At 34.5% G+C, this 120,671-nt stretch overlaps 6 protein-coding genes across 8 annotated transcripts; 1 reads left to right on the top strand and 5 right to left on the bottom strand.

Annotated features, from left to right (window-relative positions):
• Positions 1–9,326: 9,326 nt before the first annotated feature.
• Positions 9,327–32,758, top strand: LOC129004428 (RNA demethylase ALKBH5-like). The gene is made up of 7 exons (XM_054433014.1): positions 9,327–9,564; positions 10,114–10,326; positions 10,803–11,045; positions 23,380–23,511; positions 24,479–24,559; positions 26,721–26,807; positions 31,773–32,758. Exons 1-7 carry the CDS (start codon positions 9,479–9,481, stop codon positions 31,906–31,908), a joined length of 978 nt encoding a protein of 325 aa, XP_054288989.1. The 5' UTR covers positions 9,327–9,478; the 3' UTR covers positions 31,909–32,758.
• Positions 32,759–32,886: 128 nt separating this feature from the next.
• Positions 32,887–34,463, bottom strand: LOC129001985 (uncharacterized). 2 transcript variants are annotated; one of them, XM_054429453.1, is made up of 3 exons: positions 34,408–34,463; positions 33,570–33,778; positions 32,887–33,154 (listed from the first exon to the last, which is right to left on the bottom strand). In XM_054429453.1, exons 1-3 carry the CDS (start codon positions 34,454–34,456, stop codon positions 33,020–33,022), a joined length of 393 nt encoding a protein of 130 aa, XP_054285428.1. In that variant the 5' UTR covers positions 34,457–34,463; the 3' UTR covers positions 32,887–33,019. The 2 variants fall into 2 exon arrangements, with proteins under 2 accessions (XP_054285428.1, XP_054285429.1); XM_054429454.1 differs by lacking the exon at positions 34,408–34,463 and adding an exon at positions 34,113–34,182.
• A 3,750-nt stretch (positions 34,464–38,213) lies between these two features.
• LOC129003753 (uncharacterized protein K02A2.6-like) lies at positions 38,214–42,498 on the bottom strand. Its single transcript, XM_054432049.1, has 2 exons — positions 39,196–42,498; positions 38,214–38,909 (listed from the first exon to the last, which is right to left on the bottom strand). Exons 1-2 carry the CDS (start codon positions 42,496–42,498, stop codon positions 38,214–38,216), a joined length of 3,999 nt encoding a protein of 1,332 aa, XP_054288024.1.
• A 598-nt stretch (positions 42,499–43,096) lies between these two features.
• Positions 43,097–57,876, bottom strand: LOC129003752 (trichohyalin-like). The gene is made up of 10 exons (XM_054432048.1): positions 57,464–57,876; positions 54,993–55,811; positions 54,197–54,322; positions 53,195–53,267; positions 52,182–52,329; positions 51,598–51,721; positions 45,808–45,947; positions 45,002–45,204; positions 43,589–43,733; positions 43,097–43,438 (listed from the first exon to the last, which is right to left on the bottom strand). Exons 1-10 carry the CDS (start codon positions 57,846–57,848, stop codon positions 43,166–43,168), a joined length of 2,436 nt encoding a protein of 811 aa, XP_054288023.1. The 5' UTR covers positions 57,849–57,876; the 3' UTR covers positions 43,097–43,165.
• A 2,635-nt stretch (positions 57,877–60,511) lies between these two features.
• LOC129003751 (uncharacterized) lies at positions 60,512–64,763 on the bottom strand. Its single transcript, XM_054432047.1, has 2 exons — positions 64,726–64,763; positions 60,512–62,321 (listed from the first exon to the last, which is right to left on the bottom strand). The coding sequence occupies exons 1-2, from the start codon at positions 64,761–64,763 to the stop codon at positions 60,512–60,514; spliced, it is 1,848 nt and encodes a 615-aa protein (XP_054288022.1).
• Positions 64,161–117,483, bottom strand: LOC129002443 (brefeldin A-inhibited guanine nucleotide-exchange protein 1-like). 2 transcript variants are annotated; one of them, XM_054430244.1, is made up of 35 exons: positions 117,259–117,483; positions 114,158–114,339; positions 113,075–113,221; positions 112,599–112,778; positions 111,586–111,745; positions 111,109–111,200; positions 110,118–110,260; positions 106,778–107,012; positions 106,242–106,411; positions 104,895–105,073; positions 103,408–103,603; positions 100,775–100,934; positions 99,870–100,027; positions 98,787–99,025; positions 98,094–98,194; positions 96,962–97,141; positions 96,130–96,259; positions 94,915–95,088; positions 92,494–92,621; positions 90,433–90,576; positions 89,490–89,641; positions 88,959–89,131; positions 88,284–88,444; positions 87,653–87,862; positions 86,736–86,786; positions 86,035–86,091; positions 82,181–82,316; positions 80,388–80,554; positions 77,509–77,607; positions 72,509–72,640; positions 72,094–72,274; positions 70,966–71,117; positions 67,904–68,008; positions 66,958–67,092; positions 64,161–65,382 (listed from the first exon to the last, which is right to left on the bottom strand). In XM_054430244.1, exons 1-34 carry the CDS (start codon positions 117,389–117,391, stop codon positions 66,964–66,966), a joined length of 5,136 nt encoding a protein of 1,711 aa, XP_054286219.1. In that variant the 5' UTR covers positions 117,392–117,483; the 3' UTR covers positions 64,161–65,382; positions 66,958–66,963. The 2 variants fall into 2 exon arrangements, with proteins under 2 accessions (XP_054286219.1, XP_054286220.1); XM_054430245.1 differs by lacking the exon at positions 86,035–86,091.
• Positions 117,484–120,671: the final 3,188 nt, after the last annotated feature.

Genomic DNA, 120,671 nt, shown 5'->3' with positions numbered 1-120,671 from the left:
GACTATTATTACTGGTGGGGAGGGGGCGCCACAACCATGTTTGCTCCGGGCGCTGCCAACCCTAGGGATACCCCTGATATTTACCTTAGGCCCCATTTATGCTCAAGTTTGGGTTGCAACTAAGGCTTGGTGTGTCCCCCAAAACAAGCGACAAGCAAAATTTAAATTTCATTCTTTTGTACCGAATGTGATGCAATAGTGATGGTCTAAACCAGAAATTTTGAATCTCAAAACCGAAACCGAAACTTTAAAAAAATCAAATCCCGAATCTCGAATCTCAAAACCTAAACGCGAAACTTTTTTACTTAGCTGGTTACAAAGGTCAAGGTTACAAAAAATACACATAATCATAAAATGTTAAGTATGCAATCAAAACTGAAAGAGATCAATTCCTGACCATGACAAAACATAAATATGTGAATGTGACTGATAATCTTAAATCCCAAAAATAATTTTTTATAAACAATAACTAACAAACCAAATAATTAAACTTCTAACACCAACATAAACATGAATATTAAATTAATTAGAACATTTAGTGGTCAATATTTGTTTTTGCATTTAGTAAATATTGATGTGAAACTGAATTGTACCAGTTATAGTATTTAAGATACCTTTTGAAGTTCAGAATAAAATTTACTTAAAAATAAATTTAAGGCTAAAAAACAATAACAACGGCACAAAAAAATGTCAGTAGTTTCAAAAATAAAACTGCCAAAATCTTCAATTTCGAAACTTTTGAATCTTGAAACTTTGTGATCAAATCTCGAAACCGAAACTTTTCCGAAGTTTTCAGCTGATTAGACATAGGCGACTTACCCAACAGCCCTACGACGTGGTGGGGAAAGCTTCTAGCCAAGGGTCTGTCTCAGTGACCAGTGTGTCTCCAACCATCCTATGCGTGGGGTGAGTTGTTAAGTGGAGTCGTGCAAATCAATTTGTAGTTTGCTGTGTTAGTTGGCAAAAATTTAATTTTCAACAAACCCTAAAGCCTATATCCCGCAGGGATATAATTGCCACGCGTTTGGAATTAAATTAAGTTAGGAAAAACTCGTTTCATCCTCACCAACTTATACATACCGCTCCCAAAATTTCACGTCTTAGTTCAACCAAAATTCAATTTGTCCGCATTTTGGAAAAAAACTCATCCGTATTCTCTCTGATTCCAAGTGTTTTGTGTCTGACAACCTAGTAAGTAAGTAACTATACAGGGTGTTTTTTTAAAAACTTGCATCTTTATTTATGTAAAAACCGCAATAGATAGAAATATGCAGTTTGCGGGAATCATCTATTGACGTAGGGGGCCCAATTGTTTTGAATTCAACGTTACATTCACATTCCCCCCCTTTCCCCCCCTGCCCCCAACTTATTTTTTTTAAATAGCAAGGTACCGCTCGTGACATATCAAATGAAAGAGCATAAAAAAAGAAAATGTTTGATGAAAAAAAATTAAAAATCGGTTCATAAATTTGCGAGATATTTCCCCCCCCTTCCCCGGAACTTGATTTTTTTTTTATAGCAAAGTACCCCTTGTGACATATCAAATGAAAGAGCATGAAAAAAGAAAATTTTTGGTGAAATTTATTTGTCATTTGATATGTCACAAGGGCGGGTACCTTGCTATTAAAAAACAAGTTATGGGTAGGGGAAAAAGGGGGGGATTATCTCACAAATTCATGAGCCGATTTTAAATTTTTTTCCACCAAAAATTTTCTTTTTTCATGCTCTTTCATTTGATATGTCACAAGGGGTACTTTGCTATTAAAAAAAATCAAGTTCCGGGGAAGGGGGGGGGGGAAATATCTCGTAAATTTATGAACCGATTTTTAATTTTTTTTCATCAAACATTTTCTTTTTTCATGTTCTTTCATTTGATATGTCACAAGGGGTACCTTGCTATTTAAAAAAAATAAGTTGGGGGCAGGGGGGGAATGTGAATGTAATGTTGAATTCAAAACAATTTGGCCCCCTACTTCAATAGATGATTCCCGCAAACTGCATATTCCTATCTATTGCGGTTTTCACATAAATAAAGATGCAAGTTTTTAAAAAAACACCCTGTATATTATTTATTGTATTAGTGTTATAATTACCTACTCTTAGTGGGTCGTACAAGCCGTTACATTTTATTTTATGTTTTGTCATTTCCTGTTTTTGAGCACATGTTTTCAGATTCAGATACTAATAAGTACATTTTGTATCCATTTTGATATAATTAATTGGTATTGATACATAGTCAGTGATTTATTTATTAAAATACATCACATAACGCCTAAGGAGTGCTTCTGCACGCAGGCAGGTAAATTGTCAAAATATAATAATAGTATAGAATAAAAGCAACATAATAATAAATATAGTAATAAACATAATAGAATAAATTATTAACAGTATTGAAAAACAAGTATAAAATAAGTTAGGTTGTTATCAAAGTTTACAAATAAGTTATATCAATTTCTATAAGTTATGTTTACTACAATCAGACTAATAAAAAATCCTCAATTCTGTAACAACAATTGTCTAACAGGTAAGACAGTAAGTGTAACAGGAACTTTTTAAATGATTCTACCTCTCTCAGTGATAAAGGAAGCTTATTATACAGTTTGAGACCCATATAAAAAGTACTCTTCATAAGCAGCAGATTTATGTGTGGGGTACTGCAACACAGAGCTCATGGGCCTAAAGCTGTATTGGGAGTTACTTCTTTTTTCTTCATAAATAGAAAAATGTTTTTTGACAAAGATTAAAGTGTTGAATATACAAAGAGGGCACAGGTAAAATCTTCATTCTTTTAAATGAATTTCTACAAGATGTTCTTGGATTAACTTGTGCAATAACTCTTATAATTCTCTTTTGTATTTTAAATATTTTTTTACTGTCAGTGGCATTTCCCCAGAACTCAATACCATAGCCAATGTTAGAGTCCACATATGCAAAGTATACCATTATCTGAGTTTTTTTCATCTATTAATTTTGAAAGCACTAAAGTAACGTGAAATGCTGCATTAAGCTTAGATTCCAATTGATTTATATGATCAGACCATGTTAGAGTTGAGTCTAATTTTATTCCTAAAAGGTTGCAAGATTGAATTTTACTTAATGTGTCTTCTAACGGGTTATAGTCAATCTGTCTACTTTTTATGCTATTAGAATGGAAGTTCACACAATATGTTTTATTTCTGTTAAGTTTAAGATTATTGGCCAGAAACCATTCAGTCATAAGATCAAGATCATTTTTAATTTCAATTTCTAAAATATCAGGGTTTTTATTTTTTAATACTGCAGTAGTATCATCAGCATACATTACCAATTTTGACTTAAGATTTTGTTTCAAGAGGTCATCAACATAAATAAGAAACAACAACGGACCCATTATTGAACCCTGGGAAACACCTTCAGTGACATTTTTGAAGCCTTAATAGTTAAGAGTAATTCAGTTGAACTTTTTGTTTTCTACCCAACAAGTACGACTCCACCAAATCATAAGCTTTTTGTCTAATTCCATAAAACTGAAGTTTGTGCAATAAAATATTGTGATTGACACAGTCAAATGCCCTTGACAAATCACAGAAAATGCCAATCGCATACTGTGATCCATCAACGGCACTTGCTATGTAATTCAAGACCTCAAAGAGAGCATCTGAAGTGTTACAACCCCTTTTAAATCCAAACTGATTACTACAAGGAATATTGATGGTTTCAAGATATGATACTAGTCCAGAGCATATTTTAAGTGATTTCCACTGGGCGACAGTGACGCCGGACTTGCTGGGGGGTATGGAATACCCCCAATCAAAAATGGGGTTCCGAGGCCCCCCCGAAAATGTTTGCATAAATTTAAGTGAAAATCACACATTTCTACATATCTTGTAATGCACTTTTCGATTATATTTGCTTGTAAATAGTCCATATAATCTCACTTAATTACGTAGGTATTCTAGAACGTTGTAACAGGCCAAGGCTCCCTTCACAACCTCTTGGGCCAAAATCTAGCTCAATACTCTAAAATATTTACTTAATGTTATTTTTTAAATTCCGATACATTTAAAATGTGAATCATTTAAAAAAAATATGCCGGCACCACCCATAGCCACTGGGCGACAAAATCTCAGCACTGGGCGACACTTAACATGTTATTTTATGCCCTGTACTAGTCTATTACAGATTAATTTTTCATAAACCTTGGAGAAAACTGGCAATAAGGATATTGGTCTGAAATTCTCAAGCTGTGTTTTATCTCCTTTTTTGTAGATTGGACGAACAATACTATATTTCAGTAAATCTGGAAATATGCCTTTATTAATAGATATGTTGATGATGTATGACAAAGGTTCAACAATGCTGTTTTTACAAATTTTTAAAATTAAAGAGGGAATGCCATTCCATCCTGAGGATCTGGAATTTTTCAATTCACTAATTATGGACCTAATCTCACTTGATGTAGTTAATTTAAAACAATCTAAGAAGTCAGTACAATTTGTACCAGCATTAGTTAAATATTTATTCACTTTATCCATATTTCCCATTAGATTAAGCTGTTCACTGGTGTGCAAGAAAAAATCATTAAAAAGGTCTGCAATTACTTTTGGGTCTTTTATTATTTTATTTGATTTCTGGATTCCGTTTAAATTAAAATTAAAATCCTGCTTCCTGTTACCAGTTTCCTCCTTGACAATTGACCAAGCAACTGTAGTTTTGTTCTCTGCACAACTAATTCTTTTATTATTAAACTTCATTTTAGCACACTGTACAACCTTTTTTTAAATTAGTTTATAAGATCTAACATATTGCATAAAGTTGACATCATTTGATAATTTGCTCAACTTATGTAGTTCTCTCTTTTTCCTACTTGCTATTATAATGCCTTTTGTTAGCCAGCTTTTTGTTGTTATCTCCTTGCTCTTTGTCTTTACCAAGGGAAATGCCAATTCATAATGATACATGAATATACAGTACCAAGAAAATGTTTATAAGCAGTGTTAGGATCAGAGATTTTAGCGCAGTATAAAGAATCCCAATTTTCATTACTGATTGAATCTTGAAATTTTAACATGTTTTCTTTCTTAAAACATCGCTTTTTGGTTTCAGTTTTTTTTTTATTTACTTTATAATTAATATTAGTTGATAAAATCTGATAAGTGTGGTCAGAGATGTCAGTATCTACAACTAAAGTTTGACAACTGTCTAAAGCTACATTAGTAAACACGTTATCTATACAGGTTTTAGAAACATTAGTAATCCTAGTGGGTTGTAAAATAATAGCAAACATGCTGTAAGATTCCATCAGGGATTTGAAATGCACTGTGTGAGGTTCTTTTTTGAACAAATCAAAATTAAAATATCCACATAAAAATATACTGTAGCCTACTTAGAATATTTTTTAACAATATGAGAAAGCAAAGAATTTAGAATATTAAAAGAATTTCTTTAAAGTTGTTGTATCATTGTGTGGTGGTCTGTATATACACACTACCAAGACAGGTTTAGCTAGTGAGGCTTCAACTGCACAACACTCCAAAACAGATTGTATGGAAAATTTGCAAATGTCATGTTTTTCTATGGCTTCAATTGTGCTGTATGCTGTACATATGATAATAACCCCTACAAATAAGTGACTGGAGATCATTTTTTACATGCACAACTGAAACAAAAACATACAAACTACAAACAGTCATGATTTCCTCATTTACAAAGAGATGTCTGAAAGGGGCATCATACTCAGGTTTTCTAGGATTCTTACAGCTCTTTTTTTATTAGCAGTACATCATTAGTTTCAGCAGACCCACCCCAGAGTCTGAGCCCATACAAAAGAACTCCTTGAAAAAAAGCTACATAGGCTTTTTTTAGACAGTTTTTATTTAGACAACTTTTTAGACTTCTCAAGAGGAAGATAACTCTGGAAATTTTACTGCAAACCAAGGTTATATGAGGGCTCCAAGTCAGTTTTGTATCAATGCAAATACCCAAGAGCTTAACAGAGGTCACATGCTGAACATCTGCTAGATAACTCTAAATTTAAACACAGAATTCTGACTGTAAATTTTAAATCTCGGTTTTTGTGTCTACTTTAGTTCTTGTCCTGTGACACTGACCGCTACATGAGAAGATCGTTTTATTTGGCTAAATGAAGGCGTAAACAGTAAAATAATAATAAACAAATTGTAAACAAAACATGACCTCTATAATCTACATTGCACCGTACAGAAATAAAACTACAATAATTTGGGCTTAAGCTGTTCCATAAGTATGACAAATCTACTAAATATGTTTTGATCATAAATCAAACATTAAGCCCCTTGGAAGATTTGTCATCCTTGTTGAAAAGCTGAAGGCAATTTTATTGATATTCTATGCCGACTGTAGAGGTTGTGTTTTTTTTACAATATGTTTCTTGATTGTTATTTCAGTTATTTAAAACTAATTTGACCAAATAAAACTATCTAATCATAAAAAATAACTGGTCTCCTAGTTATCTAACCAAACCGTAAAGCACAAATCTTAAAATTAATTACCCTAATATAATAGAAACAATATTTCGTTTACACTAGCGATCAGTGTCGACATACATGAACTAGACACGAAAAACAAGCTTCAAAATCAACAATGGGATGAGAAGTCTACTTATGTTGCATAGTCTACGGTTTTATCTATGAAAAAGTATTTTTACACCGGTATTACACAATATTACAAAATAAATATTATACAATAGTTATCATGCATAGCATAAATAAGCAACACGAGCAACATCAAGCTTATGATAATATATTTCAGCTTACGTAATTAAAGTAAAACAGCAGATACAAAAAGTTATTCTATTATTCAACAAAAAACCATTTCATATATAGGCTACATCTATTACATATGTCGTCCAGGAGTAGAAAAAAATTGAAATACTTTTGGTTTTGCTACGTTGGCTGCACTTAACGCAACTTCTTATTGCCGAGTAGCGGCTGCTAGTCCATACGATAATTTGAGGACCATTGCACGATAATTTTTTTGTCTACTCAGGATCGATCAGCTGTCCCATCCGCTATGACGTAATTCCCGCGCGTTATAAGCTATAGAACAAATGAGATATTATAAGCTGCAGCACATTTGAGCTATACCATTATAAGTTATGCCACATTTTAAGAAAACCGTTATAAGCTATGCCACATTTCTACGATTATAAGCTATGGAACAATTTAAATTTTCCATTATAAGCTATGCCACATTTTCAAGATTATAAGCTATGCAACATATTCGCAATTATAAGCTATGACATTATAAGCTATGGCATCGTACCGAGGAGAGAACAGAGACAAGAGACAAGAATGAAAATGAAATGAAATACTACAGTTCGATAATAAAAATTGACTATTGAGGTTATTCCAACAAAGTATGACAACAACAAACTCCACAGTCCACAGGCCACAACACAAGAACACAGTTTAGTTTAGTTAGTTAGGTTCAATCGGTTCATTGGTTTTGTCTCAGAGCTTTGTGTTGTGCCCATATGATCGGTTGGTTGGACTTCCGGACTTGTCAAATTACAGGCAAGATCAAGATGGCGGCACAATTTGTTTTTCAGGATTAATTTTGCCAACAGTGTCATTTACACTGAGCTATAATAATATAACGTCATTTAGAGGCTTCTGATTGACTATAACGAAGGTTTAGTAATTGAAAAATTATTTTTGTTCATAGAATAAAATTATAATTGCCTCAAATTCAATTTTATATTTTTTTATTATGAAATTAAACCGTCATAACCTAACCTAACCAACCAAACGTGCTGACAATGAAAAAATCTAATAAAGGTTTATTAATGGAAAAAATAGTTCTGTTTATAAAATAAAACTATAAATGCCTCAAATCCTATTTTATAATTTTTTTATTCTAAAATTAAACTATCATAACCTAACCAAACTAACCAGACTTGCTTATAATGAAAAATCAAATGAAGGTTTAACCGAAAAAAATATTTCTGTTCATAAAATAAAACTATAAATGGGTCAAACTCAATTTCATAATGTTTTAATTATAAAATTAAACCGTCATAACCTAACCAAACCAACCAAACTTGTTGATAATGAAAAAAATCCAATACAAAAAAATAGTGCTACAGGTTTCGAACCCGGGTCCTTATTCGGATCATCAGCCCAGCACTCTATCCACTACACCACCGAGGCCGATGGCATCAACCGTATCGTCGCGGTAATGATGTCCCCTCAGCCAATCAGAAGCCTCAAAATAATACTGTAGGCAACACTTATCCTGAAATAAAAACTCAGCAAGATGGCGTCATCCTGTTGTTTTGTTGATAGTAAACAAAAATATGCAACATTATGATTGCAATATAAGTTTATTTATCTATTTTACGAGCAACCCATTTTAACAAGATCATAAACCGATGGTCGTTCTTTAATCAAATACCATGCCATAGGGCTAAACCTAAGACTAAACCAATGTCTCCAAACCAGGAAACTTGAGATATGATGTCGCCGATATTTCTGATGTCGCGGGCATGATGTCTGCGACATGTAATAAAATGCTACCATATGGGAGAAGAGGCACGTGCTGGCAACATGAGAAGGAATCAGTTCAGTTTTTCATCAGTTTTCAATAATGTCATCGTCAGAAGAAGATGGTGTGTTGTTGCTGTTGTTGTTAAGAGTCTTCTTCACCCCTGTGAAAACAATAAAAACATGCCTTGAACGTCCCTCGCTCCGGTTGGACGAGAATGTCTTTCCAAACATCGACCGGTTGGTTCGCTCGAGACACTGCGACTGTGTATAGCTCCATAAGTTAACATTGTGTAGGTTGGTTTTCAGGGGGCATGTCGTAGGCATGAAAAATATCTGCGACATTATGTCTGCGATAGGTACCGGTGTGTAACCCGCCTTAATAGCTTCAAAAAAGATGTAAATAAGTTAGTATTTATTTACCATAAAAAAAATTTATAATGTTTAAAAATAACTTTAAATACACAGGGTTTAACGTGCAATAACTTAAATAAGTGTTTGATACAAGTCCTTGAAATAACGGATAACCCCAATAGTATGAATGGTTAGGTTAGAATGAATTGGAAGTTGACGTTGACAGCATCCCAGTCATCCCACCAACCAATCATACAGTCAACCTAACAACACGAAACACCGAAAAAAACCAGCAAAAATAGAAAAACACTAAACAGTGACAGTGGCACGTTTTTCTCAGAGTAGTGACTCCAGCTATAATCTATTTATCCCAATGAATAAAACCGGGAAAACAGCTGCAATTTATTTTTACATCCCATCCCAATAAAAAAAGTCAATCGAAACCGAAACCCATGTATGTCTCCTCCTCACTCAGCTCAACCTAACCTAAATTGACATTTATATTTATTTGAGTAGACTTCAAACATAATAATATAGGACTAAGTAATAACTAAACTAGCCCTAGAAGACATTTAAAATAGTGTAGTGTGTCGTCAAAACCTAATATAATTTCAATTTCAGTCATGGCAGAGGGTTTTAGTGATTTGAGACAATTATTACGTATCAAACAGAAATGCTCAGAAGTTGACCACGAATTTCCAGACAAAAGGTAGGAATAGGATATTCACCCCATTTTTATACCCAACTTGTTTTATAAAAATCAAAATCAAGGGAAGACCGAGGGTACAGTTTGCTATGCTAATATCGGATTCGATTAGCAAACCTTACTTAGATTTTACTATCAGCAAGTTTGGTTAGTTAGGTTAGGTTATGACAGTTCATTTTTATAATTGATATAGTTAAAAATATTGATTGTTAAACTATATTTTCGGCAATTCATGAGATAAGTTTCTTAAAAGGAAAATCACTCGATTGAGCTTAGCACAGAGGGTGTCAATGTGGTCACTCCTCACAAGCTCAGAATCCAGGGCGAAACCCAGAAGCTTTACAGGATCATCACTGCTGGCAACATTTTTGTTAAGACTAAACATGATGTCCTGAGTCTTATCTTTGTTTAAGGCTAATCTGTCTAATGACAGAATTGATAGGCTACTTTTTGTGATTTGATTCAACTTAACTTTTGTTTTGGTTTGTCTGGTTTAGATTTCTCCTCAAATGTTATTCATTTTTATAACTTAATAGTATTTTTTATACCTAGGTATGCAGCAGTACCTGTTTATTATTCACATCATCGTACTATTGAAGAGGAAATATCTGTTTTAAATCTTTTAAAAGAGGGAATTCAACAGAAAAGATTATTTGATGACGTCCAATGCACAAAAATTGAAGCAAAGATAGATCGAGTTGTAGAAAGAGCCGATAAGGGAAAGTATAAACCTTGCACTGTTGATCGTGCTCCGCTGCGTAACAAGTAAGTGTAGGCCTAAAATATTTTGCTGTGAATCCGCTCAGGGTGGCATAGTTAGGCCTATTTAGCCTAATTAAGTATATTATTATATTACAGTGTAACTTATAAAAACAAGAGTTTTGAAAGCATCACACGATCCTTTCCTAGAGAGATTGTCTGGTAATTATTTACTATTTGGTGCCTACAAACAAATTTTTGATTTTCCAACCACAGTTCATTCCACTTGCAAATGTCATCCGTCCGACATTGTTTATTGTAATATGTTGATATTTTGAGTAGGTAATATTTATCAGCGGTGAAAAATAATGGTATATTTGGATTCAGGAGTTAAACAACTACCAAAACAAAGTAAGATATAAAATTAAAAATTCCTTTGGAGGCACCTACAGTAAATAAATACCATTGTCAACATTGCTTAGTTGTAGCCTAATGATTTTGTTTATGTAAGTTATTTAATAAAATCTGCTTCTGTTCTTAAGGTATTTCTTCGGCGAGGGTTACACATATGGATCCCAGCTGGCTCGAAAGGGACCTGGTATGGAGCGCTTGTACAGGCAAGGCGACGTAGACCCGATACCAACCTGGGTAACCCGTTTGGTAATTAACCCGCTCGTTCGCACGGGCCTGATCCCTGAGGGGTTTGTCAACTCTGCTGTCATCAATGACTATCGACCCGGTGGATGTATTGTCTCTCACATTGACCCAATTCACATTTTCGACAGGTAAGAGCTTTTGAATCTTTTAAATTGGACATTCATGTGGTAGTAAAACGTTTTATATAGTATTTTAATTACCAATGGCATAGAATAAACTAAGTAGTCAGCCCAGGTTGTACATCTTCAATTGTATAGCCTAATGATGTGAATACAAAACAGGTTCTGCTGCAACATTTTCATTCATGGAGTAAAACAGTTTGATGTCTATGAATATTAATATTATGACATTATAATTCTACAACATCCAGAATAATAAATTGAACTTTACAATATTAGTCGACAGTTATGTACAGTTTATGTTCAGTATTAAAATTCACCTTTACATTGTACAAATATATACGTAGTAGGTATATAATACCTACTTAGTATTAAGCAGCGTTTTACATTGTTAAATTTAATGTTAGTATATTTTTATACTAAAATGCTATGGAAGGAAGGGAAACAGGTCCATGACATAGGAAGAGGTGAAGGAAACTTTCAAGGCGAGCAGTGCAGAGTGTTGGAACCCTTTTTGGCAGTTAAATAAATGTATCTGTAATACTAAAATGCTATGAGAAGAGAGGGTAACAGGCCCACGACATAGGTAGTGGCGAAGGAAGTGGTAAAGGTAAGCAATTTGTAGTGTGGGAACCGCGTACGGCATTTTGATACATTATTTAAATATACTTATATTGGATTGTTAATCATTTTTAGGTGATATAATAGGTCTATTGTTTCTATGTGTTATATATCGTAATTTTATGCCATACAATCATTCTAAGAACTGGACTCCTTACACTTTGCTGCGTCAATTAGGCTATGTTAGATTAATAAGGTTTAAATTACCAGGCTTCTGCCTCCGATCCTCGGTAGTTTTATGAAACTACAGCTGTTTCATGCCTATTACTGGCACATCTTCAGGTTTGTTAAACGCCAGCTTCTTTATAAAACATCCCTCGGTGTTGAGTTCGTCATGGTTATACATAAAACATGTAGACATTTACACACACGAAAACACGCACGAAACATTTAAACATTAATTAAAGAACGACTGCGAAACGTGATGCGGCGCCGGTGATGGATAAGTCGCGACTGTCACGTGTCGGCAGCGTTGACCCCTACCCCTGTTCTATGTTAGATTAGTTCAGTCTGTCTTTGTTTTGTTTATGGGCCTAACAAGAAATAAGGAAATATATCTAAAACAAACATTAATTGGTTAAACTGTTGTGTATAATTTTAAAGAGATGAATTTACAAAAGACGTTTTGTACTGAAGCGTGTTACTATAGTTTTATAGCAACGGTACTGGACTCATAAGGATCGTTAAGGCTCAATATAATCAATCTAGTGTTTCTAGCGACATTCTGAGTTGAATAATAAAGATCTAAAATTAATTACTGAGCCAAACCACATCCATATCACAGCCATTTTGATGATCTAATAATTTCTAATACTTCTAATTAAATATAATAAGGAAAAGAACATTGAAAACTTCCACTCGTACCTTAAGGGTACGAGTGTGCTCAAGGTATAATTTACATATTAAGCTGAAATAAAATTATAGTTCCCTAACCCCTTAATCCCCCCCCTTTACTGAAAAGTTAAAACATATTCATAAACATATTATACTAAGGAAAACTTATCAATTCGGCGATTCCAGCCTTGACCATCGAAGTTCGTCCGCTCGCCCTGATATCCGCCGCACGACTCCGACGCCCTCCCCGCGCTTCATAACCCCCCCCCCTAGTTCTCCAGCGATCAGCTGATTTACCCTGACGCGTCTTCGCTGTGACGCAAGCGTCACAACCTCCCCGACTTAAAAGAAAAAAATATTTTGGTATGGTAGGAAGGTAAGGTTTTGGGTACAATCCCTGTGTTTGCGCGGGACTTGGGTACTTGTGACAGTGGTGGTGCCGCTTGATTTCGCGTTTCCCATCGCGGCGCGTCTCGGCGTGGCTCCCTGGTGCCATCGGCAATCCAGTGGCGGGCCAGCGCGACGGTCACCACTGTACTTCTGAGGCTTAGGTGCTTTTCGCATGTTTGGTGTGTTGTTTCTTCCATATTGATTAACTATTTGTGCTTTGATAATGCGTTTCTGGTTGGTGGGAGAGAGAGAAAAAAAAATATCCGTCTTTAACTAAACTATTGAACTATTAATTGATCTGTTTTTGAAGAATTTGCTTGAACTTGTTGATGGCCCTAACTTACACTAATTAAAACTAAGCTAAAGGTTCTGGCGGTAGTATATCGGTAATATTTTATTTTATTTTTTATTTAAAAAAAAATTTTTTTTTGCTGATTTAGCATATTGTTGACGTTCGGACTTGCTTGACGTTGTATTCTGACGATCTCGCCATGACATTTGGAATTATATATTTCTTGAAGACGTGTTGCCCTTACTACATTCAGGGCTGTAAATGAAGCTTTCAAATTAGAATTTCTTCTTGGAGATCTGTGCGAATTGAAGTTGCTGTTATTGAGATAGATGAATGGTCGATGCAGATGTTGCAGATTGTTGATGTATGACTATTGAAGAGGTGATGATCTTGGTGATGGTGATTCAATAATGCTGCGATGATTTTTATTATTCATAATGATGACGATGTTCTGATCGGATGTCGAGATTACTCAGTCGCATGACGAAGGTCTTCAGCTTTATTATTGTAGATGTTGATGATGAATGCAGTATTTGTTCAACTTGTTTAAAATGTGTTGTCTAATCTTGAATAATCATTTTATGTTGGTAGAGGTAAGGTTTGTAGAAAATTGTCATTTATCTTCCTCTATATGTAGGTTAGATTTCATTCTGTCGTATATATTTTATATATATTTCTTTTTTTTTTTATTACCGATATATGCCTTAATAATTCGCAAATAAAATTTCGCGGACTACCCTTAAACTACCTAGTTTTTAAACTGTGAATTGATGAATGAGAAAATTTATGGTATTAAAAAATGACATTAAAATGCACTTGCAATATGAAATTGAAATATGGATGGAAAAATACTAACTTATGAAATAAAACTAACTTAATGACTGCTTGGCTTATAATCTAAGGGGTTGTTTTGATTTGTTTGACAAACATTATCAAGCTTGTCTTTATTCAACACTTTTCTTTTTTTTTACTAAAATAAAATGATTTGGATGGAAGACATGTGTCGCGCCTATTGGTATCGCTGTTTGGTGTAGGTTGACCGTGCACCTTTTTAGCCATACGGAATACATTCATTCTTCTGTCCTAGCGCGATACCCAAGTCTATTTGCTCTAAAAAAAATTCAATGAGAAGGGTAGGAGGGTTAGGGTGGGATTATTGTTTACTGATTTATTTTACTATATCATTTTCCCATAACTATGAACTTCTAAATATGATTTTTTGTACTTTTTTCCCTTTTTAAATAAAATTTGAGCGTCATGCTACACTCTCAAAAGAATTCCACTATATCCTCGGACGATATAATACGCCCTAAATTTCTCGTTATCTCGGTCCGTTGCCTGCTGGTGAGATAAGAATCCCGTTTGACGTTTGGCCTTGACCGATACTTTGTTTACCTTTATTGTCTCTACTCTACATCCTACTTAATTGTACTTCCTTACTAATGATCTTTTATTACTACCCTTAATTTTAATTACCTGTTTCTCCGTAACACTATTTAACTATTTTACACTTTTTTAATTTTCCCTTAACTTATAACTAGCACAGTAAATAGACAGATATAAATAGATAGATAGAAAATAGAATAGTATAAAGAGATAGATCCGTGTATGTTTATGTGTTTGTGAGAGAGTGTGAATTAGTGTATTTAATGTTTCCTTGTCCATCTTGCCTACGTTTGTGGCCACAATCCGTAGGAAAGACTATCTCTGCTAATTCTTTGTGAGCGATATAACCAAGGGTTATTTATTACATAAAAAATAATATAATAAAATGATATTATAAATTCCCTGGGTTATATCTGTATAGTAGTAAAATAAAAAATATTGAATAAAATATATTCTCACTCCAAATAAAGCAGATGTTGGGAGGAACATTTAGTGTGATATGTTTTGGATCAAGTCACCCCCGGTCGCTTTCACTTTCGCTCATAGATGTGCCCTCAGAAAAGACACATCTTAGACTTGAGTTTGAGATCAGCTAACCGGAAGTGTATTGGTCCATGTGTTGAAGGCATGTAAGAAGGGGGAGAAAATGAAAATGAATATTATCTACTCTATGCTACGTTGCTTAAGTTAAGGATGTTGGCTTGGCTCAGTACTTAATTATTCTACGTAATTGCTTTATTTTATTGTTGGCATAAAAAATCTCTTAATTAACACAATATACCCATTTTATACAAATAGTAACAATCGCAATGCTCGTTAAAATTTAATGCCTTTCTTATCTACCCTATATATGTATATTTTTTTTTTCTAACTTATTTACATTTTTTTTTTTTTTTTTTTATTAATCTTCGTGCTAAATTCTTTAGACTTATGCCACTTCAGACTGAAACATGAACTAGGTCTACTCTAAAGGCATCGATTCACTTTATTTTAACATTTATTTCAACTAGCATTGCAATTATTCACCCAAACAAAACCTGTAAAACATTATTGAAATACACTCCAATTTATATTATTTCTGACGTACGTGCCCCCGATCACAAAACACCAAATTCATTTACCCTAATTTTTTTTAAATTTAGCAAACATTTGAAATTGAAAATTTTATTTTAATTCATTGCTGCAATTATTTACTAAGTTCCATTTTGGATTAATTGTAACTTGTAACTTGTAACTAAATCTGAATTTCAACTCCACCACGTGTTTGCTGATCACGATTTTACTGGTCGAATTCCGGCGTGTTGTCGCGTGTTGCCGGCTCACGTGTTCCTACGTTTTGAACTGGCTGTGATATAGATGCGGTTTTATGTTGCTCTGCTATCATTATTGAAGCGTGTTACTATAGTTTTATAGCAACGGTACTGGACTCATAAGGATCGTTAAGGCTCAATATAATCAATCTAGTGTTTCTAGCGACATTCTGAGTTGAATAATAAAGATCTAAAATTAATTACTGAGCCAAACCACATCCATATCACAACCATTTTGATGATCTAAGAATTAATCACGCAGCACGAATATAGAACAGAAACAGTATTGATCATAAACAAATAACGTCACTATCCCGAAATCAAACTTGTTTGTATTATTATTTGTAAATTTACCTATCAAAAAACGTCCAAACCATATGTTCATGTTAATATTGGTTCGAGCTTGTGACATAATTTGTTTATGTTTATGATCCATACAGTTTCTAATATCCGTGATAACAGTTACAGTTACAATCATTCCTTTAAGTCGACAGCTGATCTTAATTTTGAGAGCCTGTGTGGCAGATTCCTTAGATAGTTTTTTAACGCCATATAGATGTTAGCACTCACCGATACGGTCCTCATCACCATGCAAAATTTGAAAATGATTGTATCAGCCATCTAGAAGGAGTTTGCGTACAGTAGACTCCCTCTCATCCGGACACCTTTTAACCGGACATCGGTTTAACCGGACTACAGTCGACGGAAATGACATCTCTTTAACCGGACAATTATTATCGGCACATTGGTTTAACCGGACTAGATCGGCAGGAAGTGGGTGGTACTGTAACGACTGTTCTCGTGGGAAAGATTTGAGACCAGTGATCACATGTCTAAATACAATGCTCTCCTAAATTTAAGTCGAATATCACCGTAAACGGTCCATTTTAATGAGTTTTTTTTTTGGGATGTCGGTTTAACCGGAAAAACCGTTATCCGGACTGGCTTCGGTCCCAAGGAGTCCGGATAAGAGGGAGTCTACTGTATTACGAAATGTATAAGAGCTTCGCTTGCTCTGCTCAAAAATGTTGTAGTTTGCTTGTTTATGGATATATTTTGATCAAACTTGGCGAATTTATTTATTTTAAACTAAGTTAAGTTATAAATTAAAAAAAAAACCCACTTTGTTAGTTTCTTTGTAGCAGCAACCCTAGGTACTCGTTAAACCTAATGTTATAAATAGATTTAATTGAAAATCAATTCAGACAATTGGAAATTAGCTTAGGCTGCAGGTTTGCTGTGGCAGGTGTATTTTATTTATAATTTTGATAGTATTGAAAGTTTGCCAAAAAAAACTTAGTATCTGTAAACCAATTGGATAGAAATGTCCAACCATTGAGTCCACTGTTCTAGCCTCCCAGTGCAAAGGTGCGGTGCACCGTCTGCCTTGGACAAAAAGACGCCAAGACCAAATTTAAGTGTAAAGCCTTAAAAAAACCAATGTGCCAGGGACAAATCTATATAAATAAAATTAGAGTTTTGTCTGTACATTGCTTAGAATCATGCAGTTTTTGGTTATTTTTACGTTTCATAGCCTAAGAAAGCCGAAACGAGTCTTATCTCAATTTCTGTCTGTATGTCTGTCTGTCCATTCTGTGACTCGGTCTGTAACGCCAAAATGTCATTTTACGCGGCCTACTCCTAGAAAACTAGAGTACCGATCACGGTTCTAATAATTTTTCTGTATTTAATGGATTGGTGAGAGTGTCTTTGTCTATAAAAACATGGCCTCGCTTCTTTGAAAACAAAATAACAAACCACCAAAAACCCAATTTTGTTCGATTTTTGTCAAATTTTCTCCCAATGTTTACTATTACATTTTATGAAATATCAATCAGCTGTTTGGATTAGTTCTCACTTCTAGCTGTCACTGATATGCTTACATTCAAAGTTGTTTACAAATACCGCAACCATTTCCGATCAAGTTTTGTCAGCACATCCAAACCAAGTGAGATTAAAAACGTTGTGCCTTACTTAACCGCTTTAATTAATCGCAAGTGCAACGATTGTTCTTGAGTTTTGATAACCGGGAAAATACCGTGAATCAGTGTTGTATTATTGCAAGGAAACTTACATTTTTTTAATCATCGTCACCAATACCGTAGCTTACAAAGGTTTCCACACATTGACGGCGCTTCAAGGACAGTTGTGTTAAGTGCAAAGTAAAAAATCACAACTGCATTGGGTGATCGTGGATGTTGCTGCGATCTTGGAAGATCTTTCTAATTTCGCTGTGATCGTACCGTAACAGAGGTTTAACTTAACAGATGTAGCTAAACTCGCTTTTCCAATGTGTCACTTTTGGTTTCTACTTACTTACATTTCGACAACGATATCGGTACTTTTGCTACTTAGGAAATAAAACTACAAACGTACAAAACCCCAGATTAGTGCGTTTTTGTCACATTTCCTCAGAATGTTTGCTAGATATATGTAGCCTACCGATTATTGTTTAGATATTACGTAATCTTTAAATAAGAAACCTTTGTTTGGATAAAGGTGGTTTCTTCAAACTGTCATTGATGTGTTAACAATAAAAGCTGCTTACAAATAATGTTATTAATGGGAAACAACTTTGATTTTCGAAAACTTAAAAACAAATTTAAAACCAAAGGAGATTAATAACTTCGGTACTGCACCACATCAAGTGAAAGTTTTTTTAGCAAACCATAGTGAGTTTTTAAAGCTTTACGTTGGTAACGTTACATGTTACATGTTTTGTGGCCTGTGTATTTATTTATTTATATATTTGCCAACAGATTAACACCTATAATACCGTACAGTTTTATTAGAAGGACAGGTTGAATTAGTCGCAAGTACTACTTACAGTTCTTTTCTCAAATGTAAACGTTGGTTTTTGGTAATGCTACTTTTCCTTTCCTTTTTTGGAACCGGTGGTAGCAGTAAGAATCATTTTTACATAACTTACAAACACATCACTATTTATTTATAAACACTGCACCTTATTGCTTATTTAATTTAATGCTGCTGCTTTTATGCTTATTTATTTGATTTCTTACTGTATAATTTTTAGCGTTTTCTGTCTGGACTCCAAAATGTTGTGTGGACTCAATTCTGTATTTGTGTGTGTATGTCTATTGGTAACGCACTAATGTCCTTATTTTTCGTGGAAAAGACAAGAGCACCATTGTTAATAAAAATTTCAACCCGAATAAGTGTGCAGTAGTGAGGTTGAGGTAGTGTTTTAACTACTTTTAACCAGTGTGAAAAGTAACTTTCAATTACAGGCCTACCTTAGGGCTATGCCTCATAGATCTATACTGTAAAGCAATTCCTTTCATCGTTAGATATAAAATATGAACTAACACGATCGGGTGACATTTAATTGCGAAGCATTCGTTTTGGCTTTGAAACTGTCAGATATTGTATTTGAGAAGGTTTATATGTATTCCTAAACAATTATAGTTTTGCCATCATATCTGGAAAAATGCACACTAAATATGCAAACCAACTCCTGTTCTGAATATAAGGTTTTAACTTACTACTAGATTCCCGTACGTAGAACGGGCAAACCGCTAGTGTAAAATATTTGTGAAGTGTGCTTTAAAAGGAATTCTAAACCAACTGAATGAGGATGTTTAAAGAAAAACATGCATTATAAAAGAAAGTTTTTAATTTTTTATATTTTTGTACAGCATTTTCTACAAACCGGCAAATGTATTAATTAATGAAATATTTGCTGCTTCCATGGGTTTTTACAAATATTATACTTTTGTAAAATCCTTATATATAATACGTGAAGGCGATTTCTTGAAAACACTACTCCTCCGTTAATAATGGACGGATTTTTACAAACGACGTGTCAAAATAAAGTATTTTTTCTGTAGACGCCCCCTTTCACCAATTCATGTAATAAAAATCCTCGGGCTTTGCCCCACAGGCCATCAAAGTTGGATTTTCTCCCATAAGATTAACATGGGGGAATTTAAATATTTAATTGGAAACTTTGTCCCCACTAATTTGAGAGAACGGCTGGGCGTAGAAACTTGGTAGAGGTGTCCAAAGAAAGGTCTTGGTCTGTAGATGAGAAATCAAAAGAAAAACTAAGCAAAATCCCTTAGGGATCTGCCCCAGAAGCCTTTAAAGATCCCTCCAAAGAGTTGTTTACATTTTGGCCATGTGAATAATCTATATATATATATAAAAGGCAAAGCCCTCACTGACTGACTGACTCACTCACTCATCACTAATTCTCCCACTTCCCATTTACCTAGGAGGCTGATATTTGGTACACCGATTCTTTAGGCATTAAATAGGAAAACTAAGTTGTTTTTATTCTGATCGGACTCTCGGGCTCCACCCCAGTGGTTCTGGAGTTTCCCATGTTAACCTTATGAGTACTCATATTTAAATGGAATTAATGAATCTTAACAGCTGTTTCAATTAAACAAGTTGGTTCTGTTCTATGATGTGCAATAGCATTAAAGTTACAAGGATTACCAACAGGGTGCAGCACTATTATTATTTTTTAATCTATGCCAACAGCTATTTTGCAACAAAAAAGGTGAGTGAGCGTAGCGAACGAACTTCAACCTGGAGGCGAGTTAGCGTAGCGAACGAGCTAACCTGAAGGCAAGTGAGTGCAGCGAACGAGCTTCAACCTAAAAGTGAGTGAGCGTAGCGAACGAACTTCAACCAGGACGTGATTGAGCCATGCGAACGAGCTCATCTTGAAAATTAAGAAGTTAAACGGGGCAAAGCCCGCGGGTACAGCTAGTACTTTTTAATAAAACAGCTGTTCATTTTTAAATTGTATTTCAAACCACTCATATTTATTGGGTTACTGAATTGTACCAAATAAGTATTTGCAATTGTATTTTCTGATTTTAAAATTAATTTTCCTCTTTATCATGTCATGTTTTGCAATATAACGTTCTATTACGAAATCAGTGGAAAATCCTTTGATAACAGAAATTCTTAAATTATTTCTTATTGAACTATCTTATATCTATTGTACGGGTTGGTGTCTGCCTTTTTCACCACTTTTGCCTAAATTTTATCATATTATTCTACACATATCAAATATTCATGTAGAAATATCTGCTCTTATCGTGTCTAATAAAATCCAAACATAGAAACATTGCCTAAAATGGTACCCATCTTGACAAATTATTTGCACCTGCCTATATTACGGACTTTGGCGCACTGGGTTGGTAACATTATTGAAAATAACACGACATTTTGGCTGTAAAATATGGTACAAAGAGAAAATACTATTTTAGCAGCTACTGTCATGACAGAAAGGTTATATTCCTTTTAAACTAGACCTCATAATCCTTTATAAGATACGTTGATTTACAATATGTAAACGTCAATATATACGCAACAGCCAATTTACAGTATTTTTTCTTTTTGGAAATGTCCCATTGCTATGTCATTTGCATTATTTGTTGCCAATGAAGCCGCAAGACCATATAAACTAGGAGGTCCCTAACAGTTTAAGAATAAAAGCCAACTTCACTTCAAGTATTCCACTACACCTATCATTCCGTAGAGAGATTATATTGACAACTTTATGTTATTGATAAGGCTGAGACAACTAACTGACATCCCCCATGTCAAGGAATTCCAGCTTTAACAGTAACCCCACAATAAATTTCTCATAACTATGCTAGAGGGTTCATTCATTGGCACAGAAGTACGATATGAACTGACGCGACGTGACGAAGGAAAAATCAAACTTACACTGTAACGGACATACCTCCCTTTGAAGTTAGAACTTTCTTCCCAAAAAATATTTTCATTTCAAATAAAATCATATTACACTGATGAAATCACAGAAGTGTTTAACTACAAAAGACCCACCAATACGACTTTAATACTATTTAAAGGTTCTTCCAAAGGAAGAGATATCATATAACATACTAATAATAACTCCGATGAGTCAAATGACGTACGGTATGGGAAATATTTTAATCATTGAATGATCAACCAAATTTGGCAACTAACGCAATTAAAATCATTATTGTTTTCACACTTACTACCCTTTAAACAATGCTAAATGCTCAAAATATGTATATTTCACCCAATTTATCGCAGTTAGATGAATTAACGTAAGCCTTGAAAGTAACCGTCGATTTCGACGGGTTTCCCCTAGTTAAAAATAATAGTTGTTTGCAATAAAAATTTGTGTAAGTATGATTCGCTCCTCTTTAACACCAATATTTAATTTCATCATGAAAAAATTCAGAGTTAAAACATACTATTATTTTCAAATTAATTAAAAATATGGTAGGATCATAAAATTTACGTAACAATATGAGAAAATGAATCTAGATATTACGTCTGAAGTTTAACACGTTCGCTACTGAGCGTCGCATATATGCGACGCCGCGGTCATTGCCACAGACCGAGGTATACATTTGAATCTTACACATAGACCGGCTGTCACTTGGATAACAGTACACACAGACCACGGGCGAAAACCTTTAAAACAGTGATCATTTACATTGTAATACGCCACAATCGTGTTTGTAAATAATTTATTCTTGTTTTTTGTATTTTTTATTTAACCTTTTGTAATGTCGCATATTTGCGACACCCGGTCTACAGCAAAGACCATAGTGAAAATTATCATAGTTTTAATGAAATAGACCAAACGTCGCATATATGCGACAGTTAATTTTTTTGTGTTTTAAGGTGAAAGTAAGTAAAAAAAAAAACAGATTATTCAAGAACAGTTTATAACTGAACGAATATAAAAAACTACATAGGATAATGCAGCATACATACTGCATACATACATACAGTGATGCAGAAAAGTAAAGACCAGTTTTTCCAACTATCATATGACGTCACCAATCATCATATCCATAGACCAAGCGACGCAGTTGTGCGTCAGACATCTCTGTAGACCACTGCAGGGAATTCAGTGCCTTCAAATAGACTGTTACAAAGATATAAGCATTTTAATAACGTTAGAACCCCGACGCAAATATGCGACGGCAGTCTATTTTAATGTGACTAGTCGACGCATATATGCGACGGCAGTCTATGGGTGGAAACCGGGCGTCGCATATGTGCGTCGCTGGTCCATGTGAATGAAAAATTTTGTACTATTGCAGTAGCGAACGTGTTAAAGAGCTAAATATCAAAAACTTTTTCATACCCATTTTTTATTTGGGGGTCCACTAGACCCCCATGCATGCTCCACCGTAAAAAAAATGAGCGCACGCTTAAGGGTTAACTCGTTTCAATGTAACATTGATATTTTCCAAAAGAATAAGACTCCCGCAAAAGAATAAGAAATGTCCGCAATAAACCTTTGAACAACGAATAAGACTCATTCATAGATTGTATTGATGAAAAACTGAACTCGATAAAAATATTGTAATATCCATGCGTAGAGCATTACCTACTGTGAGAAAATTGAGGTGCACATAACCAATTCACTGTGTTTTGCCTTAACAATACCCATCCTATGTCTATTTTCCTAATATAAATTCATTATGTGTATATCACTTAGGCCTAAATGGAAATTTGTTGACAGGCCGATAGTTTCGGTGTCGTTCATGAGTGACTCGATGCTCAGTTTCGGCTGCAAGTTCACTTTCAAACCTATCCGAGTGTCTAAACCTATCTTCTGCTTACCTTTGGAAAGAGGATGTGTCACCTTATTGAGGTAAGTGTTTCAGTTGAGGTATAGATTAGTGATTGTTGTAATTGTGACTCACTCAGTTCAAATGTTATGTGCTCCAATTCCTTTAGTTATAAAATTATTAAAAAAGAGAAATCTTGACTCAGCGTTCTTTTTGCTCCTTAATGGAGAATAATATGCCTGATAATAGCCTGATAAAACAGCCACTTTTCTTTAGCAAATTCATTTGTGGTTTACCATGTGTTCACTTTCCATGAAAGCACAAAAAATATGTCAAATATATTTACACTTAAAATGTTTACTCACGAGACGGTAAATACATATAAAAGATGGTAAGTAAGTGGTGATCGATTTGGATTGGATACTCCAATCAGCATCAGACCCAATATAAACAAGGCGAATATAAACAAGTTGAAGATAACCATTCAGTGCTAAAGTCAATCTCCTGCTACAGTATATAGTCATCTGGTCTATGGGGCCATTAAATACCATGTTCAATTGCACCATTCCTACAAAATTCACTCTCTCTCCAATCTCTCTCACCAATTCTTTCAACAATTTCTCTCTTAAGTCATATTAAGCTTATCTTCCTTCATCTATTTCTTTTTTCTTACCAAAACTTGTTTTGCCATTTTGATTTTACTTAATTATTCTGTCACAGCTAAACTGTTGTGTAATATTTTTATTTCTAATCCTGTCCTATCTTGTTTTTGCACAGTTGTTCTAGAACATCAGGAATGTTATTTTGTAAGCTTTTATTGAACTACAGCTGTTTTTAGTGGCGTGCAAATAATTTTTGGGTATAAAAAGACAGAGTGAGTAAAAAGTGTTATGAAATAGTGTTAATTTGTTTTTTAACATTCACCATCCCATAAAAGGCAAACACCTGATGAAAAAAATGTGCTTTTGTTATAAAATATTAATGGTTAAAAATACCTACAATTTAATATGATGGTTGTGTATTAACTCATCACTTACTCCCCTGTTCTAGCGGTTTTGCGGCTGATGAGATAACGCATTGTGTTCGTCCTGAAGACACTGTAGCGCGTAGAGCTGTCATAATTCTACGCAGGTTTGTACTGAAACTATTACTTTACTACACACTACACAGTCTAAGTTTGAATTCTGAAACAGGCTAATTTTGTAAGTAATACTATAGGTCTTAGTCACTTTTCAACACAGTGATATTTTACATTTAAGAAGTGCAATTATTTTCAAGGGGAGACTCAATCCACATACATTTTTGTGCTTTTCTTGGGAATCGAATCTGTAACCTTTTCATCCAGGCTAAGTCCGAGACACTAACTACGATGCTCTACAACACCCCTATTGCTTTTTGACAATTTTCCTTTTTGCCTGATTGTCAAGACACCAAAATAAACAATGATTTTAAATCCGACCAATTCTTATATATAATTCTGTAATAGGCTACAAAATTTTTACCAGAAAATTGTGGACGTCTGGTAAGACGCAGAAAAGCGGAAGGGGTCTTAAATTAAAGGTCTTGACCCCAGAGACTCGGGAAAAATAGCAGAATTCCCATAAAGTTAGCAGAAAACGAGATATAACGTAAAATACCCACCGTAAGAAAAGCATGGGGACTGAAAAACCTCTGCATTCTAATCAGCTGTTACTTATTTATTAGCAATGTTTACATTTATTCCAAAAGTCAATGTTGCTAAAAAATAATGTTTCAAAATGAAATGTCTTTGTTTAATTCCCCCCCCCTCCGTTTTTATAATGGGGGAAGTAACTAGACAGGGTAGGGGAAGACCTGCAAGACGGGGAAGAGTATCCAGGAATTCAACTGACACAAGAAATGCTAAAAGAGAACGTCATGTAAGGCCTAACTATGAAAGAAATCCTAAAGCTGGTTTACAGCCTGCTTCAGAAGAACGCTGGAAAATGAGTTTAGTGTTGTTTTCATTATCTAGGTCCTCTTAACAGCACTTGCATGCATTGTGGTGCATTTCACTTCGCAGAGGAGGCCACAAATGGACATTTCTACGCATTTTGCTACAATGGACTTATTAACATGCCACAACCACAAGTAGGCCCAAATGACGAACTAAAAGAACTGTTTTTACATGATTCTAACTTCATAAAAAACATGAGGCAATACAACAGTGCAATGGCTTTTGCGTCGCTTTCCGCTACACAAAAAGAGATTCCGGGAAATGGACCTTACTGTTTTATAAATCAGGGACAAATTCATAGGTATATTTCCGACTTACTACCGCAAAATGGGGAGTTGCCTTCATAATAATTAATAATAATTTTAACCTTTACATTTGGTTCTCAAAATGGAAACTATAACAGAATTCTTAAGATTACAAAAAAAATCTTCAATTTTAAACTAGAAAAGATGTGCAATGTTTGGCTGTATAATTTCAGCTCTGATTCGTCGTTCTCCGGGCTCAGGCCAAACCGTGTGCACGTTTCCATTTGTTAATATGTTGTGTTATTGATTTAGGCCTAATCATCATTTTACAATTGTATTTCATTGACACATCAGAAGCAACTAATATACGACTCCAACGGAAGGAAAACCAAGATATAAAACAAGAAACACTGTTAATTTTAAGTAACATAAAATTGATAATTTTAAAAACATATTTCGAATATTTGCCTTTTTATATATGGTTTTTTTTATTGTAGTCTAAATTAGGGGCAATGGCCCCTACAGGCCACTAGTAGCAGAATAATTGTCATTATTGTTGGTTATCATAAAAGAAATTGTTGATAGTGGTCAAAAAATGCAATAAACAGTAGGTACCCACTCTCAATTGGAAAATAATTTTGTAGGAATGGTGCAGTTGAACATGGGATGTAATGACCCTATAGACCAGATAACTATATACTGTAGCAGGAGTTTGACTTAAGCACCTAATGGTTATCTTCAACTTGTTTACAACTCAGGCTAAGGCTGTTAAAATATCTAAAATGTTCTCAAGTTTGTCTCTAATAGCCTGTTTTTTACATCCATTAAAGGACACATATAATACACAGCCATTCTCCAATGAGAAAAAGCAGCAGCAAACTTATCAGGCCTATCAACCTCAAAGACTCCAAATCACAGTTTGAAATTCAACATAACCAAAGTTTCAGACATGCTAGAATAATATTCAACCGTTATTTTATGATTGAATGTTACTATAAACGATGACCGTTAATTAATATACCAAGAAAGTTATAGTAGTAAAGTTATTAACAAGAAATGTATTTTTTTGCAGAGTGCTGCCTTCTGCACCAAGAATTGGTTGTGACGAAGAAGTTCTCTCAATAGTATCAAACCATGAGGAAATCAACGGACTATCAAGGTATTTAAAAATTAGGGGCCTACATTCAATTGTACATTTCAGTAAGCTCTAGACTGTCGCCAGGAGTTGTCAAGAGTGGTTTTAAGTATATTGATTCTGTCATTTTTTATTAAGTCATTTTGTCTGTTGTGTTGGTCGATTTTAAGGCATTTTTCATCTATCTTCATTAAAAATCATAAAAAATCGTCCATGCAGCTAAATTCATGCACATCATAACTCAGCATAATTAATTGGATTTTAATACCCATTGTATGATTAAAAAATACTTGAATACTACAAAATAAAAATATGAAAAAATGTTTGTGCCACTATTTTTATGAATAAGTGTTAACTAAATGAAACTCCTGTAATAGCCATTTATTTATAAATATTATAGAAAAAAAGAAAATATGAACTTTAGTAGGCCAAAATAACCCACATATTTCCTCAATCTAAATGAAGCATTACAAACATCTTTTTCGAGTAAATAAACAAACACCAGTTAATTGCATTGACCAGCTGTTTCATTAAAGAAATTAAATTAAATCATTCTTTAGAAGCATGTCAGGCGCAGCCTTTTGGAAGTAGGCCTGTGGGGCAGAGCCCTTAATAAATTTGTCCAAACAAATACTTTTCGGCAAATATACACACTCCAAGCTTCATTTTCATGTGCCATTTGCCTTTATTTTTATTTGATAAAATGCCTTATACATTTACTCAAATTGGAATGTATCACTTTAATAATACAATAGATGTTATAGAAAAAGAAAATATGAACTTTAATAGGCGGGTTAATTTTTTTTAGGATAGCCATAAACATAAATCATAAATATGATAGGGGAACATCCACTAAGCCTTTTACAAGGACTTTACTGCCTTTACAGATAACCTTAAAAACATTATACTGCAAACACATCAAACCAACAAGTTAGTCATTATTGATTATCTTGTACATCTAAATAGGTAGGTTGTCTAAACAGATAAAAATCAAGTTTCAATAAAGAAAATGATATAGTTAGTAACCAACAACTTGAAAAATGTAAATAACAACAAAAACACGGCCACCAACACATTGACTTTCTCAAAACATCTGGAAACAGTAAAACAAAACTTATTATGTATTTGTTTTATCAGCCATTTTGTAATTAAATTTTAATAAATAAAAATATAACATTTTAAATTGAATAAAGATAACCTTTTTTTGTAACATGGATCTCTTCTACCCTAACATACATACCAATTTTCATTAGGTATGTAACAATCCAAAAAATTGTTATGTAATAAATACAAAATTGAGGATAGGCCTATCTGGTTAATGAAGTGATTTTGGAAAAGTTTTATTCCTGATTTTCTTTATATTTGGACACAAGTAGGGGTGTGCGATGCATCGAAAATGCATCGAAATTTCGATTAGATTAGATTCGATGCATCGAATCGCGATTCGATTCAGTGGTGGTCAAAAAACGATTCGATTCATGAGGGAGTCCGTATCCATATACGAAAAACGCCTGCAGAAAGTCAATGCAATACCCGCAATACAGGAGCGCGTTGCGGTTGCGTTTCCTTTACGAAGGCGTTCTTATTTAATACATTCTTTGCATTAAATATAGCTTTAATTGTTTTATATTTTTTTTTGACATTGCAAATGATGAGAGGTTTTGTTTTTTGTCTTGATGTAAGCAGTGTGAGACATGTTTTACTACTGTTTAAACCTTACCAAAACAAGATAGGCTACTCCAAAATCATTCTAAAAATAAGTCTGAAAAATTGTTACTTAATACTTAACTAGCAAGATTGATGTTTTAGTCTGATAAATTTGGTATTTTTGTTAGGGGTCTGTGGGTCCCCGAATTTTTCAGGTCAGGTCAAAGATTTGTTAAATGAAATGAAATGAAAAATGAAATGAAATGGTTTATTTGCCATTGATCATATACATGAGATAGGCATTGTCAGAGTTACATTAAATTAAAACAGGTTGTCATAAAAATCTACCTACAGCTAGAAACTAATTTCTACACATGTATTTAAAAATTCATAAATATTATAAAATGGATTGTCTAAGAGCCAAGCAGTTACCTTATTTTTGAAGATTTTTGGTGTGGTGGTCCTTGCCGATTCATGTAATTTGTTGAAAAATTTGATACAATTTGCCTTGTGTGATTTGCCGAATTTTGCCAATCTGTGCTGTGGAATATTGAGTTTTGTCCTGTTTCGGGTTTCATGTAGGTGTATATCTTGCCTGGTGAGGAAAAGGTGAAGATTAGTTTTAGTGTAAATTAGAATATGTAGAATGTATAAGTTAGTTACTGTTAAAATTTTCATTTGTCTGAATAAAGGTCGACAGTGGTCCAATCTATTAGCTCTGCACATGATTCTAAGAACTTTTTTCTGAATCAGAAGCACATCTGATACGGCCGTTAAAAAAAAAGAATAATTTATTTCCAAAGAAATTCTTATATTAGGCCTATTATATCTATTATTACAGAGGAATTAAAATGTTCAAATGAGAATTAAAGTTTAAGTTTGGCTCACGACCTTTCTTTAAGAATAAAGACACAACAGAGCAATTGCCGCACTGCCACTAGCCAGAGCCAGTCTAGTCGTCTACTGACTGACAAGAGTGACAAGACAAAAGCCGTGACGCAACACTAACAGTGCAAAGAAAACAAAGTAAAAAAAGACTATTTATACAGACATACTAGTTTAATCATTTATCCCATACCTAATTAAAAATATATTTTAGTATTTTACATAATATAAACAAAAGAAATATCTGATATAGTAAACAGATCTGTATCTTGGTTAGATGGGGTTTAAAAAATATATTTTTCTAAAATCCAATACAATATTTACAACTCACAAATTACAATGAATTAATTTCTTTGAAAATGATCTGTTATAGTTTTGTGTTTTTGAATAAAGAAATATATTTTTTTGTCTCTACTTCCTTGTTTCATCACTTGCATTTGTCAGCAATTGGAGCAACCGGGTAGCAACCGGGTGGTGTAAGAGGGGAGGAGGGTCTATGACCTTGAATGCACACATCGTTGCCCGGGCCTGGCTGGTGAGAGTGATTCATTGTTTTTGTTGACATACTACTACCCGTCCTTCAGAGAAAAAGACCCTGCTGTTCCAAAAACATTGAGGGTAGTTTAAAAACATTGACCTGTGTTGCTAAGGGCACTAGAAGTTAGCATTTAACTTTCTTATCTCTTGATTTAATATTATTTTAATCTTCTATATATATTATTTAAGAGTTACTTTTCGGGTACCTAATTAATTGTGATATTGTTTGGCTTTATTTTATGGATTTTTAATTCTTTTCATTCATTTATCAAAATCAGTTGTTTTAGGATTTTAATCTCTTGCAGTAGGTCTATACTACTGTATGACATGATATGCATTTTTTAGTCCTTACTAATTATACCATAAACAATGTTTGTATGTTATTTACTGTTTTTGAGTTTTATAGGAAATTAGTTTACACAATATCTTTTCTTCGATGAGTTCTCCACTTGTCATGTTACTTCTAGCCTATTACTATTTTAGGCCCTATAAAAAATAATGCCTATGTAAAGCTGTAGGCCTACTGATGCCAATAATAGATAATTCTTTATTTATTATGATGTAACAAATAATGTAAGTGTGAGGTTATTATACTAAGGAGGTTAGGAGGCAGGGAATGAATGATACATGTTGCATGGTGGAAACATGTTATTTTTATTTTCTTCTTGCTTGCAGTCCTGAAGCCGGTCCACAGGCCCTAAACTTGTGATATGTTAATTGATTTGTTAATGGTCTTTTTTATATTAAGTTCTATTCAAATTTGTTGTAATTTAGCTACCTATTTAGTTATTTAAACAGTTATTAAAATGAGAATGAATGTCTTGATAAAAAAAATGATTTTCTTCTTTCTTGCAGTTGAGCCAATTCCAAGTAAAAATTATGAAATAGGCAAGTAAAGCAGCTCACTGGTATTTCCAGCAATACAGGTTATTCTAATATATGATTTAAAATAAATATTTGTTCACCTAAAATTCATATGTTAAGTATGAATAGGCCTAATACCACATCAACAAAAATTTGTCTTACACAAATGTGGTAAATTTTAATTTATTGTTAATCCACTCAATTGACAATTATGAATAGAAAAATACCGTATTGCTTCGAATCGAATTGCATCGAATCAAATCGAAAATCTTTTGAATCGAATCGTTGCTTCGAATCGAAAATTTTTTGCTGCTTCGCACACCCCTAGACACAAGGAACCACTACGTAAATTTTGCCCCCACCTTTTCTGAACATCCTGTAGATCCAGTCCAGATCAGACTGAAATTGACTGGGTTTTTTAAAAGACAATATGTAACCGTCTGCACTGTCGATGCATCGACGCTTGACATCCCAGAGTGTGTCGATTACAGTCGTTGCATCAATGTTTGACACTGGGTGGGTTAATGGAGAAAAGCTTTCAAACATTGAATGTGCGTACTGGGTGGAGGTACTTTGGAGGACGTCGCGTACATTTGCAAAATATTTACCATCACTACTATGTTTTGCACAATAAAGCGATTATTCACCAATTCCATTTGAGTCATTGATTAAATTACCAGGATTTGGTATACAAAGTCATGACATGATCACCGATGTGGGCCTAATAGTGCAAATGTGTATAGCTTTCCGCTAACTCTATAAGCCACATAGGCATTTTTTACGTCTAGACCCTCTGCGTTTATCCATCAACTGTGCTCTAATTTCAAACAAAAAAAGTGCTTCAAACTTTTCTCAGGATCTAGTTAGCAACCTAATGATGACCAGGTAATTTATATAACCATTCACTTACCTCAGATATGTTTTTATTGTTTAAAAATAGTCTACTGTAAAAATTACTAAAATAACTGTACTCTAATAGGGCTGTAAGACAAGTATATGTAATATTTTGAAAAGTTTAAAAAAGTATAGTCTTTATCAAAAAAATTTTGTTTGAAGGCCTGCTGATGAAAAGAGAAGAGGTAGAAAACGAACTGTCAATTCTCAAGTGAGCGATTACAGACCCAAACGAGCTCGAGCTTCTTCAGGCGAAACTCGGGATAAGAAGGATGGATCTAAAAAATTATCTGCTTAAGGAAACATTGATCTCATTGATGAATCATAGAAAGAGCTTTAATATTGTCAATACAAACAAAATAATTTTGTAATATTGTTTAGGAATGAACAAAAGTGTTTCAAAATTTAAATGAGCTGAAAATAGTAAAATTAATAGTGACATGATTATTTTACAAAACTTTTCCCAGCTTAGACAATTTAGGTATTTCAATTGTAATGTTAGGTACCAGAACAAAATTACAATATTTCGTTTTGTATTGCTTGCTAAATGCCTTTTAAGTACTTTAAGGCATGTTTTGTAAAGTTTGTTAGGGTTTATTATACCTTGTTACCTAGATGTGATAAAGTTTACACTAAACACTAAACATTATCAATATGTACATAATTTTCGGCACTATATATATGTAATAATTGTTTTATAGATCAATCTTGTATTATTGTTGATATTTACGTTCAAAATGAAGTGCAATTTAGTGAAGCCTGTTACTAACGGCGCTTTTCAATAAGGACATAAAACTGAAAATAAATAATAAGTGCAATGTTATGCTTTAACATTTTACAGCATTTGTTCTATTTATTATTGTTGGAAAATAGTTTTAAGTTTTCTAATATCTGAATAATTAAATGCATAATAATGAGTTCAACCGCATAAATAATTTGTAGGTTTTAGACATTTTGTATACACCTTGTTTCTTACTTACATTCTTGCTATACAGTGCCTTACATGTTTACTCTTAGTTCAAATAAATAACAATTATGTTTGTTATGTGTTACCATATCCTCTCATCTGCTGTATTGTCAGTTGTACAAGTGTTGTTTTTACTGTTATAAAATATATTAAACATATTAAAAATGTTGTTTCAAAGTTCTCACTGTGTGATATTATTTTACCTACCTCAAATCTTGAAGTAAAATTAAGTTGTGACAATGGTGTTCTTTTAATATAATAAACTGTTAACGATGTTTATAAAGTCATTTGGTATGAAATCTTTCAGCATTTCAACTGTAAACAATTTATTTAATTTTGTGAACAAAATCCACACAAACACAGGATACTGCTTACATAAAACTACATTATTTCAATCTTTGTTATTGATTCAACTGTTGGAATCAAACTCTTTCAGAAAATGTTAGAAAAATCTTTCACCCAAAGTTTTTACACCTAAAGCAGAAAACAGGGAGTCCATAGTCGATGTTATATAGTTCAGAGCTTCGTCAAACATGCTTCTAGTAGAATGAACTGTGTTCAATAGATTTTGTGAGTGCTGAAAACAAAATATATTAAAATAAAATAAATTGTTGACTGTACATGGGAGCAAAATATGTTTTATGATCCAGTTTATAACTAGTAATATTGTTTGGTGAATTTCTAAAAGCCTTCGATAAGAAGTATCAATAGGAACATGTAGAAAGAATAACAAAAGATTATGTTTACTTTGCAAAAGTTTGATGGCAAATATTCAGAAAACTTTTTACCATGTGGTAATTATTTTGGTAAGAGAGAGAGAGAAATTCTTTATTTACAACAAATTATTTTGCAGCAAAAAATTATTTTGGTAAAATATTGAGTTGTCCAAAAACAAATCTTATAAGAAGTTTAGGAAAACGACCAATACATAGTGTTTCTACACCAAATACAGACATCAAAACCATGTTACATACCAGACTAAATCTCCTTACCTCATGGCAAACTTTACAAGAGCACGGACATCTCAGTGTTGAATTGTGCTTGGAGTTGGTAGGCAGCAGATGAAGAGGGGGAGCAGGGAGTCTGCGGGAGAAGGGGATTGGAGGAGGAAGAAACAGTTTCATGCTCACTGGATTTGGTGGAACGGGAGTTATGGACCAGGTCATCTTCTCATAACTGATAGGTGCATTCATGTTGGACCCTAGAGAAAAATATTAATTTATATATAGAATACGTCGTTAAGTATAATGACAGGGCATTTGCCTACTTTATAATAGTTAAAATTTATTCGATGCTTTCAAATTACAAAAACTTTGGAAATGGTGTAAATACCTTTCCACCTTAAGTATACAATAAACAGGTATTTACAAAATTGTTATTAATAATTTTGAAACTTTTCAACGCTCTCAAGTTTTACTCAAATATTCATTCAAAGATAAAAAAGTGATTTGTTGAATATTAATGGCTCAGTAAGGGACAACCAATCCTAGGCAGTGATGTCTTGGATGTGACACAATGCCGCCAATAATATTTACCAGTACACTTCACTCTTGTACTCTACGGGCTCATCCCTACTTTGCACGCACAGGCGCGAGGTCATTTAGGGCAGGTAATGGAATGTTGAAAGCACCAACCAACTTACAAGTGAGATGAGGAAAAAAGTCTGCAAGACAAAATTATTACTTCAAACCCATTCTTATGTTTGTGAATTGCAATTTTTTTATGATACAAAAATATAAATTATTTGTTATCCAATTCCTTTTAGTTAATGGAGTGACTCACTTCATTTATTTAATTACTATTAGTATTCTTTATTTAATTACTACTTACCAGTGTTAACCATGACTTTGAACTGAACTGGCCTAAGTAAGTTCCACATTTTATAAATTAAAATGTAGCTGATTTGCAAGTAAAGATGCTGATTAATTTGCTATCCAATGTAAACAACAAAACTTGCTGAACTAGGATAAATATCATTGATATCTTATCATTGCTTGGTGAACAGTTTAATTAATAATCATATAATTGGATCTTATCTCTTTGTAAGATTCATAAATGAATGTCGTGAAGTTTTTGGTTGTTTTTTTTCATGTTCCAATGAAAGAAGTTCTTTTGAAAGTTTCTGGACAGTTACAAAAACATGTTTATTCTTTTATGCTGGTATTGTAAATTTGAATTAAAAGTACAATTTTATTTCAAGCATTAAGTATTGTTTTTACAACACAATTGTACCTATTCAAAAACTTACAGCAATATACAGCATAGGCATGTATAGCAATATACAGTATAGGTAATGTATAGTAAACTAGCTGTACCCACGGGCTTTGCCCCGTTTAACTTCATAAGTATTCGCATGGCTCAATCACGTCCCGGTTGAAGTTCGTTCGCTACGCTCACTCACCTTCAGGTTGGAAATCGTTCGCTGTGCTAACTTGTTTTCAGGTTAGCTCGTTCGCTACGCTTACTCGCCTCCAGGTTGATGTTCGTTCGCTACGCTCACTCACCTTTTGGTTGCAAATGAGCTGTTCATAACATGCTGTCATACATTTAAAAAAGTCAACCCTTTTATTGTTTATAATACAGTACTTTTATAAAGGTTTTTATGTTTTAATATTTAACATTGGAGAATTTAAACGTTGTTAAGTGCACAGGTGTGCTGCGATTGGGGTTTAATACATTTGGACTTATTTAAAAGTAAAATAGTTTTCTGTGCTGCAATCTGTAGAAACACTGTGGCACTATTTCAAATCATGACTAATGCTAATACAGAATGTTGTAGTTATTCAAACGTACAAAACAGTTGGTGAAAGTAAACATCTGCTTTTAAATTATATTTATTTGTAAACATTCTAGATCAAAAAGTCTGACATTGGCCCACTTAAAACCCTCTGGGGCAGAGCCCTTTTGACGGATCTGCAACAAACTTCACTCGAACCATCCTTGAAAGATGCTTAATAATGCCTGAAAGTTTCATTACAATCTGTCGAGCGGTTTCGGAGTCCATAACGTATATACACATACGTACATACATACATAGTTCCTCTTTTATAGATATAGATAAAAACACAATATATTTCATCACTACGGCCTAAAGTGTCTCTTTTCGACCTGAGACCAAGCTAAGGTCAGAAAATGACCAAGGGTTTAAAATACACTTGCCTGTATGATGAACTATATTTTTTGTCATATTACACCATTATTTGAAAGAAAAAAAACAATGTTACAAAACTAAAATAGTTTTCATTTAAAGACAACCTCTGATAACTTCTAACTTGTTTTCAATTTAATTTGCTAATTGAAACAAGCAGCCATTTACAGTAGTAAGTGATTCAATTGTTTCGTCTATTACGATTGTATACATTAAACTATCGATATGTCAAACTATTTACAATAAAACAAAAATTAACTACAATCGATTAAGCAATCAATACATACCAGTACTTTCGATACATGCAATTGTTTACAATCAAAATCTACAACTGAGTTAACAACCGCTGATTTTTACTTCCTAGGGGCAAAAAACGCTTTTTACTCCCTAGAGAGTGCTACTTTACACCCTTAACGCATGCATTAAAAATGGCTGTTTTTGCTGCTGTATGACGATGGTAATCATTTCTCAATGATATATTTGCAAATATAATTTTATTTACTTTATAAAAATAATTCATTGTAATTTAACATTGCATTAGACTACATAAATCATATAAGGTAAAATTTTCAATATTATGGTGGAATATGAGCTTATTTAGTAGTTTACGCAACAATTGCGTAAAGATAAAAGATAGTGTTAACGATACAAGTAGAACTAGAAATTTAAGGTAGTACGAGCCTTGGCAAGTTGAGCCTAAAGTACTCGGCCTTGGTGATTTGAGTAGGTACACTACTTTACCTACAACAGTTTTTTTTTTTAATTACTAACAATCACTACTCATAACTTCTAAGAGACTATGTTTTTGTTTATAACCTCTCATTGCCATGACAGTGATGCAACTAATCATTGTACCAAACGCTTATTGCACCACTCATTGACAATTAAATCGGTTAAAACAGCTGATTAGTTGAAGTTCATGCATTACAATTTAACTTCCCTTCTCTCAATCCTTGAACCTCATTGGTTCGTTTCCTGTGTTTTAAGTAAAACAATGCTGTTAAGTAAATAAATAATGCTGTTAAGTAAATAAACAATGCTATGTTGAGTGAATTTTTTCAATTCTAAGAACTGAACTAAAACGGCTAGTTTAAAAACGGTCGTAGGTAAAATATTTATAAGCATGATAAAAATTCGCTGGATGACAAATATGTACAAACATATATTGTACAAACATAAAAGACAATAATTTTTCGCTACACTACTGTGAAATGATCCGTTTTCGTTACATTTTTATCACCTGAGAAAATTCATCTCATACAATTCATCTCTAACTTGCATTTGCCCGTCCACATAGATTACAGATCTGTTCGTGGAACGTATCTCAAAATTATAAATTGAGATTGGGACACCACCAAGGTACATATTTTAACTTTAACCCAAATATGAGTGAAGGATAAGTGTAGAATGGTGTGAAATGTGTAATTTTGTTACTGACTAAGATCAGCTGTTTCATCCGTCAGGATCATCCAAATATAAATCCCAAAGTACCCATGGACTTTTGAGAAAACCAAAAGTCACATCCCCATAAACCATATACTTAAAATGTTCGTCATGACGAGAAACCTTGTGCAAAACTATCCATTATTTCATAAATTGCCATTTAATTTTGTAATTCTTTTCTAAAGGGAACTTTCCATATACCTATGTTAAAAATACCTCAGCTGTACTTATTTGTATGTTATTCTTTCAATTTATTACCTTTTAAAATCAGGTGTGATTATTTGTTTGTATTACTGTATTCTGTTTTGTTTATTTCAGCTTAACTTAACCTAACTAATCAATAGTTTTATTAATACTTATGGATAAGATTTCACACTATAGTTCGGCCGCTTAGAAAACGACCTCCTCCAGCATTGGTTTAGCATTAGCGCGCAGGTCGTTTTCTAAGCGGCCGAGCTATAGTGGATAGATTTCATTTATAAATTCGTTGCCATCGCCATTCCCATATGTTTTAGGTAAATAAACAAGCTGGCTGTTTGTAAGATTGTAATGGTAAGAGTTTAGTACAGCTATCCACCACTGTGACGTAGTGTTGCGCTGCTCGGCGTAGTGTTGCGCTGCCCGCGCTGTAGCATGGCCTGTTTTTCTAGTGGGGCCTTGGGCGAAGCCAGTGGGTAACAACTAGTTTATTTAAAGCCCAATGATCAGGAATAGCTGGGTCCAGTTTCGAACCATCAAACAGCTATTAAATTTTCTCAGGATTGAACACACTGCAAGGGCTTGCCTTGGATAACAGTCTTATCTGAGTGGGAAGGAGCCAATGCTCGTGTTGTGACTTTGAATTAGAGTTCATAATAAGCACACATTTGAAGAAACTCTTTTATTGAAAATTGTTATGATTAACTATAATAAAGTAAAATGTAAACATTGAAAAAAATTATCATCTGTCTTGACCTTATTTGAATTATTAACTAAATCATATGAAGTCAAGATAGACTAAAGGATATGACAGTCTTCCCCACTAATTAAGAGCAATCTTTTTCAATCAAATCTGGTAGTCTCTAAATCTTGAGGGCATGTGACGCTTACGCTGTGGTCTGGCGTTGGTATTATCAGCTTGCTCACGTTGTGGTATGACATTCTCAGCTTGAGCTCTTTCTGCTGGAGATTGTTCTTCTGGTTGCCTTGGTTCTGGAGCTGCAACTGGATCTGGATTCCTATGTATTTCTGGTCGTCTTGGAATTCTGGGAACATCAAACAACTGCGTTGGTCCGAATGTAACATTTTTAGTTTTTGGACTCTGTACCAGCGTTGGGCGTAGTTGATTGATGTGCCTCTTCAGGATTCTATCAGATGAGTCGAGAACTACGAGATAGTGTATTTTCCCAAGCCTCTTCTTTACTTGACCAAACTGCCATATGTTTTTATTATTGATGAAAAGTTTGACCTGTACCCTCTCCCCCACATATAGTGAACGTGCAGGTGAAGACTGTGTAGTTGAAGGTTGAGGTTTGTACGGGAAAATGGCATTTAGTCTTATCCTTATTTTTCTGTGCAGGTAGAGTTCCGCCGGGGACTGACCACAAGCTAGCGGTGTTGCTCTGTACCTTTGTAAAATATTTTGAATTTTGGTTTGGATTGGAGTTTGGTCAGTTGAGACTGCTTTCAGGCGATTCTTTAGTGTTTGGATTGATCTCTCGGCTAAACCGTTTGTTGCCGGATGCCCTGGAGCGATGAATTTCTGGAAAATACCGTTTGTTTTGCAGTAATTTTGAAAAATATCACTTTTGAAAATGGTAGCATTATCTGAAATGAGTACTTGAGGATATCCATGACATGAGAAAATTCCTTCTAAAAGATTAATTGTGTTCGCAGTTCGCACTAGTAGGTGAGTCTTTGATGATTTTCACCTCCGCCCATTTAGATTTTGCATCAACACACATGAGAAAATATGTATTATCAAGCGGTCCTGCATAGTCGATATGAACCCTTTCCCAATTCTCTTGTGGTGTATCCCAGGGATGTACTGGAACTTTGGGAGGGCTGTGACAAGTGAGAGCACATTTTTCACATCCTCTGACAATACGTTCTATTTCTTTGTCGATACTGGGCCAGTAGACGTAGCGGCGGGCCAGCTGTTTCATTTTTGTTATACCTAGGTGGGTATAATGAAGTTCATTTAAGATTGATGGTCGTAAGCTTCTTGGAATAATTACACAATCTTGGCGAAATAAAATCCCGTCAACCAATGTATATTCTGTTTCATCAGACTTGTTTTTTAGATCTTTTACAATTCTTGATAAGTCTGGATCCTTTTCTGTTTCACTCCTTATTGTTGAAGCGGTTATGTGTTCATCTGACATCTCGAAAATCATTTGTTCGTATACTTGGTTGACTTCATTGGCAATGATTTCATCAACAGTCGAATTTACTTGCTGAAGTGGAGCTCTTGAGAGGCAGTCAACATTTTCATTTTCCTTGCCAGGTTTGAATTTTAATGTGTAGTTGAACCCGGATAAGTAAGATGCATATCGGAGTAAACGTCCTGATGTCATTTGAGGGAGTGCTTTGTTGTGCTGGAAAATCCGTGAAATGGGTGCATTGTCAGTTACTAGTGTGAAGTGAGTCCCAAAAAGGTAATAGTAGAAATGTGACACGCCAAAAATAATAGCGAGGCTTTCACGGTCTAATTGACTGTAATTTCTTTCAGAAACTGTAAGAGAACGAGAACCATATGCAATGGGCTTTTCTTCTCCTTCTGTGACATGACTAAGCACGGCTGCAAGTCCTGTAGGGCTGGCGTCTGTAGTTAGTACTAGAGGGAGAGCCGGATCGAATGGTACGAGAACTCGATCACTGCAGAGCTCTGATTTGATTTGTAAAAATGCTGCTTCACAGGATGAATTCCATTCCCATTTCATATTTTTCTGTAACAGACGTCGCAGAGGATATGTGATAGTTGAAGCATCAGGGATGAAACGTGAGTAGTACGACACAAGTCCGAGTAGACGTTTGACCTCTTCAGTATTGGACGGGCGAGGCATCTGTTGGACTGCTAGAATTTTCGTTGGAGATTTACTAATTTTGTTGAACTCTACGACTCGTCCTAAATACTCAATTTTTTCTTGAAAAAATGAGCATTTGTTTCTGTTGACATGTAAATTGTAATCAGAGAGTCTCTGTAGACAGGCTTGTAAATTTTCACTGCATTCTTCAATGGTCGAACCATGCACAATAATGTCATCAAAATATGCTTCTGTCGTACGTAACCCCTTTAAGATCTGAGAGAGTATGCGGTTGAATTCTGATGGTGCAGTTTTGATGCCAAAACTGAGTCTATGTACTCTATAAGTACCTCTGTGAGTCGTCATTGTCTGTATCATGCTAGATTCTTCATCCACCTGGAGATGTAAATAGGCTTTGTAGAGGTCAAGTTTGCAAAAGTATTTTGAATTGCGCAAACTGTCAATAACATCATCAATACGCCTTATAGGATGATTTGCTTGAATTAGACGCTCGTTGACACCGCATTTGTAATCGACGCAGAGGCGGACACCACCGTCTGGTTTAGGAATGACAACCAGTGGCGATCCCCAATCGCTGGCCTCTACAGGTGAAATGATCCCTTCATTTTCCAGTGTGTCCAATTCCTTGTTCACTCGGTCGGTTAAAGCATGTGGGACATTTCGTTCCTTAACAAAAATAGGTTTTGCACCATTTCGAAGCTGTAATGACACTTTGAAGTCTGGAACGCATCCAATTTTCTCTTCAAAAATGTTGGAAAAAGACTGAAAGATTTCTTCAGGAGACTGGATTCTTTTGATTTGGGAAATTTGAGTGCTTTGATTTGTGTCTTCATTCAATTTGTTCAGTTCGATTCCTAGGGCTCTTATCCATTGACGTCCCAAGAGTGCTTCGTGTCCTGTTGGAACAATGTGGAGTTCCTCTTTGACGCAACGTCCACAGTAAGTAACATTTATTTTCACTTTCCCTTCAGGTTTGATAATATTACCTGAGTAAGTTCTGAAAGCAATGTTAGTTGTTTCCAATGGAATGTCCAATTTGAGTTTGTCGAAATCATTTTTAGCTAGAAGTGAGAATTTTGCTCCTGTGTCTACTTCGAATTGTTGTGGTTTACCATTGAGATTAACTGTGATCATGTATTTGTCTGAATCGTTATTTACTTCAAACAGATCTAGTAACTTCGGGCTTGAATTGACATTAGTTACTTTATTTAGTCCGTAATCAGAAAATTTCGATGTAGACTCTGTAGGAGAACAGCACTGGATGTAGTTGGCTGCACTGGGAGAATTGATTTTCTTCTGTTCTGCGATAAGGGTCGAAATGCACACTTTAGATATGTGTCCTTGCTTGTTACATTTGTTGCACTTGAGCTTAGATTTGTCGGTGCGGCACTCGGATGCTTGGTGATTGTCTTTTCCACACCTGAAGCAAAGATTACCAATTCCAAGAGATTTCAGATCTGGACGTTTTCGAGAGTGTGAGGAGTGACCCTGTTGCTGTCTGGAAGGTCGATTACCGGTTTGGAATTGAGATTTCCTTGCTTTATGTGAAACTTTATTCACATCGTCACATATATTGAAATTTGCATTACTTGAATGTGAACGTTTAGACAGTTCCCTGGATTCAATTTTTGATGCTTCGAGGGCAATTGCTCTGGTAAGGATTCCTTCAAAAGTAGTTTCAGTTGACTGTAGAATTTGTTCTCGTAGCCAGTCATCTCGCAAACCTCGAATAAACTGGGCTCTCAGGAAAACTTCGGCAATTGAAACTGTCTGGTCACATGAACACTTGACAGAAAATTCACACTCAGCAATATCACGTTGTAGGGAAGCCACGAATTCTGTTATTGATTGGTGTTCTTTTTGAAATACATTTAGAAAATAGTGTTGAGATACTACAACGTTCTTCTTAGGAATCAATAACTGCTTGAATGCTGTGATAAGCTCATCATAGTTGAGACTTTTCAATTGTTTCTCGGGGCCTAGAAAAGAATTAAGATTGTTATAATGATCACTGCCGATAGAGATGCACAGTAGCTGTCCAATCTTAGTTGAGTCTGTTAGGCCTTTCATGGTGTAATAGTTTTCAAAACGTTCTAGGTAACATGTAAATTTTTCTTTCTTTGGATCATAGTTTTCAAAAGGAGCCACATTTGAGTAGTTGACCCGAGGTATCTCAGTCTGTTGATCATTCTGTTTTAAGACAGTTTCTAATACTTCTTTAATAAACTTGTTCTGGTTTTCTTGCTGTTGTCTTTGTTGTTCTTGAAAGATGGTAAGGAATTGATTGAACTGATCTGCATTCATTTTGAATACAAAATAATTTGAACACAAATTCTGAAAAATTTAGTAATCTTACATGTAATTATTCTGTTTTTCCTTCGTCGCCAAATAATTGTTGTGACTTTGAATTAGAGTTCATAATAAGCACACATTTGAAGAAACTCTTTTATTGAAAATTGTTATGATTAACTATAATAAAGTAAAATGTAAACATTGAAAAAAGTTATCATCTGTCTTGACCTTATTTGAATTATTAACTAAATCATATGAAGTCAAGATAGACTAAAGGGTATGACAGCTCGTACTGTACAAGATTCACAAAAAACTGGTAAAAAGATTAGTAAATTCTTTGCCTCTGATAAATTTTTAACCAAGGAATGTTTATTTTGGTAATAAAGATGTAATCTTCTTTTATCCACTTGCTGTCATTAACATTGAACTAGTCTAAATTGTGTATAATATAAATACAATTGTGCTTTAATTCAAGAATTAAGCATGCAATCCCAACAAATTCCCCATATCTTTGCTATTGTACTCGTATAATTTATGTTCAATTCAATTATCCATTTTGTTTGGTAACTAACCTGAATCCAATCCTCATCTACAACGGCCACATTAGCAATTAAATAAAACCAACAATAAAGTCACCCGTTTATTTAATGTCCGAGAAATACTGCCAATAACGTTCATGTCACACTGAACTTACAGAAGATGCTACAGAATACTTGGCTTCCGTCTTCTTCTTCACCATTTCCTTTAATTTACGTATCCGTTCCAGTCCTTGCCGATACTGCTGCTTCAGTCGGTCTGTTTGTGTCCTCAGATCAGCTAAATGTTGAGATTTCTCTTCGTAGTCTTTGAGCAATGTCGGATACGCCAACAGCCCTGACTGTTGTTTGATCTTCACTGTACTCCTCTCCGTCTTGTGTTTCGTAGTTTTGATTTTATTCAGATTCTCCCTCCTCTGTAAAACAATTAGGTTAATTTATTTTTAATTCGGTACACATGCAACGTGTTTGGTGTTAGTAAGTGACACATAAGTGACAAAGTTTATCTAAAGAGTGAATCTTGACTGATTTACTTAGTCTTTCTACTTTAATTTAATGTGAGTTACCGAATTTAAATCCGAAGTGATCAGCTGTAACTTCATCCGTTCCTTCTCCATCTCGTCTTCTCTCCGTTTCAACTGGTCTTTAATCACGTTTAGATTGTCTTCCATCATGTCTATTTTGAGTTTTACCTCTCCAATCTCAATGTCTCTGTAAAATTAAGGAATAAAATAGGATCATATTTCCAAGAATTGTGTTGTTTTGAAAAGAATAATAATATTATTTAAAGCTTTTTTTGGACGGTTATAGTTCATTAACGATAGGGTAGATTTTAGATCTCGTCTTAGCATCAAAACAAAACTATAGTTCGGCCGCTTAGAAAGCGACCACCTCCAGCATTGGTTTAGCATTAGCTCGCAGGTCGTTTTCTAAGCGGCCGAACTATAGTTTGATCCTGATGAGAAAACAGTTGTGCTTTCAGAAATCAGAGACATTTTTTTTATAAAAAACAACATTTTATAATTTGAAACTGGACTCAGCTGTTCCTGATAATCATGCTTTTAATATTACTAGAGGCCGTCTCGTTGTCGAAAATTCGACCAAAAATATGTAATGTGCAGACTTCTCTATTTTCACCCCACACTGTAAATACAACATGTGATTGACATTTCTTCCATTTGTTTTGATTTTCTCTTTATATTTTGTTATTATTTCTTCACCAGCATGGCAACCCATAAGGCCCATTTTAATTTTTTTTTTTAATTTAAAATTAATTTGTTGTGCTTATTTTTGAGCCTATTTTAATTTATAAAGGGATTCTGCACATCTAGAGGAAAATATCTTTCTAACAGTATGCACAAATTTTCCCTGCGATGCACACGAGCTGAGAAAAAAGGTTTTAAAGAAACATGATTGCTTATTAATATATAGAAGATGTAGATGGTCCTGACTAATGTCCAGTAAATCTTAGTCAGTAACAAAGTTATACAAAACTTCCATTATACACCAACATTGGATGATTTACATTCAGCTTAAAAATTTACACAGAAAATGTGTCCTTGTCTCAAGTAAGTAATTACAATTTTTTAACTGTTTTAATGACTTGTAAATATTTAGTTTTAGTGACGTGAGTTATTCTGTAATCCCAGTATTGTACTGAGAAGCGATAGAGAATAAAGGTATTTTGATTTATTATTTGATTTGATTTAATCTCAAGTACTGTATTGCAAATCCTCATTGAACTTATTTGAACTCTGTTGAAAGTCCAACATATTTTCTAGAAATAAAGTGATCCATTATAATGTTCCTCTTTCACATATTTTTTACAAGAAAGTATATTAACGTACACAGAAAATCAGTACAAATAAAAGAATATTGTTTTATAACTTAGACAATTATTTGATACATTTGCGTTTACCGTTAAGAAAACACTGATGCTCACAGTAATCCTGCCCTGAACCAGTAATCTAACCACAAACCTCTCAGTTATTTTGTCCGTGTAATATTCTTTGAGGCTGGCGAGTTTTTCATAATCCATCAGTTTAAAGTCGCCTCCCGAGTCATCCATCTGTCCTTCTGCTCGCTTCATCTCTATTCTTCGTCCCAGTTTTATTTTGACCAACCGACATTCACTTAGCTGTTTCATCTGTTGCTCTTGACGGTTAAGAAGGTCTTCCAAAGCCTGCGGATGTGTAGAAACTTAATTTAAATTGATTTAATTTTTGAGATAACCACTACCATATTAAACATAATCCGTATGTTTAATCTATGCCACTATCGAGCTAGATGAATCCTTTCATCCATTTCTTATTACATAATTACTTGTTAACTACCTTAGTTAAAGAACAATTCTAGCTCATTAACTGGATTCCAAAAGACATCCAGACGAATAGGTGCCAGAGGTAACTACATTTAGCTGCTTTCTACATTCATAGGGAGCTTAAAATCGTTTTATTTAAAATCCAGCCAATGAAATAGGCTGGAAGCTGGACCTGGGAGTGCTACACATCCTGGGAGACAATTTTATCATTGTCTAATAATCTGTTTTTATTATTGTCGCCATAGACTGTTAGGTTCAATTTAATGGTCTGGTCAAGGAATTCAAACAGAAGACAGAACTGTAAACACAATAAATAAAAATAAATGTGAATAAGTATATCAATCTCACAAAATAAGATTCAAATAAGATTCAAAACAGTCAGTGCAGTGTGTATTATTTCAAAGCATAATCAGAATATTTTTTTGTAGCCTACTAATCCATTTATACAGTAATCTCAGATGTTACCTTGTCATGTTGAACCGTCCGGCCTGTTCGTGGATCTATTAGTTTTGCCGCAACTTCTCTCTTCATAGTCATTAGTTCCTCAAGAGACTGTTTCATTTCCGCATTCAACTCTTCATTCACTGTTCTCTGTGTCTCCCATTCTAAAAAATTAACAAAAAAACAACTCGCAATCAAAGTATTGTTTAATCTGCTTAATCACTACTGGGTCTGCATATATGTTTGATGTGGCGAGGGTGTTTGAGTTTAGTATGTTTATTACATTATTATGAAACGGAAATTTAGTTTAAATTGTGCAATGTAAAACTTTGTTTTTAACACGTACTCTTACGCTGGTTTTTATTTTATTTTTTAATTTATCCTACCTTGCTGCAGTTGTTTTAGGTTGGATAGTCAATATTCTACTGTTTAAGCAGTGATACATAAAACCACTCTCCATGTTACTGGATTTAATATACAAGGTGTTTCAGTAAAGCGTAGCGGGCTATACAGATTCAGATTCTACATGTAAAAGTAAGGCGAAAATGTTGAATAACCTTTTTTCGATTTCGGCTTAGTTTAGCCGTAATCCGCCGTTTTGTATTTTGTTGAAAATAATGAATAACTCAAAATCCCTTGTGAGTAAAAATTTAAAAACGTACGTTTTCAGGAAAAGCACTTTGCAAATTTTTTTCCCCTTTTTTCAAAACTTTTATTATTTTTTTTATTTCATTAACATTTGAAGTTTCATAAAATGTCCATGGTAACGCAATATGTTTGGTAGTTTCTTTTTAAAAGAGCATCTTTAGTGGAAAAACACAAAATCCTGTCACGACCATAACAGACGTTTAAATGAATATTAAAAATAGTTAATATTATTTTTATAACTATGTTTTGCTATAATCTAATTTACTTTTATGACCATTATACAATAAAAAGGTCACTGAGCTTTTGGTATATATGGTCTTTCTAGAAAAAAATGAAAAAGCTCAAAAAATTGAAAAAAAGCCAATAAAATCTTTTTAAGTTAGTATAACTCCGAAAAAACTTACCTGAGACCCGAAAAATCGTTATGTTTGTATAGAGGTGTGCTTCGTTTGTGTATAAAACATTGAAATATGACGATATTTTAATTTTTGAAATTTTTATGATAGAAATCATAAACGTGATGGTCAGGGACAAGCGGTACGGTCGTGAATTGTCTGGAATAATCTAAATCTTTCCAAACAATCCTTCAATTATCCTGTTAGTTATAATAAAAATATGTGTTTCAATTGCACTAAACTGTTCAATTTACAATTATATTAAAGTTATTGTCACGACCAAACACACTATAATCCATAAGGCTGGATTGGTCGTGAAAAAACCCGCGATGGTCGTGAAACTTTGGTCGTGAAATTACGAGTTATTTGGCTCTGTTCTGGCGGTAGCCCTGCACCTCATGTTCGAGGATACAAAGTGGACTTCTAGGTTAATCTAGCAATTGAAATATCTTATAAACAAAAATTAACACCATGTCTACTTCATCGAATGACTACGTACGGTCATGGACACACCAAAATTACAAAAAACACAATCTTTCCTTTATTAATCTTGTAATTCCTCCTTTCAACTCGAAACGACCGGCACTACAATCCTGACGTACACCCCGAACTAGTCTCTAAAACCAACTGACTCCATCGACGCCAGGCTTGCCACTGTCGTGCTCCAAAGTTGAAAATTTTCCCCAAATGGTCGTGACGCCAAATCGAGGGACAGACTTATTTTGTCATGGTAGTCAGTTTGTAATGACAATAAAATTATAATATGCTCCTTTTTTGAAGGTTTTATAACCATTGATGACATAAAAATATGGCTTTATATATTTTGGCATGAATAATTAGTCTAAAAACAGCGTGAAAGTTGGAAAATGTACCCTAGGGACACGTCATGGTCGTGAATTTCGAGACTTTAAAAATACGAAAAAAATACCTAGAACCTGTTTAAAACCAAATAAATGTGTGTAACATGTTGCCCCCGTCCCAAAAAATATTAAAACACATAATAATAAACTACAAATCCAGTATCTATGAAGTAAAAGGCCAGGGACATGAAAACGTACGTTTTTAAATTTTCACTCTTGTATAGATATTTTTATGAAACTTTGTATAAACCTTAAGTCAACCGACGGGTGTAAACATTCTCCAAAAATATCTTTGATCAGGCTCATCAAATTTCAAAATGGCGGTCATTTAAAATTTTGTGTTAATAGCTGGTTTTCATGGAATTTTACTTTTAAAATTTTAAATGGCCGCCATTTTGAAATTTGATGAGCCTGATCAAAGATATTTTTGGAGAATGTTTATATCTGTAGACTTAAAGTTTATACTAAGTTTAATAAAAATATCTCCAAGGGCTTTTGAGAAATTAATTATTTTCAAAAAAATATAAAATGGCGGACTACGGCTAAACTAAGCCGAAATAAAAAAAATGTTATTAGACATTTTCAACTTATTTTTGCATGTAGATTCTGATTCTGCATAGCCCGCTACGCTTTACTGAAACACCCTGTATATACAGGGTGATCAACTCAAGGAGGCCACCATTGGGATATCAGAAACGCTAAGAATTAGAGAAATCTTTAAATGGGGGACATTCCTTTATTTTTTGTGGCAGTTAAAAATATGATTTTGGTTTTACGAAATTCATTCCATAATGGCGGCCAGCTTTGAAATTTCTTATGGAACAACCTATATTTTATCATGTTTTCGGATGGGACATGCAATTTAAAAACCTTTTTATTCTTGACATTTTTTCGATAAACCCACTCGTTTAGGAATTACAGCCTATGGGAAAATGACTTCTGGTGTACATTTTACATACATTTTTATGTACATTTTTTTTTTTGGTAGCTCCTAAACAAGTAGGTTTATAGCAAAAATTTGAAGAGTAAATAAGTCAAATAAGTCTTAAAATAGCATCCACATTCCAAAAAGACCATAAAATTCGTTAAAAATATTAATTCTATTATTTCAAAAATGGCGGCCATTTTCCAAAATGGCCGCAAACTTGAAAAGTGGAAAACTGTGTATTTTATGGTCTTTATGGAATGTAGTTGGAGTTCCAAGACTTATTTTCTTCGCTAAAAACAAAATTTAAAACATTGGTTTGCATTGAATTGTTTTTGAAATTTGAAACAAAATTGTTGAAATGTACTTTTAGAAGTTTTTTTAAACGGTTGCAGTTTTTATTTATTCGAAGATACAAATATAACTTTTTTATATTTTACTATTCATTAAAGACTAATATCAAAAACAAAAAAAAATTGTAATAACTAAAAGTTTTGTTTATTTTTAGTAAAGTTTACTTATTGGGGTTTTGACAGACCAAACAGAGCTAGGAACAAGTCCAATATTCCATTCTGCCTGGCGGGGTATGGCCCTTGAGGGAACCATTCCGGCATTTGCCTGGAGTGAGGTAAGAAACCATACAAACTTACCTCGGAATGGCCGGCCTGATAATCAGACCTCATATAACAAGATACTAGATACTAAGTTACATAGTATTGACTTACAATGCTGGATAATACTGTACCGTACATAAAGATACTTAAAACTAGATTACATACTACACACTCATAGTACATATTAATAAGAACTTCTTCAATATCTTCATTGTTTTTCTCACTCCCCAGTTTGTGTTCTCTGCTTCCTCTTCTTCTTCCTCAATTCTTTATGTTCTTTAACTTCTGCTACTTCTTGCCTCCTTTGCTAGTTTTTGTTTGTTCCTTGAGTTCTCTGAGCCTTCTTCACACTGTGTAACTCATTCACCTTGTCTACCTTAAATCTTTTTTCGAAGCAACTTCTTTTTTCCTCAATGACCATTGAATCAGAATGTCCCATTTATCTTCTTTGGACAGTTTATGTACTTGAGACATCCTATTAGTCCATTGTATTAATTTCCTTAAAAGAAAACTGTCTCCTTATTATTTTGAATTGTTTGGATCTTATCTTGGTTTGGGATTTTCTTTTCATAAAGAGTTTTCCTCTGTTTATAATGATTTTCAAGCTATCAAACTGCACTAACTTTTGTGTTAATAATTGAATGATGAAATTAAATGTTTCCATGGAAACAACATTATTTACTGTAAATTTGTTTACATTGACAATGACCATGCTTACTTGTTGTGTGTTATATATATTATCATTGAGTATACACGTATACGAGGGGTCAGAAAGTGCTAATAGTTGTTACTGATTTTGGCAGTAGGTAGTTTGGGACACTGACGGTTAGGTCGCGGTAGTTGGCCAATAGTGCAGTGCGACACTAAGCACCTTTAGATTATTAATTTAGTATTAAAAATGCATCATAAAACGACAAAACTATGACCAAACAAATTTCATCAACAAAAACAAAATTTTACAACTTTGCAATAAACGCAATAATAAAAATCAACGAAAAAGACTTACCGACATGCCCGAGGTGGCCCGCAGATCGGGCCGCTGACGCTACTCTGCAACAGTAACAGTGCTGTTCAGGTAATGGTAGCCCCCATAGAGTGTCTACTCTACGTGTATACTCAATGATATTACAGTGGTTTATTTTCACTGTCAGTGTTGAAATGCTAATTTTCAGACATGAGTGGGAGGTGTACAAAACTATTAAACTTTTAAGTTTTCTCAAAGTCTACGAGTCAATCCAATCCAAAATATACAGGGTGTCTCAGACCCCCCGGCCGGATTCTATATCTCCAATATGAAAGTAAATGGAAACCTAATTGCAGCTGGAACCCCCTATTTTGACACCAAGGAATTCAGCTAAATTATTTTCAAAACCAAAAGAGCACCCTAAAGGGCAGATTTTGGGGGAAGGGGGTGTTTTTTGGGAAATTTTCAAACGTAAAGGGGGGTCATGTTATACCTCATTTTAAAGGTCCTTGAGTCCTGAGTTTTTTATTTTATTTTATTTTTTTTGTTTTGAAAAAGTTTTAAATTATTTTCATCCCTATTTACAGGGTGTTCAAAAACATACAAAAATAGACCTTTGAACTACTTTTCACTGCAAAGAGTTCGAAATTCCACCTCTTTGCAGTGAAAAGTAGTTCAAAGGTCAATTTTTTGTACGTTTTTGGACACTCTGTAAATAGGGATGAAAATAATTTAAAACTTTTCCCACTAAAATACTCAGTACTCAAGGACCTTTAAAATGAGGTATAAAACAACCCCCCTTTACATTTGAAAATTTCCCAAAAACCACCCCCACCCCCAAAATGTGCCATTTGAGGTGCTTTTTTGGTTTGAAAATAATTTAGCTGAATTCCTTTGGGTCAAAATAGGGGGTTCCAGCTGCAATTAGGTTTCCATTTGCTTTCATATTGGAGATATAGAAGCCAGACGGGTGGTCTGAGACACCCTGTATAGATTAAACTATAAAAATCAATAATATCCTTGAATTTTTCAGTGATAATAATTATGACATCAAAATATCATTTACTTTTAATTTACGAGATCAAATTCTGATTGAATCATTTTAGACTAATTTAAACAAAATCGTAAGATTCTGGGCCAGTTTTTGATTAAAACAACCAAGTAAAATTCCATACATTGCTGATGTATCTCCATCTGAAAATTTCACTTAGGATATTTTAGTTTTAATTGCTTTCAAGCAAAGTCGACAATATAAAATAATAAAGTGATGTGCAAAATGTGCATCAATGATTAAATTAAAGACATTAAGAGCCAAATGCCATCAACAGTAGAAAAAGGACCTGTAACTAAAAAATAATAGCATAATGATTCCTATAAGTTAAGTTTCTTAATATTTGAGGCTCTTTACCTGAATTGATTCTGGTCTTTTCTTCTGACATGCGTTGATTGCATTCGTGGAATTCCGCAAGTTTCCGCAGAAACCGTTGTTCTGCCTCCGTATCATCCCTTACATCCGTGAACAGGTGGTCCATCTGTAGGGATCGATGTGCAGAGAAACTTAAAATAGTCAACAATTAAAGACAACAATCTTCTCGCTTTAACTCACGATTTTCCACAAAAGAAGCTATTTGAATCCTGACAGACCTACAACCACTTGAACTGCTTTTCCTGAAATTAAGAAGTACTGTGGTATCCGTTACGCTTACTTTAAGTAACCTTCTTTGTAAAACCTCACAATCCTCCAAGATTAGGAGATTTACTCTTGTACAAGAAATGCTAACAACTTATCCACTTGTCCACCATCTTGCACTAACTAACTGATGAGAAACCAAGCAAAGTCAGAAGTAAGCTTTACAAACTACTTTCAAACCACCTTGAGGATAACAGAGGAAAATTGCTTCAAGAAGGAAACTTGGCAAAGGCTCTTAAAATAACTTAATTTGAGAGCTATTCTAATTACAGAATATCCTGATTCAACAAAATATAGCTTACCTTCTGTTTTCTGAAGTACTGGATTAGCTTGGATGTCAAGAAGAGAGTTCTCTTTCTCAAAGTTTGATGTTCAGTTCTTAACTTCATCAAGCTCTCGAACTGTTGTGCCTTTAAAGCATTTTCCTCTGCTTGTTTGATTTCTTCGGATCTATAAACAGTTGCAGAAACATTCCTTTAGCATAAATTCTGGAATTGCAAAATCATCTATGATCATTCTTAGATCTTCTATCATGTTATACTTATAAAATCTAATCAAATTCTTCATTCACTCAGTACAATCTTGGACAATGCACAAAGTACAAAGACTGGAGTGTCATCACAATAATAACTTAAGTAACTTAGCCCAATCTATAGCTAATAAGTTAACATAAGTTAATATCAGAAAAGACCTTATATGATTCAGCAATTTAAAAATATTACAAAATTCATATATGATAATATGATTGAAACAGAACAGATTACAGTATTTACCCCAGTTCTTATTTTTTACAAGATTAATTTTACAGTGTAAATTATAAATCTCTCTATGATTAGTTTTTAAAGAAAAAAGCTAATTTATCTTCTTACACATGACTTCCTAACTATACTCCGTTCACAAAATTTAGGCGGTTTGAGCTGAGGCGATTCCATCCCCTCCGCCTCACCTTAACTTTGAAACTACAGCCTACAACTGATCAGCTGATATATAGTAACATATTTTTTGTGGAATAAATGATTTTTGATTGATAGATGAAGCGAAAAAAAGTGGTGGGGGAACCCAGGAAACATTCCCCTTATACCGCCTAGATTTTGTGAACAGACTATAGTACTATAATTTGTGTATATTTACATTCACTAAACCCCAACCAAATGTCCTACTAATTATCTGAGCAAAGGGAATAACTTACAAACTTCAGTTTCTCACGATGAGAACTTTTTCTTTGGAAGACAACTCTAGAACGGACGATTTTTTATTACTATTCAAAATGATTATACCTACTCAAAAATAGAATAATAAATATGTTCAAACCTACGTAACAGTTATGGTTTCTTCTTCATCTCCCTGGTCTTCTTCTTCTTTTTCTTCATCTTCTTTATCTTCATCTTCTAAAAATAAAAGCCATGTTATTGCCAAACTTTTAAGTAAATAAATTTAACCATGGTGTTTAAGGAAGTATGTTTAATCTTACAGTTTAAAAATCCAAAAAACAATTTTGGAAACTTGAACGGTAAGAACTAAATCATCATCATGGATGGATAACTACACAGTAGTACTTTTACTAAAATATGAAAGAATAAAGATGAGTATATAGGATGGGTGAAGAGATTTGTTTAACTTTGTTCGTGATTAGGACCAGATGATCCTTTAGTCTGAACCATGTATTGAAAGCACAATGATATACCCTAACAAAATTATTGATAAACACATATAAATAAATGATCACGGATAGCTAAGCACAATTTAGAACCATCGTCAATCACAAATCATCAAAAAGTCAGTTGCGGTACAGTACTGCATTATGTAGTTTCAGATACTTCATCATAGTCAGTCCATAATTGGCCATCAAGTTATTTTCAAATACTTTTCAAAATTTTTTTTCAATAATTCCTTTTTACTTTCAAGTTTTAGTCCCATAGTGTTATTATGAACTAGGAGTATGGAAGGTGACTTATCTAAAATCAAGTCATTCTTCAAGTTGCTGATGGAAATTATACAAACCAATATCATCTTTTGAATATCAATAATACCAAAATCATAATGTAGTTATATAATATTTGGTATTACTTTACTACTGAAACTTTGTAACTGAGTGCTATATTTTATCTTATGCAAGTGAGCTTTAAAAGGCTTAAACTATATTTTTGGTTGTTGCCTTTCAGTGAAGAAATAATGGAAGTTTTATCCACTTTACAATGTGAGTTTATTGTAAAACAAACTGTAAATGAAAACTGATTGGTCTCAGGCAAAGAATTGTGAAGTTGATATACATAGAAGTGAAAAAAATTAATTTTTAAATTTACATTCCTCCACTCACCAATTTTGTTCTCTTCTGAAGCTGCTGTACTCCGAGTAGTTGTTGACTCCCTTTTTTCTATAATCTTCTTCTTTCTTCTTCGCAGTTTCTTTATCTCATTGCCATCAGTCGAGTCTTCATCTTCTCCTGTTAATAGATGTTTTTAAGCATTTCTATTGGAATTATACTTTTTTATTTAATACCATTCATATCATAGTATGGAAATAGAAATTGAATAGCTTAGTTATCACAACATCAAAGTACTGTAAACTTTTAAGAGTCGGCAGGAGTCAATAATTTTGCATTGTTGTTGACCGTCAGATGCCAGGCGAAACAGTGGTTGTCCGAGCACTGATCAGGAAAAAAATGCGTTCACGTTGAAGCATATTAATCATACACCGTAATCTTAATTACCAAGCATAAAATTGTATGTGATTCTTAAATATATTTTCTGTGTGAATTGCTTTTCGGATTTTTAAAATTTATGTTTTAGAGGTTGAAAAAATCACAGTTTTTGACAAAATGATTACAATTAAAATGAACAAAAAAATAGCAAAAAAATTCTGCCGTTATGGGCAGAAAATCCAAGATGGCCGGCAGACGTGCCGACTCTTAACGGGTTGATTAGGTTAGTTTTACGAATACTTCAACTATTAACGATATGTATGCAAATTACTACAAACTCATTACAGTTTCTTTACTATAGGAAAACTTTAAAAGTAATTCCTAATAATACTGTTTATTCAATGAAAAATTCTGAAATATTTCCATTGCAAAGATGCATATGATGATAAATTAATCTGTATGGTTGCCTTACCTTCTTTTACTTTTTCTATTTTAATTTTTCTTCTCCTTCTTGGTTTCTCAGTTTGTTGTTCATCTACATCTTCTTCTTTTCCAGCTTCTTCCAACGTTTCTTCATCTTCTACTTCTTCTTCCTCTTCAATCTCTTCCTCCTCCTCTACTTCCTCGTCTCCAACTTCCTCGACTTCTTTTTCATCCACTTCCTTTTCATCTGGCTCGTCTAATTCATTGACTTTCACTGAATCTGCTCTGAGCACAGAGACCAATCTTTTTTGTCTAACAACAACTTTCTCTCCTGCCTCGTTTACAATTTCCTCGTCATAGTTTTCAATCACATCCTCATATAAGGTCGCTTTTCGTGTAGACTTTCTCAATGGTATTTTTACTATTTTTGTTTTCTTTACCAAAACCAACTCCCCACTTTCATTCTCTTCTTCTGATTCATATTCCTCTTCTCTTTCTATGTAACTCAATCTTTTAATTTTCCTCTTTACAATTTTTTTTTCACCATTTTCATCTTCTATCTCCTCTTCATACTCTTCAAACTCATCTTCTTCTAATGTTTGTTCAAGTGTTTCTGCATGCTTGGGAACTTTGATGATTCTTTTTTTCATGACAGTTCTCACTTCCCCATCTTCCTCAATTTCTTCTTCATATTCCTCCTCTACCTCTTCTTCCTCTATATTAACTTTTGTTTTATTCTCTTCAAAATCTTCTTGTGTTGTCTTATTCCTGGGTACTTTTACAGTTCTCCTTTTGGTAACAGTTTTCAGCTCCCCGTCTTCTTCTATTTCTTCTTCATACTCCTCCTCTACTTCCTCAAAATCTCTATCTGAACAGATAAATAAAATTTTAAAATCATTTCCTGGTATGTAAAACGACTTTATTTGCATCTTTTAACAAAATAAGCTAAATACAATTAATAATGCAGTACAGTACTATTTTTCATGTCTATTTTGAAATTGACATTTATTCTAAACAATATATCATTTTAGAAAAATATTAATGTATATGAATTGTATGACAAAATATGAAATGTTCAAACAAACATTACTTTCTCCATTTATCATCAAAGAAATAACAACTTAATTAAAAAACCTTGCAACTATGACCATTTTATACAGCTTGTATAAAATCATATATTAGGATTATACCACTTGTACAATTTACTATAAATCGGGATACTATCCCAGCGCCTGCTCATACACTAAGTTTATATGAGAAAAAAATAATTTTGGGCCTACTGGAGTTAAGTTTTACGGTAAACTACCTGATTACAGAAAAAAGGATTATTTAAATTTTAAAAACTTTGAAGTGCTGTAATTTGGGACAATCAAGTAACTCAATTTTACTTATAAATAAATCGTTTAGTTACCTTGATCAGTTCCCATGCAATTACCATTTAAAATCCCGGCATTCTTTTGTAAACACCCTCAGGGTGATCAACTCAAGGAGGCCACTATTGGGATTTTGGAAAAGGTAAGAATTAGAGAAAAGTTTAAATGGAAGACATTCCTTTATTTTTTTTGGCAGTTAAAAATATGAATTCAGTTTTTCAAAATCTTCAATTATCAATTATTTAAGATGAGGACGCAACTATTTGCTTATTTTAACCCAAATATGAGTGTAGGATGAGTGGTGGCGAACTTGTAGTCTTGTTATAGTGACTAAGGCTGACAAGTTCCTTAGACAGACACAGCTGTTAATTAATAGCCCATACAGCCAATGGCAACTAAGGGACCTACAGTTTATAGTGGAATCTGAACCACTTTTTTTCCCAGTAATATTCAGCCGCTACTTTCCAATATGACAGCCTACTTTGCAATTTTTTATGGAATAGGCCTACCCTATATTTTATAATTTTCTCTGAAAGAACATGCAATTTTAAAACCTTTTTTATTCTTGACATTTCTTCTATAAAGCTACTCAACAGTTTTTAGGAGTTACAGCCTAAAGGAAAAAATTACTCCCGGTGTACATTTTGCATTGTGTAGCTCCTAAACGAGTAAGTTTGCGAAAATGCAAAGAGTAAATAAGTCTTAAAACTGCATCTACATTATGAATATGGTACATAAAATACACAGTTTCCCACTTAAGTTTGCTGCCATTTTTGAAATATGCAATCAATATTTTTTATGTATTTTATAGGAGTCTTTTTGGAATGTAGACTACATGCAATTTTAAGACTTATTTACTCTTCACATTCCCGCTCTAAACTTACTCCTTTTAGGTGCTAGGCTTACACGATACAAAATTTACACCGGAAGTATTGTTTATTGTATGTTCTGTATTCTTAAGATCCGTTTTTTTTTTCTTTGGAACAAAATGTTTTTAATTTTGATTTTATTTGACTTATGAATATATGTCAAGCTTCTTGCTCTGATAAGATGAAGATTTCCTGGATTTTGAAAGGGAACAAAAGTATTTCCACAAAAGTCTAGAAGCAGTTTACTGTTTAAAATAAGTTTGTAATAATTTACTCACCAGCTTCTTCTGAAGACAACTGTGCAGGTTCCAAAACACTTAGTGGTTGATCAAGCTCACTTTCTTTTCCATCCAAAACCTCCAGTGCCTGTGACTGTATTTCAACCTCCTCATCCAAGATCAGCTCATTTCCTCCAACTTTCGAAGATTTTGATTTTGTTGATCCTACGTCCTTTGAAGATTTTGATTTTGTTGATCCTACATCCTTTAAAGATTTTAAGGATTCTGCATCATGTACAATAGACATCTTTTTTGATCCAGATTCTTTAATTATAGAAGATCTCCTAGTTTCAAGTTTTGAGAGTGAAGGTCTCTTCTCTTCAACAGTACCATCCTTTGTCAAGGTTTTAGCAGGAGCATCTCCTTCCTGACTCGTGTCGTCCATTCTTAATATTTTTTTAATGTTTCAATTCTTTTTTTATATCTACAAAGTGCCAATTTACATTTATATACTGTAGGTATGGTTGGTATAATTTAATACCAAACTATTGTTAGTCCAACCATTTATTTATAATGTTATCAAACCTACACTTTGTTTTTTATATCCCACCTTCACATCCTAGGACGCTAGGTCTTGAACTGTTTTACACATTACTTCAGGCTAGTCCTAGAGGGTCACAGCATTATCACATATGAATAAAATCCATTGGGTTGCGGGATTTGATTCCGGGACCTAAGGCTCTGAAGCCCTGTGTTACCAATAGCCTAGCTCGCTCCCCGATCAAACCTACATTTATTGTTAACATAAATTATCATCAATAGAGTCTCGAATACTTGAATTACAATTTTAGTGCCACATTGGTCCCATTTTAGTACAGATAAGTGTTATAGAAAATTATAGGTATGAATTCATACCACTTTGAATATGGGTACTTTGCATTTAGCATCATAGGGAGCGAGCTATGGCATAAAGTACTTCCTTACATACTTTAATAATTTATGAGTTATTAGAAAGTCTATATAAAGTGGTCTAAAATAAGTTAGTGTTGACTAGAAATAAAAAAATAAAATATCACCTGCCTACACCTTAAGTGAAGATATTGATAAGTACGTAGCACTGCAACTTAAAAGCAACACTCAACATACCTTGAATTTCATGAATTGAAATTATCCTTATGGATCTAACATCTACAAGCACAGGAGGTGGATTAATATTTTCAGCAAATCTTACTAGTACCCATCTTACACTGTTTATACTTTCAATTTGAAATTCAATATTCAAATAAAATGTACTTAGCAAAATAAACAAAGACTTAATATTATGTAGAAGTAAACATATATCACAATCACATGTTGCTAAATCTTCCTGAGTCAATAAGCTGTAAACAGTTGCTTAGCAACAGTTTACAGAGTATTAGTTGTAGAGTTACTGTTACTGTGTCATTGACTAGGTACTGACGGTACTGTTATAGCGGATGGAAAATAACTATTTCTAAAAAAATGTACTCCATTTAAAATGCATTGTGATTGGAAAAAAGGTCATCTTTGTTTAAATTAAACATTCGTGATTACAAAGTATTGTCATTTTTATTCTATTTTTAATTATTCTCTTGATCAGAGTGCATGAAATTTGTTTACTAATCTACAAATTTAGATAGAAAAATCTGTACATCACATATTTTTGGTTGAGTTTTCGACCACTGGACAACCTCTAGTTCATCTAAATTTGTACAGTCGGGACCACGAGAGTCTGCAGTTGGCGGCAGCCAATCACAAGACAAGGCTAGTATGACGTTGCCATATCACCTGTTGACGACACTAATCAAAATACTAAACAATATTTTCAAATCAGCTGGTATTATTAGATTTGGCAACACCGCACTGTCCTCCCATTGCCTCCTTCAAAGTCACGTGGTAAACAGGCTCCTCCCTCAACTGCAGACTTTCGTGGGACTGTAGATTAGTAAACAAACTTCATGCACTTACAATACATGTTTAATGTAAACAAAGCTGACGTTTTTCAATCCCAATGCATTTTAAATGGAAAATACTTTATGTTATTTCTCATTTTCTGGTAGATTTGGACATAATCTGGTATTTTTCCCGACCCCCTGGGACCAAGTTCTTTAATTTGAGCTCTCTTTCATCATCTTGCGAGCTGTCAAACTTTCACAATTTTGATTTAAAAAAATCTCTTACAGAATTAATAATATAGATAATTCCTCGGCTGCAGCAAAACCTTCAGACTAAGCGAATTGCCATTTGGATAGTTTCATTTTCGCTCAAATATTTCTCTAAAAATGTCATATTTATTTCTGTTTTAAATCAAATTAGGTTTGGTGGTACAGGGGAGGTAATAAAGTCTAGTGTGCTTTAGTAAAAATGTCAATAGATTAGTATAAAATGAAAAAAAAATACCAAATTTGATCAAAATGTGTCTGTTAAGAAGCAAACTACAACAGTTTATACTCTCCATAAAAATAACGTAGGAGTTTTTTATTTTCAGTTTTTTTTTCACTTTTATCCATAACTATTTAGCACAGCGCTTGAATATACTTAATTATTTGTATTTTGAACTGTACGAAATATTTTTCAATTAAACTGCAAAGTAGTTTTTTTTTGTTTTGAGGGTCAAAAATGGGAAAACCCCATTTTCACCCCGTTCCCATGGTCTGATTTTGATGGTTAGAATGAGTTCAAGTGTATTAAGCCTGACACGTCCATGCCAAATTTAGCAGAATCGGACCAAAATTACTCAAGTTGTCGCTTCCACAGACACAGACACATACACACACACATATGTATAAAGCCTATATCCAAAATTTAAGGATACGGTTCAATCCAAAGCTGAGTCGAATCAAGTTAAATCATCAAGTGAGCTGTTTTAACACAACAGGGCAAAGGCTTAATCAAAGTAAAGTCGTACATGATAATGGAAGTCTAAAACAATTTCATATACTTCACTGAGCAACAAAGGTTTTCGAACAAGTAAGTCTAAGTAGTCTTTCTAAAGAGTCTTACGGATTGATTAATTGATTGATTCTGTAGGGACCTTGTCCTGTTGCACGTCAGCCACTGATGGGCTTTTTGCGCTCCCCACATGGTACTTCAGAGTCCGTCAAACCTGAGTTGCTTAATGAACTCCAGCATCCTGTCAATGAGCTCCTCCTGAGGAAGGTGTCTGCCCCTTGTCATTGCACCAAGAGTACTGTCCCTTACCTCATTCAGAGCTGTGCAGTCGTAGAGTAGGTGATCAGCAGTCTCCTCTGATTGCCCACATTTCCTACACGCAGTGTCAACATTGTGGATCCTCAAGCGATGCAGGTGTAATTTCAGAAAGCCATGTCCAGTGACCATTCCTGTGATCTGTCTGAGTCGCCTCCTGTCCAAGCGTAGGGCATTGGAGGCGACCGTCTGGGAAGGGGAGAAGAGGGTGAGCTTACTTACCCTATGGTGCTGAAGCCTAACCCATCTTTTCCTGTGTTCCTCCTGAGCCCATGCCATGACTGAGTGACATGCATGCCCACGAGAGATTCCACAGAAAGGCTGTGGTCCCACGAAGTCTGAGGCTGACGTGACATTTGCTAGCCTGTCAGCCACCTCATTCCCTTCTATCCCTGAGTGCCCAGGAACCCAACAGAGCGTTACCTTGTTGCGCCTGCCCAGGTCACATACCGCAGAAAGGCAGTCCCAGACCACCTTAGAATTGAATTCATAGGAGTCAAGCGCTTTGAGCGCAGCCTGGCTGTCTGTAAAAATGGAAATGTTGATGTCCCTGAAGCCTAGCCTCAGGTTTTCCCTAGCACATACCATAATCGCAGTCATTTCGGCCTGGAACACAGTTGGGTGAGTGCCCATAGGAAGACAAATGTCCACCCTGTTCTGCACTCCATGAATTCCAGCCCCAGTCCCACTTCTTACCTTTGAACCATCAGTATACCATTCAAGGTCGCCTTGTGGAAGAGGATTCCCACCGGACATCCACTCATCCCTGGACGGAAGGAGGACAGTGAATGGTCTGGCGAAGAAGAATCGAGTCGGCATGTGATCCGAGGGCATGTCCATTACCTCCCCTCTTACCTGCTGAGTGATCCGAGAGTGACCTCGGGATCCTCCAACATCCAACCAAAGGTTTTCACACTGGAGTCTGTAGGCAGTCCTCCTCGCAGTGACCTTGACATGCAGGTCAATCGGAGTGAGGTTGAGAAGGCAGTCCAGTGAGGCTCCCGGACAGCTGCTCATTGCGCCCGTGATGATGAGACAGGCGAGTCTTTGGACGGCAGCCAGATCTCTCACCACCGACACTGAGTCCATCTTGGGCCACCACACGAGTGAGCCGTATGTCATGGCGGGCCTTACCACGGAGACAAATAGCCAGTGCATGAGCACCGGCTTGAGCCCCCAGGTTCCTCCCACCATCCGTCTGCAGGCCATGAGTGACCACTTACCTCGATCAATGACCTTTTGGAGTTGTGGCCCCCATTGCAGCTTTCGGTCCAATACCACCCCCAGGTACTTTACCTGATTCTGCATCTCAAGCACTGTGTCTTGTAGTCTCAGAGGTCCTATGCCATTTAGATCGCGCCTCCTCGTGAAGGGGATAACCGCCCCTTTGGAGGGGTTGATAGAAAGGCCCACCTCTGTGCACCATTGTCCAACTGACCTCAAGGCTGTGTTCATGAGGTCGGAGACCGTGTTATTGAATTTACCCATAACTAGTATCACAATGTCGTCCGCGTATCCTTGAACGAATACACCACTATCACTGAGAGATCTAATTAAGTCGTCCACAACAAGGTTCCAGAGAAGAGGAGAGAGTACACCCCCCTGTGGACACCCTCGTGTGGTCCTGGCCTCCAGAACCTCATTGTGAGAAGAGAGTCTTACCTTCCTCCTCTTAAGTAGAGACTCTACCCACCTGCACACCACCTCATGGGAGTCTTACGGATTGCTCAATTCTAGATCAAGATGCCATTTGTCATTTGGATACAAATTAATGAGGCTATCTAACAAAAGATGGACATTAGATAGTAACAAAACCAGGGTTTGAATGGTCTCCTGAAAAAATCAAAAAAAATTATACAATAAAAGTTGCTGCGTAAATTGTCTATTGTTAAATACAAACTTTAAAAAATCGGACAAAAAACTTTTAAAATTCAAAAATTACGAGTTAGTTAAAAACCAGTAAGAAAGGAATAACAAAGGTAATTGATTAATCTTAACATATTAATACTAATAAACAATTTATTTAATAACACAATACTTTTGGTGTCTTAAAATGGTAGATACATTAAGATTGGACAGTACAAATGTGTAATGGCACTTCATGTGGTATATACAGTGCTTATATACATGATTGAGAGTAGATAAACAATAACAGTTGTTTGTTCCAATAACAAGAGCTTTCAAATAAACAACAAAAAAGTATAAAGATACCATTCCACTGATAATAAATAACAACAGTATGAAATTACAACCACATGTGTTGATCATAAAGATGTGATTTTTATAATTTAATTGAACAAAATTATTAAATGAGTATTTTTCACATGTTTTAATGAAATAGTTACTGTACTGATACCGTTTTTAGGTTAGATACAACTTTTTTTCATTTTTACCTCAATTTGTCTAACTGTTAAGTTAATTTCTTAATCTTTTTTCAAAATGTTACTAACTTTGTTAATTGTTACTAACATTACTAATAATGTTTGAGAAAAATTTACCAGGATTTTTTGGTAAAGAAACTTAAATAGATACATAACATACATACATCTATTCACATATATCTTACAATATAATGATACTTAGTAGAAAAATTCATATGATTTACAAATGGAAAATGTGGTAACACAGTATTATGGAAAGAAAATTACCATGAGATAAATAATTCACATTATTAAATTAAATACCCCCGCCGCAGCAAACCTGCCGTCTAAGCGAATTTCCATTTGGCTGAATTGATTTTCAATCGATCTATTTAAATAACATTAGGTTTAACGAGTACCTAGGTTTGCTGCTACAAGGAAACTAATAAAGTGTGTATTTTAAGTAAAATAATTATTGCTTAGTAGAAAATGAATACATTTGCCAAGTTTGATAAAAAGATATCCATAAACAAGCAAACTACAACATTTTAAAATATTCTCCATAAGAATAACATGGGAATTTTAAATTTACAATTTTTTTAGTTTTCTCCGTAACCAATAACCGTACAAAAACACTTTGATATACTGAATTGTTTGTTTTTTTAAGCTCTTTAAGAAGGTTTAGAGAAAAATCGGGAAATTTTGTGTTTTGAGGGTCAAAAGTGAGAAAAACCAATTTTTACCCCATAAAACCCCCCATAAAACCCTGTTCCCATGGTCCGATCATGCTGGATCGCGAACTCATTCAAGTTTATCCCGCCTTACACCTTCAAACCAAATTTCATCAAAATCGGATAAAAATTACTCAAGTTATCGTGTTCACGGACACATATATATATAAATCTATATATATATATATATATATCTATATATATATACATATGTAAAAATTTGAACGAATGGTGTTTTTGGCCTCTGGGGACATCAAAATGAAAAAGTAAATCGGTCCCGGGCCTAAGTCTTACCATGAGACCTACGGTAATAGCTACTTCCCTATAGGGAAATTCGCTAAAAGAAGTATAGCCTATGAGTTTAATTGATTTATTATGTATTCAAAGGTATATTTTCAGGAAGGTAATAAAAGAAACCCAAAGTTATAAGCTAAATACAGGTTCATTATTCTTTACCGGTATATTTAACTTCATAGATATAACATTTTATTGCCATCTAATTGGACTCCACTTCTCCATGTTTCCTCTTGTTGTATCAAATGTTAAACTTGTGGACAATACATCATTGCATGATGAATCAGTTAGTTAAAAAGACATATAATAAGAAAACATTTTTGAAAACAATAACAGTATTGAAATTAAATAACAATTAATAGATATAACAATAAATTAAATTTCACCAAGATCATTTGTTTGATTTTCAATAACAACCTTACAATAAATCGTTCATGTTTATAGGAAAAAAGTAAAGAACAGGAAGATATACAAAATAATATAAACATGTGTACAATAATTTGCAATAAAATAATCTCATAAGTTCTACCAACAAAGATATTATGATAAAACAATAACTTCTTATACTATACTAAAATTAATCTCTTCTTTTATAATTGACAGTCCCTTTCGATTGCACGAATAAACCTAACTTAAGTACATTTAAAGCAGTCGGTGCTACCTATAAGCAGTCCATTCTACCAACCTAAGCTTCTAGTGGAAAATAACTAACCCTGATGTATATTTAATAGTCTTATCCCTAGCAGTCATGATAATAGACAAGAAACGTCAAAATGTTATAAAATCTTTGTATACCTAAAACTGTGTTGTTTTTTAAATTCATAAGTTTATAACAGATTTTTATAATACGAGTTTAAAGTAAAAAAAATAAATTACCATATAGTTTAACATATGATAACAATTTTAATTTATAAATATACATATTTTAAAATACATGCATAGTTTAAATACTTATAAAGTTTATATTACACAGAATTTAAATTAGTAAAATTCTCTACTAATAGATTATTATTCTAGGTACAATTTAAGTGACTTAGCAATTCACGTAAGACTACTTTACAACCTTAACAACATAGTTGGCTTTACAGTTTACCATTATGCTCGCATTTCATCATTTCCAGGTGAAAAATACTATACACTTAAAACACTTTAAAGTGCTATATAAAATACAAGTATTTACTTCACTTAGAGAGGAAGATAAATTTTCATCTATCCTGAATAACACAGTTTAGACTACAAAAATAAAGTTCTAACGGAGACGGTTACAAACTACTGACTAGGATGGCTCGCTACTATCTCAGGAACTCGAGTGGAACGAAACACTTTTTGGGCGCGGCCGCGGTGTCTTGACACATGTGCGCGCGCCAACCTGTACACACAAAACACAACACTAGTAGTCATACAAGAAAAATTAGCAGGAAGTACCAATACATTTGATCAAACTGACGAATTTTGTTAAAGAAACAATCGTTACCACAATCATTATTAATGCACGTGATTGGAACTTGAGATATTATTGGGAAGTGATAAAAGTCCATCACAATTGTTAGTAAAACGTTTTGGGGTTTGGAATCTGAGAAAGTACCTAAAACATGAAAGATCATTACATAAACTCAGACAATGCTGGAATATCAACAACCATACAGGGACTGAATACTAGCATACTAGTAAAAAAATCCTGACAGTAAACAACAATTAGTAAAAATATATGGTAGGCAAAACACAACGGACACGTTTGCACACACATATTTCTTATTGTTTTTCAATCTTTACAGATTACTGACAATGTCATGTAACAGGTAAACTTACAGCTGAGTCAATATACAGTAGACCCCCTCTTAACCGACCTCGTATTAACTGATAATCGGATTATCCGCCTTCGATCGTAAAATAATACAGTTTGTTTTAACCGTCCTTCCTTTGAGAGCAGTTCGGTTTAACCGCCGCTTTTTAGGAATCTCGGCATTTCCGCTCCCACCCTGGGCGATGAGAACTGAACCATACGCTTATCTCCACAGGATATGACTAAGAATAAGTTATTTTGTATTGATCACACAAAATCCAGAATATTGTCAGTTTGTTATCTTTGCAGAAAATTTATAACATTGTAAAGTGCGTTACGATTTTGAGAACTGATTGTCTTATCGCTGGAGTAAACAAACAACACAACTTGTAGGGAGGGCAGGGAAGGGGGGTTAACTCAAAGGTCAAGATAGTTTTTGTGCCTCGAGCCTCCAGTGAGAGGCTATAAATAAACATCCTGTCTTGTAACAAAATGGTTGCTTGTATCTTTAATTTCGGCAAAAGGTTCTGTACTGTATGGATTTGGAAAGCATCAATTAATACATTACAGTACTAAAGTTATTAAAATAGGAATTTTTATTGACTCTTGCTTATTACTATAATATATTCCACTGAAAGTAGGCCTATTTGGCTTAACCGTGTTGTGTGTTTATTTGGGACTTTTCTATCAATACAAAAAAGGAGATAAGAGTAGTTTATTTTATAAATAATGCAAGTATGACTTCAAAATAATGATTATATAATTCCAAATGAATAGCACTTCATTATGTTATGATTTTCATTTTAGGGATTGCCCGTTTTAACCGACCTTTTGAGTTATACGACCTAGGTCCGGTCACATTAGGGTCGGTTAAAAGGGGGTCTACTGTAGTTACAATTTTATAACTAAACAAAAAGAAACATACTAATATTGTGATTCTCCTACTTGCACACCTGAGGACGGAATCAGATTCCTGAATGTTGTGAAAACCTTTTTTTCCTAATGGGGATTGGAAATGTTTGCAATGATCCCTAAAATATTATAAACTTGCCATGAACTTTAAACAAAGAGCTCTTAATTGAATTGCCTAAAAAAAAAATTTTCCCACAGTTCAACCACAGGAGAAATTAATTAGAGAATTTACCCAGCAAAGTAACCAACCTGTTCTCAGGTGATGTTAAAGACAGGTCCGATCCTCAGGTAGAACCTACGCAGGACCGAGCGCAGTTCTGGCTTTAGGTCGAAACACATCAGTTCACACAACAGGGCGTAGTAGCTGGATGCGTGAGCGGCAAACTGAAACAAAGAAACACGTCAGTTCACACAACAGTGTGTTGTTAAACAAGAAGTTAAAAAAAGTGTTCAAGTTTAATTCAACTGTTACAATACCTTTAACAAATAAAAGTCCAGAAAAAGTTGAACAAAAACAAACTTCAGAATTTCAACTTGTTACGAACATTTGTGGTTATTGGAGCCCGTAATTGTGAGGTCAAAACTTAAACAGGCCTAGATCTACTGCATTTGTGATTGAAAATTTGGTAGCTAGAAGAAAAGAAATGCAAATTGACTTTTAAATATATTTAAAATTGAATTTTTCAGTAAACTTCCTTGTAATAGGGTTCTTTAGCAAAAATAGGGGGTGGAAGAGTGACGGTAAAACTAATGAAACAATTTGGTAGAATCATAAATTTTTAATTTAAATGCGATTTGGTCTCTCACCATAAAATATCTCATGATTTTATCAGACTTTTTTTTAGACAATACTAATAGGGTTAAATTTAACTTAGTAGAGGTAAGTAACCACCTCATCCAAATTCAAGGAAAAGGGTAAAAACTACGTTTAATCATCAAATAGGTTTTAAAAATTAATTAATTAGGTTTACAGTATAGGAGATGTAGTTTTTGATCAAACTATGAATTATGATCAACTGTAGAAACTATCTATTTTTCTTTGCACGATTTGTTTCAGAATAATATGAACCAATTAGCTCCACTTTATTTTTGTCAAATGTGATGTTTTGATCTGATCAATAATATTTACTTACTGAATACTGAATAAAATTTTTTATATATTTATTTTGTGATGGACTTGGTGGTCTTTACTCACTCTGTCGTCAGACATTTTCATTATCCTGGTGAGGATGAGCAGCAAGATGCAAGTCCAAGCTTCTCTGTGAGCCTCTGATTGTAGTCCTAGGAAATACTCCAGAGCCTGGACAACCAATGGAACACTGTCAATTCTGTCATTTCATTTTGTTTACTATAAGTATAATTATCAACGATGGTCAGAGTCAACCTACAAGACAATGTCAATGATTGTCAAACACATTGCATTAAATAATTTAGTTTTATTTGATCATGCAATAATTGATTTAAAGAGCTAGGGCAGTTAAAAGGAAAGTTAGATAACATTAAATTAAATTTAAACAACTCTACATAACATTAACAAATCAGAGCTGGGATTAGAGTCTAACACTTGAAAGAAATGAGAAGACATGAAATAATGTAGATGAAGTATGGAAGAGATCAAGAGATAAAAAATAATTTTGATATTTGGCAAGGAATTAACAGTTATAAATAACCAAGAGGAGACAAAAGAAGTGAGCTGTTTAGTGTTTAGAGATAAAAAGTAGCAGAGGTAAAAGGTGTTAAAGGTACAAAGGTCCATTAGGTAAATAGTTATTTGTGCAACTAGTGAGAAAAGTGAGCAATTGACTCACTCGAGGGAAATCCTTACTCACGAGCCGTAGGCAAGTGAGGAATGGTTTCTCGAGTGAGGCAATTGTACTTTGAACTCGAGTTGCACATTATAATTTTCCTACAGTTACCATAAAACAAATAAATTGGTGAAGAAACATAACCAATTTTTACACAGAAGTGAACTTTTAATATAACATTTAACGTGAAGTGACAAATACAACAGTACAACAGCTGACCAGCTGATTTACAGCCAACGTATGCTGCCAACGTATTTCGCGCGCATACGACGTTGCCTGCATGTTACGCGCTCACTATTTCGTGCCTTCACGTTGCAAATCTGGAGTAACATTGTCTCACTGATGAGCGAATTGGCCACTTTGCTTTCTCAAATCAGTGAGAGAACATGTACATTGTTAGGTAACTGTAGGAAAAAATCTATATTTAAAAAGAAATAAATACTAAATTAATTTGAAAGAGTGTGTAACACATTAAAGAAGAACTATAGTAAAAATATAATTTACAAAAATAAGCTGTACCGTCCAACAGAAATAATTAAAATAATAGCAGCCAATCACACAACAATTGAGTTTATAAACCAGAATATCACAATTTGGATAATAGATTGATAAGTGAACATAGGAATTTAAAGGTATTTTAGGGCACAGCTCTTTGGTAAAATCGTTAAGTCAACTTTTAACATGAAAAATGAGTTTACCGAATTTCAGTCTTCTAGTTAGCCGGGAAGTAGGGGAATCAGTGATGTAAGAGTGAGTGACTGCTTCGACTTTAATATGCATTAGGGGTCTGCGGTGCACCGAAAAAGTCGGTACGGTACGGTACAAGCTTAATTACCGTCATCGGTTCGGTACAGCATTTTACACGGTACAAATTCGGTTCGGTACAGCCTTATTATAATAATAAATTACTTTCAGTTTACTATCGTAGTCAACAACAGTTGGTTCCGAGCACATAAAAGTCTTATCAGATGTTTGTTTACGATCTTCATAATTTATTACTAGGGTGATGATGCAATAAAAACCCCATTAGCAGTCCCAAATCCATTAACATTTTATCACGACAATAATTTTTGTATTCAAGTACTTCCAAGAACTGCTGAGTTTTATCACTTTTATTTCTTTACGACTTTCTTCAATTCTTTTTTATCATAAAAATAATAGTTTTATGATGACTGTTAAGTGTTATCTCTAACTCAATCAGTATTTTCATCGATATTCAATTTGCCGCTGGCCATTGCCTACTGCCATAAAACTGTTTATGGCTACATATTAAACATGTAACTAATCTACAATCTTATTTTATAAGTTAAAATATTTGTTATGGATATTTTACCTTTCTATTGACAACCACAAGCATAGTTGTTGTTGTTTGCATAATTTTTGTTTTCGTTATTCAAGCCTACTCGGTCTCAAATTATGTCATTATGTACATGTTCTGTATCGTGTCTTATATTGTTAGATGTGGCTGTTTAAGACTTAAAATGTTTTTTAGTTTCCTGTATTTTTGTGTTGTGTTGAAGGTACTTTATCCAATCTAAATCTTATGAACTAGATAGTGATTTTGCTACCCTCATTGTAACCTAATCAATTTATATATAGGCCCCCCTAAATAATTAGGTCTAGGCCTGGGTCTTTTGATTCTTTGGAAGAGCTTTAAAATATACTAAGAAAATTGGATTGAGCCTAAGATAAACTAATGATTTATATGATTGATATTGTGGATGTTAACTTTGTAAATGAAAAGACAATAATCTTACTCTGTGATAATCCAAATTTTAGTTTCAGAAAAATTACTTTTCAAGAGTTGTATCCATCTTATAACTAGTTTCGAAGCTGATAAAAAAATATGCTCTTTGCCATTACTTCATCATAACCTCTAGTGAACAGCTGGCAACTACACTGTCATCGTACTGAATGCTTTTAGGCCTATATGTTTTTAAAAATTTTTAAAACAACTAGACATTGTGTTGGTTGGAAATAATTTACCAGTTGTGTGAAATTATCTTGTCAATAAATGTTTCAAACATGTTTGTTCCTAAAAACTCTTATCCTATTTTTAAAACCACTTTTATCATGGCTATTCAAAGTATCTCAGAGTAAAATAGGTAAAGCCTTTATCTTAACTGTGATTTTTCTTGACACAATCCTCGTAGTAGTAAAAGGTATTGTTTTAATAATGTGTGGTACAGTAATTGTTGTTAGAAAACCATGAATGTAGGATACTATCCATTTTCATAGTTATGTCAATGTATTAAAGTTAAAAATAATGGTTTGAATACAGTTCTGAGCAGAAAACCGCAAAAATACGGGTAGCCGCGTACCGTACCGATTTTGTACCGAGAACCGAGGTACAAAATATTGTACCGTACCGAACCGTACCGACCTTAAATTTTCTGTACCGCACACCCCTAATATGCATAGATGTTGATACCACATAATGAATCTCACTCACTTCTTTGCACACAGCAATGAGTCTTCCTTGCACTGCAGCCCAAGCGTTTCTTCTGTTCTCGTCTCCGGCCATCTTGAACAGAACTCTCAGCACACAAGCGAGACTCTGCACTTCTTGTTGTAGCAGATTAGGTTTGGCACTACCTTTAAAACCTGGATAAACGACACGTGTATAACCTTTGACCAGTTACAATTTTATACACAGGGTGTTTTTTAAAACAACCTAAATCATTAGAACCATGAGACACTGTAATAGGACAAAACAAGATCACAAGTTGGTACCGGTAGTCCTGTATACATTACTTCATTGCCGATCAGCTGATAGCCTATGTTTTGCTTTATTGTTGCCTACACAGTTTAAGTGTTAGAGGGAATGTATTTTAAATTAAACAAAATCTAATCTTGAAATTCAGAACTAAAATAATGTAACCCTATTTTTTGGGGGTCTTCCACACCAGTAATCAATATTTCAGGGTCGGCCCAAGAGCGTTAAAGCCAGAGATGAATTTAGGGTCAAACTCAGGGAGGGTCGTGCTTTTATTTTTGCAATTGGATTTTGACTAATTGATTGATGATTTACACTCTACGCAGAAGACCTCATTACATATTGACCTAGGAAGATGTTCATGATTTCCCTTTGCCCGCAGAATATGTTCTTGATTTTGCGCTGTAACCATAAAAGACGTTCACCTAGTCTGCAGAAGATGTCCACAAGTTTGCCGCTACCGCGGAAGTCGTTCATGAATTCGATATGGCCTCAAAAGATGTTCTAGATTTCTTTCACCTTAACCTTGGAATGTATTCACAATTTCACCAAGCCATAGAAGATGTTCTCAATTAAGTCATGACTGCGGAGACGTTCTTGATTTTGACATGTCAATTGAAGATGTTCTGATTTTGTTGTGACCGCAAAGTTTGTTCACAATTTCATCGCACTATGAAGGAGATCATGTAGAATAACATGTAAGCTGATCGTAGGATTTTAATTATTATTTGAAAACAAATCAATAGCATACTGTATTACTTTCCAAAGCACCGGATTTTGGTCTGAAACCTGAGAGCAAAATTGTTTAATCTTAACTTTCTTGTTACTTACAATAATATAATTGCAAAATCAGATGAAACTCACCAGCTTTCCACAGTATGTTTCGTTGTTCATGGTTGGAGTTGAACTCCTTGGCAAACCGATGACTCTGCATGAGACAGTCTGTTAGTTGCAGCAGATGAGTGGAGCTGAGGTTGCCATACATGCCTTGCTCTTCTCTCTGTTGCTCTGACAAGCTAGCGTCCTCCCAGTCTAGGACGTCAGCCTATACAACAACAAGCAAATCTGATACTTTGAAAGATGCTATGATCTTTAGTGGACCTTGATTAAAAACAGCCACACAAGAGGATCCAGAAACACCCTCTGTGGGAAGTTTATCTCAACTAAGTTGATCTTTATTCCAAATCTGGCAACAACTTTAATATAGGAAAGGAATGCCTGATATTATCCATAGTCAAATGTAATAATCACATTTTTTGGACACAATATGAGTTTATACCTGAGCCAAAGCCAGATTCTCCTGGTCCTCTTTCCTGGATGTGGCTGGGTAGAAGATGATGTTGTCTATGGTCTGTATCAGCTCCAACTGCACCACACACTTTATCAGCAGTCCGGTGAACATTGACCCCATCTGTCAACAAGAGTTTACTGATCTGAGGACTTCTCCATCATTGTTCTTGCATAAAATGCTGTGTTTTAAGGTCGATTCACACATATCAGTCTAGTTATAGTTCTGTTACAGTTTTTCAGCTAGTCTTCCATCACTAATATTTACGGAGATGTTACAGTCAAGAATTTTAAATTAAAACACAATATTCTATCAAATTAAATTTTCATAGTCAATCTTGTTGATTGTTACAAACAGTACTCAAAATATAAACACAATTATTTAAATAACAAAACCACTATTTTCTAACCTCAAACACAACCGCCAGGCGTCCGAACAATCCAAAAATATCGGTGGAAAGAAATCTGAAATCGACTGATGGACGCCGGCAGAGCAACTGACAGACCTGTGGCGGATGAGTGTAGATAGCACAATGGAGAACCCATTAAAGAATATTTTTGTTGACTGTGACATGACTGATGTGACTGACCTGTGACGTGCCGTAACTGATATGTGTGAATCAACCTTTTTAGTCTCATGAAACAAATTTACTCACACTTGATTGACCCAATTTGAGCTTCTAAGAGACCACTACAGTATAGTGATCCGCGGATGTATCAACAATTAGTTACAGCAGAAAATGCTAATTTAGACTTAGGCTATCAACATATTTATATATTAATATACTTCACTTTCAACATTTTTTGTGTTTTTATTTTTAGTAGTTGTATAGAAGTATTTCATATTATGTATCAATATCATATAACATCTCCAAAATATAAAGTCTTGAGTAGAGATGGGCCGATTCCTGAATTGGTCGATTCCGATACCGATTCCGATTCTACAACTTTGGTTTCGATTCTCGATTCCGCACTCGATACCGATACCTGTTAAAAATTCATTTAATAACACATATAACTTATGATATAACTTTATTTAATCTTTATACAATAAGATAGGCCTAACTGATTGTATTGATTAAGGTTACATAGATTAGGTTAGCCAATAAGGAAAATAAGATAGGGCTATTTCAAGAAGACATGAATTTTAACATCTATAATATTAAAACGAAACAGTGTTTTTTTATTTCACGATTCTGAATCAACCACTTGACGGATTTTCATGATTTTTGTGTTGAAAGAAAGATAATTTTGAGAACTAGGGAATGTCGAAGCCATAATTTTAGTTTAGGGTCCCAGTTTTTTAGAAATTAAGTTTTAATTTTTTTAAAGTCTAGCAGCCGACGCTAAGATTCTAAACTAGCTTTTGGCATAAAATAATTTGCTTAACATAACAGCTGTAAACATTCAGCTTTTGTGTCACAAATTCAGCATTTGGATAAAAATGTAAAGACATACTTAGGGTTAACTTATTTATACTATGTGTAATGCTAATCATTGAAACGTTCAATTCTTCTGTAAGAGGATGACAGATTAATTAAATTATACATAGTAAAATACTAGGATGTTCAAATTATTTTTTAAAGCAATCTTTGTAATCTTCGATTTGTTTTAGAGCAATATAATTTGTTTTAACTAACAGCTGGTTAAATATAAACTATGGAACTATGAGGTTATTTTTTACTCTTATTTTGTCAGTGATTATAGGAAATAAGTAAGATTAGTAGAGATAATTAGACCACAGTTTAAACCACAGTTTTAACCAAAATTAATTAAACCACAGTACAAATCGAGGCTCTGTACACGAGTCTTAATAAAAAAGGATAAATGCAAATTATTTGGTACTTTCCTGTTATCTGGTACCTGCGAAAAAGTTCTTTAACCACAAGTACAACTTCGTCGATCCAGAGTCCGGAGCACATACTACCGTTTAGGTTAGGTTTTACTGCTACACTTTTCAAGGAAAGATTAGAAAAATAACAATGTTTACGTGTTTTAATTCTTCATGGTAGCTTTTTGTTTACAATTACTGTTTGTCTGCTTTAACTTTGTTTGGATTAGGCCCGGAAATATTGATGTCATAAAAAGAAGATCAAGAATAATCAGGAATCACGATTTTAAATTACCACCACAACCTCAGCCGGGTTTTATAAAAAGATAAACAGATGGATGACATAGATTGAACACAACGTCAACATTGACTTAGGATACTGCAATTAGACAAACCATCCTTTTATGAAATCGTGTTCAGTTGTGGTTACGCTTGGCGCCCCCAAACGTGAAAATATCACTTTTATTTCAACTATGAATATATTGTAGTTTAAATTAACTAATATGGGAAATACATTTATTCAATGAGGGTGGGTAATTATCAAGGATGGAACTGATAACGGTATGGATAATAAACATTGACAATTACGTCATTAGATTTACTAGCGTGTTTACTTTTTATATTCCTGCTATATGTGACCAGTTCTTTTTTTCAAATGAATGTTGTTTGAACCAAACAGCTGTTTCAAAACAAACTGTTATTGTTTTTACTTTTCTTTGTTTACGCTTATTTATTTAGCAATTAATGCAGTGAAATTGATATAAAGGATAGGTGTGACGATTAGTTTTGATGTTAGGACACCAAAGTTATGTTATGTGTACTGTGAATTTTATTGGATATTATAGTTTTATTTTAGGTCGTTTCTATTCAGACCTACCGGAAATTGTGTATAGTATTTGTATTGTGGTGATAATAATTATGGGAGAGGCAGGTATGGTATGGAAGGTGGTATCGTTGACTAGGTCTATACACTTCTCAATTGACTATTACTCTCTCTACTGTAGGCTACTTATAATCAGTGTGCGTCTGTGCGAATCGGCTGCAAATCTCACTTCAACGCTTTTCGCATCGTAAAAATTGCAGAATTGCTGTTTTATTGTAAAATTATCGGATTTAAAATGCATATCGTATAGGCCTATGATGGAATAAAAACATATTTGATCACACAACATTTGTTTACAAGATGATTTTTCACATTAAAAAAGCAAGAAACTTTGTCTTTAAGTTATATGTGTAAACTAGCCGATCTGAATTGTACACGGTTTTTTAAAACTGACTACTGAATTCCCGTACGTTGGACGGGCTAACACCTCGTATTTTATTAAATTAAATCGAGCACAATCACCAATTTAGGTTGGCCTAAAATGTTCACAGAGTTTTTGTTTTTCATAAGAATTCATAATTCGTACATCTAGGCCTACAATGAATGTTCCATATTGCTTGAGTTATAAACTCAAAGTCATCTTCAATATTGTCATCATCAATATCACTTAAAGAATCATATAAAAAAGTCATGGAGTTCGTCACATCACTAGAACGGAATCATAATCCATTTTGAACAACTCACTATGCACGCACAGAAAACAAACAACAAAACCAAAACATAGGTTAAACAATTCATTTGCCATTTGCAAACAGCTGTTTCAGTTCAGTCAGAGAGAAACAACATACAATAACGATAAAAATACATCGCTAAATGGCTTTCTACAATAGTCACCATGAAGCCCTGAATTATCTGAACAGTTCGTGGAGTCTCATATCTTATAATGTCATAGCTTATAATCGTGAATTTGTTCCATTGCTTATAATCAGTCATAAGCTATGCCACACTTTCACAAAAAATTATAAGCTATGCCACAATTTGGAGTTAGAAAATGCGAGTTAAACAACTAGTACCATTGACTATATACACCTTATGTGTATTATATGTATATATTAAATGCTTGTACCATCTGGCAACATTGCCTTTGATCTGACAACATGGCGGCAACTAGAGTTCTGTTAATTGACATTGACACTGTTGTCATGTCAACTGAACACAGCTCGTTATACCATACCGTCATTGCTACTCGTGAAATGCAAAGGCAATCTATTTTGGATTATAAAACTATTATGAATGTGAGATAATGAACTTGGAACTATTTATGTTAGCTGACTTTAGATTATTCCAAATAAACTATGATTTGCCACTCTTTACAACCTTCAATGTCAGTTGAGTTTAGCATTATAATTAACCTCACTTTTCAGAATCGGTATCAGTACAATGAAGCGAAGTATCGAGTATCGGCAATTCTTCGATACCACTGGTATCGAAGGTATCGAGGTATCGAGAATCGGAATCGGCCCATCCCTAGTCTTGAGACAATGAACAATGTCCATAAAATACAATACACTATCTACTGGTGTAGATAAATTTATTCTCAGTATTCTCACTATAATTTACACTATATGAAATCTATTCTACGACTGGTAGGCCTAATTGATTCTCAAAACTGTTTACGACAGAATCACATTGTTGTGATCGTCTACTGCAGCCCTGACTACATCGTTATCTTTTCATGTGATATATATATCTTGAGATTCCAACCAAACTAATCAAAACTTTTGGAACTTAAATAACCTTAATTATATTACATATAAAGTTTGCCTAGAACAAATGTATAGGCTGTGTGCGTGATATGTAATAAATAATACCATAGATAAAACATACTCCCTTAGGAGATTTCCCATCCTTATGGAACAGCTGAAGCCAATTTTATTGTTAGTTCTGTCCGGTTTTCTGTAGAGGTCGTGTTTTGTTTACAATTTGTTTCCCGTTATTACAGCCATTTAAAACCTCCTTTAACCAAATAATACGATCTAATCATAAACAATAACTTGTCCCCTAGTTAAATAACCAAACAGTAAAGCACAAATCAAGAAATTAACCCTAAATAATAGAAACAAAGTTTCGTCGACACTAGTGCCTTTGTGTCACGTACATGAACTAGACACGAAAAACGTGCTTCAAAATTTACAATGGGATGAGAAGTCTACTTGTGTTGGTTAGTCTATGGTAATACCTGACCTCCTAATACAAATGTAGACACCCCGTGTACAAATTAATTAATGATTCCAAGAAGCAAACCAGTTGAATGAAAACCTTGAAATTTGAGACATACCTTTTGAAGAGCAATATCATCTGATGTGATGCTGTTGTTGCTGTGAACACTAAATGTGCTGTTGGATCTTTTGAGAATACCGGGCCGAACATTCTCTATCTGAAATCAAACATTGTAAAGCATTTAAAAATGAAAACAATGGAATATAGATAGTATCAACATATTACATGCAGTTTTTGCATTAAATTAAGCCGTTTAATCCAGCTACTGGTATTAAATCTTTATTTGGAAATTCAACATTTAATTTTAAATATTTGTGTAGGTAAAAAAGTTTCAGACAAGCGAGTCCTCTTCTACCAGGGCCATGATTTGTGTTTTTTGGGATACAAAATGTTCATTTCATATTTCAAAAGCAAACTTGAATGTTTGTATATAAACTTAAAAATTAAACTTGAACAGGGTGTCTACTACATTCTGGATAAAAAATTCATGGACAATTCCCGTACATTTAAGGACACTTTGCCATAACCTTTGTCGGTGTCATTAGGCCTACCGAATAATTTTCCTGATTTGTCAAACTGTATTAATCTTGTTATTCACTGTAGTTGTACCAGAGAGAAAAGTAAATAATAATAGATAAGAGTTAAAAATTACAAAATAGAAATTTATTGAAAGTAAACAAACATAAGCCTACCTATACTTTAGGTAAAGCTTTTATAGTGTAACAGAGAAACGCAATCATTGTCTCCTGCGATAGCGACAAATATCTCCATCCGTCACGTAAACTTCATAACATAGCTTATCCGATCCAGGCCGATTAATTTGGCATGATTCGCCCTGGCACAACGTTAGGTTCTTGATTACTTTTGAAAAAAATTTTTAATGCATATTGTTACTCAATTCTTAGTACAAAATCAAGGTATGGTAAGCGGCTATTAATAAGCAATAAGCACAGAGTAAGATTATTGTATTTTCATTTGCAAAGTTAATATCGACACATAGCAATCATTAGTTGTTTATCTTAGGCTCAATTACATTTTCTTAATATATTTTACAGCTCTTTCAAGAATCAAAATACCCAGGCCTAAACCTAATTATTTAGGAGGACCTATATAAACTGAGTAACAAACAATGAGGTTATAATAGCAGCAAAGTCACTATCATCATTCTAGTTCATAAGATTTTGATTGCTTAAAGAATACAACTCAATAAATAAATATATGGGAAACAAAAAACATTGAAACCTGAATAGCCAACAATATAAGACAAAGATACAGAAAATGCAATGACATAATTTGAAACCAAGCAGGCCTACATAGTGATAAAACATTAATGCAAACAACAATGCTTGTGGTTTTGTCAATTGAAAGATAAAATGTCCATAAAAAAGGGGTTAACTTACAAAATAAGACTGTAGATTATTTACATGTTTAATATGAAACCATAAACAGTTTTATGGCATTAGGCAATGGCCGCGGCAAATTGAATCTTCAAGCCGAAAGTACAAGTAAGAAGTGAAATTTAACAGCCATTATAAAGCTATTATTTTCACGATAAAATAGGTTTGGGATCTAATAATAATTACCCTAGTAATAAAAAAAGAAGTTGTAAAGGAATAAAAGTGATACAACTTTTATGAGCTAGCAGCTGAGTCAACAGTTCTTGGAAGTACTTGACTTGACACTAGATTGTCGTGATAACGAATTAATGGGTTTGAGATTGTTAATGGGATTTTATTGCATAATTACTCTAGTAATAAATTATGAAAATGTAAACAAACATCTGATAAACCTTTTATGTGCTCCTAACCAACTAGCGATCAATAAAATTATGGCCCATTAAAAATTTAAGGACATAGTCTGGCATTTAAGGACAATTCCCGTACATTTCATGGCCAGTAAAAATAGACACCCTTTTAAATTGCTTGAATAACATCCACTTGACCAATGTTAAAATGCTCAGACCATGTTGTAACCATGTTGGTTGAATAAAATAACAAGGTAAAAGTAAACAAAAGACTAGTAAGTTGTAACACGTGTTTATAACAAGCCATACTAGCAAATTACAAAGGGAAAAATATCAGTTGTTACTATTTTTATCTTATATAGGTGAACATAGTTCCTGTCAAATACTGATTACATTGGCTCTGTCCTACCAAAACTTAATCCCCAAAGTAATCAGCTGTTTAATTGAAACAAAATGTCAACAATGTTTGTGCAAGAAGGTATAGGCTATTATAAACAATCGATCTATCATCGACTGTAAAATAAATAAATGTGTTGTGGATTGCCAGGTTAAAATTGCCATCATAATAAATTGAAATTCCACTGAAACTTAAATAATAAAAGAGGAAACTAGTTGTAGGTAAGTAAAACATGAGTTTCCTTTACTTTAGGCCTATATTGCTTTTACAATAGAAATAAACTACACCGAGCCATGGCTCGGTCCCCAGGTACTTACATTATAAAATATATTGTGAAAACAAAACATATAAATACAACAACCGATGACACTTGATAATTTGACAATCACAGGACCTGGAGGGAGTCAGATTACAAAAAATAACATTACATTTAACCGATTTTAAGCTAAGAAAAGTTAACTTAGGACGCCTTATTATGACCTCAACTAAAACGCATTTAAATTATTAAGTTTAAATATATCATAAACAAATGTATTGGAAAATATTCAAATATAGTACAATGATAATTAAATATAGTACAATGTACTTATTCTGCTGGAAAATTACTACTAATCACTGTAAGAACCGTAAAATTAGGCTAAACAATGTAACTGGAAAATTGATAGAATCTTCTATTCACAACACAAAGTACCGAGTGTGATGAACTATCTTGTGTTATTGAAAATCAGCTGTAGGACAAAAACATTAAAAACAAACCAAAAAGACAGCCTATATTCTGTTTCAATTATTCACATACCTCAGTAGTGTGCGTCCACGTAAGCAGGTCTGCAGGAATTGTACACTTGAACATGTCCAACACGCACTGACATGTCTTGTCCCACGTGTCGTCTGTAAACTTGAGTCCGTTGCTGATCACCAGGTTCTCTAGACAGTTAGTGCCTGACCTGGCCAGCTGCTCGTTGGCTGCAAAATTATACAAGTAACAAATGAAACTTGACAATCACCTGTTTCTTACAATTTTACATCCTTTTACATCTTTGAGTTGATAGCAAAGCACTATAATCTCATTTCTGTTATGCGGTATTTCTGAAGGTGTACATATACTATCTATATATATTAATATTTATATTAATAGGCAAGCATGTTTCTTGAAGACCTTTTTTCTCAGCTCGTGTGCATCACAGGGTAAATCTACACATACTGTTAGACTGGTATTATCCTGTATATGTGCAGAATCCTTTTATAAATTAAAATAAGCTAAAAAATAAAAACAAAAAAAATACTTTAAATAAAAAAAATTAACATGGGCCTTATGGGTTGCCATGCTGGTCACGAAATAACAATGAAATACTGTATAAACAGAAAATCCAAACAAATGGAAGAAATTCAAATCACATGTTTTATTTACAGTGTGGGGTGAAAATAGAGAAGTCTGTATATTATACATATTTTTGTATTATATAAAACTGTATAAGGAAATAGAGCCAATGACAAGTATAATTAAAAAGAAAAGAATTTAATTCATTGGACATCTTTTAAGGACACCGGAAAATAGAATAAGCAAGAAAATAATTTACAGGTTGTGGAATAGCAAGAGTGACTTTAGGTGGATTACAGAGATTAAGGAGGACATGAGAAGGTTGAAAATATCATTAGAAGATTTGGAAAATAAGTCAGAGGCGCTTGCAGTACTCAAAGACAAAGATATCATCCTGCCAATAGGAGCAAACAATCAGAGACAAGGAAGAGTGGTTTCGGAAGAAGAAAGAAAACAACGGTCGGAAAGAATGAAGAAGTATTGGGCGGACAAGAAGAAGAGACAGAATTTAAAAAGAATCTAACCATTATATTGACTTAAGTGGTCCAATGCTGGCCATAAAATAATAATAATAATAATAATACATATTTTTGGTCGAGTTTTTGACCACTGGATGACCTCTAGTATTTATTAAGTTATGGCACCTTTTACGGCTATATTTTACACCATATTAAAAATTTTTATCATGAACTATAATTTACAATAATTCAATTGTAATTAGGAGTCTGCAGATCCTCGATATTTTTTAATTGGGTTGGGCCAACAGTTGAGCCAGTGGGATCAGTCCTGGATGGAAATCATTTCCACGCCAAGTTCAGGTTGGTTCAAGTATGTTAAAAGTGTGCAAACGGCTGAACTTTCAGCTTTTCATCTTTTATTTTCAGAGAAAGCGGCACGATCAAAATTGACAGTTTTGGCGCAACTGTGGGAGACGGTAATGAAATCTCCTTGACCGCAGAAGATGTTCACAATTTTATTGAGATCATAAAAGATTTTATTGATTCAATGTGTCACCATGGAAGATTTTCACCATTGCACCGTAATTCCGGGAGGTAATGCACAGGTTTGTATTAACCGATTGTAGTAGATTGATTCTTTTTTTAATCAATATTTTCCAAAGGAACAAAATTTTGGCACAAGATCTGAATGCCCAAATTGTTGACCCAACCCAAAATAAAAGTCTGGCCCTTAGACCCCTAATTAATAAATTATTACAATCATCCTGAATGTTTTATTTATATAAGAATATTTCTAATAGATTTATAACTCACCTTGTTGCACACACCAGTGTAGCTGAACATACAGATCAGCCAACAACAGAGGCCCGAGAATGTCAAAGTATTGCGTAAACACATCCACAATTGCATACAATGCATGATTGCACGTCGTTGTCATCCACTCAGCTTTCTGTAACAGAAAATAGTCACTACAGTTTGATGAATCCTTCTTAGAACTTCTTGATGTTTTCTAACATAACTTGATATTATATTATAACACAGTATGAAGCAGCAAGCAGTGATCTGATAACCGATTACAGCAAACCTGCAAATTAAGTGAATTTCCAGATGCTTGGTCAAATTTGAGAAAAATATGTTTTTACCTAAAGAAAATGTCTACTTGGACTTTAATGGAAATAAGTAACATTAGGAAAAGAGAACACAGGTTTGCTGTTGTGAAGAAAACAAAAATGTTGGCTATGTTTACATGTATTTAAAAACCTGTTAAAGGTAAGAAAAAATTCCTACAAAATTACGAAGTTTGCGAAATTTTATGAAACACTAGAAAAGAAGTAAAGTAACACAATATGTTTATTCTACATTTGTTAGGTTAGCCTTTGATGGAAAATAATCCACAAAACAAAAATATAATGTTTCACTCTCAGACATATGTCTTCCTATCTCAAATTTTCTTTGGTCGACAATGCGGTCTTTGTCAGTGAAGTATTCAAATTGTTTTGTGTATTGTAAAGTTTTTCAGTTTCTGAGGCCAAGATGAACTCTTATCCATTAAGCATGCTTTCAAACAAAAATCCTCAAAACCTCGGCCCTTGATTTTTATGTTACATCTTTTAGTTTACCTATGAAAGAAAACTTTGTCTCTTAGTCTTCTATGAAAGAATAAAATGGAAGACAATTAACTGCGCTTAGCAACTTTGATATTGCGATAACCATAACCATATTACAATAATGTTACATAATACATTGTTTGTATTTAAAGCTAAAGTCAATGGTAAAATATTAGTTTTAAAAATATTTGCAATGTTGTATAAAGGTCGATTTACACATATCAGTTACGGCAGGTCACAGTTCAGACATATCAGTCACCTCACAGTCAACCAAAATATTCTTTAATGGATTTTCTATTCCGTTATCTACAATCATCGGGCACAGGACCGTCAGTCGCTCTGTCGGCGTCTGTCAGTCAATTTCAGATTTCTTTCCAACGATATTTTTGGATTGTTCGGACACCTGACGGACGTGATTGAGATTAGAAAATAGTGTTTTTGTTATTTAAATGATTGTGTTTATATTTTAAGTGCTGTTTATAACAATCAACAAGATGGACAATGAAAATTAGATAGAATATATAATAGGGTTTTAATTTTAAAAATTTTTACTGTAACATCCCTGTAAATATTAGAGACGGAAGAATGACTGAAACCAACTGACGGAAAGTTGACTGAGGAATTATGAATGTAACTGAGACTAAAGTGTGACTGGACTGTAACGGAACTTTGACTGGACTGTAACGGAACTGTGACTGGACTGATTGCGTGAACCAACCTTAAAACCTCTCAAAAACCCTTGAATCAGATTGTATAAACTTATCCAATTACATATTATTCCAAATGAAGTACAATTTTGAATTTTTAGGAGTTTTTATGTTTACCTCTCTAATAACAATCATTATCCATATTTTTTGTATTATAGTGGTTTAAAACCTAGATATTACCATGAAGACAGACTATGGTAATAATATAACTAAATATCTGTAGAAAAAATCATTGAAAACAAGTAAGGATATAAGTACCTAATGATAGTTTTATGAAAATCAAAGCAGACAAACGACGATAACATAAAAGAAAAATTTGCTAAAACCTGACAATGAAATAACTATAGCAGAAGTGAAAACAGTAACAAATGGAAAAAGATACAGGCAGAAATAAAAAACATAAACATGAAGAATGAATTTAAAATCAAATTTTAAACTTTAACACGTTCGCTACTGCAATAGTACAAAATTTTTCATTCATATGGACTAGCGACGCACATTTGCGATACCTGGTTTCTACCCATAGACTGCCATTGGCTAGTCACATTAAAATAGACTGACGTCGCATATTTGCATCATGTTCCAATGTTATCAAAAAGCTTATATCTTTGTAACGGTCTATTTGAAGGCACTGAATTCTCTGCAGTGGTCTTCAGGGATGTCTGTCATACAACTGCGTCGCTTGGTCTGTGGATAAGATCATTGGTGACGTCATATGATAGTTGGAAAAACTGTTCTTTACTTTGCTGCATCACTGTATGTATTTATGCTGTATGTATGCTGCGTAGCTTTTATATTTGTTCAATTATAAACTGTTATTGAAATATCTGTTATTTTTACTTACATTCACCTAACATAAACAAAAATGAAGTGTCGCATATATGCGGCGTTTGGGCTATTTAAAGAAAAATATAATAATTTTCACTATCGTCTTCGCTGTAGACCGGGTGTTGCAAATATGCGACATTAGCAAAGGTTATAAAAAAAGAAAAAACAAGAATATATTATTTACAAGATTGCAGAGTATTACAAAGTAAATGATCACTGTTAAACAGGTTTTCGCCTGCGATCTGCATGTACTGTTAACCAAGTGACAGCCAGTCTATATGAAAGATTAAATTGTATACCTCGGTTTGTGGTAATGATCGCAGCGTCGGATATATGCGACGCTCGGTAGCGAACGTGTTAACCAGAAAAAATATGTTTATATCATTAAAACTATTAATGAAAAAATTAAAATTATTATTTCAAATCTTAAGCAATAGAATATTAAAGGGATTAAATCAAGTACTTAGTAAATCCACAGAGAATTAAATGTGGTGGGCAAAAAAGAATTAGTAAGGAACATATACAGGGTGGGAAAAATGCCATGGGGTAGTTAAATATTTCAACAAAATAATCAAGATAGAGCTACAAAACTTGGTATAATGTTACTGAGAAATATTATTTTACACATCATTCAGTGATACGCTACCCCCTCAGGGGAACAGTCCTCTAGGAATGAGAATAAAATCTTGTAAGCATAGGTTAATCCTATAATGTAAAACAAGCACATGTACGGGCAAGACAACCGAGTCAACAATGGTAGCCGTTCAAAGATTTATAGAATCTGCCATTTTGAATCTCTAAAGAGCTGCTATTTTTTACTCAGATGTTCTTTTGAACTCAAATCTGCGGCATTGTATTTTACTAATCATAATCAAGACCTTTCTTTGCTTACGTTTTTTAAATTTTCTTACAAATTCTAGCAGGCACCTCCGTGGAGGTAACGTATAATAGCATTGCAGATTCAAAGAATATTTGAACAGCTGTAATTTTCGACTTGGTTGTCCTTCTCTGTTTTAGTTTAGGTTTACGGCATTGTATTTTACTAACAAGGAATGCTATGCTTATATTTAAGATTTTCTTCTGACTTTTAATGGGCCGTCCTCCTAAAGAGGTAGTGTATCACTGAATAATGTGTTAAATGGTTTTAGTGATTAGTAACTGAACATTGAATTTTGAAGGGTTTGAAATATTTATGTGTCCTGGGACATTTTCCCATCTTTTAGAGACAACTAATGTTAATATCCAGCAAAAATGTGTGATCCAGCAAAAATATGTGATCTATGATCTATATTCCTAACAAAAAACCAGCATAGGATTTGTTTCTTTCTCTTTTAAATAATAACAGTAAAGTAGTGTTCTTACCAAATTAATGATGGTTTTTTATAAGCGAGTAAGTATGAGGAATCCCTCTTAATATAGATACCAAGCACAATCTAGCCAATTAACAGCCCAGACTGATAAAGAGAGTAGAGTGCATGCATTCATACAAACACACGTCACTCCAAAACCCGACAGAAACACTCACACTCTCAAAATTACTCCTCAAAGTCTCCTCCACGAGGGACAAACTGGGCTGGTGTTTCTGACCGAGAAACAAAACATTAACAGAAATGTAAGTAAAAAATTAAAATTAAAAACCAATCGGTTATAAACATTAGTTACAAACACCAGTAAAATGTATGACAATTTAATAGTCATACAAAATATTTAAAAAATTAAAAAGCTATTTACAAAACATGAATATGTTTTAAAAAATAGCAGTGATGAATAATACAAAAATACATTATAATCACAAATTTTTAGATTACATTTAGTAGAATGTAAGTAAACATTTAAAAAGTATGAATATGAATAGACCAATCCTCAAGGAGGACAGTACTGGTAAAATACGTATGAAACCTTGAACTGATAAAATAGAAACATTTAAGTAAAGATAATAACTAACTACAAAGACAAATTTAGAACCTTGCCTATAAATAGAAATACTTTTAAATACAAAGTATAATTATTATAAAAATAATAAAAATTACAATTGGCATCCTTTAATTTTGAACTATATATTTAAAAAATAAATACAATCAATCAATAGACAAATTGCTTGCAGCACATATTGAGTTTTAATACAATCCATCCCTTAAAGTAAAAAAAATAAAACAAAATAAACTTTGCAAAATAATATGCTGCAATAATACTAGTTTTTTGTATTAAGATTTCAATCATTCTTACCTCTGTGTGATGTTCAGGTAATTTCATGTTGTCAAATATTCTGAACAGAACCTGAAACATTTCAAAATATGAAAGTCAACAAATAAAATTATATTTTCTTTTATTACTTGGCCCAAAGAGGTTTTCTGTGTCATTTTGACAATACAATATTCCTGTAAAGTACAAACATCAAGTATAACCATAAAATCAAATTCTGGAACTTGGTTCAATGCAGAGCTTGCTGGTCTAGTGATGGAGCACAGGGCTTTGGTCCCTGAGGTACCGAGTTCAAATATTGCCAACCATCACCATCAATTGAGATGGGGACGCCACCTAGGTGCGTATTTTAACCCAAATAAGAGTGAAGGATGAGTGTAGAAAGGAGTGAGATAATAAGTGTAAGTGTAGCTTTCTTACTGACTAAGATTACCTGCTTCATTAGCCAGGATCATAACTTTTGCTTCATTATGCTAAGTGTGCAACATTTCCCCCTCCAAATCTGAACGGTGCTCGTTCAATCCAAAGCTGAGTCAAATACAGGTAAATCAACTGCATCGTTCTATGGCTTGAGATCGGTAAATAGGGAGTATACTGTACCAAGCAATTATGAATACGACAGTAAAATTTCAAAAAGTGTTTATGGAATTCATTTGGTGACTACAACTGTCTATATAGGGCAGCTATTCTTTTGTTCTTTGCAGACTGCTTACTGTCAGATGCTTCATGCAATCTGGAAGGCAAGTTTTCTCCTTGCAACTAGGGTAGTTCAGTTTTGCACCTTAAAGTTTCATTTTTTTTTTTTTTGTAATGTCTTCCTTAACTCTTTTGACACTTAAATTAAGAATTAAATTGTACTAATATTAGAAAAATTTCAGTAGTATGCTTCCAGATCAATCTCATGAGTTTTCAACAAATAAATAAGACAAAAATAAACATACCTGAAATAAATCTCTCCACCAGTGAGGTTTGAAAGCGTCACCGTGTGTTTTGACGATTTCAAAGAGCACGGTGAGTGCGCGAGTTCGGACGTCAAGTTTGCACCGGCTCACGATGCACGAGAGTTCAAACAGCAGTGGAAACCATCCTCTGACCCAAGCTCGGTCCTCTTCGCTAACATTACCGTCCTCCAGGCAATGCTCGTTGTATAACTGCAAGGTTGGGTTTCATCAAGTTGTTTTTTGAAGAAAATATTGATTTCTTTTATATTATCTTTATACTGTAAACACTTTGTTTTATGTATTTATCACTCAAGATCAGAGCAACGCTGGAGATGAGCACATCAACCCAGTATGTGGTATCTATTCTATTTAACTTTTCTATAAATAACCCATTTAATTAAAAAATGATAAATCATAGAATTAGTTCTCTTACCCAACCCTTTGTATTAGAATGTGTATAAATTTATTTGTGGGATTTTTATCTGCATTGTAGTTAGAGATGACAATAATCACATGCAGGCGGCAGCCTATAAGATTAGTTATGTAAACACTGTAAAGCTGTTTACACATTATATCAATACAAAATCATTTGATTGATTGATTCAACTAAGATTAAACACTAAATTTTTACCTGAGGTTTCTGATGCACACAGTCAGCGCAGGTTCTGATAAGTCGTATTGCCTCCATACTGGTGTCTGGAAAACTTGCGTTGCAAGCAAACTCCGATAAACACTTGACTGCGTCTTGGAATGAATCCACCATTATGGCAAAGTGTGCTGGGTAGAGGTTGTCTAAAAGTAAAGGGGAGAGTTGAGCTTTTTTATTGAGGAAATACACAACAAATGGCAGTTTGTATAGTTTTACCTGATACATTAGAAACCGCTTTGGATGACATAAAAAACAGACTCTGAAACTACGAAGTTAGCACTGTTACTAGACAGCTGACAGCTGACGCGACGATGTCAATTTTGCAAGTTATTTTACAAAGCAGCCAGTTGGGTTAAGGCATTAGAGACAGCCATCGGAAGAAAGTCTGAAATCTGACGTTTACGGAGATACCAATCTCAATCCAGTTTCGTGTACACTGGAACGGAGTGAAGTAGATTAAAAGACACTAGCAGCGGGCCGGGGTGTGGCAATCGACTTGCTCGAGTCGATCAGCAGCTGGAAGGTTAATGATTTATAAAAATTCAACTACGAATCACTAACACTTGATTCTTTACAAACACAAATAAACTTGATTCTCTTTAAATACAAACAAGCACTGTATATTCTTATAATCACAAAAAAACATAGGTAACTCACTGATAATGTGTCCTGTAGTCTGAAACGCCATTTCCACTATGGCCTCATCATGATCAGCCGCAGCTAGGTGGAACACACTAAAAATGTTCTTCCAACCAGACCGAACGTTCTTGGCTTGTGAGTTGACCATCTGCGCTATGCATCGGACCACCATGTCACGTATGGTCCGTGATCTGGAAAATAAAAGTAGCTAACAATTAAAATGAAAGTATCAGAGTTATTTTACAGATGTGAGCAAAACATTGGGTTTTAAGTTATGGTTGCCAAACAGAAATGCCCTATTGGTTCATAATTTCTCTGGCTTATTTCAGAATCCAAAAAATATCCTAAAATCTGCGGACTGACCTCTTTAAATTAAAGCATTATAACAACAGTTAATTAAGTTTGCTTTTCGGTCTCCAGGTTTAGTTGCCATAAGACTAAAACCAATATATTTTGTTTGATAGAAATAAAGCCTTGCAATATCATACAACACAGTTATTTAAACATTTAGCCTATCATTATTTCAAATTAATTAGAGTAAAGACTGACCTGTTCTTTTTCATGATGTGTTCAAAAGGCCTCAAGAAGTCTTTCTGGAATTTGAAATTAGCAAATTCTCCTTTCTCAATAAACTTCATGGATAGCTGACGGAGGGAGTCGAGAGCGAATATCGCAATGTCTTCATTAGGGTTGCAACCAACCTAAAAAAATCCAACGTTTGATTCCCAGCAATAACTACTTTGGTTACTACTTGTAACGGGACGGGTGGCGTCGTCCTGTAATAAAGCTACTAGGAGGTCCCGAATTGTGGGTATTTATAGGCATGCACTGTGGATGCGATACTCCCTGGTGTGGATTAACGTCCACACGAGTGAGTACTACGACTATCCGCAGTACTATCCTGATAATTATACCAATTCGTATATACCAAGGCAAAAATGTGGTTCGGAATCCACTATAAACTGTAGGTCCCTTAGTTGCCATTAGCTGTATGGGCTATTAATTAACAGCTGTGTCTAAAAAATGTCGGCCTTAGTCACTAACAAGACTAGAAGATCGCGCCACTCATCCTACACTCATCTCCAATGATACTTGGCTTAAAATACCTACTTTGTATGGTCGCCATTTAATAAGAAAGTATTAAAGAATTAAAGTATTTCTTACTATAGTTCGGCCGCTTAGAAAACGACCTCCTCCAGCATTGGTTTACCATTAGCGCGCAGGTCGTTTTCTAATCGGCCGAGCTATATTTAAGGTGATCACAGAAGATCATTGTGTCACCATGATCTCAGGAGATGACCACAATGTTGCCATAATCGAACAAGAGAGAATCATGATGTTACCGCAAACGCGGTAAATGATTTATGGTTTTGCCATTGGGAAAAGAAAATCAACAATTTCATATCCTAATGAGATCATCAGTTTTGACAAATCTAGAATGGCCCATCTCTCTAATTAACCGCTTTAGCTAGTCTGAGTGAACAGGACGTACTTTGTTGAAATGTTCCCCCAGGACTTGCCATATCCTGCTCCACTGAAGCCTGATACGACCCATGTTGTAGTAGGAGATCTCAACAATCTTCTGTAGACTGAACATCCGGTGCTGAGTTGGATGAGATAGTTCGTCCATGGAAACCTAAACAAAAATCTATTATAGAGACCTCTTATTCTTATAAATTTAAAAAATTACATTTTAGTTTCAGTAGCCCTAACACCTTATATTTCTAATTTCTATTACTTTTATTATAAACTAGGTGAACCCGTGCGAATTTGCACGAATAAATTAGGATATTTTGTAGCAACGTAGAAGTTACGTCGTTGTATCGACGTTGGTCTTGAGCTCGATCGTTGGCTATATACATTACATTCTTTTTGCTGATCAGTAGGAGTATTTTGAAGGACGGAGCTTATCATGCCGAAAACTTGCGCGAATGGATTAATATCAACCAAATGTTTAGTCAAAATGTGCATGAGTTCAATGCTGCAAAAGCCATTAGCTTTGTTTAGCATTCTTTCTTGAACAGCGGTCTCGACGTCGTAGATATACATTTGGGCATTAGTGGAATGCTCCCCTTCTGACAGTTGAAAGGTGCCAATAGAGTGATGAATTGTGTCGTGCACCTTATACATGAAAGGCCCTCCACCGTTATGTTCTTAAATTTTAGCTTGAGTGCTGACCATTGCGAGCGCAGAGTTGTACAATCTAATGTTCTCTTGGTAGTTTCTGCTCAAATGATTTGCTCCATTAAGTAGGCTCTGGATATAATAGCTTTCTCGGTATGGTGGTAGATTCACTTTTCCTTTATTGCAGCAGGATGAAAATCCTTCGCCTCGTCCGCCTCTTTGTTCTTCTTTAAAATGTAGCACACCACATTTCTGACATTTTAATGCCATCTCGCCGAGTGAATGCTGCTGAGTTCTTTTATTTGTCAGTGTAATTTTGTAAGTACACGTTGCCACTAACTGTTCCAGCTCCTCGTCTGGGCACATTACGTTTTGCATTGCTTGCCGTATTTTGACTCGCCGTTCCCGACCTGCAATATTTCTTTGTCGTCAGGTCCTTGGTATGTTTAAACTAAAATAAAATGTAAAACTTTTCTCCCGTCGTGTCCTATAGGTAATATTTCTTTGCCGGGTTTCTAATTATTTTTGAAAAACATGCAAACTGTTTACATTTCAAAACCAAACAAAACAGCTGGGATTTCTTTTACTTATGTATTGACATCTGTTTCAGAATATAATAACATTCAAATCAATCACAATGTTATCCTTATGGAAGGAACTTTGAGGGCAGCCCACGCCCTTCAAAAGATATATTTCGAAAATTTAAAGCCAGTTTGTACATCTACACACCTAGACGAACATTTTGGTGTATAATATGTGGGGTTACATCTCAAAACAAAAAAGCCTTATTGTTCACAAAGTTTCATGTCGCGTATTAAATATATAGATAATTAATTAAAGTTGTGGTGCCACTACACTGCCAATGACAATAATTTTCAACCATATGTTTTCTACATATTTTAATAATGTTTTTATTATTTTTGTTGTCCTATTAACCTAGGCTACAACCCTTTTACTGATTTACAATCTAGCGGATGACATTGAACCAGAATGATTCGTTTTAGTGTGTCAATCCGCTAGAAATTTAAGATTTTGAATCATTTTTAAAAGTAAACTATGATGACTTAAAAAAATCAGGGGTTTCATAATTAAATGTGTAGAATATCAAGGCCCACAACTTGCTTAGGGCAAGCCAGCGGTTTTCTCGTGAAAATTAAGTAAATTTAATGGGTTTTTTAAGGGATGAAGTTCAGCTAGACAATTTATCAAAAATTGAATCCAGCGACTTATTCAGAAAGTAGTTTTTACTCTGAAGCAGTCCTACTACACATCAACCAAACATCAGTACTATGTTACATTATTTTTTACTTTGTACCCATAAGTCCCTAGACTCCAACTTTCCTTAACTCAACTACCTCCTTTGAAAAAATCTTTCATGATCGACATAAAACTAAATCAACTAAGAAACTCTTTGTGTCAATAACTGTACCTGACACAGAGCTCGTACAAAGTCCACGATTGCGTCACCATCCAGCCTAATAGAGCCTGTGAATATTCTGTCCACTGCCACTACTACACTCTGCGAGCTCGTTTCACCAATAGACTCCTTTACGCTGGCTGCAATCATTGTACAATGTGAGTCATACAAAAACTATTGACAACACTCACAACTAGTATTTTACTGTATCAACACATGTCTATCAAAATGTTCAACTGAAGAGTTTAACTCGTGAATTGCATTTTCTGTTAAGGTAAAGATATTCTTTTCCTGAACATTTTCTGAAATTTCGAGACCCATCCTTACCTACCTATTTAATATAATCAAATATTCTTTTCAATGATGCAAAACATGTTTATAAGTAAGCAATTTATAAAGAACTTCTGGTCTTTACTTGCACATGATCAATTGCAATGGGAATATTCTGTGGCGTAATCAGGTTTGGAGCGCCCTGGGGCAGGGATGGCCCAAGCCGCCCCCAGTACCAGAATACACCCCCAGAAAAAATTTGAAAAATAATAACTGTAAACTAGCGTTTTTATGCAATCTACACATAATAATTTTTAAAACATAAATTGGTATTTTAATTGGGTTTTTTATTTAGCCTATTTATTTTGATTAGGGTGTTTAAAAATAAAAACATAAATTTAAATTTAGTTCATTGGACAGAACTTATCCTTAGAAATCTCCTCAAACAAAACAGGATGGCTTTACCAAGTGCACGCAAACAGTGGGAACTGAGCAAAGGACGTGAATTTACAAATGGCGGGTAGATGTCGATGACGTTTAAGCACTTGCCCGTTTGGGCATTATCTAAGGCATAATTGAACAGTACAAACATAAATCCTTTCCTACTTTTACAGGATTTTTGACATTGTGTAGTAACTAAATCGGGTTTTAGCGGGCCTAACAGCTTAAACTCAACTCTCTGTTCAAAACTTACCACCTCACACACCGCATACTTTGTAGAAATATTTTTAACCGAATTCAAAGTTCATTATTAGCACTGAACAAGACTTCTAAAGAAACAGTGGTATTTTATGAATTACCAACTTGAATACCGGCGCGCGCAGCACGATAAACATAACCCTCACGAATCACTACAGTATTCACTTATTTGACTGATCAGTGATCTCATAATAATTGTGTCGACAGATCACAGCACACAGCGCTCGTTGTTGCAATAGTTAAAACTACTGTTAGGACAGAGTCCTAAACGCCCTATATCTGTTGCATTAGAGCCTGATGCAGCGCTGTGATTGGTTGAATATTTCCATGCGGTTTATATGGGAGTTTGGACTCAAACCTACTGAGTCCCATCGTACTATCTGTTGCAAAAACATGTAGCGTCCACTACTACCTAAGTACCCAAGCCAGACACTGCGGCAAATCTCCTCGGGAGCATTCGGACACGGTTCGGCCATCATCACCCCTACCGCTCTTACCGCTCTTCTACCCCCACCACTTCCTTAGGTCACTAACACCAAGACACTGTGCAAAATCCTCTCGGGCCATACGCCCTCCCTCCCCATCACTTTCCTTCCGCCCTTACCACGCTTGACAACAACAGTAAAAAAAATCCTAGCCTGGCGCCGCCCTCGCCCCCTAGTGCTTGCCGCCCTGGAGTGACTGCTCCACTCACTCCACTGTCGCGACCTACTGGGAAAATTCCTTCTGGCAGCAAAATAAGTGGAAATTGCCCATCGCAAAGACTGATCTGTATGTCTTTGCAAAGACATTCCATGATGAAAGAAGTTTTTTTTTCATCATGGAAGTTTCTCCCGTTTCTCCATTCTGTACAGAAAGCCCAAATTTTAGCGATTTACTGTCACTCATGAGACCTCTAAATTTAATTATTATATTATATAAAAAAAAGTGTTCAATGGATACACAAACAGTAAGGATGAGCAAAAAATATCAAAATGCCTAGTTTTAAGTACAACTAAAAAATAACTCACCCATTCTGTCAATTCCCACAAAAGCTGTTCACAGTTAATTTAAAATAGGTCCCTCCCAACAATCTCTGCCTTAAGTATGTGAACTCCTTCACCTCGAGAGCTTCAAACCAGACCTGATCGAGATATGATTCAAACCCACAATCTACTGTGCTTTCTTACGTTCCAGAAGAACCAACGCCTTAGATTGTTCCATTTTGATCAAATGAAACAGTCTACCATACTTGTCAACCCAAATCCCATTTGTTATAGTTTAAGGCTGTAGCAAATACCAGGGATAGTTCTTGTTGAGTTATACTCACATTGATTATTGTTTGAGGGAATTTGATAATGACCTTATGTTACCTGTGTAACATAATGTGTAAGTCTTCTGTTATTGGCTGTTAGATCTCAAATGGTTGACAGTAAATTAAAAAAAAACAACAAAATCTGTTGCATGTAAACCATAAGTACTTACGATCAAGTGAGGTCATGTTGAACTTGAGTGAAGAGAGTGATAGAGAGTCAGAAGATGGGTAACTCTTGGTGACTGACAGTAGTTGAGGTCTCACTCCTGTGCCAACCATCTGAGCCATCTCTAAGTGAGAGATGCACTTGATGATGTCAAGCCATGAACTGCCTAGGTAGTTGCCTACAACAAACTCACTCATGTTAATATTCTGGAAAAAAACTACTATGTAGCAGGTTATATGGTTTGGGAGTAAATAGCTTTAAAATACTCTTTTCCTACAGTTACCTAACAATGTACATGTTCTCTCGCTGATTTGAGAAAGCAAAGTGGCCAATTCGCTCATCAGTGAGACAATGTTAACATTGTCCCACTCTAATTACTTTGTCTCACTCCAGATTTGCAACGAGAAGGCACGAAATAGTGAGCGCGTAACATGCAGGCAACGTCGTATGCGCGCGAAATACGTTGGCAGCACTGGCTGTAAATCAGCTGGTCAGCTGTTGTACTGTTGTATTTGTCACTTCACATTAAATGTTATATTAAAAGTTCACTTCTGTGTAAAAATAGGTTATGTTCCTTCACCAATTTATTTGTTTTATGGTAACTGTAGGAAAAGTATAATGTGCAACTCGAGTTCAAAGTACAATTGCCTCACTCGAGAAACCATTCCTCACTCGCCTACGGCTCGTGAGTAAGGATTTCTCTCGAGTGAGTCAATTGCTCACTTTTCTCACTAGTTGCACAAATAACTATTTAACTAATAAATAAACTAAATAGTGCCAAGAACACATTACACAAACCACTGATTTTTAGGTGATAAGGAGTAGGGGAATTATGCTTCCTGACGTCATCCCAAGTATCCTATTGGGTTGGTCACTAGCCTCAGGAGAAAGTGGTATGACTCCAAGAATGTAAAAAAAAATGTTCAACCATCACTTTGCATTTAGTTTTTAAAAGACATTACAATACATTATATTTTGTAAGGAACCACATTCTTTAACGCTGTAAGCCTCAGAAAACCTTTATTTTCTAGCTTTGATGAGTTATAGAATTTTCAATAGGTTTTCCTATCAATTTTGTATTATTATTTTAATAAATTTTACCAAGTCTCCGACCAAAGCTGAGACTTTATTTTGCATTTAGTTTTTAAAAGATATTACGATACATTTACATACAACAAATATATCGAGTCTCAAACGTGTGTATAACTAAGAGACTCACCATCAGTGTGTGCGACAGTGATGAGTGTCTTGATGGTGTCAATGTTCTTGGCCTTCATCTCTGTGATGGGAGAGTTAGCCGTCAGCAGAGTGAACCTTGCTAGAGCCTGGACATAGGCGTCTCTCTCCAACTGTCAACATTACACACACAGTGACTGTGAAGCCTAGCTAAACCATGTAACCGATTTACTAACTATTGAGTAGTTACTTAGACTTATCCTTGTGCGAGTTAGCAGCTCAACTGACTGTGAAACAGAGGTAGCCATGTCTCTTTAATGTAGTAGCCCTGGCCATGTCTTGGGTTCACATCCCAATGCTAACACAAAAATCTATTGTACAGTACATTCTTTTACTGAACCAGCTCACCTCTTGCGTTGCTCAACACGTCTTTGAGGGCTGTAGGAGGGCAGTTGAAATATTAAAAAAGCTGCTGATCTCTTTTTTTTGTCCCATTGATAATTTTGGCAGTTAGGATTTGAATATTGTTTTGTTTTAAAATAATTAATTGACCCTACATTCAGATTTTTGTTTTATATTCGTATGCTGAAAGTTTTACAAAAGAAAAAAAATGTTTTACAAATTACTTGTTTTCATTTAAAATTTTTTCTAAACTTTTTGGGGAGATATATTATGGTTTTGAGTAGCTAAAAATATGCAGGTCGACAATCCCCATTTCAAACTCCAATATTTACATCTAGATGGGTAACTCAACGTCAAAATTGTGAACACAACATCATATCCATGATACACAATTTTGATGATGAACCAAACCTCAACAAACAATAAAAATGGCTTAGATTCATATGCTATTTGTATGTGTCAGAGTTACTCACGGTCATGTGGAAGATGCAAGCTATCCGGACAGCACATCGGATACCATCCAGACATAGGGTGGCTATCTCCGGATCATCACAATCCTGCAGACCGACACTGAAGGCTGCCAGGAACGGGGTCCACGCCAGCCTGAACATGGGCTTGACATGCTCCAGATGCTTAGCGGAGGTGAATGGTGCCTACAGTCAACAAAGGACTATGATTGATGAGACGGATCTTCGTAATATTGCCAACATTACAACAAGCATAAGGTTTATCTCAAACCTAGTAATCATGTTTATTAATGCAAACTTGAAATTATTTTATTGTACTCGACTAAAAGGGGTTTTAGAAAAATTAGGAGTATGTGAGATGGAGTTTGTGAGGAAGAGTGAAATTAGACTTAGATGGTTTGGAGGAGTCAGAAAACATGTGAAAAGAGTTACGGGAGTACTGACATAGCTAAGGGCTTTTGATTTTTTTGATTCTTAATCCTAGTACAAGTTGGTTTCAAACAGAAGGATATCTACTAATATCTAATTAACTATTAAGAGGGGTGGGAAAAAATATAAACTGAAGGGAAAGAGACGCTATTATGAGTCAAACAAGGTGAAATAATAGGAGGGACTAAGATATCGCGAGAGATGTAGTTGAAACAGTTTCAGGGGGGGGAGTAGAAAAAGTGAACTAAAATTGATTGGGAAAGAGAGAAGTTTGTGATGAGAAGAGTTGGAGTTGAGGGTGATGAAAGGAGGCATAAAGAAGATCTAGAAGAAGGGGGATAAATGAAATGGAGGGGGATCTGGAGATTAGAAGAGTAAGATGGTTGGTAGTTTAGGAGAAACTGTGGGGAGATAGAGGATGAAGATGCCTGGTCATCATCCACACTCGGGAACGTTCACAGCACAACCAATGAGGATATGTAAGGACTATGATTGAAATGTGTGGAGGAGTTTACCTTTTAATAAGTGACAGACAACAGGCAAATTAATTATATTGTAAATAAATGAAAGACTTAACAAGGAAGTTGAAAGGAAAAAGTGTTGTCATAAGCACTGGGGTAACAGATAGCAAATAAACATCTAAGAAAGTTAATCTGAAATTATTTACATTATACTTGACAAATAAATACTAAATAGTTCAATTTTTTACCTGCACATGACTAACAGACTCCATCAGGTTTTTGGCTGCTGTAGAAATCACTTCCATTTCCATGTTCCAAAGAAGTCTTCTTTTCTTTTCACTAGATATCACTGGTAAAGATAAGATGATTTAGTTACAGAAACGTGTATTGTTTGATCAGGAATAATATAATTAAAGGTCATACTCCCAAGATTTAACTAAGATTAATCAAGGTAAATTATTTAGAGGGAAAAGGGCTTGGCTTATGAATACATAAAGGAAGAGGAAACATAGACTATTTCGGTATCTAACTTAACGTTAACAATTTGGATTTAGACCTCAGAACCATGCAAATTAGTGGTTAGTCTGGGAAAAAGACGAGGAGAATTGGGGTGTGATGTTTTTAGGAAGGCTAGCACCCTTGTAAATGCCCTTTTTAAATACATGGCTTATGAGTTCTTCGCACTGCACGGTGATAATAGAATAAGGTATACACGAGGTAAGGAAAAACACCCTTGAGGCTATGGCAAGGGACAAACACCTGCCTCAGACACAGCTAAAAGGCAGGATGCTGCTTCAACACGTTCTAAAAAAGCTTTTCTTCTTGTGTTAAGTAGGACTATTTTTTCATTAAGTTAAGCCTGCGATCCCAACAATTCCTTAAACACGGGTGCAAAAAAGACCACTATGTAGTCGAAATTTAGGATTTCTGTCTACACTCACCTTGCTTGCCAGGCTTGCTAGTAGCCTTCATTTTGATCTCATGTCCAGCTATCTCGTCGTATATCTGGGACAAATACTCCTCTGGAAGGTCCTGATTGTCAGATATACCTCGATTCAGGCGAATGTATTGCTCCTTGGTCATCTTGTTCTTTACCTGAGGAGAGTGCAAATCTGTGGTCAACATGATCACAGAGTACGCTAGCACGTAGGCAGTGTCAGCACTTGCAAACAGTCCATTGCTGAAAGAAAAATACATTATTGTACAATTTTATTACTCCTAGCTCAAATTATTGAGTAACATCATCATCATAATTTATTCAGCAAATACAGTCTCAACAGTGTGCTCATGACCCTCTTCTCCTACCTTAGTATATTATCAGTGTTTGCCATTAACATGAAACAAGTCTATATCTATCATAAAAGTTGGCTACTGGAATGGTGTTTAAAGCTTGATTTATTACTCAGTGCACATTGACAACAAATTTAGGTACTCGTGACTGTTACACAACATGTGACAGCAGGGGATATGTTGATGACAGGAAATAGGTTCATGAAATCCTCTTAAATCCAATATCAATCTCTTAACGTTGTCTTAATAGTTGTCTTTCACATGCTGTAGTTTTTTTCATACATTGCTATGGCATGTATAGTAGGTATGTGAAAAGATTATGCTATGAAATGAGAGTTGTAAGGCTATAGTGGTTTGGTCAGGTAAAAAGGATGGATGAAGAAAGAGTAGCAAAACGCTTTATAAATAAAGGAATTGATTGAAACTATCACAAGTAACGAACGTGCATTTCCCATTATGTATGAGAAGGGAAATCTCGTCTCAAAATTTTATGAGAAATAAAAAATCCTGTCTCTTCTTGTCTCAAACTAAAAATCCAATCTCGTCCATCCTTACTACTAAATAGATTATGAAATTGACAATGCATGTCTCACAATGCACACAGTTCCATAATAATTAAACGCTTAAAAAATATGTTGGAAAAAGAAAAAATCACTAATTCATTACAACCTTAAAAACGAATGTATATATCGCAACTAAGATCTAACAAACAATTACAAAGATAATACACTCACTTTGGATTGCATTCACAATATCTGCTTGCAAATTTTTCCATCAGCCGATCAATTTTTTGTGCTTCCCCTGGCAGTCGAAACCCTTCTAAGAAATACCTCAGTGCCGACACCATGTCTTTGCCGGCAAACTGCAGTTGGTCAACGTAAGCATACATGACCTGCAATATTTACAATATAAAATTAATTTTACAGAAAATTTGGTTACTCCCATACTAAAGATGATCTTTTACTAATTTACTAATGATGTAAAATAGGGCACACGAGCCCGTGTTTAAGGAATTGTTGTAGGGATTGCAGGCTTGACTGAATGAAATAAATAGTTCTATTTGGCACAAGAAGCAATAGCTGTACAATATAAGGAATAATTAATATATTTCACCGTTGATGACAGCATTTTCAACCATTAAAAGTTTGAGTTTGAAAGAAAAATGTTTTCAAGTTAAATGGTCTTCTAAGCTTTTGTCACAGTGATAAACAAAATAAATTCATAAAAATGATAATAAAACAATATAGTTAATACTAATGATAATAATGATAAGGATAAGGATGATAAGATATAAATACTAATAAAAATAACTCTTGACAAACTATATCTACTTCATTCTGTTTTTAACAATGCGAATGCTTTTAAATTATTCAATCTATTTGGTAAATTAACAAGGTGACATCCCACAACCTGGACAATTTTAGTAAAACCTCTTGTTCTTTAAGGATATCTATTATTTACTCTAGGTAGAATAACAATATGTTTTCAGACCATTAACCATTTAATCTTTTCATTCTAAACTTATCTGTAAAAAAATAATCTATTATTGATAACTATATCACTTCATTTCCACAAGCATTTTAATATTTGTGTTAAAAAGGGTAAAATACATGAATCACAGTGAATGTCAGTATTTTACCTCTTTACTAAAATCTTCATTTTCGCCCAAAAAGTCGCCGATGCCAGTTTTATCTAATCTGTCGTCGATGTGCAGCCACTCAGCAACCTCAGAAGCTGTGGTTCCCAACAGACCTTGCTCCTGCAGAAAACTGATCCCCTTCTTGGGTTTCCGGTTGAACCTACAACACCAAGATGTAATGTCAACCCAATCTTTTACAAAAACAATCTTGGCATTTATAACAATTATTAGTTTTCAATGTTCACAGAGTCTATCAACTATAAAATAGGCTTTTTTAATTCTGTGGGTTTAAAGTCGAGTTATTTAGAAGAACTTGGATGGTTCAAATACTAAGTAATCGGTAATTTATTTCTAACATCCAAGCATTTGAAAAAATAGGTTTGGTAATAAAGGGCTTGAAAATTGTGTTAATTACATGGCATTACATGGACTTACATCAGTAAAATAAAAGGTTCATAACTCTGATAATTTTTAGCAAGAGTCATGAGGATTTCTATGTGGTTAACTCAAACAAACAATTTGAAAACAGCACTTGTACGGTATCGAGAAGTTAACTGTGAATGATCAACTGACGGATAGGCTGGAAGCTTCCAAGACTGGAAAGCGACTAACCAATATAATAGTGTGAAAAGGCGTTGCCAAGGATAGTGTCCCTCACCATCCTTGGCAACGCATTTCCTTGCCAGCCTATCCGTCAGTTGGTCATTCACAACTTCTTGATACTGTACAAGTGCAGTTTTCAAGTCCCTGTAAGGGGAGGAGAAGGCAAGGCAATGACCAGACACATTGTTACATATTATTAGGCCTCATGTCAACACCGCATGCTGTTACAATGCCAGTTTTCGGTGCATTGAATATATTGATTCTATGTCGTCGTACATTAATTTTAAGGCAAATTTAAATTTTCCAAATAAAAATTTGAATTAATAAATTATATTGAAAATAATTTATAAATAAAAATATTTTTTAAACATACCACAGTTTCAAACGCACTAAAAAGTAGAAAATAATTTATAAATATGTGGAGGGAATAAATACTTGTAAGATTTAAAACAAAAAACATGGGGCGCATGAAATAGCTAATTTACAAATACCCCCTCTGTATTATTATCTATTGCTTGCCCCCAAGGTTTTTTGTTTTAAATCTTACAATTATTTATTCTCTCCACATATTTATAAATTATTTTCTACTTTTTAGTGCATTTAAAAACGTGGTATTTTTAAAAAGTATTTTTATTTATAAATTATTTTCTACTTTTCAGTCTTTTGTGTAAATATGTTAAATCTATTTAATATGGCCTGTTAATACATGGGCCTACCTAACCAAAAACTTATCATCTGTAATCAGATGTTTAATCGTTACTTTGAAATGTTTGTTTTATTTAGAACTAGCTGTAACCCGCGGGCTTTGCCCCGTTTAACATCTTAATTTTCAAGATTATCTCGTTCGCATGGCTCAATCACGTCCTGGTTGAAGTTTGTTCGCTACGCTCACTCACCTTTAGGTTGGAGCTCGTTCGCTACGCTCACTCACCTTTAGGTTGGAACTCGTTCGCTACGCTCACTCACCTTTAGGTTGGAGCTCGTTCGCTGCGCTCACTTGCCTTCAGGTTAGCTCGTTCGCTACGCTAACTCGCCTCCAGGTTGAAGTTCGTTCGCTACGCTCACTCACCTTTTGGTTGCAAATTAGCTGTTGTCATAAATGTAAAAGAAATAATAGTGCTGCACCCTGTTGGTAATCCTTGTAACTTTAATGCTATTGAACATCATAGAACAGAACCAACTTGTTAAATTGAAACAGCTGTTAAGATTCAATAATTCCATTTCTCATAAGGTTAACATGGGAAACTCCAGAGCCACTGGGGCGGAGCCCAAAAGGATTTTTGAAATAAGAATATGCCTATATGTTAATCGGGAATGTGAGCTATCATCATGCCAAATTTCAGCCCAATCCGACCAGTATTTTTCGAGTTTACTTTTCCCATACACACATACACACATACAGCAACCACCTCTTTTTTATAATAGTATAGATCTCTTGGGAGCAGGACCTGTACCTCTTAACCACTGCTCTTCAAACTGTCGAATTTAAGTATTTACAGCTGACTTCAATAAATTGATATATTTGACTATTTAAATTCTTCCAAAATGTAAACATTGAAACTTTGGGAGCCCATGGGGCTTATCCCAAGGGAAATATGAAAATAAAATAATTTAATATTGCATTGTCATCCATTTGTGGGCTATGTTTCAAGTTTCAAGTCTCTAGCTCATCGGGAAGTTAGAGTAAAATCGATTGCGAAATTTGTACCGGACAAGAAAGTGAGCTGATAAAAATGTTTTAATAGACTTGTGGTTGAGGACTGAGACAAAGATTTGCACAAAATTCTTGAAATAAGGAAACTCTAAATAAAAACATTCAGCTGCATATTTTTACTACTTTGACCGCTTGACTACACTGTTGTGAATTATGTAAATTAAATATGTGAGTGGCACAAAAACTCTTCCCCAACCACTGTCGTTTTTGTTATTTTGTACAATAATCTTAAAACTAATTGTTGTTGTATTAATTTGGTATCACATGTGTCTAGTATTGTTGCCATCCCAATTCCAACAATGTTTACCACACTCACATGTCTATCCCAGTCTCCCAGACTTCCTTCTGGTGTTTCAACACCTGCAGCTGATGAGGCGTGTCTGGGGCCTCTTTGTTGCCGCTGCTAGCAGAGTTGAGAGAAGTGGCACTACCATACGACCGCAGCGACTCCTTGGGCGTCGACGGAGGAATCAATTCTGACGTCTCACTGTCCCTCACGTTACGTTCCGCTCCTGAAATGTAATAATCATTTAGACATTTGGAGCACACCAGATAGAATATCTTTTAAATTAAGACTGATGCGTAAAGAAGAGGTGGTGTGGTGAGAACATGAGGAAGATGGAGGTGGAAGAAGAAATTTTGCATTTGATGCAAATTGTTGGTGAGGCAAAAAAAAATTATAATTCGAGAGGCCACACAAGTAAGTATTATCTAAAGCACTCTTGCCACAGATAGATCTTTCAGAAAATTCACAGTGTCAGTGGTTTTAAAGGGAAATTAAAAATGTATTTGTTTAAAAGAAAAGCTTCACATAGAATTTCTAAGTGTATAGACAGCATATATTGTGCGCTTGTTTGAAACATGTTTATATTTTTATAATAGTGATAGGTTCTCTAGCATTTGCGTACAATACTAGATTTGTTTAACCATTGTATTCTAGAACAGTGAAGCTACAGTAAAACCATTGACTTAACCTGAATTATTTTGTGACGAGTCTTATTTCTCAGAATGGGTAATGAAAAGTAAGAATTTATTTGTAACACATGAGATTCTGTATAAAATTTTTTTAAATATATATATATATTTTACCAGATTTTTTTTACAAACAAAATTTATTTATTTAATATAAATTATTATAATAGAAATTTTACAAAAAAGAGTAGAGGACTGTAAAATTAGAAATTAACAATTAATTTTTAAACAAAAAAATTTGGAATCCCAGCTCCATCTTCAAATTCTCTCGCTGACCGCCATTTCTTTCTTGTTCTCCTCAAACACATACTGGTTGACAGTACGAAATAAGCAGTTTCCATCTTTTTCAACCTTGAAGATTGTAAAATATTGTGCAGGTATCATTCTTGGTTACTTCTGTTTATAGGTTAGGATAAAATATTTCTTTCATTTTTATCCATATTCTTCTTAAAGATAAAGTAATTTACATAATTCAAATTTAGGAATACTGTAGTATGTTTAGTAAAATAAAAACATACCATAGAGCTAATAACAAACTGATAATAAACACATTTCTTAAAATAATTTATAGTGAAAAAATTGCAATGTTTTGTTTATCACAGTACAGATGTATATATATTTGAGTTTTATGATTCTGGATTAGGTTTTCAAGGATTTGGATTTAGATTCGAGAACTCCTATATTTTACCACCCAAAATTGAATAAAATGGTTGAATGAGAAAAACTGGATGGTAGATAAAGATGAAAAAAGGTGAAAAGTGAAAAAAGTGTTACTGATTTAGTACTGGCAAAGACAAATTTTATTCACTAGTCACTAATCTATGTACTAACCAAGGTTAGTTTGAGAGTTAGGATTGACGTAGACGTCTCTGCTCCACTCCACCATACACTTGAGTATAGACACTAGACACTCTAGACCCTTGATCCTCATGGACTTCTCTTGGTTGGGAGTTGCGCCCAGCTCCAGGGCTTGACGACCCTGAGCTATCTTGGACAGGTCGTTCACCAATCTATCAACAGAGATACACCATCAATTTGAGTAAAGTCCTACTAGTGCGCTCACGAGCTCCAACCTAAATGTGAGTGAGCGTAGCAAACGAACTTCAACCAGGACGTGATTGAGCCATGCGAACGAGCTCATCTTGAAAATTAAGAAGTTAAACGGGGCAAAGCCCGCGGGTACAGCTAGTAAAGAACTAAAGCTAAAATTGAAAATTTGTCGAAGGGAGACAATAAATCAGATTACAAAAAAAGGGTTCTGCTAAACATTTTAAATCTATTTTTCAACGCCAGTGGCATTTTTTCAAGAGTGTACTTAACCTTTTTATATTTTGTGTGGATAAAACAAGAATTGGACGTTTTCTTCTGGTGGCAATCATTAATATGCTAACCACTAGCTTTGACTGTGGATGGAACTTAACATTCTATTACTATACTAAAGTAATTTTTGGAATTAAAATTACCATTAGATCGAACCACTGACAGATGCTGATGACTATTACTGATTTCTTTAGAAAACGCCAACTCAAAACTGCAAACTATACTAGGTGAAACCCGTCGATTTCGAGCAAAATCATTTAACTATCAATGGAGAGTGAATAACTCGATTTTTAGAGTATTTTGAGTTGTTCGTGATTCATCAGCGTGCTTTAAGCACGTACGATCTTAATAATCAATAACGCAAATGAAAGCTGGTACTGTATTTTACTGAAGGTTCTTGAAGGGTAATGTAATTAGAACTGGTGAAATACATCTCTAACTGAATTAAGAATTTGGAAAACAAATTGAATTTATGTGTTTTGGTTGAGCAGTACAGTAGATAAATCTATGATGATGCTTGATGGCAAATCTGTGCGTGCATACCTTTAATTTAAGACCAAAATTGTGAAAATTGGTAGAGTAGAAGAGCCAAACCGACTTGGAAAAGAATAACCAATAATTTTTAATTATCTTTTATGTTACTTCAACTATTAAAGTAGATAAAACTAAGTGATAGAATAGATTACCATGTAGAATACTCTGAGTAGCTCATCCAACTATATAATTTTTTTATAAAATATTTTCTACAGCTGGACCATATAGATGGAATGTTTACTTCAGCGTCCAAAACCAATGCCAATAGGTTAACAACACACAAAATAACTAGCCTATTATTTTAACCTGTACAAGTCTCTTTACCTTTCAAACAGATTGGCGGCGGCCAGGTCACAGTCGTAGTTGACGTACATGTCTACAACACTCTGTGCGTCTGCACAGATCCTAGTCAACGCTTGGATGACCATCCACTTGTGCTCAAATGAGGAACTAGATGTCTCCAAGATACTGAGGAAGATCTCCTTGAAGAACACCTGGAGATATGTGTGAGTCAAGAGCATTGTTGCATTTACACTTAGGCTTGGTTAGTAAATTACAAAAATTGTGTTTTTTTACTATTCATATTTGGAGTATACCTGATATGGTTACTAACCTGATAATTTATCGGATTCAAATTTAGATAACTAGAAAATGTAGCAGGGATACAGTATAATAAATCTTTATATTTACTAAACACACGTGTTTCCGGTAACAGTGATCCAATCATTACTTTCCTATTTTCAGGCTCCTTAATATCAAACATATAAAATTTTTTGATAGTTTTTTCACTGGTCTTTTGACGTTCAACATATCAAAGCTCCACTGTATAAAATTGAGTTCTGTTACTGCTGTAAACCAACCTCGATCTGCATCTTGAGGTGCATTTTGAAGCGCGACAGCAACGCCAAGAAGATGGCCAGAGACAGTTCAAACACCTCTGGCACGGAGGAGACTCCGTTCTTGCTGAGCGCCACACACAGATACTGCTTGATGGCCGTCACAAACATGATGTTGGCTCGGAACACTGGACCAGCTGACTGGAGGATCGATAACAACAAGTGGAGTGAGAGAATCTTGGAGCGCAACTCGTGCGACCTATCAACAACGGTTAGAACTGGAATATTGTTATCACTTTTATAGAACCAGGATTGTGTGACATGGCAAATAATGAGTAAAGCATATTTTGTCAGACTATCCTTGGCAAGTATAAGTTAATCTTGCTACGTATATGTTTCGGAGGTCATTTAGAACAACTCTGCATTAATCACGCTATAAAAGGGATCCACCTCTTAAAAGGTGATGTCAGAATAATAAGTTAAACATAAAAACAGTTTGCACATGACAAAAAAAAAGGAAAAACATCACTGATAGGTACATTGCCACGGGCAGTGATGGAAGACTGAAATATTTTACTGGCAAGAAACAATTCAAGGCAATTAACATTGCTATTGTGCCACAGAGAATTTAGTCAACCCAGATATTTTGAATCTTAAACTCGAACCCTAAGTATCCTTGCTCAAATTAAGAGTACAAGATAAATTTCTAGATGATAAACTTATAAGTCATTATTTGACTTTGAATCTGAACTAAATTATAAGTGATTTCCAAAGCTCCTAAGACCATAACCACATCAAAATTTGTACGATTGGCCAAGTCCAAAATCATCTCATGTGATGACATCAATGTCATATGTAGTCATTTTCCACCACTGCAATATTCCCATTCTAAAAAATGCCAATTAACTTATTGTTTCAAATTACCCTCCCTACTTAACAAATAAATGGGTTGTAAAAGTGTGGGAAAAAGTAACTACTTATCTACTTAAATATATGACTTGAGATTTGATTCTTGAATCCAACAGATCTTATTGGATTTAAATATTTCCTACAACAGATTACCGATTTTATAATCAGATTTCACTACTTAGCTAATCACATTAGTTACAGCCTCACACTGAAGGGAAAAAATGCCTCCACCCAGCAACAGTTTACATATTTGTCACACAATATTATATTCATCCATTTACTTTACATACTTATGTTTTTTTATTAGATTACCTACAACTTAATAAAAATACACTTAGTTTGAATTGATTGACAACTCTTTACAAATATTCAGAATTGTTTATCCATCATCATAAAAATGAATAATTAAGGGTTAATAAGTCTCTTTAGGTACTTAACAAACAAACGCAATAAACATTAGGGTTAGGGTTAAAAACATTTGTCATAAAACTAATTCAAGTTCCTAAAATGGCATATATAATTTGTGTGAAAAATAGTTTTGGTAACATAGGCTGTTTCAATCAAAATACAATTAACATTTTAGCTAGGCGTAACCAAACAGTGCAGTAGTGCAAAATGTAATCAGTTATCGTTATTGAGTTTAATGATAAATATGCAATCAACAAACACTGATAATGAAATAATCCAGCAACTAGATAGGCTACATCCCATCACACATGGGTACTTATGGTAAAACAAGCACTCACGTGTGTTAGTGAGTGACTGTACAACTATGCAAACATACCCCTGCTGCAGCAAACCTACAGACTAACCTAATTTCTATTTGCTTGATTGGATTCTTTCAAGTAAACGTTATAATGTTTTTTGAACCCAGTGACAAGACCTGTATTGGTTTTGACTTTGTATGCTGGTGTGTAGCCTACTTTATTAAAGATTTTTCCTATTTTTTCTGTTGTTTTATCGGTGTATTTGATTGCTAAGTATTTTTGATTTTGGTTTTCCGGGTTTGACTGATTTGAAGGTTCATTTTGTGTATTGGATTTAATTTTCTTTCGGGTTTTGCAGATCATAGTTTCTACGATTGTTGGATTGTAACCGTTTGATGCTATTGTTTTTATAATTTCCTTTTCTTTTTCATACTCTTTTTGGTCAAGATTGTAGTTGAGAAGTCTATATGTTAGTGATCTAAAAGCTGCCATTTTTTGGTTGTAAGGATGGTTGGATTCTGCTGGTATAACTAGATCTGTTTGTATTGGTTTCCTGAAAATTCCAATTTTAACTGTTTGGTTTTGGGTTTTAGTGACTGTTATGTCAAGAAAGCTTATAGAATGGTTTAGTTCAGTTTCCATTTTAAATTTGATGCTATTGTGTGTTTTGTTGACGTGTGTTAAGAAATTATTTGCCTGTCTTTGGTTAGCATTTAGTACGATGAAGGCATCATCAACATACCGAGCATAAAATTTGATTTTGTTGAAATAGGGGTTTTTATCTGATAATATATGTTGCTCCTCGAAATTTTGCATAAATAGCTCCGTCGGTATGTTGTCGGCTAAACAAACAGAACTTTCAGCAAAAGATTCAAAGAACACAACACTCAACATCATACCAACCCCAGCTCAATAATAGCTAAACACCTGAAAGAAAATCATGGCCACAAAATTATTTATCCTGAGTCATTACAGATCCTCCACAAAACCAACTCCAAATCTACTGCAATAGAAAGTTACGAAATTTATAAGCAAATTAACACTAACCCTGACACCCTCCTAAATAAGAAAGAGGACTACCATAATTCCATTTTGTTTAACCTCATTCAAAACATAGAGGAAACCCAACGATCTGACAACAGCGCACTAAAATGGCAACAGCGCAAAAGTGAAAGCGACCATCCCTTACAAACAATGACTACCCCTGATCATAACACTGTCACTGTCAACCACTCAGATCCAGTACAAGTCCATCACGTCAACAGTGCGGAACGAAATGTACCCCGCCGCTCGTGTCGCCGCCGGGCAACCGCGACCGCGAATGTGACCGATTAGTGATTGGAAAATATATTGTAAATATGTACATAGTAACAGTAGTGTTTAAGAAGATACTCTATGAAGATGCCGCACTGAGTGGCGAAATGCGCATCGAGTGTTAATCGAGTGTTAACTACAAGACCTTCAGGCAAAATATGTAAATAATTACTGTATAAACTTTATAACCAAACCAAACTGAAAATAATACTTCTTGTTGTAAACTATGGGACTTATGTTCTGTCAGATCAACTATCACAGTAACAGCATTTAAGGTAGAAAATAGGATGTTTAGCACACTCCGTGAGTTAATCATTCAAGTTCTATTTCAATGGAAAAATTGGCTACAGCTAGACCTTATAGATCGAATGACTACTTCACTATTCAACATTCAATGGCACTACTTAACAAGATTTAGCCTTCAAACGACTTACTTGGGGTCCGGCTGACCTTCCGAGAGTGGTTTCATGGAGAGTTTGCACAAAGCTCGGAACACGAGGAAAGCATCCTTCTGTAGAATATGAGTGAACTGAGGAGACGACTTGCTGTCTCCGTCATTGCTAACGTCTACACTCTCCTGCAAAACATTTGGGGGTGTCAATAAAATAAATATTGCAAATTAACAAATAATCACAAAACATAATTGTAAATTAATTAGGCCTACTCAAAATTTAAATAAAAAAAATAATAAATAGTTCATTTTTAAAACTTGTTAATCCAGACGTATTCAGGACTTTGGCAATGCCAGACTATTGAAAATGTAGGATTACTGAACGTCTCTAAAAATAGCTGTTATTGTGAGATTAACAGAAATATTGCTATGTATAAAGTGTTAAAAGGAAATTTCATATCTTTATTAATCATTAAATAACATGTTTTACTGAAGATTTTGTCAATTTATAATCATATCCATAGTTATAACTCAACACTACAACTAGACCTGCAGCATGGATGACATTAAACAATTATTATACATTAAACATGACATAAATTGCTGACCGATGGGCCATTATTCCGTTTTTTATAAAGCTATCTCTTATTTTAAAATATAAAATGGTAAAAAATTGAAAAAATAAAGCACTTTAATTTTTTTAAAGCAAAGTTATTTTCTAATGTAAGCGGAATCAACACAAAAACTCAAGGCTTTGGTACCAACCATAATAGTCAGTAGTAAGTACACAGGAGAAATCTATCATCTGCCGGACATCCATGTTTATTTCTCAGTATAGTTTTGTTGTCATGAACAAGTATCATTAATTTTTAAAACATAATGAGTGATTACTTGTGTGTTAACTAAAGATGATTCACTCAATAAATTCCAACAAAGGTGCAGTCCCAAGGTGTCCTAAGAAGAGGGAGCCTACCACAAAGTGATAACAAATTGTTACACATATGTTTATATACTTCCATCTCACATGGACCCACCTGTGAAGGCACTCTTGTTAGAGAAACACCGTTAGCTTCTTGGTTGGCAGAATCACCACTTTCTGATCCTGTTCTGGCTTTCTCCTCACAGCCTGCAAGAGAAACAGGAGATTAGGAATATTTCAACCTACTTCAGTCAAACCTTCCTATAATGAATCTGGAAAGGCAACAGAATAAATTTGTTTTATCAAGTGATAAGTTATATAACGAGACAAGTAAGTCTATGTACTTAAGAGAACAGATTGGGTGGTTTAGACATTGAAGTTCTTCACCCGGAAAGAAACAATGGGGTTGATCTTCTTCTCAGTTAATAAATATCACAATCTCAGGCTTGCTTGCAGAGCGAGATACCGTGATGGGTTGCATGACTTGGATCCGTTCTGGCTCTTAATGTGCTCAAGGTCTGACTGTGATGCTTTTTAAACAGCAACTAGTTTTAAGCACTAGATACCATGTAAGCTCGTGATGGTAACACACCTATGACTACAGCGTCGACCACACTGTTCAGTAGACTCTGTACAACCTCCTGACTGCTCGGCTCAGTGGTGGAGGGTAGTGGAGGAGTGGGGGTAACTGACGGCAACTCCAGCGATTCAACCACCTCTGGTGTGTCTTTCATTCGACTGACCTCGTCCGCCTGTCACAAAACAATAATTATTCAGCAATGTTTCAAATGATGATTGTGAGATCCAAGAATTTTTAATCTTTAAATTCTACGAACAGTTTTTAGAACATACAAAGGAAAATTGATTCACAATATTAGTTTTAAGATTGTATCTACTATCAAATTTAAGTGCCTACGCCAAAATTACAATAACTCTATATTGATTGATAATGAGAAATTTCAACCTCAAGAAAACAATCTTCTGAAATTGAACATTCCTTCTTGTCAACTTTAAGACTTTAATTGATTTTAAAAATGGTTTAAACGAGAATTGCAGCAATATTGTGGTACATTTTAGCCACTGCAGAAACACCCATGAGTGTTTTTTTTAATCTTTGCAACACTGTAATTCTATTGTCTCCAGCAAAGAAGGTGACATGGATGATTTCCTATGATTGTGATTTCTTACTACACACAACATTAAAATTAAATGCACTATAAGGGGATGCTGTTAGGGGACGAAGTACTCCTAGCCCTAGGGTATTGATGACTAATCCAAATTATCCGGTCATCGACATTCATGTAGTCAGCTGGACATTCTGATGTCCCTACAGAGCTACTCTAAGATATCGACTTTACAGAGCTATTCACTTTAGTTTTGGGAGGACAAACTATTTATTGTGTATACATATGTCCCACCTCAACAAACTGGGACACTAGGCTCCTACCCAGAACTGTTTTACACATTATAGTACTTCAGGCTTGATCTAGATGGTCGCCGCATTATGAATAAGATAAAATCCATTTGCGGGATTCAAACCCAGGACCTTGGGGAACAAAGTCATGTGCTCTCCAGCACAGCTCGCTCACACACTAAGACACTCACAGCTTGGCTCTCCATCCTAGCGAAGATGACGTTGAGCATCTGTGTGAGTGTGGCGCGTGCAGTCGTCTGGTTGATAAGGTTCTTGCTGGCTAGGTAGATGTTGTAGACGGTCCTCACTGCTAGCAGCACTGTGCCCTCGTGTACTTCCACATGCTGACTCGTCACTACGGTCAACAAGGCCTGTGACATACAAGCCATCAGTCAGTCATCTCATATACTTGATAATCCAACCTAAACCGGCCAATGCAACGTTGGATAGCATGGAAAATACCTAATTATTAAATTGGTAAATTTTACCCCGGTGTCAAACCTATTTGGCAACTAATGTTGTTATATGTTACTTCTAATGACCTAAGATATTTTTAGGTTTTTTTCATTGAAACAGCTACCATTTTCGGTTTCCAAGCCATCATCACGAATGACATAAAAATAACCAACAAAGAAAATAAAATAAATTCTAAATCTTGCCAACATACCTTGATGATCTGGAGTTGTACTCCCTCGTCAGTCTGAGGTCCTGAGAAGCAGTTACACACAGTCTCTACGATCCTGTCTATCAGCAACTTGCCAGGAGAGTTAGGGTCTGGCACATTCCCAGTCAGGTGTCCGTACGCTATCAGTTTCTGCAAACCATCATTACTTACTTTTAAATCACTTTTAACCTCTTTAAAATCCACGATCTTGTATACGTGGCGTAGGCCTAGTCCCGCTACCAGGTCACACGGACGGGATTTCAGACATTGTTCGGTTTTAGTGGTCCTTGACTTCGCAGACCAACTATAACTAAAATATTATAAAAAAAGGTACTTTCATTTTAAAGGGAACATTTATTATTATCAATGATTGTTTTTCGATATATCAATATTTTTATTTCGATCCAATATCAACAAATTGAAACAAATCAGCTGATAACCACGATAAATAAATATTGTTCAGTATCAACAAACAATTAAAAATATATATTTCAATTAACTGTTCTAAAATAACCTAACCTAACTAACCAAACTTGCTGTAACATTTCAAAATTTCGTTTGATAATTCCCCACATGCCTTTTCTGTTTTCAAATGGAATTTTGAAATGGTACAAGTTTGGTTAGTTATGTTAAGTTAGTTTAGAACAGTTTAGTTTCTTAATCCAAATAGGTAATAGCCTATTATTTTTGCCTAAACAAGATCAGTTGTCAATTTGTAATTTAAATGTGTTTGAATAAGTTATATTGAAACAGAAGTAATAGCCTATGAATCGTAAAGGGACAACAAAATATCTATATATAGAAAAAAAGTCATCAATAATAATTAATGTTCCCTTTAACAGGAAAGTACCAAACAAATTATATAGCCTAATAATAATAATAAAAAAAAATAAATATACTATAACTAAAATATATACAATTATACCTATGGCATTTTCAATTTATGACTTAATGTTACGATAATTAGCAATTACAATAAAATGTCTGAGCTTTCCACAGAGTTTTGAGCCTACTTTCAAACTGAGTTGATATAATTTTTGGCTACCGGTACCTAACAATAACATGTTAAATTTCAACTTCACTGACCTGAAGACAATCCAGAGCAGTAACGACAATCCTTGCCGTCTTGCTTTGACTTGCCAGTTCAAACGGCGTGAAATACTTCTCTGCTGTGATGTTACTGCTTGTTTCATCTTTAGGTAGTGGGAGAGCAGAGGACGAAGAAGTGTTGTTTACCTGCTCCTCTTTCAGCTCTGCATGTATTTCATCTGTAGGGAAATACTTGGTTAGTAACCCTGGTTGATTACTTAACCTTGTTGGATTTTTAGAAACCAGAGTAGAAAGTAGGGAACATTAAGGCATTTTTTTTTTTTTTTTTTTTTTTTTTTGTGATGAATATGTTGGCATATCCCTGGGTAGGCCTATTGCCTTCATTAGCATACCTAAGAAATAACCTTATCTCCTCCCTCGAGGTCGATGACTAGCTAGCTCTTGATGGATAGACAATGTCATAAAAACACTAAAATTTATAAATATACATCATTGCAACATTAAAGCGACAGGTTGGACGCATACTGGAAAAAATCATCTAGGGAGATGCTTTACCAGTCGCCACTCTTTCAGCTGGTTTTCCATCCCAGGGTCAAAGTTTTCTCCAGTCCAAAGGCAATAATTGTCTACAGTGTAGGCCTACATAGGCCTAGTGCAGTCCATAGGGCAAGACTATGGTACCATTAGATATATAGGCTACAGTATATTACTGTGGCAGTAAGTTAGTCACAAGGCCTACCTGACAAAAATCATGGAGTGAAATGGTTGGATAGCAAAGATATAAAAACATTAGAAAGTTTAAGCATATATAACTTAATTCTTTTAATACCATTCATGGATAATAACAATAAAACTTTATAAAAGGCATAGGCTTATATTATAGACTTACTGCACTTTTTTTTGTAAAAAAAATCTTTTGTTCTATCTCTAGGCCTGTACAAACTAAATTATAAATTAACTTATTTATAGGTTAGGACTACTACAAAATCAGACATTGGTAAATAAAAAACTTACTGCAGCTTCAAAAGTAAAAATTTAGTACCTAGCTTAACAGGACTGCCAGTACCATTATAGATTAGCGCCATACAAAGCCAACACACCAGTCATATTTCAAGATAAAGATGAGTAAAGAACAGTATTTGAATGATTGGGGTGACAGCTTTGGTACCGTACCACTTTTTATCATTGCACCCCCAATTGTACAGATTGTAATCATCGCTATGGATTTAAAAATCTAATATAATATACAGTAGGCTAATAAGTAAGTTAAGGAAATGTTTTGTGTGCTCCGAAACAAATATCAGGTAGCACTAAAATGCATCAGACGTACACAGAAATTAACGTACATTATTACCGTACAGACATTAACGTACATCAGACATCGCCCTACATTAAGTCAACCCTCTCTGCTGATGGTCTATCACGCCCTCTTCCACAGCCATGTGTCATACGGCCTTGTTCTATGGGGCCATTCTACAGCAGCCCATGAGATCCTACTGCTCCAGAAGAAAGCCATGAGGATAGTGTCATCTGCTGGCTACAAGGAGCACTGCCGCCCTATATTCATCCGTGATAGGGTGCTCACTGTATTCAGCCAGTATATCCTCGACATCCTTGTACTTCTCAAGGACAAGGTGGGACTCTTTGGCAGGAGGGAGGAGGTCCACACCCACAATACCCGCAGAGCCCTAGACCTCGACATGCCTCGGTGCCGACTTGCACAGACGATGAGGAGTTACCCGCGTTCGGCAATTAGGGTTTTCAACACCTTGCCCAAGCGAGTGCGTGACATGGACCTGCCAGACTCTAAGAGTGCGATTTGCGATGGACTGCTGAATAGGCCATTGTACGCCTTGCAAGAGTTGGACAACGAACCCCTTTTTGTAACGTGACACGTCCGCCACGAAAAGTATATATAGATATTTTTTATAGTGTTTAGTAAATATGTAAATAGAAATAAAACATGACGCAATCTATCCGACATGTCGGTCAACGATGTAGAAGACAAGTAGGTATCAAGTATCAAGTATCACAGTCAGAAGGAGTTGTTTAAATGCTTTTTATGCATAGTAATGTGGGTGTAAGTTAACAAAAGTAGACTATAATCATCTGTATTGTTCTTACTGTAACAGGACTTGGCAATAGATCGAGCACGAGTGTAACTGAATTTTAAACTAATTTAGGTACCGGTATCCTATACATGTGCGTTGTGCGCCTAAGTACTTCTTATAATTTTTTTTTGTACACTTCCGTATCTGTCAAAAACAACCAAATGAAAAATTATTTGATAACTTAGTACTTGCATACATAGGTACTTGTATACTTGAACATCTAGGTCTATCGATTAAGTATTTCATTCAATACACCAATTGCTATTTTAAATTCATTCGGTTGTTTTTGATAACAGATACGGAAGTCTACTAATTTTTTATTTAGGGGCCTATATAAAATGTAAAAAAGGGTAATTTTTATAAATAATGTAGCCTAGGCTACTATGAATAAGTTAAGTGCCTTGGATAAATTAAAACTTAGGCCAAAGTAACTTATTGACAACATAAATTTTAGTATATGAGAACATCTCTCTTACATTAGGGTTTCTTTCACCTGAAACTGTCAAAAGCAAAAAAAGTCGTAATATACTCAAAACAGCATCCACTGAATTGTAGAAGGCCTACGCCAATAGATTCTACCTAATAAGTTATAGCATTTGGGCTAGGCCTAGTCTCACACTTTTGTAACTTATATTTTTGTCATAATTTGATGGCAACTCTGGCATACCCTACTTATAGGGAAGGATCTACATGTTTTTTGCAGCAAAAGGGCTAGCATAAGGCCTAACTTACCGTACCTACCACATCTAGGCTAACTTGTCCGGCGACTAGACAGCCTAGATTTGATGTGATTTAGACCTTAATCTAAAATGGACCTAGAGTGTTATTTTAAATTTTATGTCTGGGACATGTTTTACTAACAGATTCACACACATAGCCAACCTAACTTACAATTACATAGACCCAAGTTTTGCTAAATACCTACTAGGCCTATGCCTTTGTAACACTGTGCAATTAAGAGCTAAGACAACGTTTAAAAGTATACCAGCAATTTGCTTGTGAAATACATATTAAAATAATTATTACCTAATGCCACCTCACAAGCCTTTTTAAGTTGGGAGTGGTATGACCGCTTAATTTCCTTATCACTTAAAATCTTCTCTAATGCACGAACTATGAACATTTCTTTAGTTTTTGAGTTTCTTTTCATTGTTAGCATATATAAAGCATAATTAAAATTACAATGAGTAATTTTCCACACGGTTTACACAGAATTTACGACTCATAACAAACAAAAGTCGATAAATTGGTATGGTATAATAATCCTTGACTGGAGTCGAGACACAGACCAGACACAAGACAGAAGACAGACAGACAGACAGGCAAGACGATGTAAGAAGAAGAAGAAGAACAAAAACAACTTCTACGTTGGAGAGGGCACACGAATAGGATTATGCATGCTGCGGTGAAGCCAGCTTTAACAGAACACTTGTAGATTGGCTAAAAGCCGCAGCTATAACATGGGAGAGAGGTTAGGGTTCACTTACACTACAAATCATAGACACTATGAGCCTTCAAATATGAGGTTCTTAAAACACATGGCTCACTTACTCTACAGATCATAGTCTATAAGAGCCTCGTAAATAATATTGAAGGTTCACTTACTCTACAGATCATAGTGCCTATGAGCCAAGCGGATGAATTATTTTTTAATTCAGGAATAAAGACGGTTCGCTTACAATGCAGTTCATTTAGCTACACGTCACGCGGTTTTCAGCATCAGCGCATCGTTGCAGGCGCTTATGGTCAACCAATACCACCGTTTTGCCGTTTTCTGCTTTCTCTATGTGTTTAATCTAAGTGAATTTGTCTATATTAAAAGAGATTTATATATATTTAATTAATAGTCATGAAGATTATAATTGAAAATAATCCTTAGTTGTATTTATGATTAGAAAGTTTTTATAATACAGCATGAACAGTCTTTTGGAACTTTTATTTTAAACAGAGCAGACAACAAAATGCATTATGCAGGTATGTAATAATTATTATACATATCTAATATATAAAATTCTCGTGTCACAGTGTTTGTCTGCAAACTCCTCCGGAACGACTTCACCGATCGTTATGAAATTTGGTGTGTAAATTCTGTAGGTATGCGAATCGAAAGTAAACTATTTCCCGTTTCGAAATTCTTAAAAGGGCTCCGCCCCAGTGGCTCTGGAGTTTCCCATGTTAACCTTATGAGAAATGGAATTAATGAATCTTAACAGCTGTTTCAATTAAACAAGTTGGTTCTGTTCTATGATGTCCAATAGCATTAAAGTTACAAGGATTACCAACAGGGTGCAGCACTATTATTTCTTTTACATTTATGACAACAGCTAATTTGCAACCAAAAGGTGAGTGAGCGTAGCGAACGAACTTCAACCTGGAGGCGAGTTAGCGTAGCGAACGAGCTAACCTGAAGGCAAGTGAGCGCAGCGAACGAGCTCCAACCTAAAGGTGAGTGAGCGTAGCGAACGAGCTCCAACCCAAAGGTGAGTGAAAGTAGCGAACGAACTTCAACCAGGACGTGATTGAGCGATCATCTTGAAAATTAAACGTAACGGTACTTTCTTTCCATCGGTCTGTCTTAGGGGAAACCTATAACTTAGGCGATACGAAGTTCGCCGGGTCAGCTAGTTATAATATACAAAAATGTTAAACGATAATTCAAGTTGACCCAATGGAGATCAACCTAATGGTTCAAGGTTCAACCCATGAGACAAAATATATATTATACATATATAGGGGCTATTGCCCCTAAAAGCCACTAGTGTTAATGTATTGTTGAATTTTTATCAAGTGTACTCGTTGCTCGAGCGCAAGCAATTGTCAAGTACCGGTATTACAGGGGCTATTTCAAGACTTATAACAGTCATAATTTTCAATTAATTAATAATACTCACCTTACGTAACCAATGGAATTACTTACTTTGTTAGGAAAAGTTCGGTATAAAAAAGTTTCTTTAAATATTTTAAATTTTTATCAGAGATGATGTTTGTCTCATCTGGATCATACAATTGTGTACTATATAACCTGATATTACTCAAAATGTGTTTATTCTATAAAGTTTCATTAAATTTAACATAAAAATCACGCTCCCTCCATTTTAAAAAGTATTCAGTCCAAAAAATGACGTAAATTTGCTTGCGCACATATTTATTTCGTGATGATAAATAATTGAGGTGATGCAATACACACCATAGATAAAACCATAAAACATAGTTCTTTAGTAGATTTCCCATCCTTATGGAACAGCTGAAGGCAATTTTATTGTTAGTTCTGTCCGGTTTTCTGTAGATGTCGTGTTTTGTTTACAATTTCTTTCTTGTTATTTCAGTAATTTAAAACCTCAACCAAATAAAACTATCTAATCATAAACAAAAACTCGTCCACTAGCTATATAACCAAACAGTGAGACACAAATAATGAGAAACTAAACCTAAAATAATATCAATCAATTATCAATTATTTAAGATGGGGACGCCACTATGTGCGTATTTTAACCCAAATATGAGTGAAGGATGAGTGTATGATGAGTGGCGCAAAAGTTGTTAGTAAAACTTATTTGATTTATTTTTATGCAAAAAATTATCAAATACTTACATTAACTTTATGATTTGAGTATAGGATTATGAATGGTATGGATTCTAACACAATATTAGCAGGGCAAAAAATAAAAACATTCATCCTTCAACCAAAATTATGTTTAATTAAAAACATATTAACTGGTCATCTTTGAACTTACTATTCGTTCATGAACACATTCTTCCTCTTTAGTTAGGTTTCTAATACCGGTATTGTGATTTAAATTTACGTTCGCATGATGTAGTCTTAAATACATATTTTAAATACTTAAGACTGCTATTTCAGTAGCTAAATCTCTAATATGAAATTGTAACGGTCCTAATTGATTGGTTGGTGGGTTCGGTTAGCCTTTAAAATGTTATTATGTATGTTACTGAACAAAATGCCTCCCCCTGACAACAGTACTACATATTGATTTTTCCCTAAAAAAAACTGCCGCCATTTTGAAACGGAAAAAGATAATTGATTTCTGTTTTTGCCAAAATGTCTGTCTAATAAATACCATTAGAATGATGACCTTCAAATGTAAACATGACATATGTTTACATTGAAAATTCCGAGATTCGAACTAGTGACCCTCTGTTTTTGGCACACCCTGTATTGGAAAAAAGTAAAAATAGTATATTTCATTACTAGGACCAAAAGTGGCATTTTCCGGCGCGCGCTCAAGTTTTTGTGTGAGGCAAAGCCGAGTATGTGAGAGCTATTTTCACTCATTTTGAATCATTATCTCGACATGCTGCTGGTCTAGTTGTGCACATGTGTACAGCCAACTCCTTAAGCCACATGTGCATTTCTTCATTCAAAAAACTTCTGCATCCACATCTGTCAACTGGCAACAGTAAGACTGGTGCCAGATTTAAGG

This window comes from Macrosteles quadrilineatus, unplaced genomic scaffold, assembly GCF_028750875.1.
Source record: "Macrosteles quadrilineatus isolate MER2022 unplaced genomic scaffold, UCM_ALF_1.0 Scaffold_9__3_contigs__length_116548681, whole genome shotgun sequence".
Classification (NCBI taxonomy): domain Eukaryota; kingdom Metazoa; phylum Arthropoda; class Insecta; order Hemiptera; family Cicadellidae; genus Macrosteles; species Macrosteles quadrilineatus.
This window is presented reverse-complemented; position numbering and strand designations above follow the sequence as displayed.

What these genes read in the sequence shown, in the direction of transcription:
- LOC129004428 (XM_054433014.1), top strand. Translation starts at nt 9,479, where the DNA reads ATGGCAGAGGGTTTTAGTGATTTGAGACAATTATTACGTATCAAACAG. An exon ending in GCTGTCATAATTCTACGCAG is followed by an intron (nt 24,560 to 26,720) that starts GTTTGTACTGAA and finishes ATTTTTTTGCAG; the next exon opens with AGTGCTGCCTTCTGCACCAA. An exon ending in GAAATCAACGGACTATCAAG is followed by an intron (nt 26,808 to 31,772) that starts GTATTTAAAAAT and finishes TTTTGTTTGAAG; the next exon opens with GCCTGCTGATGAAAAGAGAA.
- LOC129001985 (XM_054429453.1), bottom strand. Translation starts at nt 34,456, where the DNA reads ATGTGGAACTTACTTAGGCCAGTTCAGTTCAAAGTCATGGTTAACACT. An exon ending in CAAAGTCATGGTTAACACTG is followed by an intron (nt 33,779 to 34,407) that starts GTAAGTAGTAAT and finishes ATTTTTCTCTAG; the next exon opens with GGTCCAACATGAATGCACCT. An exon ending in CTTGTAAAGTTTGCCATGAG is followed by an intron (nt 33,155 to 33,569) that starts GTAAGGAGATTT and finishes TTTTGTTTTCAG; the next exon opens with CACTCACAAAATCTATTGAA.
- LOC129003753 (XM_054432049.1), bottom strand. Translation starts at nt 42,498, where the DNA reads ATGAATGCAGATCAGTTCAATCAATTCCTTACCATCTTTCAAGAACAA. An exon ending in ACAGCCCTCCCAAAGTTCCA is followed by an intron (nt 38,910 to 39,195) that starts GTACATCCCTGG and finishes GGTATTTTCCAG; the next exon opens with AAATTCATCGCTCCAGGGCA.
- LOC129003752 (XM_054432048.1), bottom strand. Translation starts at nt 57,848, where the DNA reads ATGGACGACACGAGTCAGGAAGGAGATGCTCCTGCTAAAACCTTGACA. An exon ending in AAAGACCAGAATCAATTCAG is followed by an intron (nt 45,948 to 51,597) that starts GTAAAGAGCCTC and finishes TTAATTTTTTAG; the next exon opens with AATGGGAGACACAGAGAACA. An exon ending in GGACGGTTCAACATGACAAG is followed by an intron (nt 45,205 to 45,807) that starts GTAACATCTGAG and finishes ACACATCCGCAG; the next exon opens with GCTTTGGAAGACCTTCTTAA.
- LOC129003751 (XM_054432047.1), bottom strand. Translation starts at nt 64,763, where the DNA reads ATGACTGCTAGGGATAAGACTATTAAATATACATCAGG. An exon ending in ACTATTAAATATACATCAGG is followed by an intron (nt 62,322 to 64,725) that starts GTTAGTTATTTT and finishes GGTGGTGTGCAG; the next exon opens with GTGGGTAGAGTCTCTACTTA.
- LOC129002443 (XM_054430244.1), bottom strand. Translation starts at nt 117,391, where the DNA reads ATGCTAACAATGAAAAGAAACTCAAAAACTAAAGAAATGTTCATAGTT. An exon ending in GAAGGTCAGCCGGACCCCAA is followed by an intron (nt 107,013 to 110,117) that starts GTAAGTCGTTTG and finishes CGTTGTTGATAG; the next exon opens with GTCGCACGAGTTGCGCTCCA. An exon ending in CACATCATGAAAAAGAACAG is followed by an intron (nt 89,132 to 89,489) that starts GTCAGTCTTTAC and finishes TTTATTTTCCAG; the next exon opens with ATCACGGACCATACGTGACA.